The 136,218-nt window shown below is 49.6% G+C and overlaps 10 protein-coding genes and 1 long non-coding RNA gene across 17 annotated transcripts; 3 read left to right on the top strand and 8 right to left on the bottom strand.

Annotated features, from left to right (window-relative positions):
- Positions 1 to 1,455: 1,455 nt before the first annotated feature.
- On the bottom strand, positions 1,456 to 10,123 carry Eno2 (enolase 2). Of its 2 annotated transcripts, none has more exons than XM_036180529.1 (12): positions 9,862 to 10,123; positions 8,860 to 8,962; positions 8,272 to 8,367; positions 8,112 to 8,170; positions 7,732 to 7,801; positions 7,225 to 7,358; positions 6,815 to 7,037; positions 4,822 to 5,019; positions 3,865 to 4,066; positions 3,490 to 3,598; positions 2,295 to 2,353; positions 1,456 to 2,004 (listed from the first exon to the last, which is right to left on the bottom strand). In XM_036180529.1, the coding sequence occupies exons 2-12, from the start codon at positions 8,942 to 8,944 to the stop codon at positions 1,935 to 1,937; spliced, it is 1,305 nt and encodes a 434-aa protein (XP_036036422.1). In that variant the 5' UTR covers positions 8,945 to 8,962; positions 9,862 to 10,123; the 3' UTR covers positions 1,456 to 1,934. The 2 variants fall into 2 exon arrangements, with proteins under 2 accessions (XP_036036422.1, XP_036036421.1); XM_036180528.1 differs by having other exon boundaries at positions 10,036 to 10,118.
- Positions 9,105 to 32,834, top strand: LOC118579351. Its single transcript, XR_004944464.1, has 3 exons — positions 9,105 to 9,876; positions 30,122 to 30,204; positions 31,418 to 32,834. It is a non-coding gene; the product is annotated as an uncharacterized LOC118579351 (long non-coding RNA).
- On the bottom strand, positions 10,401 to 18,719 carry Lrrc23 (leucine rich repeat containing 23). Of its 3 annotated transcripts, none has more exons than XM_036180532.1 (8): positions 18,664 to 18,719; positions 17,730 to 17,873; positions 17,535 to 17,644; positions 16,879 to 17,132; positions 16,541 to 16,671; positions 13,728 to 13,864; positions 11,178 to 11,475; positions 10,401 to 10,724 (listed from the first exon to the last, which is right to left on the bottom strand). In XM_036180532.1, the coding sequence occupies exons 2-7, from the start codon at positions 17,853 to 17,855 to the stop codon at positions 11,202 to 11,204; spliced, it is 1,032 nt and encodes a 343-aa protein (XP_036036425.1). In that variant the 5' UTR covers positions 17,856 to 17,873; positions 18,664 to 18,719; the 3' UTR covers positions 10,401 to 10,724; positions 11,178 to 11,201. The 3 variants fall into 3 exon arrangements, with proteins under 3 accessions (XP_036036425.1, XP_036036424.1, XP_036036423.1); XM_036180531.1 differs by lacking the exon at positions 18,664 to 18,719 and adding an exon at positions 18,601 to 18,663; XM_036180530.1 differs by lacking the exon at positions 18,664 to 18,719 and adding an exon at positions 18,363 to 18,465.
- A 6,134-nt stretch (positions 32,835 to 38,968) lies between the features above and the next one.
- On the top strand, positions 38,969 to 40,776 carry Spsb2 (splA/ryanodine receptor domain and SOCS box containing 2). Of its 2 annotated transcripts, none has more exons than XM_036182776.1 (3): positions 38,969 to 39,156; positions 39,392 to 40,134; positions 40,421 to 40,776. In XM_036182776.1, the coding sequence occupies exons 2-3, from the start codon at positions 39,471 to 39,473 to the stop codon at positions 40,549 to 40,551; spliced, it is 795 nt and encodes a 264-aa protein (XP_036038669.1). In that variant the 5' UTR covers positions 38,969 to 39,156; positions 39,392 to 39,470; the 3' UTR covers positions 40,552 to 40,776. The 2 variants fall into 2 exon arrangements, with proteins under 2 accessions (XP_036038669.1, XP_036038670.1); XM_036182777.1 differs by having other exon boundaries at positions 40,424 to 40,776.
- A 95-nt stretch (positions 40,777 to 40,871) lies between these two features.
- Positions 40,872 to 44,184, bottom strand: Tpi1 (triosephosphate isomerase 1). The gene is made up of 7 exons (XM_036182775.1): positions 43,949 to 44,184; positions 42,748 to 42,871; positions 42,586 to 42,670; positions 42,383 to 42,515; positions 41,852 to 41,937; positions 41,560 to 41,647; positions 40,872 to 41,429 (listed from the first exon to the last, which is right to left on the bottom strand). The coding sequence occupies exons 1-7, from the start codon at positions 44,169 to 44,171 to the stop codon at positions 41,311 to 41,313; spliced, it is 858 nt and encodes a 285-aa protein (XP_036038668.1). The 5' UTR covers positions 44,172 to 44,184; the 3' UTR covers positions 40,872 to 41,310.
- A 748-nt stretch (positions 44,185 to 44,932) lies between these two features.
- Usp5 (ubiquitin specific peptidase 5) lies at positions 44,933 to 59,374 on the bottom strand. 2 transcript variants are annotated; one of them, XM_036182773.1, is made up of 20 exons: positions 59,175 to 59,374; positions 56,305 to 56,430; positions 55,281 to 55,347; positions 55,018 to 55,151; positions 54,691 to 54,836; positions 54,241 to 54,425; positions 53,517 to 53,611; positions 52,884 to 53,077; positions 52,243 to 52,314; positions 51,887 to 51,974; positions 51,657 to 51,782; positions 50,962 to 51,115; positions 50,562 to 50,736; positions 49,885 to 49,973; positions 48,861 to 48,983; positions 48,183 to 48,326; positions 47,960 to 48,105; positions 47,603 to 47,756; positions 47,266 to 47,350; positions 44,933 to 45,575 (listed from the first exon to the last, which is right to left on the bottom strand). In XM_036182773.1, the coding sequence occupies exons 1-20, from the start codon at positions 59,283 to 59,285 to the stop codon at positions 45,482 to 45,484; spliced, it is 2,508 nt and encodes an 835-aa protein (XP_036038666.1). In that variant the 5' UTR covers positions 59,286 to 59,374; the 3' UTR covers positions 44,933 to 45,481. The 2 variants fall into 2 exon arrangements, with proteins under 2 accessions (XP_036038666.1, XP_036038665.1); XM_036182772.1 differs by having other exon boundaries at positions 48,792 to 48,983.
- A 165-nt stretch (positions 59,375 to 59,539) lies between these two features.
- Positions 59,540 to 63,502, top strand: Cdca3 (cell division cycle associated 3). The gene is made up of 6 exons (XM_036182601.1): positions 59,540 to 59,748; positions 60,394 to 60,541; positions 61,102 to 61,228; positions 62,238 to 62,531; positions 62,649 to 62,752; positions 62,876 to 63,502. Exons 2-6 carry the CDS (start codon positions 60,422 to 60,424, stop codon positions 63,032 to 63,034), a joined length of 804 nt encoding a protein of 267 aa, XP_036038494.1. The 5' UTR covers positions 59,540 to 59,748; positions 60,394 to 60,421; the 3' UTR covers positions 63,035 to 63,502.
- Positions 63,503 to 64,164: 662 nt separating this feature from the next.
- On the bottom strand, positions 64,165 to 71,994 carry Gnb3 (G protein subunit beta 3). Of its 2 annotated transcripts, XR_004944552.1 has the most exons (11): positions 70,900 to 71,994; positions 70,615 to 70,701; positions 70,312 to 70,350; positions 68,789 to 68,895; positions 68,647 to 68,710; positions 68,354 to 68,516; positions 68,186 to 68,252; positions 67,884 to 68,085; positions 65,490 to 65,706; positions 64,522 to 64,700; positions 64,165 to 64,378 (listed from the first exon to the last, which is right to left on the bottom strand). XR_004944552.1 is itself a non-coding variant. In XM_036182600.1 (10 exons), the coding sequence occupies exons 2-10, from the start codon at positions 70,669 to 70,671 to the stop codon at positions 64,594 to 64,596; spliced, it is 1,023 nt and encodes a 340-aa protein (XP_036038493.1). In that variant the 5' UTR covers positions 70,672 to 70,701; positions 70,900 to 71,994; the 3' UTR covers positions 64,165 to 64,593. The 2 variants fall into 2 exon arrangements, 1 of the variants encoding a protein (XP_036038493.1); XM_036182600.1 differs by having other exon boundaries at positions 64,165 to 64,700.
- Positions 71,995 to 72,060: 66 nt separating this feature from the next.
- On the bottom strand, positions 72,061 to 87,765 carry P3h3 (prolyl 3-hydroxylase 3). The gene is made up of 15 exons (XM_036182596.1): positions 87,207 to 87,765; positions 86,150 to 86,302; positions 85,329 to 85,527; positions 84,388 to 84,519; positions 83,852 to 83,988; positions 82,620 to 82,709; positions 81,470 to 81,522; positions 81,308 to 81,375; positions 81,029 to 81,153; positions 76,541 to 76,642; positions 76,094 to 76,244; positions 75,794 to 75,911; positions 75,590 to 75,665; positions 72,762 to 72,902; positions 72,061 to 72,597 (listed from the first exon to the last, which is right to left on the bottom strand). The coding sequence occupies exons 1-15, from the start codon at positions 87,696 to 87,698 to the stop codon at positions 72,427 to 72,429; spliced, it is 2,208 nt and encodes a 735-aa protein (XP_036038489.1). The 5' UTR covers positions 87,699 to 87,765; the 3' UTR covers positions 72,061 to 72,426.
- Positions 87,766 to 88,414: 649 nt separating this feature from the next.
- Positions 88,415 to 94,092, bottom strand: Gpr162 (G protein-coupled receptor 162). Its single transcript, XM_036182597.1, has 5 exons — positions 93,692 to 94,092; positions 90,916 to 92,192; positions 90,145 to 90,334; positions 89,447 to 89,604; positions 88,415 to 89,181 (listed from the first exon to the last, which is right to left on the bottom strand). The coding sequence occupies exons 2-5, from the start codon at positions 91,780 to 91,782 to the stop codon at positions 88,630 to 88,632; spliced, it is 1,767 nt and encodes a 588-aa protein (XP_036038490.1). The 5' UTR covers positions 91,783 to 92,192; positions 93,692 to 94,092; the 3' UTR covers positions 88,415 to 88,629.
- Positions 94,093 to 95,921: 1,829 nt separating this feature from the next.
- Positions 95,922 to 111,013, bottom strand: Cd4 (CD4 molecule). The gene is made up of 9 exons (XM_036182598.1): positions 110,956 to 111,013; positions 110,682 to 110,840; positions 101,122 to 101,280; positions 100,530 to 100,766; positions 99,459 to 99,797; positions 97,743 to 97,940; positions 97,082 to 97,206; positions 96,714 to 96,781; positions 95,922 to 96,382 (listed from the first exon to the last, which is right to left on the bottom strand). The coding sequence occupies exons 1-9, from the start codon at positions 111,005 to 111,007 to the stop codon at positions 96,352 to 96,354; spliced, it is 1,368 nt and encodes a 455-aa protein (XP_036038491.1). The 5' UTR covers positions 111,008 to 111,013; the 3' UTR covers positions 95,922 to 96,351.
- Positions 111,014 to 136,218: the final 25,205 nt, after the last annotated feature.

A 136,218-nucleotide genomic window follows, 5' to 3' on the forward strand; every position in this document is an offset into this window, starting at 1 on the left:
GATGTGGCCCCCGCCCATTCACCAATGACAGCTTCTGTTAGCCCTAGAATGAGAAGCCTGGGACCAGAACTCGAGAGAACGGAGGACAGGCAGGCAGAGGGTGCAACCTTGAAATTCTTCCCACCCCAACCTCACCTTGGCATCTAGTATGTTGGCCTGCAGAACTTGGGCTCCCTCTAGTGGCCACAGCTACCCATGGGCAGATGCCACCTGCAAGCATGACCCTTGTACCCAAACCATAGTTTTCATGTATGAGGGTTTGACTCCCAGGGGGGTCCCCACTGGGGCAGAAAAGTTAGAGGGCCTCTAGACACACACTGATGTCCTCCTCACAGTCTGGCCGTCCAGGGAGGCTGTTGAGCATTTCAGGTGTTGCAATCAGTATACTGAAGAACTCAGATTCCTCAGGCCTACCTCTATACCCATGGTACCATTTTTCCATCCCCTTCATCCTCCGTTCATAGTCCAAAGAAGTCAGATGCATCAAGTCCTGTCTGTTTCAAAGCAATCCAAAATTCTGTTGAGGAGGCTCTGTACAGATTCCTCTAGTTTTAGTCTACCGCTTTAGTCCTTTGGTCAAAGACTTTGGGAGCCAGAAACCTTACTCCTCACCCCAGATACACACTAATCCTGACACTTGAGGGATTCCTGGACCGAAGGTTAAGAATCTTTAGTTCATGAAAGAAAGGAAGGGGAAAGAAAAGAAGGTAAAATCAGATCTCTGAGTTTGAGGCTAGCCTGACCTACATACAGAGTGAGTTCCAGGACAGTCAGGGCTACACAGAGACCCTGTCTCAAAACAAAAACAAAACAAAAAGACAAACAAACAAACAAAAGGTAAGAACAGCATGGACCCCCACCCACTCATAATGCCACAGACTTGGTCATATGTTCAGTGGCTTCCCTTTTGTGCCCTCCCCAGCTCTGTGGTCGAGTGTCACCAATATCCAGTCCTTCGCCTCCCTCCTCTCACATGGAGCAGAGAGTAAAACTCCTCAGACACGAGGCGGTGCGCTGTGATTCAGACTTTAATAGCAGTGCTCATTTCAAAGCCACAGAGATGGTGGCGACTGTGGAACATGGCATAGGGGAGTGAGGCAGGAGCTCTGGTGAAGCTGGAGGGGACTGGGACCCAGGGCCGGGGAAGAAAAGCCAGCCCCACAGGCACACAGCGCCATTCTGGGGAGTACCAGGCTTCAGTTAGTGCACTAAATGAAACAAGTACTAAGGCCCTTTCCTGTTATTCTTCCCATGCTAGCAAAACCTCCCATCCTGGGTCACCTTGGGATGCAGCCACATGAAAATATGGATGCCCAATTTTGTCAAGTCTCATTTGTCAATTTCAGACTATAATTATGGGGAGCTGACGGACTGACAGGCTGAACAACAAATAAATAAATAGATAGATAGATAGATAGATAGATAGATAGATAGATAAATAAATAAATAAATAAATATCACACACACACACACACACACACACACACACACACACACACCCCTTACCAAACATGGCCCCACATCCAGCATAACCCCAAACACCAGTTCTATGCATAGTTCATAGCGAATACACAACATTGAGACCAGTGAAGCTGACGTGCTACACGGCCCCATTGCCCTGTTCTAAACCCCTCAGCACACCAACCCTGAAGTTCCTGTCGGACACTGATGACTCTCCCGTGGACCCCTTCTCATCTCCAGTTTTTTTAAGAGAAGAGAGAATAGCTGGGAAAGAGGGAAGAGTGGAATCCCCAAAAATGGGCCCAGAGAGGAGGAAGAGCGGAGAGAGCAGCGAGTGTGGAAGCCAGGGACAGCCAGAGCAGGCGAGCCGAGGTGTTCTGGGTGACTCTGGGTGAACTATGGCAGGTCAGGACAGCGAAGGGGGTCCCGGGAAAATGAGATGGAGGCTCCAGTCTTCAGGCAAGCAGGAGGGATCACAGCACACTGGGGTTTCGGAAGTTATGTCCCGCGAAGCGAGCTTCATCGCCCAGCTCTTCTTCAATTCTGAGAGATGATCCAGAAGGGAAGCAGTCAGGGGAGCGGGAGGGATCTGTTTCTCTCTCTGGGTCCCTTCAGACTCCGTCTTTGAGGACTGCCTCAAGGTGAACATTCCCTGGCTTTAGTGTGACTTTAGTGATCTGTCAATCAGACCACCCCTAAACCCTAAACCCACTAGAAAGTATTTTCTTGGCATCAACTACTCTCCAGGTCCTGGATGCTAGAGATGGAATAGTGGCCTAAAGGGGTGTTCAGTCCTGGGCCTCGGGTGCTTGTTCTTCGGGGACCCTCCTCACCTCATGAGCTGGTTGTACTTCGCCAGACGTTCAGATCTGCATGGGGCGCCAGTCTTGATCTGAAACATTCCAGAGGATATATATGCAGCTTAAAGATTTCCTTCACCTGATTGGACAGCCCTACCCCTCCTCTCCCCCTGTCCCATTTGTTTTGAGACAGTTTCATGAAGGCTGGTCTCAAAAGTGACAGGCTAGCGTTGAATTCTTGATCCTCCTGTCTCTGCTCCCAAGTGGAGACTATAGGTGTGTGCCACCAAGTCCAGGATGTTTGTTTGTTGGTTTGGTTTGGTTTTCAAGACAGGTTTTCTCTATGTAACCCTGGCTGTACTGGAACTCACTCTATAGACCAGGCTGGTTTTGAACTTATAGAGATCCTCCTGCCTCTGCCTCCTGAGTGCTGGAACTAAAGGCGTTCGACGTCATGCCCTACCTTTATGTATTTATTTTTTTAATGGAACCCAGGACCTTACACACGCTAGGCAAATACTCTGTAACTGAGCTAAACTGAGCCCTGAAACTTTTTTTTTTCTTTTTGTTTTTTGATTTTTTTCGAGACAGGGTTTTTCTGTGTAGCCTTGGCTGTCTTGGAACTCACTCTGCAGACTAGGCTGGCCTCGAACTCACAGAGATCTTCCTGGCTCTGCCTTCCCAGTGCTGGGATTAAAGGCGTGCGCCACCACTGCCTGTCAAGCCCTGAAACTTCTACTCTGCATTTGTATTAATTAATTAATTGTAAAAATCAGTACTCTGCTTGTATGTCTGCTCATGCCATGGTCTGCATGTAGAGGTCAGAGGACAGCTGGTAGGAGTTGGTTCTCTCCTTCCAACATGTGGATTTCAGGAATCAAACTCAAGTTGGCGGTCAGGCTTGGCACCAGGCACCTTCACCTGCTGAGCCATCTCACCAGCTCAAAATTTCTACCCTTTTCACTCTCGTTTGTTAAGACAGGGTCTGTCTGTACAGCCCTGGCTGTCCTGGAACTCACTCTATAGACCAGGCTGGCCTTGAACTCACAGAGATTCACCTGCCTCCCGAGTGCTGGGATTAAAAGTGTGGGATGTCGATGCCTGGCATAACTTCCACGCTTGAACCTTCTCTGATTCTCGATCTTTTGGCAGGAGAGTAACCACCTGGGCCTAGAAATCGTCAGCCCTACAAAGAGCTCTCCTAAGACCACAGACTGGCTCCACTCACCTGGCCTGTGCACAGTCCCACTACCAGGTCAGCAATGAATGTGTCCTCCGTTTCTCCAGAGCGATGACTCACCATAACCCCCCAGCCATTCTCCTGGGCCAGCTTGCACCTGCAGTACACACCAGCACTGACCTTCTGCCCGGAGGCACAGGTATTCCCTCCCAGCCCCAGGCTTGGTCCATGTCCAGGAATACCTGGAGGAAAGTGACTAAGAGGAAGCAGGGCAGAACATAAGGTATGGAGAGAACAGAAGTGAGAGAACTGTGAAGGGTACCCAACTTTCATCAACATTCCAGGACAGATTCGGGCTAGGAGGACTTGAACGAGGGATCCTGGGGGACAAGGGCCAGGTGGGGCCAGGTGGAAGCCACTCACGCTTGGATGGCTTCCGTGACTGAGCCAATCTGATTGACCTTGAGCAGCAGACAGTTGCAGGCCTTTTCTTCCACTGCCCGCTCGATCCGCTTGGGGTTGGTCACTGTCAGGTCGTCACCCACTATCTGGATGCCGACGTTGGCTGTGAACTTGGACCAAGCTGCCCAATCATCCTGGTCAAATGGGTCTTCAATGGAGACCACTGGAGAGGAAGGGGGTCTGTTGATGCTTCTTGAGCTCTGGGGGGCACCCTCCCTTGACTTCCCTTCTTGAGCTCTGGGGTGGGGGGGACACCTTCGTTTGACTCCCCAGCTAACAAAGCCTCCTCATCCTGTTCCTCCCTTCCCAAAGAAGCCGGCTGGGATTCCTATCCCTTCCTACAGCTTTAGGAACCCGGGAGCTGGCCTTCTCTGTATCCTCACCTAGTTCTACCCCTACTGGCAGGAAGTCCTTCCTCATCACGAGTCTGGCTCCTTCCTTCTCCACTGGTATCTATTTTACCTTGCTCTGTCTCAGGAAGATGGAGACCAGCTGCCTCCACGGAGTGGGGCAGAAGCCCTTGGTAGATATGGAGACTCTAACTCAGTGACCCTTGCACAGCGGTGCCAACTTCATTCAGTGCCTACCATCATCAGAGATACTGAAGCCTGCCGCTCTCCTTACATCCATCCACGTCTCCCCACCCCTGCTCCTTCCAGAGCCCTGCCTCGGGCCCCCTAGCTCTTAGAGCCCAGGTTCTGAATCAGATGGAGGAGACCCATCATAGTTCCAGGCACATCTACAAGCCACTCAAAGCGTGGCTCTGCAGGAACCTCCGCCTCTCTCCCTGCTTCTCAGGCTCCAGAGGATATTACCTAGCCCCAGACTGCACCCCATAAAGTCCACAGCTGTCCTACGGGGGGGCCCCTGCCTCTTCTGCTCTCCCCGTTTCCGATCTCCCACATCCCTTGCTCTCACCAGGATAGTTCCGAACAAAGTCCTGGTAGAGTGCCCCCAGCTGGTCCCCACTGATGTATCGGGAAGGATCAGCGGGAGACTTGAAATCCAAGTCATATTTGCCATCTCGATAAAACTCAGAGGCGGCAACATCCATGCCGATCACGATCTTTTCCGTGTAACCAGCCTTGTCAATGGCTTCCTTCACCAGCTCTAGGGCTAGAGACAAACATGGTGAAATTCTAAGTCGGAGACATAGGTAGGAAGGAGGAAAAGGGAATTAAGAGTGGAAGGAGAGGACTGTGGTGGGGAGGTATGCATAGGCTCTGGGGAGACAGAGGAGTGGAATTCCCCTCCTGGTAGTGTTGGTCCCCTCCCCCACCCCACCACACCTCATCCTGGTGCTGGGTCTTGAACCTAAGGCCTCATTCATTTGAGGCAAGTTCCCTGCCCCTGAGCCACATTCCCACCCCTTTTTCTTTTTCATTTTGAGAAAGGGCCTCGCTAAGTTTCCCAGGCTAGCCTTGAACTCACTCTGTACCTTAAGCATACCTTGAACTTTCAATTCTCCTTCCTCAGCCTCTAAGTCGTTGGGATGATAGGTCTGCACCACCAGGCCTGGCTAACAGAGTGTGTGTGTGTGTGTGTGTGTGTGTGTGTGTGTGTGTGTGTGTGTGTGCTTTAAGATTTATTTATTTTTGTTTTATGTGTATTAAGTATTTTGCCCACATGTATGTATATGCTTCATGTGCATGCTGGTGCCCCCAGATGCCAGAAGACAATGTTAGGTCCCTGGAATCACATGGGTGCTGAGAACTAAACCTGAGTCCTCTACAAGAGCGGCAAGCGTCCTTAACCACTGAGCTCTCTCTCCAATTCCTAATAGCGGTTTTCTTCGGTATCACATCATATTAGCATTTTACATATCTTATTTAGTCCTCAATGATATTTGTAGAACTTGGATTATTCCTTTCTGTTTTTGTTTTGAGATTGGTTCTCTCCATGTAGCCCTAGCTAACCTGGAACTCTGGGCACACCAGGCTGGCTTTAAACTCAGAGGTGTACCCGCCTCTGCCTGGAATTAAGGGTGTGCACCCCCATGCCCTGCTCAAATGCTTGGTTCTCCCCTTCCCCCTTTTTTGGTTTTTCGAGACAGGGTTTCTCTGTGTAGCTCTGGCTGACCTGGAACTTGCTCTGTAGACCAGGCTGGCCTCGAACTCACAGAGATCTGCCTAGCTCTGCCTCCCGAGTGCTGGGATTAAAGGCATACGCCACCACCGCCTGGCAAATGCTTGGTTCTTAAAAAGGCCACTTCTGCATCTTTATTATTATTATTCATTCTCTTTTCTTTCTTTTTAGGCATGGTTTTATGTAGCCCAGGCTGGCTTCAAGCTCATAGCAACCCTTATGCCTAAACCTCCCAAGTGTTGGGGATTCCAGCCAATAAAGCTGTAATGTTCAAATAAATGCAAGTAATCTGATTCCAGAGCAGAGTCTGTTTACACGTGTGTATCAATGTGCATACATTCACATGTGTGTGCTTGCATGTGTGTACATTTGTATGCGGTGTGGTGGCCTCAGACAGACTCAGCAGGCACTCTGCCCCTGAAGCCATACCTTCAGCTAGCATCTTCACTTTTAACCATTCCCTTTACAGCTAGTTTCCCTTCTGCAGCACAGAGAATGTGGGGATCCTAGACACCTTCTGCGAGGCTGGGAAGGGGATGAGACTGATGTGTAGTTACCTCCCTAGAGCATGCTTCATGTTGCGTTATAGGATGAAATAGACCTTACCCAGACCAGTTCCAGTGAGGACCTATGCTAACAGATTATGCTAGGCAGATAAAAGACTGATATCCAAGGTCTATGTGTGAAATCAGGAGGCCCCCTGGAGCCTACCCTAAAGGCTGGTACCTCTTGAGATTTTCAGAAGTTCAAGGATCAGGACCCCTCAGGACCCAAGTGTGCCACCTTCCCCAGTGTGGGACTCAGAGCTGGAGGGCTCCAGCCTCACCTTCACTGTTCTCCAGGATATTGGGAGCAAAGCCACCTTCATCCCCCACATTAGTGGCGTCCTTGCCGTACTTGTCCTTGATGACCCCCTTGAGTGTGTGGTACACCTCGGCCCCAAGTCGCATGGCGTCCCGAAAGCTCTCAGCACCCACTGGGAGGATCATGAACTCCTGCATGGCCAACTTGTTCCCAGCGTGAGAGCCACCATTGATCACATTAAAGGCCTGGGGAGCCACAGATGGTCAGAGTCAAAGAGTCAAGGAGCCTTTCCCTCCTGCCCCTGGGATGGAATCCCCCAAATGCCAGGCTCGGGTCTCACACTCCCATCCTTTCTCTTTAGCTGCCCATTCACCTTCTTCCCCTCATCCCTCACCAGGCTGCGTGCTCCCTCCTCCTCGAGGCTAGGCTCACCGGCACAGGTAAGATGAGGTCTGAGTTCCCAGCCAGCTGAGCAATGTGGCGGTAGAGGGGCAAGTCCTTCTCAGCTGCCCCAGCCTTACACACGGCCAGAGACACACCCAGGATGGCATTGGCCCCAAACTTGGCTAGGAAATTACAGAGGAAGGCACTGATCGAAAATGTCCCTCTCTCTTGTAGCCCCTGCCCCCACCTATACCCTAGAAAAGCCAATAAATGAGACCTCCCACACCCATGCTCCACCCCCAGCAGCGACTCACTCATTTTCTACTCCAAATAGTGGGGTTGGGGGAGGAAGTAACAAGGAAGGGAAGGCCTCACCTCTTCCTAAACATCCCCCCAGACTACGTTGTGCCAACTCCTGTCTTTCTGTCTAATGTCACGCCCTCCCTCTGCAGTGGCTTTGGGCGAGGAAGGAGGAGGTCCTCTGACCCTGTGTCCCCAGTACAGCCCTCTAGTTCTCTGTGCTTTTCTATCCCTCCTAGGCCAGCCCCTGCTTACATTTGTTCTCAGTCCCATCCAACTCCAGCATCAGGTTGTCCAGTTTCTCTTGCTCCACCACGGAGAGACCCTGTGGGCAGAGCCCCCATTACCCAGAGCCAAGATGGGGGGCTGGGCCCTAGGACGGAGGGTCCCCTCATTCACACACAGTCTTCTGTGTGAGCAAGGTCCCAACAGATCCCTGTGACAGTGGCCCGCTCTGCCAGCTTTAGGGACCGTGAGCACCTGCAGGGGCAGTAAGCGGTATTTTCCCACCCTTCCTATTGTAACCACAATTCCTAAAGAGTGGGCCTCTCTGCCTTCCCCTGTCCCTCCCTGGATCCAAGATTCCTTCTAGGACTCGGGTCTAGCAGCCACCCCCAGGAAGGAGCGGGCCTCACTGAGCTGATGAGGGCTGGTGCAATGGTAGTGTTGATGTGGTCCACTGCCTTCAGGACACCTAGAGAGGGGAAGAAGGGCTGGTCAGTCCAGGAGCAGGTGGCGAGAAGAGGAGGGGGCGCATCTAGGGGCTGGGGCATGCCAGAAGAGGGATGCTATCACCTTTGCCTAAGTAACGCTGTTTGTCCCCGTCTCTTAGCTCCAGGGCCTCATAGATGCCAGTGGAGGCTCCACTGGGGACTGCAGCCCGGAAAAGACCTGGAAGAAGACATCCAAGGAGGAAGGAGAGAGGACACTCTGGGCCAGGGATTCTTGGAGCCTTCCAGCGGAAACTCCCACCTGCCACAGCCAGACTTCTCCCCATACTGTTCCCTAACACCACTCACAGATTCACACACACTCACTCACATACTCCGTGTCAGCTGCACAAGCAAGGCCTCCTCATCCGCCCATCTGAGGCCTCACAGGCACGTGTGGGAGGCCACCGAGACAAAGCTATGCTAGGCAGAGCATGCGTGCTCCAGTGCTCACACAGGCACGCAGACAGACAGAGGCAGGGCCTTTCTCACGCTGAACTAGAACACAGACCCATCTAGCCTGGCTTCACAAGTCAAGGAAGATCAGACTCCACAATCCAGCCCTGGGAACCTGGCCTAGCACCCCTGAGTATGAAGAATAAAATCCCTGAAACCTGCCAGACCCAGCATAGGGGAAGTGGGGGCTGTGGAAAGCCCATGTCCCGCCCATCACCTTTGGCAGTATAGAGATCCACTTCCACGGTGGGATTCCCACGGGAGTCCAAGATCTCTCGGGCCCAGATCTTCTCTATAGACATGATGATGGTTGGATTCTCCTTGGGTGGAAGTGAAGGAAGGAGAAAGAGAAGAGGCTTAGAAGGGCGGAGCCTGAGGCCAGTGGGCGGGGCCAGAGGCAGGGAGGGCTGGGAAAGAGGTTACTGCAGTGGGTAGGGGGTGGGGAGGAGCAGGCTGCAGTCAGCCTCAGAAAAGGGGTTCTCCCTCCCCCATGGAGAGAGGGAAAGGTCAACGCAGTGAGGAAGGGGAGGTCACTGCAGTCGGGGCGGGGTACATCTCATGACAAGAGGGAGGACACCGCAGTGAAGAGGGGAGGGCTCGACAGCGAATTCTTCGCCCCTCAGCAGCTTCGCCGACCAGTGGGGTTCCCCTAGACTTCCCCAGGCGGGATGGCTGCCAGGCTGGCATTTTTTTCCTTGGAAGAAGAGGGGTTGTCTGGGCAAGTGGAGCCCCAACTTGACAGCCCCCATACACAGGGTCTATACAACGCTCCGGGGTCGTCACCTCTCTCCCAAACATGAATTCCTCCTCTTTTCAAGAGGAGTCTGGAGACAGCATCCTGGGGCCTCCAGTCCCCAGGTGCTGCAGTGGGAAATGGTGAGGTAGTCCAGGCTGGACCCATCGTCTTCCCTACCCCCAGACACATTCCCCACTCCTCTCATCCCTCCCCCATGCATCGGAGAAAAGGAAATGTCAAAAGAGAAGGAGGGACAGAAGGACGAGTCTAGAGCAAGTCGGAGGCAGCCAAGGAAGGGTGAGAGAAGGTACATCCCCAAACGCAAAGCAAAAAGGACGTGCCAAGGAAAACACGCGCTGCCCGCCGAGACACATGGAACTTAAGAAACAAATCGGCAGGACCCTAGGCGAAGACCGGCGAGGGGAGAGGGGCAGGCGAGGGTGGAACCGTGCAGCTAGAGGAGCGGGTGCAGAGAGCTGGTACCTCAACCTGGAGGAGGTAAGAGCCAGAAAGCTGTCCGGGAAGGCCCGGGACGGGGGTGCTGGGGAAGGCAGGTGACAGGCAGGTACGCAGCGTCACCCGCCCGGCGGGCCAAGCCCAGGCCAGCGGGGAGTGGAGGCGGCGAGGAAGGGGGATGCGGCCCGATGCGGGCCTCACCTCGAGGACTGCAGACTCAGCCGGTGGCGGTGGCGGTGGCGGTGAGGACGGCGGCGGCGCAGAGAGAGCCGGAGTGGCGGCGGCTGCGGCTCCCGGCGCGGGCGGGGGGCGGGCGGGGGGCGGCGCCTGTAGAGCCGGGCGGGCGCATGTGACCCGGAGCCCCCGGTGAGTCAAGAGCTGCAGGCGCCGGCGCACGTACGAGCGCGGGTGGGGGGTGGGGGGGACCAAACCGGTGGGGGAAGGGCCGGGGCGATCCTGGACCAGGATAGCCACCCGCTAAGCGCTCTGGCGCTCCTAACCTGTGTCCAGCCATGCCGATGGAGAAGCCCACCGCGGGGGCTCATGAACTCGCTCAGACACAGGGATATCAAAATACCTTTTTATTTGAAACCTAAACTGTCCCATCACAGCCCACCTCCTTGGCTCCTTTCTCCAGAGAACCGCTCCTAGCATCCTGGTTGCTCCAGACCTGCTTGAGGGCTGTCCCCGATCTAGGCTCCAGATAGGTTTAGGCCCATAGAACAAGCCACACAAAGATGACCACCAGAAAGCCTGGGTCTTGGGATATGATGGATTTTCAGTTTGGAGACAAAAGGCAGCCAGCATCTTCCCCTTCCTATCACAGGTCTATGAGTGTGGTGGTTCCCCACAGGAGTCTCATCAATTCTTGAGGCCAATGTCTTGGTCTCCTGGAAGAAAGCGACAGAGTGAAGCTTGTACCCACATCCCTAGGCTTCTCAGTCTCTCCGCTTCACTCTGCCCTCCTTTCGCCTCCCCACCTGTGTCCTGTTATTTTTAGATTCAGATTTTTAGTGCAGGATCTTCTCCCTGCCCAGCCGCATCTCCGTCTACCACCAGCCACCTCCTTCCCTCATGAGCTCCTCCATGCCCCCAGACCTATCTATCCCTTAGTAACCGTCTCTGCGGGATATGGCTGCACATCAGCTCCTCTGCCTGCCATCCCAGTTCTCACTTTTCTGGTCTCCTGTATCTTTTATCAGCTCTTCCTGGGCCTCTCATCTTTTCTTCATACCTAAGATACCTCCAGCCCCTAGCTCTGGTCTCTGCTAAGGGTTCTCCCGGCCTCTTCTGTGAGCCCAGCCTTTGACCTTCCACTGCTGACTCCCTGGCATTTCCCTTACCATCTGTGTAGGCTGGAAGGGCAGCTAAGCTGGTGGCTGGTATGGTTCCATGTCATGATCTACATCCTGTTCTTGTTCCTGCTCCTCCTTCATCCTCTGACGGATCTCGTCTGCCTCAGCCCGGTCCTCATCCTCAAAGAATTCTTTGTCTAGACGCTCTAGGTGTGCCATCTGCACCAGGGCCTCCTGGCGGTAGTCGGTCTCATCTGCACATGGGTTGTCCAGCATCACCAAGGCTCGAAGCTTCGGCAGATCCCGCAGCTTGGCCATCTCCCCTAGGTCAGCAATCATATTGCTCCTGTGGATGAGGTCATGAGGGCTCAACTCAGAAAATGGGCTTTGAATGGTAGCTAGGAATTGGGCTTCCTCTGTAAGAACACCTCCAGCCGGGCCCTAAAAGCAATGGCTGTTGAGGTCTGGTCTGCCAGGTGTGGCCAGACTTTCCCTGATGCAATTCCCCAGTCCCACCTCTACCCTTCGAGGAATCCCTAAATGCCAACATCTACTCTGTGATGTGTCGTCTTAAAACTTTGGAGTGGCAAAGTTAGGCCTCAGCCTGTCTTATATTTGGAGAAGAAGGACAAATGTCCCTTATAGAAACAGACATTTCTGTCAGCCACACCACAACAGAAGTTAGAAGATTCAGGTCAGCAGGGAAGGAGCTTATGCCTAAGTGTGGGGTGCTGTGGAGTTGGGGATGCTGTGTGGGTGCTTCCTTCAGCCAGGGATGGATTGGGTCTCTCAGCTTGAATAAAAAGGTTAGTCCTCTACCATACTTCTTTCTGAGACTGTATTGGAATGGCATGCTCCTTTCTTTCAAACAATAATGAAATCATTTTGAAGTGTTCCAGACTAATCTCAATAGATGTTGTGGGCCTTGAGGAACATTTCTTACTCTGAGCTCTCTTGGTATTTTACTAGGCTCTGTACACAGTTTATATGCACAAGGCCCTGGGTTTGATTGATAGAAACACACACACACACACACACACACACACACACACACACGCACACACGCACACACACACATGCACACACACACGTACACACACACACACAGTCTATCAGAAAAGAGATGCTGAGAGAAAAATCCCTCTGACCATTCATCTCCTCCGTCCTCTTCCTCCCTTCCTGTGCGTGTGCATGTGTGCATGTGCGTGCGTGCGTGCGTGTGTGTGTGTGTGTGTGTGTGTGTGTGTGTTGGGGGGGTGACACAGAGCCTGGCTATGCAGCCCAGGCTGTCCTCGAACTCACAGACATCCTCCTGCCTGAGCCTCCTAGGTGCCAGAAGTACAGGCATGAGGCACCACATCCCATTCTTTTTGTTGCTGTTACTGGTTTGGTTTTGTTGTTGGTTTTGTTGTAGCTGGCACAAAACTGCTCACTGTTTAGACCTGGCTACCACCTCCGATTTGTAGCAATCCTCTTTGATCTCCAAGTGCTAAGATTATGGGCATGTGCTACCACATCTGGCCTTGTATTTTTCTTTTCTTTTCTTTTTCCTTTTTTTGGTTTTTCAAGACAGATTTTTGCTATGTAGCCCTGGCTGTCCTGGAACTCACTCTGTGGACCAGGTTGGCCTCGAACTCACAGAGATCCACCTGCCTCTGCCTCCTGAGTGCTGGGATTACAGGCGTGCGCCACCACCGCCAGCTACATTTTATGTTTAATATGAGTTAAGATCTGTCCCCTACAGGTAATGTTCAGTTCGGGAAGAAAGAGACAAGAAATGGAAAGAATAATTGGGGCCTAGGAGAGTGAGAAGGACATTTGTATAAGTTACAGACAGAAAAATGGCAGGGTTAGGGATTTAGCTCAGTGGTAGAGCACTTGCCTAGCAAGCGGAAGGCCCTGGGTTCGATCCTCAGCTTAAAAAAAAAAGAAAAAGAAAGAAAAAAAGAAAAAGAAAAAGAAAGAAAGAAAGATGGCATTGGAGTCAGGCTGTAAATTGCTTCAAAACAGGAGTTAGCAACACAGTGATGAATGTCTATAACCTTAGCCACCCAGGACGTTGAGTTCAAGGGACACGGCCGTCCTGGGTAATGTAGCAAGACCCCCAAGTTTAAAAATAAATAAGAAGCTAAGCACTGTGGTGAACGCTTTTAATCCCAGCCTTCAGGAGGTGGAGGAGGAGGATCTCTGAGTTCAAGGCCAGAGAAACCCTGTCTGGGGAAAAAACAAAAAAAAACAACAAAAAAAAAAAAAACCCAAGACAAAAAGAAAAGAAAAGAAAGAAAAAGAAGAAAAAAACAGGGAAAAATTTCTGATACTTTTAGATGTTCCTAAAACATAGCATAGGCCCAACTAAACATAATATATTCTTCTTCATTATGGATTAAATTAACATAAGGGTTCAGGGCTCCCAAGAAGATCTTTGTGTTGCTCTTTGAACCAACTACAGAAGAAAGAAAGGAAAGCAGAAGAGCAGACCCAGAAGGAGAACAAGGGACGGACCCAGCTGTGGGTTGTTGGGAGAGGGCCACTGGTTCAGAAGTTGCTCTTGGTGATGAATGGTTACAAAGTGGGTCTTAGAGAGAATGCACACCATACCTCAAGTTCAGGTACTGCAGTGATTTCATTTCCTTGGAGAAGCCATCCAAAGTTTCAATCTGGTTGTCTCGAAGATGCAAGGTGGTCAGGTTGCTGAGGTTCTCCAGGCCTTCCACCTTCTTCAGCATGTTTTGAGCCTACACCCGGCATGCGACACAGTGACTCAGAGAGGGGATCTGGGAAAGGATGATGAAGCAAAGAAGAAAGCCAAGAAGAGAGGGAGGAGTGGTGGAGAGTAGGGACAGATAAGAGAGTGTGGTACAGAGAACCAAGAAGTCCAAATCTAGGTGTGGTGGCCCATGCCCACAATCCTAGTATTCAGCAAGCAGAGGCAGGAAGATTGAGAAGTGAGCCTGAGCTACCTAGTGAATCTCCAGGAGTGCCTGGATTGTAGTGTGAGACCCTATTTCAAAGACTGCCCCTTCAAAAAGACAAAGAAGAGCCAGCAGGATTGCTCCTTGAGCCAAGCCTGGCCCCCAGGTCATTCCCCAGGACCCACATGGAGAACTCCTGAGAGGCATCTTTGACTCCAGCTGTGTGCTGGGCTGTGCAGGCATCCCCAAATAAAGAAGTAACTTAAAGTCATTTTGATTTGAAAAGGGAAAGAAGTCTAAAGACTAGATTTCCCAGAACTAAAAAAAAAAAAAAAAAAGATGATAAAATAATAATAATAAATGTTACTGGAAAGGAGAAACACATACTAGTTTCTGGGCTAGGGAGGCAGTTTGGTGGTAAAGCATTCCTATAGTGTGTACAAGGAACTAGTTTCAATCCTCATTACAAAAGAAAGAAAGAAAGAAAGAAAGGAAGGAAGGAAGGAAGGAAGGAGGGAGGGAGGAAGGAAGGAAGAAAGAAAGAAAGAAAGAAAGAAAGAAAGAAAGAAAGAAAGAAAGAAAGAAAGAAGAGAAGAGAAGATAGACCAAAGGAAAAGAAAAGAGAAGCTTCCACTAACGAAAGCTCAGCTGTATCCTCCTGCTATCCATCCATCAAGGGCATCTCTAATTACAGAAGAGCTGCTTGAACCTGCCCTTGGCCCGGGAGCCCCAGGAGCCCAGTGAGGAGTTGCTGTAGTGCCATTCCAGAAAGCAGCATGTCCAGCCTAAATGGACAGACACTTAGAGTCCGGTATGGTGTACAGCTGTGACCCCAGTACTCTCTTAGCGGACAGACAAGAGGACAAGTCTGAGCTACATAAGGAATTCAGACCAGTGTAGACTATACAGGGAGATCCTGTCTCAAAAATAAGGTAAACTTGGGGCCAGAGCAATGGTTCAGCAGTTAAGAGCACCTGCTGCAGTTTCAGAAGACCCAGGTTCAGTTCCTAGCACCCACATGGCAGCTCACAACCATCTGTAACTCCGGTTTCAGGGCATCTGACCTCCTTCCTGATCTCCAGGGGCACCAGGCACACACATGGCACTACCCATACATACATACATACATACATACATACATACATACATACATACACGTAGACAAAACCCTCATAGACATAAAAATAAATACCCTTTAAAAGTAAAGTAATAAAAACAAAACAAGATATTGTGGCATACACCTGCAAATCTCAGCACTTGGGAGACTGAGACAGGAGGATTACTGTGAATTCTAGGCTTGCCTGGATTACATAGGCCAGCCAGGACTACATGGTATGACCTTTAAAAACCAAATAAAAAACAAACAGACAGACAAAAACACAGGCCATGGAGATGGCTCAATCAGTAAAATTCTTGCCATGCAAGCATGAGGACCCGTGTTCGTGTCCCCCAGCACTCATATACAAGCCAAGCTTGGAGGTATACAGTCTGCAATGTCTGCTGTTGGGGTAGAGATAGGCAGATCCCTGGAGTCTACAGGCCAGGCAGACTAATTCATAAGGAGCTTCAGGCTCTATAAGAGATTCTGTCTCAAAACATAAGGTAGAAAGCCACCGAGGAAGATGCTTGAAGTCCACCTCAGCCTTCCACACACAGCACAGCTGCACACTTGCATGCACATGTATGCACACGCAATGGTGGCCCATGCCTTTAATCCAAGCACTTGGGAGGCGGAAGCAGTCAGATCTCCGAGTTCGAGGCCAGTCTGGTCTACAAAGAGAGTTCCAGGACAGCCAGAGCTGTTACACAAAGAAACCCTGTCTCAAAAAACCAAAACCCAAAATACAGTTGATTATAATGGTCCATTCTGGAATCCTGGCACTTGGGACATGGAGGCAGGAAGATCAGGAGGAATTGAAAGTCATCCTCATCTACATAATGATTTCAGGTCAACCTGGGCTACATAAGACACTGTCTCAGGCCGGGTGGCGGTGGTGAATGTCCTCCAGCACGTGGGAGGCAGAGGCAGGTGGATCTCTGAGTTCAAGGCCAGCTTGGTCTAGAGATCAAGTTCCATCCAGGACAGCCAAGACCACAGTTTAAACCCTGTCTTAACCCCTTCCCCAAAAGACTCTGTCTCAATAAATAAATAAATAAATATTCTGTACCTGAACAGCACGTTTTGCAACAACCTGTATCAAAGCATTTTCTCTGCATTTTTCACACATGATGCCCTGCTAGGTTGGAAGCCTACCTTTCTTGCTCTCTCTCCCTTCTCTTCTAAGAGACAGTCTTATTCTGCCTAGGCTGGCCTCTAACTCTCAGCTGTCCTCCTTACTCGGTCTCCCAAACACTAGGACTATAAGCGTAAGCCTGTGTGTATTGTCTTGACATTTCCACAGCATCAGACACCTCGTGGTGGCGAAGCTAGCAGCCGAGCCCGCCAGAAGCCAAGGCTGTGCTCCCTTCCCTGAACCACCCTAGGGCCCAGGGAGCTACCAGGAAGAGATTCTTCAGCTTGGGAAGGCCCATTCCCAGTGTGCTTTCTATCTGGTTCCCCCGAAGCTCCAGGGTGTGCAGGCTAGTCAGTTTTTCAGGGTCCAGACCCGTCACATGGTGGATGCGGTTCCCTGCAAAAAAGGGAATTAAGTGCTCAAAGGTCCGTTCTGAGTGTTCAGCGCTGGAAATCTTGGCTCTCTGTATCCTCTCTCCCTCTAATGCAGGGTAGAAGGGAGGAACAAGACCAGATTAACATCTCTGGGGCCCCGTGGCAAGTGGGCCTGAAGGGTTTATCTGTCTATGTTTGGGGAATGAATTAGTGATACCTAAGGACCCACCTTTGAGATCCAGGCTTCCTAGACGGGGATGAGAGATGCCTTCAGTGTCCATGATCTGGTTGTAGGAAAAACTAGCGATCTGCAGGTAGGGCAGTTCATTCAGCCGGGCACTCCGAAGCTGATTGCCGTCAGCCTTGAGCCACAGTAGGTGGGTGAGGGAGTTGAGCGGTGACAAGTCCGTGATGTGGTTCTCAGAAATATCCACGTAACGGAGATGGATGTAGGAGCGCAAAAGGTTGATGTCTGTGAGGTCCCTAGGAGATAGCAGTAAGGAGAGCCACTGTAAGGGATCAGAACCCAGCAAGAACTAGAAGAGGGCGCTAGACAGAGGGCAGCAAGGATGGACGGCAGAGTGGGAAGGGGAAGAGGAGGGAGGTGGAGCTTTGTTCTTGTTTTTCAGTGTGGAGATCAAAACTAGTGCCTTGTACATGCTAGACAGGCCCTCACCGTGGAGTCTCTGCCTGGGCTTGGAGACATAGCTTAGTGGTGAAAAGGCTTGTCTAGCATGTACAAGGCACATCCAGACCACGGGCACTGAAGGAATCTTCTTAAATCCTTCTCTTCCCGTTAGATCAGATGAGAGACACAGGAGCTCTGGCCCAAACACTCAGGAATGAGAGGGGAGGCTTATGGTGCTCCAGTTCCTCAGGTCTCACCTGTCTTTAGCCTCCAGCTTGATATAAGCGTGAGCCAGTCCACTGCCAGTCTTGCAGAGTAAAGAAAGTCCTTCCTTCATCATGGCCTCCGTGAGCGGGGTGGGCATCCACTGCAAGAGGAGGGCAGTAAGGGCATCATCCCTTTGCAGCTCCCCTCTAGCCCCAAGCCCCAGGACCCCTCCTCCAGGCTCTCACTTCCTCAGAGACTTCTTCTCCCTCCTTCCTGTAGTCATCCCACTCATCCATCTCCTTCTCATCTTCTTCTTTGTCCAGATCATCCTGGTCTGGCTCAATGTCGTCCAGATCATCTTCATCCGACATCTTTCTCCCCTCTGCCCTCTGGAGTCAGATGAAACTCAGTTCCGGTGCTGAGAAAGGAGGTCTTAGCTCCCACTCCACCAAACCCTCCCGTCCCTCACCTCCATTTACAGGTACCCTGTACAGAGGACCTCCCACCTGTGCGTCCTTCCTCATCCTGGAGAACACCTTTGGACTCCCAACCTGTGCTTGGAGGTTCTCGCTCCCTTCGGGACACTTCCCATACTCCTGGACCTTTCGGGTCTTTTCAGTGGCTCCAACTCTGCCCCAGCAACCCAGTGTCCCTGCTTCCTGAATTCCCTTTGATAGAGTTCTGCATGTCCTCCTAACCACCCCCCACCAACAACCTCTCTTCCTCTCTCTTACCCACACCCCACCTCCGGGTTCCCTTCCACCCCCAACCCCTGCTCCGTTCATTTCTTCTAATGCGTTCTCCCTGCTTAACGCCATTGCCCTGACGCACAGTCTCCAACCCTCCAACCCAATTTGTCTTCGGGGCGGGGTGCAGACCCTGGTTCTCTTGCTCTAGAAGTCGTTATGGAGAGGATCTTGGTGCTGAGAGGCCAGGACTGTTTTTTTGGAAGACGCGACTGGGGCGGGGAGGTGTGTTGGGGCGAGCGGGTAGTTAGGGTTAGTATATCGTTGTTATGGCGACGGGGGCGGGGACGCTTGGCTTTGCAGCTCGCTTCGGTTAAGAACCCAGAGAAACCCAACCGTAAAGCAGAAACCCCGACGTCCCTACAGCCACCTTCAGCGGGTAGTTAGTTCAGTGGTTGCCAAGTTACCAGGCCAAATTCCCAGTCCCATGAACCTGGAGGAGGCAAGAAGGGTGTCACGCGGTTAATTGTCCGAGGACATAAAACAATGGTCCACTTCTAACAGTCTTGCAGAGAGGTGGGCGGGAGTCGGGGCTGGCCATTATGTCCTTAAAGGGACCAGATGTCAGGTGCGAAGGTATTGTGCTTTAAGACTCTCCCTAAGAAGCAAAGCGGGGTTGGATGAGTGGTTAAACAAAGAGAAGCAAGAAATGCTAAGGTATGGGATCTGTTGCTGCTCGGGTTCGGCTCCCTCGTTATTTTCTTAGGAGGCCTTGGAAGGTGGCCTGACAGAGCAGAAAGAAGCCCAGGCCAAGCCACCTTAAGACTGTCTTGCAGGTGCCAGAGAGATGGCTCAGCGATTAAGAGCCCAGCGGATTCTCTCAGGATTCCCAGCACTCACACGCCATCTGTAACTCCAGCTCGGGGGAGATCTGATGCCCCCTCTGACCTCCAAGTGCATCCATCAGGCATGCATGTGGTACACGTACATACATGCAGGCAAAGGCTCATACACATAAAATAATAAAATTAATAAATCTGAAAAAATTAAGGGTCCAGCTTGGAGTCTGGACAGCTCTGCAGCATTTATCTGAGATTCTGTGGAATAAACTTAGTCTGCTGAGTTGTACTCTAGGTTTTTGCTCTTGTTGTGTTGTGTTTTGTTTTGAGAGGCCAGGCTGTTTTGAAGGACTCTCCTCCTTCCTCGGCCTCCCAAGTGCTGGGATTACAGGTGTGTGCTACCATGCCCAGCTAATGCTATCTTGTTGAATCTAAGGAAAACAGAACAATTAAGTAGTACAGGAAGATATAGGACTTATCTTGTTCCACACTGTAGATAAAATGCAAATTGGAGGCTAGAGAGACAGCTCAGTGGTTAAGGGCACTCCTGTGCTTGCAGGGGACTCAGATTAGATTCTCAGCACCCACAAATGGTGGCTCCTTATCCGCTATCACTCCATCTCCAGGGGATCCAATGTCTCTGGCCTCCATGTACATACCCCTCCCCCCCATACACATGGTTAAAATTTTTTAAAGTTTGAAAAGTGGTCCGATGCTGTATGGGCTGAAAGTCAGGAAGTGTTCCTTTGGACCAGCTAGACTGAGGAACAAAGCAGACAAATCGGTCCATTTGGTGTCAATGAACTAACCAGGGCTTTAGTGACAGCAGGAACTTGAAAGTATGAACACTAGGTTCCAAACAGCTCTATCACTCAATAGCTGTGTGTTCATCAGGTTATGTCACACAGGCCTGTTTCATCTAAACTATACTGCTGAATTATATGCATGGTGACACCCAGCTGCACACAGGAGCACTCTGGAGGCTGAAGCAGGAGGCTGCTACAGACGAGCTTGGACTGCCTCAAAATGAAACAGCATACACCTCAGGATTAGAGAGTTTTCAAAGAACAATATAAATGGTTTTTCTTTTTTTTCTCTTTTTTTCTTTTTCTTTTTTTTTTGAGCTGAGGATCGAACCCAGGGCTTTGTGCTTGCCAGTCAAGCACTCTATCACTGAGCTAAATCCCCAACTTTTTTTTTTTTAAGAAAGCATTTTTTAAAATTTATTTATTATTTATTAATTTATTTATTGTGCATTGGTGTTTTGCCTGTGTACGGGTGTTGGTTCCCTCGAACTGGAATTACAGACAGTCGTGAGCTGCCATGTGGGTGCTGGAAATTGAACCCAGGTCCTCTGGAAGAACAGTCTTAAACACTAGGCCATCTCTCCAGCCCCATAAATGGTTTTCACTTGGTTGACCCTTAGTAAAGAAGCTCCTGGCCCCCGACCCCCTCCTCAGTATTCTCAGTACTGAGGGAATGAAAAATGATGTTTTGAGATAGGATGTCACTCGGTAGCCCAGGCTTGCCTGGAATGCACTGTGTAGCCCAGGCTGGCCTCAAACTCACAGTAGCCCTGCCTCAGCCTCCAAAGTGCTGGACGTAGGGGTAAAGGAGTAACTGTTAAAGGACTCTGAAAGCTGGAAGAGCTTTGCAAATGTGAATGATTGTATTAAGCCCGTCACAGTGACAGTCATGTAATCTCAGTCATTCGTTCCTGAGGTGCACCAGGTTTTTTCTTTTGGGCCACCAACCAGCTCCCAAATCATGACATGGAGACTTATTATTAGTTATGAATGCTTGGCTTAGGCTCCTTTCTGGCTAGCTCTTTTAACTTAAATTAACCTGTTTCTCTTATCTATCTTTTGCCTCTGGGCTTTTTCCCTTTCTTTCCTTCTGTAAATCTTGCATTCACTGCTTCTCCTGGAGGCTGGCGACTGCCTGACTTCTTGCCCTGGGCATGTCCATCATTCTCTCCTCCTTCTGTTCTTCTCAATCCTCCCCCAGAGCTAGATTTTCCCCCTCCTCCCCCTCCTCCATCCTCCTCCTCCTCCTCCTCCTCCTCCTCCTATTTATCCTCTCTGCCTGCCAGCCCTGCCTATCTGCTCTTTGCCTATCTATTGGCCATTTAGCATTTTATTAGACCTATCAGGTGCCTCAGGCAGGCAAGGTGAGACAAATGCAACACGTCTTTACATCATTAAATAAATGCAGCATAAACAAAAGTAACATGTCTTTACATCATTAACAAAGGCAACAGGAACAAGTGTAACAACCTTCACATAGTTAAAGTAATATTCAGCAGCATAAACAAATGTAACACATCTTTGCCTAGTTAAAATAATATTCCACAACACTGAGGCAGGAGGATTGCTATAAATTCAAAGCCAGTCTAGACTACACAGTAAAGTCAAGGTTAACCTTGTCAAGGGAACAAGAAAGGAGACACAGCTCCATTCTGCCGCCCTGGCAATCTGAGGAATTCCCTTAATCCCTTAGGGACTCAGAGACCACAGGTCAACCCTGGATTCAAGGCTTCAACAGGGAAAGTAACCCCAGGCTAGCTCATAAAATCTCACCCCAGGCTAGCTCATAAAATCTCACCCCAGGCTAGCTCATAAAATCTCACCCCAGGCTAGCTCATAAAATCTCAAGAGTATGGCTGATTAAATTAAACAAGAATCAAACAATGACAACACCAATGGATGTGCCAAGGTGGATGAGGAGCATCTCACACAGCCTCACCCCTAGATAAAGAGATGGAAGACTTGATCTTCCCCAGGGATGAGGCTCCTAAAAGTCACCAAGTGGCCAGCACCAGAACATTAAACAGACCAGTCACGTTGTATTTATATACTTATTTGCATATATATGTGTGTGTGTGTGTGTGTGTGTGTGTGTGTGTGTGTGTGTGTATAAGAGTAATAACTAGAAAAAGAGGCCATAGGAGAGATGGAAGAAAGGGAAGGAGGTATAAATTGTATAATTATGGGTTTTTTTGGTTTTTTGTTTTTTGGTTTTTTTTTTTTTTGGTTTTTGGTTTTTCAAGACAGGGTTTCTCTGTAGCTTTTGAGGCTGTCCTGGACCAGGCTGGCCTTGAACTCACAGAGGTCCACCTGCCTTTGCCTCCCGAGTGCTGGGATTACAGGTGTGTGCCACCACCACCCAGTGTATAATTATGTTTTATTTCATTTTTTTTTTTTACATTTTATAAATCTTTATTGACAAATAACTCACATAGTATACAGTTTGCCTGTTTGTACAATTTGATAGACTTTAGTCCAGTGTCCTCATAGGCCCATGACACCATCACCACTTTCTATTTTAGAACATCGCTGTCTTCAATTTCATACACACATGTAATGTATGGTTACATTCCACCTTAGTTTTTTAAATGAACATAATATTTACAATTGTAACCGTTTTAAGTTCACAATTCAGTGGCATGAATTACATTCAAGATATTAATTACTCTCATGATTTTCATTAATTACACTCATGATATTAATTACATTTATAGTATTCATTCAATAACTATATTTATGATATTCATTATCTACATTAATTGTATTGATTTATTACATTCATGGTTTTTCTTTTGAGACAGAGTTTTGATGTATAGCTTTGGAGCCTGTCCTGGAACTTGCTCTGTAAACCAGACTGGCCTTGAACTCTCAGAGATCCACGTGGCTCTGCTTCCTGAGTGCTGGGATTAAAGGTGTGTGCCACCACTGCCTGGCTATAATTATGATTTAGTAAAATAAAAATTAATTTAAAGAAGAATTTCAGGGTCAGCTAGTGTGAAGCACAGTTGGATTTGTGTGTGTGTGTGTGTGTGTGTGTGTGTGTGTGTGTGTGTGTTATTCTTGAAAGATATTTGGAGGTGGGAGTAGGCTGGAAAGATGGCTCAGCAGTTAGGGGCACTGGCTACTCTTCTAGAAGACCCAGGCTTGATTACCAGCACCCACATGGCAGCTTACAACCATCTGCAACTCCAATTCCAGGAGATCCAATGCCCTCCTCTGGGTACCAGGCACACATACGGTACACATACAAACATATATGCCAGTAAAATACTCACACACATAAAACAAACAAAAAAATCCAAAAAAAATATATTTGGGGGCTAGAAAGATGGTTCAGGGGGTAAGGTGCTTGTGGGGCATGAATGAGGACATAAGTTCAGATCCCTAATTCCCACGTTAAGAAACGAAACTCCAGATGTGAAGACACACATCTGTAATCCCAGTGCTGGGGAGGTGGAGACAGGAGGGTCACTGGCTAACCAGTTTAATCAGTTCATGAGTTCTAGGTTCAGTGAGAGACCCTGTCTGAAAAAATAAGATAGAGAACAACAGAGGAAGACACCTGAGGTTTACCTCTGGCCTCCCATGAGCGCGCGCGAGCGCGCGCGCGCACACACACACACACACACGCACACACACACACACACACACACACACACAAAACCTTTTTATTTTATTTTAATTTGTTTTTCGAGACAGAGTCTCATTATGTAGCTCTGACTGTCCCAGAACTCACTCTGTAGACCAGGCTGGCCTCAAACTCCCAGAGATCCACTTGCCTCTGCCTCCTGAGTGCTGGGATTAAAGGCATGAGGCACCACCACTCTGTGAGTTCGAGGCCAGCCTGGTCTACAAAGTGAGTTCCAGGAAAGGCGCAAAGCTACACAGAGAACCCTGTCTTGAAAAACCAAAAAAAAAAAAAAGATGTTGGTGATTTCAAGCTGCTTCCTTCAAAGGGTCAACAAGGAAGCAAAGCAGGTGGTCCCTGGGGGCCCCTGAGGGCATTACAGCAGAGGAGATCTCACAGGGATGCAGGAAGTAGAATACCTCTGCTGTGAACCACACTAACATCCTTGCCTGAGATTCCCACAGAGAATGCTGTCAATTGTGTTGGACAGCGATAAGAATGCTTCTCTACCAGTGAGAGAGACTTCAGACTCTAAGAAGAGGAACTTCTGCTCCCCTTATGTTGGTATGTGTATGTGTGGCGGTTTGAATGTAATTGGCCTCCCCTTATGTTGGTATGTATATGTGTGGTGGTTTGAATGTAATTGGCTTCCATAAACTCATAGGAAGTGGCACTAATAGGAGATTATGGCTTTGTTGGAGGAAGTGTTTCACTGTGGAGGTGGGCTTTGAGATCTCCTATATGCTCAAGCCACACCCCGTATCTCAGTTCACTTCCTGTTGCCTGTGGATCAAAGATGTAGAATTCTCAGCTCCTTCTCCAGCACCATGTCTGCCCGCTGCCGTGCCTCACCACGACAATAATGGACTGGACCTCTGAACTGTACCCCATCTAATTGCTGTTTTACTTTGTAAGAGTTGCTATGGTCATGGTGTCTCTTCACTGTAATAGAAACCCTAATTAAGGCATCATGTCTCCATAATTTCCCCATCTCTCTACCCTGCTCAGACTGGGCTGCAAAGCAAGACCCTTTCTCAAAACAATAACAAAGAGATTAATTCACTGGAGAAGGGAAAGACCCAAGTGTTAGGATGCAATTAATGGGGAAGGGTATGGGTTTTATTTGAGAAGAAATAGGTAGACCTATTAGATGCATCTTTCAGTGCATTTTTGTTAGATTCTTACTCTGGGCCAGGTTTCGAGAGCTAAGTCCCCAGGGACAAGCCTGGTAGAGTTTCTGCCTTTTCAAGGGGTTTACAGTGTTATGATTAAATACACACATAATCCAGTACAGTGGAACAGGTGCTGCCATAACACTGGCCAGCAGAATGGGGCTTTTTCTGAGTGGCAGGAGAGTTTTGCTATTGTTGTTGTTTCTGTTTTCCAGGCTAGAGATGGAACCCAGGGCCCTAAGCACGTGCTAAGCCTTCTACCACTGAGCCACACCCTAAGCCCAAGGAGATAATTTTACAGTATTTGTGGGTATAATAGCATATATTTGGGGCATATTCCATACTGAGGAGGTGTCTGCTTCACAGGCCTGAGGAAAGAGCTCAGTGCCTGCTCGGGGAAGGCAGGTGGTTCTCCTGGCTGGAACAGGAGGTGAGTGCGGGGGTGTGTATGAGGGGAGGGAAAACAGAGCTAGATCCCAGGGAGCAGCTTGGACTCTATCCTGGAAGCTGTGGGGAGCCACTGAAGGTTTTGTTTTGTGTTTAGTTGGCAAGGGCCACCTCTACACTATGCAATCAGAGCTAGATTGATAGGTAGCCTTCCCCCAGTGGCTGGTACAGTCAGAATATACTTCAATTACAATGGCTCTCATTTATAATCCTAGCACTTGGAAGCCTGAGGCAGGAGGATGGCTTCAAGTTCCAGGTCATTTGATTTGGGCTGTACATTGAGATTACGTCTCAAAAACCAGACCAGCAGGGTGGTGATGGCACACACCTTTGATACCAGCATTCAGGAGGCAGAGGCAGGTGGACCTCTGTGAGTTCGAGGCCAGCCTGGGCTACAGTGCAAGATCCAGGACAGGCACCAAAACAACACAGAGAAACCCTGTCTCAAAAACAAAACAAAAAAACAAAACAAAAACAAAAAAACCCAGACCAAATGGCTCAGTGGTTAAGAGCACTGGCTGCTCTTCCAGAGGATCCAGGTTCAATTCCCAGCAACCATATGGCAGCTCACAACTGTCTGTAGTTCCAAGATCTGACACCCTCACACAGATATTATATGTAGGCAAAACACCAATGTACATAAAATAAAAGAAAAAGAAAATTGATTTTAAAACAAAACAAAAAACCCAAGACCAAACAACAATAAGTAGTATGTTTTAATTTTCATCCATATTTACTAGCTCATATGTTTTGAAAATGAATACATCTATCTTCCTTTTCTGTGTCCTTAGTATAATGTAGCATAGGTATTAAGCAAACTGCTGTAAATATCTAAAAGAGGAAAACACAATGTAAAGTATGAAAAATGTGGGGACTGGAGCAATGGTTCAGCAATTAAAAAAATAAAGCCGGATATATCAGCCGCTAAAAGGACTCTGTTTTTATAGTCTCACCAGCCCATACACGTTCCATTATATTTTAAATCACACTTCTGCACAGCCAGGGAACTTCTAGTGAGAGTTAGTATATTTTTGGAAGTGTCTCACTGAGTCTCTCTCCCCTCCCTCCCCTCTCCTCCCCTCCCTCCCCTCTGTCCCCTCTCCTCTCCCCCCTCTCTCTCTGAGACGATGGAACCCAGGGCCTTGCACTTGCTAGTCAAGCGCTCTACCACTGAGCTAAATCCCCAACCCGCTTTTCTTTTAGGAGGTAGGGTTCAATACTGAATGTGACTAAGTGGGCAGCAATGCAGTGGAAACCCTCAGAGCTGCAGGAAGGATGCAGCACTTGTCCAGGGGAGTATATTTAATCTACTTTCTGGAGACTAATAGACTTGGCCATGTGTAGGGCTTTTTGTTGTTGTTGTTAAGGGTCTCATGTACCTGAAGTTGATCTCAAATTCACTATACACATTTGCTATGTAGCTGAGAATAATATTTTTATTTTTGAGAATAATCTTGAACTTTTGTTTTTAAAGATTTATTTATTTTGTATACAGTATTCTGCCTGCATATATACCTGCAGGCCAGAAGAGGGCGCCGGATCTCATTACAGATGGTTGTGAGGCCACCATGTGGCTGCTGGGAATTGAATGAACTCAGGACCTCAGGAAGAGCAGCTAGTGTTCCTAACCTCTGAGCCATCTCTCCAGCCCCGAACTTTATGTTTTTAGATTACTTATTTTTCATATCTTGCATATCTCTACATGCACCACATGTGTTCCTGGTGCCCGAGGAGGTCAGAAGAGGGCATTGGCTTCTCTGGAACTGAAGTTACAGGTAGTTATGAGCCACCATATGGATGTTGGAAACCAAACTCTGGTCCTCTGCAAGAAATGCTGTCAACCACTGAGTCATCTCTCTACATCTCTCTAGCCCTAACCTTGAACTGTTTGTTTGTTTGTTTTTGTTTGTTTGTTTTTCGAGACAGGGTTTCTCTGTGTAGCTTTGTGCCTTTCCTGGAACTGGCTTTGGAGACCAGGCTGGCCTTGAAATCACAGAGATCCTCCTGCCTCTGCCTCCCTAGTGCTGGGATTAAAGGCATGCACCACCACCGCCTGGCTGAACTTCTTTTTTTAAACAGGGTTTCTCTTTGTAGCCCTGGAACTTGCTCTGTAGACTAGGCTGGTTTCGAACTTACAGAGATCCACTTGTCTCTGCCTCCCAAGTGCTGGGACCAAAGGTATATGCTACCACCACCTGGCTAACCTTGAACTTTTGATCTTCCTGCTTCCACCTGACATTAAGTGCAGTTGCCTGTCTAGGGCTTTCATCCCACTCTTCAATCCTGTGGACTTGACCTTGTCGCTGTGCCCTGGGGCTTCCCACAGATACTCTGTAGGCCTGGCTGCGGTGGTGCTCACAAGCCAAAACTGACCTCATACAGCTGGTCCTCCTGCCCCCACCTCATATATCCTGGGATTACAGATGTGCAGGCCACACCCAGCTGCCTATGTTCTCTGGACTGGGAACAGCATGAGATCAAAGTCTCATTGGAAAGTATGTTGAAGTGCCTGTCTGCAAACCACTGATTCTCAGAAGACCTTTGTATTTCTAACAGCCACAGTTCACTCCGTTGTTTTTGACTGTTTGTTTCTTGTTTTCTGAGACAAGGTTTCTCTGTGTGTAGCCCTAGCTGTCCTTGAACTCACTCTGTAGACCAGTCTGGCCTTGAACTCACAGAAATCCACATGCCTTTGCCTCCCAAATGCAAGTTCATTCAATTTTAATTTGACAAGAGCAACAAGTACTCTTAACTGCCAAGTAATTATCTTCAACACCCTTACAAAACTAATTTGAGGGAGCTGGGCATGGTGGCGCACACCTTTAATCCCAGCACTTGAGAGGCAGGGACATGAAGATCTCTATGAGCTCAAGGATGGCCTGGTCTATGTAGTGAGTTCTAGGACATCCAGGACTATGTAGAGAAACTGTCTCAAAATCCCAAAACTTAATTAACTAATTAATTAATTAATTAGTTTGAGACTAGTTTACAGTGGTCAAAAAATCCCAAATTAATTAATTAGTTTTAGGCTAGTCTGCTCTATACAGTCAGAGAATATTCATAATTAGATAAATCCACGAAGTCTGCGGTGATCTGAATGAGAACGGCCTCACAGGCTCACGCATTGAATACTGATGGGCTTGTCTGAGGAAGTAGGAAGTGTGGGCCTGTTGGAGGAGATCCATCCCTGCAGTGGAATTTGAGCTTTCGAAACTCATCATTTCCAGCTAGCTCTTTCCGCCCCTGCCTACCAGCATTTTGTGCTTGTGGATCAGGATGTAAGCTGTCCAGTTTCTGTCCCAGTGCCTGCCCGCTGCCATGTGCCCAGCCATGTAGTCACAGACTCCAACCCTCTGGAACCCTGAGTCCTCAGTTGAACTCTTTCTTCTGTAAATTGCCTTGGTCGTGGCATCTGCAATGCAATAGAACAGTAACTGAGACGAAGTCTAACATCACACCACAAAAAGAACAGAAACCTGTTTTTAGGCGCTTTCCGGTTTGTGTGTGTGTGGTGTAGAAATGACTAGTTTAAAACTGTAACTGAACATGGAGCAGGGAGAATGTGTGATAACTTTATGACAGCATTTCCACTATACAGAGACAATGAAGGCAAGCCACCTCAAGAACACAGACTACAAGCCAGGGAGTGGTGGAGAACACCGTTAGTCCCAGCACTCAAGACGCAGAGGCACACAGGTCTCTGTGAGTTCAAGGCCAGCCTGGCCTACAGAGCAAGTTCCAGGACAGCCAGGGCTGCACAGAGAGACTCTGTCCCAAATCAACAATGGAGGTTTACAGTAAATTTAGTATTGCTAGTTGGGACCCTGGCTGCTCTAGCAGGCTGGGCCCTACCACCCACAGTAATAATGAAAAACAGAGAAAGCTTTATTTCAATGTTGCCATGTTGGGAAGAGTAAATGCAGAGGTCCAGGTTCCCAGTCTCAAGTTAGTCTTTGAAGTCCTGACAAGAGGATTATAGCTAGAACACTAAGTATGCGTAGCCAAAATGGTCATCAATGTCTGTGCTTGGACGCTTCTGCAAGACTGCTTGGCAGAAGTGCTGAAATCTTCCTGGGAAACAACTCCTCCCTGTTGGTACCAGGCTTCATCCTTTTCTCCTTTTTCTTTTCTTTTTTTCTTTTTGGTTTTCTCAAGACAGGGTTTCTCTGTGTAGCTTTGCAACTTTCCTGGAACTCACTCTGTAGCCCAAGCTGGCCTTGAACTCCCTGAGATCCACTTGCTTCTGCCTCCCGAGTACTGGGATTAAAGGTGTGTGCCACTGCTCAGGTTCCTTTTTTATTGAAAGAAATAAGGACATACACACAAATACCAGGGACATGAGTGAACAATCTCAGGGGGCTCTGAGGCCTCATGTGAGGACATAGTGAGGTGGTGGCTCTTCTAAAGTCCAGAAGGAGAAGCTCTTAGAAGAAACATGTCAACATCTTGTGTGCATTTTCATAAAAGAATGTGAGTATGAGAGCAGGTGTACGTGTCTCTGCCTTCAGAGACCAGAAGATCACACAGGATTTGAACTCCAGTCCTCATGATTATGAAGTACTCTTAACTGCTGAGCCATCTCTCCAGCCAAAAAGTATGTGCTGGCATTCTTTTTTTTAAAGATTTATTTATTTGTTTGTTTGTTTGTTTGTTTGTTTATTTATTTATTTATTTATTTATTTATTTATTTATTATGTATACAGTGCTCTGTCTGCACATGCCTGCATGCCAGAAGAGGGCGCCAGATCTCATTACAGATGGTTGTGAGCCACCATGTGGGTGCTGGGAATTGAACTCAGGACTTTTGGAAGAGCAGCTAGTGCTCTTAACCTCTGAGCCATTTCTCCAGCTCTGTGCAGGTATTCTTTTCTTTTCTTCTTTTTCTTTTTCTTTTGTTTTTATGTGACAGAGTTTCTCTGTGTAGCTATGGCTGTCCTGGAACTTTCTCTGTAGACCAGGCTGGCCTTGAACTCAGAGATCCGCCTGACTCTGCCTCCTGAGTGCTGGGATTAAAGGCGTGTGCCACTATAGCCCAGTGCCGTTCTTTGTTCATCCACAGGATCCTGCCACTGAAGAACCAGAGAAGAGAGTGCTAATGGAGACAAGACACTGGGCAAAGAGATCTTTACACTCCATACACAGGTGCCTAGGAGGCCAGATTTAAGCCACGGTTCATTGATTTTCTAACGTGTGTGTGTGTGTGTGTGTGTGTGTGTGTGTGTGTGTTGGAGAACACTTGCCACAGTGCACAGCAGGCTGGGGATGTGTGTCTCTCTTTCCACCATGTAGGTTCCAAGAATCCAACTTAGGTGGGAGGCTTACTGGCAAGTTGCTAACCACTGAACATCCTTAGTGGCTCTTTTTTTTTTTTTTAAAAGATTTATTTATTATGTATACAGTGTTCTGCCTGCATGTATCCCTGCAGGCCAGAAGAGGGCACCATATCTTATTACAGATGGTTGTGAGCCATCATGTGGTTGCTGGGAATTGAACTCAGGACCTCCGGAAGATCAGCCAGAACTCTTAACCGCTGAGCCATCTTTCCAGCCCTAAAAAAAAATTTTTTTTTAAGATGCCTCAGTGGCTCTTAACATGCTCTCATCCATTGTTCTTTTGTGACAAGGTCTTGCTGTGTAGCCCCCAGACAATCCTTTCCAGCCAGTAACCAAGCTCCTGCTTGGACCTCTAATTGCTGAGATTACAGCTGTGCTACCACACCTCCCCCCCCCCCTCTTCAAGGGGTGTTTTGTAACAGTTTCCTCTGAGAATGAAACATTTCATCCAGCAAGAAAGCTCCTTGGGCAAGAATGTATACAACTCAAAATAGCTCCAGGAAGTTCCTGAAACTGACCAGATTCATTAGGCCCTGCCCTGCCAGAGGAAACTGTAAATGCTGAGAGTCCTCCTTGGATGAAGAAAAAAGATGAGCTGTGAAGAAGACTCTTGAGACCAGGCAGATGCCTGGTTTAGACCAACTAAGGACCTGGGAAGGATACTCTTGAACCTGTTGAGCTGCCTGCAGGCTGTGCAGTGTACCCCAGGTTCCCAGCTTTGAGAGCTGTCACCCATGCTGGGGTGGGCATTAGTGATACAGCTGTCTTTGGGTCATGTCTGCTCTTGTAACCCCCAATAAAACAGATTGGTTTACTAAACTGGACTTTGATGGTAGAAAACTTTGTACTGTTATGGGTTCCTTATCTGGAGTGAGTAGATGTGTGTTGCATCTCCCCAGGAAAATTCTGTCACACAAGGGGAGGGAGATACTAGGGAACAAACTAGAGCCTTGCATGTGCTGGGTAAGTGTGTTCTACCAGTGAGCTACATGTGCTCTCTCTCTGTCTCTCTTTCTCTCCAGGGTCTCACTCTACAGTCTCGGCTGTCCAGGAACGTGCTATATAGATCAGGCTGGCTTCAAGTGCACTGAGATCTACTTGCTTCCAGAGTGTTGAGATTATTGTGTGTACCGCAATACCTGGCCCTCCTCTCTTTCTTGTTTTGAGACAAAGTCTCACCAAATTGCCAGATTGTAGCCCAGACTCACCTTCTGTTCTTCTAGGATGGCCTATCTGCACCAGAGTTGGCTTTTTAACGTGGTTAATGTGTTTAATTTTTTTAAAAATGTGTTTGGATGTTTTATCTGTATGTATCTATACCACATATGTAAAAGGGACCTCAAAGTCAGCACAAGACACCCAAGACCAAGTTCTCAGCACAAAGGAGATGTATTTGCCCCATGAGCCCCTACAGTATGTTCCTATTGCCCACTGAAGCCAGAAGAGGGCATCAGATCCCCTGAAGTTGGGGTTACAGATTGTTGTGAGCTGCCACATGGGTGCTGGGAATCAAACCCTGGAAGAATAGACAGCGCTCTTAGAGGCTGGGCCATCTTTTCAGCCACTTTGCCGTGCTTTGAAAAAGTAATCATTGAAAACCCTCCCTTCCATTTGGATGTGCTCCTACTCACAAAACACTCCTTCCTCTTCTTGATAAAATGGCAAGCCTGCAAGGCATCCCAGTCAGGATCCATCAGAAGGAATCGAGACCCTGAAGAACACCTGAGCATTTCAGTAATCACTGTTGAGACAGGGTACCCCAGCTATATCTTGGTCCTCTTGCCTATGACTCTACAGTGCTAGGATTACAAAGCATTTTATTGGGTAAATTAAGATTTTGGTGACTAATCTTGGTAGAGTTGGCAGAGCTTAAAAGGCTATTGTAATGGCTGTGTTCCTTTATACTTGACAATTGGAGCGGTTGTTGATCCAATGTGTTTCCTTAGGGTTACTTACAGGAATATTCGTGAGGGATTATTAAAGGGGCATTGGCATTTACCAAAGTCTACACCACAGAAGAAACCTTTCTCCCTTTCCCAGCATTAACTGCCTATAAATTCTCAAGGAAGGTGGGCGTCTCCTGAGACCTTTCCCTCAGGAGTTTTTTTTCCAGGTTTTCCAAATCCAAGGTCTAGTATATGCTAGGTAAGCCCCCCCCCCCCGCACCCCTCATTGATCTACCATCCCTGCTAATACTGAGATTTCTAACAAACTGAGCTGTCTCAGACCTGTGGGGGTGGGGGAACTGCCTATGGAGAATCCTTACAGCAGGAAGGTGGGCAGATGAAGAGCAAGGAAACATATAATCAGGGCTGCCACAATGGGAAGCTTCACTTAAGGGGTTCTCCTATATCTTCCTCCCCTTGTCCCACCCTAGGTCCAGGTTCGGTTCTCCCTAGAACCAAGCTTTTGGTTTGCTGTTAAAACTCTTCTGTCTGAGTCTGTTTTGTTTTTATTTGTTTTTGTTTTTTCGAGATGGGGTTTCTCTTCGTAGCCCTGGCTGTCCTGGAACTGGCTCTGCAGAGCAGTCTGGCTTGGAACTCACAGAAATCTACCTGCCTCTCAAGTGCTGGGACAAAAGGCATGAGCCACCTTGCGTGGCTGGGTTCTGTTTTTAGCTAAGGTCTTGGTATAGGCCTTCAAGCTCTCCATCTTCCTTCTGGTCATCCAAACAGCTAAATTGCTGGCGTGCGTCACCACACCCGGCTTTCCGGGGTCAGCTCTCCTCCAGCCCTCCCCACCCAGGTCTCCTCTGGTGGAAGATTCCAGCCCTGAGTGTGGACGCCCTAAGCCGGAGCAGCGAGCCGTTCTGGGGAGGCTGACTTCTGGAGCTAGCCGGGGGCTCGCGAGGCCCCCAGGCCGCCGGAGCGCACACTGGGCGCCCACGCACGTGACCGTCAGCCTGAGTGAGTCAGCTTTCCCACCCCCAGCCTGCCGGTGCGTTGCCATGGTTACGGGCCGAGCACCGGGGCGGGGGGCGGGGCCGGGGCCGGAGGCGGGGCCTGCGGGCGGCCAGTAACCCAGGTTTCTCAACCTCAGCCCAGTCACCATTTCATCCTCATTGGTGAGTTTGGAAACTAGGCTTCCCTTTCAGGTTTGAGCCTTTCTGTTTGGTTTTAGTGTTATATAACACTATTTCTTTTTAATTGTTGGTACAGATAAACGTATAAATACAACCTGCTGAGTTCATGTGGTGATGCTCCTATGTATATGTTTTTAGAACTGACCACTTGGTGTTGGATAACCCAAGGAGAGGGCTCATCTCTGGGGAAGACTGACTCTTTCAGCAGCCATTAATGCCTTTAGCTCTTCCTCTAGGGGTGGGGCCTTGTAAGGTTTTCCCTTTCCTTCTTGGCTTGTCAGGTAGTGTTGTCGTTGTGCAGGCCTGGCTTAGGCAACCGTGTTGAAATTTTATTGATGCAGATTCCCTGTCCTGTATAAGACACAGTCTCTCGGCAAATGTTAAACGGATCTAAATCTCCGGCATGCGTCTGTGAGAATAAAACAGGTCCAGTTTTATAACAGACATATTGAACGTGAACTCAACAACCGGTCTGGTTAAATAGGGCAGAACTTGGCCAGCTTGTAAGACGGAAACTGATCTGTGTTCTACTGAGCCCAGTGCTGGCCCAAGGCTAGATGTGTGTTCTGTGTTTTGTTTTCATTTAGGTTATAGTGCTTTATACCTTGTTCCCATACAATAAGACCCATCTGAGGCAGTCCACCCACTTAGTCACCCGAGCAAAGAAACACTCTTTCCAATCTGGAAGAAAAGCTCACTAAACAAGGGCCAATAGCTCCCACTTCATATGTATATGTATGTATATATGTTTTAATACATGTGTGTATGCATATATATGTATGCATATATACACATTTTCATATGTATATATGCATATGTATATGTATGGAATTTAAATATATATGTATCTAAATATGATTTCAAGACATCAGCACATGTGTATTCAAGAAATTTGTAAAAGTGGACCAGCCAGGTGACGCAACAGATAAAGGGCACCTGCGGCCCAGTCGAAATGATTTGAGTGTGATTCTTGGCACCCACAAAATTGCCCTTTGACCTTCACAAGCGTTCCCCAAACAAAAATAAATGCAATTAAAGAAATTTGTAAAGCTGGGCCATCCAATTCTAAAGTTACTACAGTTCCACCAAAAATCAAGTGATTAATTTTTAGAAAAAATTGGCAGCTCAGCATGGTGGTACATGCTTGTAATTCCAGCACTTGGAGGAAGATCAGGAGTTTAAGGTTATCCTTGGCTACTACATATTGGCTGAAGGCCAGCCTAGGCTACATGTGATGCTGACTCAAACACTCAAACACACACACACACACACACACACACACACACACACACGCAAACAAGCAAACAAGTTAAGGTCTAGAAAGACAGTTCAGTGGCTAAGAACACTAGCTGCTCTTCCAGCAGACCCATCTTCCATTCTCAGTACCTACATGGTGGCTCACAACCATCTGTATCCCTAGTCCCAGGGGATCCAACACCTTCTTCTGGTCTCCATAGGCACTGCACACATATGGTGCACAGACATACATGCAAGCAAAACACCCATATACATTAAAACAACACACACACACACACACACACACACACACACACACACACACAGGCTGCAAGATGGTTCTCTTGGTAAAGACACTACTTGCTGCCCATTATTCATAATAGCCAGAACCTAGATGCCCATCAACTGAAGAATGGATTTAAAAAATGTGGTTCATATACACAATGGAGTACTACTCAGCAGAGAAAAACAATGATATGAAATTTGCAGGCAAATGGAAGGAACTAGGAAATATCATCCTGAGTGAGGTAACCCAGACTCAGAAGGACAAACATGGTATGCACTCACTCATAAGTGGATTCTAGATATAAAAACAAAGGACAATCAGACTGCAACCCACAGATGCAGGGAGGTGACCTAGCAGGGGGGACCCTAGGATGACCATAGCTTATAATAAGTTTTGGTTTTGCCCAATCACTGGGTCAGCTTTAGTGAAACATTTCACTATTAGGATAAGAATTTGTACTGTATCAAGCTGATGAAAGAAAATGCTGGCTGTACTTTCAGGAGGGGAGGCTAAAATCTTTTTAGATTATGGATTAGCCTATAGAAAAATGTCTGCCGTAAATCAGTGAAGGGGAAGATGAATAGAAACCTCACTTACATAACTTAAGTAAAACATAGCTCTCTGAATAGATGAAGACAGGTTTCTTCTGTATCCCAGAATCTAATCTATATTTATATGTATAATTCAGCTCTTATTTGGTTTAAAAGGGCTTATTGGGAAATGTTACCATTTTTACTATTTTCTACAGAGAAAATATTTTCCAGTTTTTTTGTGTTAAAAAAAAAAAAAAGACACTTGCTGCCAAGCTTGACTGCCTGGATTCACCTCCAGGACTCACATGGTGGAAGCAAAGAGCTGATACCAGAAAGTTATCCAGTGACCTCCACACACATTACACACTGTGTCACACACAACCACACCCACACAAAAATAACTGTAATTTTTTTTTTTTTTTTTTTTTTGGTTTTTCGAGACAGGGTTTCTCTGTAGTTTTGGGGGCTGTCCTAGAACTCGCTTTGTAGACCAGGCTGGCCTCGAACTCACAGAGATCCACCTGCCTCTGCCTCCTGAGTACTGGGATTACAGGCGTGCGCCACCACCGCCTGGCATAATTTTAAAAATTAAAAGGCAAACAACAATGAAATCCAAATCAACCAAAATCCAAAGCTGTCTAGATTTATTGTATTTATTGCTGAAAGACATGAACCAGCAAATGCTCAGCACTTGTAATACAAGGCTACATCAAAAGTCAAGAACACACTCTGATGCAGGGTGGTCCTGTAGCTCAGTAGCAGAGTATGGTCTGGATACATGAGGCTCCTCCCCAATACTAACAGAAAAGGAAGGTTTTGCCTTTAGGCTGGAGAGATGGCTCACAGGTTAAGAGCCCTTGGCACTCTTGCAGCGGACAAGAGTTTGGTTCCCAGCACCCACACGGTGGTTCACAACTACCTCTAACTCCAGTTCCAGAGGACCTTGTGTCCTCCTCTGGCTTCCTTGGACACCAAGAAAGTATACGGTACACATTCATACGTACATGCATGCACTTAATAAAAAACTCATACACAGAAAATAAAATCTTCTTTTGTCAAAGGTTCTGTCTTAAATCACAGATCAAAGATAGCCTTTGGATGGAAGTTCAAGACTAGCCAAGGATGAACTCACAGTTTTAGAAACTACTTCAACCTGCAAAACATGCAGACTGTTAGTGAGGCTACATCTCGGGGAAACAGGCAACAAGATGCATCTTGTGCTATTAGAGTCATTGGTGAAATTGTCTTCCAGAACAAATGAGGTATCTTCCTGGGGAAAATGTCCAACTGTGTTTCTGTTTCTCAACTTGAAACTAAAGCCTTGGTTGAAAAGCAACTAATGACCTTCCATCTTTGTTGTTGAATATTATTTTAGATGTGTTACATTTGTTTATGCTGTCGAACATTTGTTTAATGATGCAAAGATGTGTTGCATTCTTTTATGTTGCATTTGTTTAACTCTGTGAAGCTGTGTTACTGTGCCTGCCTAAAAACACCTGATGGACTAATAAAGAGCTGACCGACCAATAGCTAGGCAGGAGAAAGGATAGGTGGGGCTGGCAGGCAGGGAGAATAAATAGGAGGAAGGACCAAGAGAAGCAGAAGTGAGAAAAGAAGGGGTGAGCCACCCAGTCAGCCAAGGAATAAGAAATAAGAAAGATTTGCAGAAATAGAGACAGGGAAAAGCCCAGAGGTAAAAGATAGGATAATTTAAGAAAAGCTGGCCAGAAACAAGCCAAACTAAGGTCGAGCATTTATAAGAAAGAAAAGGTCTCTGTGTATGATTTATTTGGAGCTAGGTGTCAGGGCCCCTAAAAGAGCAAAGAATAAAAACAAAACAAAACAAAACAACAAACAACAACTACACACCTTCTTCCAGGCCTACTTGGCAGTGTGTTCTACAGAGCTACAAACCCTGATCCCTTTCAAAAAAAAATTTTTTTAAGGCATTCAAAAGGAAACCATCACATATAATTGGGCCACTTAGGATAGCATATTATTACATCTAGATTTTATTTAAGATTATTTTGTTTTGCCATGTGGTGGTGGTATACGCCTTTTAATCCCAGCACTCAGGAAGCAGAAGCAGGCAGATCTCTGAGTTGGAGGCCAGCCTGGTCTACAGAGAGTTCCAGGATGGCCAGGACTACACAGATAAACCCTGTCTTGAAAAAAATTATTTTATTTTACATGCATAGTTATTTTCCGTGAATGTGTCTGTGCCACATTTGTGTGGAAGTCAAGAGAAAGCATCAGATCCCCTGGAGCTGGAATTTATGGATGGTTGTGAGCTGCCATGTGGGTGCCAGAACCTGAACTAGGTACTCTGAAAGAACAGCCAGTGCTCCTAACTACACTGAGCCACCATCTCAGCAGCTCCCCATCTGAATTCAAAAGTTGAAATTAGCCATATGTGACTCATACCCTCATAATCCAAGTACTTGAAAGTGGAGCTAAGAGGGGCAGGAACTCAAGGCCAGCTCTTGGCTACTCAGCTAGTTTTGTCCTAGGATGGGCTACAAGACACCATTTCAAACCCAACCAAACAATAACGAAAAAAAAAAAAAAAGAATTAGGCCAGGCATGGTGGCACACACCTTTAATTCCAACATTTAGGCTGAGGCAAGCCGATCAATGCCTAGAGAGTTCTAGGCCAGCCAAGGTTACAGAGTGAGCCTCTGTCTCTCTGTCTCTCTGTTTCTGTCTCTCTCTCTCTCTCTGTCTCTGTCACACACACACACACACACACACACACACACACACACACACACACGAGTTAAAATTACCTGTAGCATTATGGAATATTTGAACTGTTATCAATAGACGTTGGAGGAGGTCAAAATTCAATGGCAACCTCCCCCATGAAAATGCAGCTAGTGATCTAGCTTTACTCAAAACTAACCCTTGAAGCATATCCACTAGAGGAGGACGTGCCCACTAGTAGTCTACATTACTCGGGAGGCTGAGGCAGAAGAATGAAATGAATGGCCGTCAGTTCAGCCACACAGGAGACTCAGGGAACGAACGTAGCCCCCACACTGTAGGGAATGGGGGCAGTAGTTCAGGAAGGATGCCAGTGCCTCTGACTCTTTGGGCCTCAGGAATGACTCGGCCAGGCAGCAAAGGTCTCTAGCGGAGAGAACACTCTCCATAGAGAATGCACGCCGATGATGTCATCAAAGGGTTAATTCTAGACAGGGACGCGGGGGGGGGGGGGGGTGGGGCGCGGGGCGGGGCACGCAGCTGTCAGGTGGCGTTGGAAAGATTAACTGCGGTGAAGAGCTTCACGTCGGGGAAGATCGAGTCCTGGGAAGGGACAAGAGGTTACCCACCCAGAGTGGGCTCCACAAAGCATGCGCGCCTGTCCACGACTGGCATCACCACTGAGTCTTCGCCTCGATTACTGGCAGCGGGTGAGGTTCCCACCGGGGGCGTGGCGTGGCGGGCGTGGTCTGGGTGGCGAGGAGAGGGTTAACCACCCACAGAGGCCGGGGGGCGGAGCGCGGGCCGCCGGGCGTCCTGCGTCCCCGCTGGAGCCGGAAGCAGTCGCGGGTCAGGGGCGCGCCTAGCCTACCCTTCTGGGTGCTTCGGCCGAGGTCCCTGCGGGCTGGGGAGCCCAGCGAGGTGCGGGATAGAGGGTGGGTGTTAGGGGCGGCGAGGGGGTGGTCCATGGTGTGGTCTGAGGGGCGAACTCGTGAGACACTTGGGGGGCGCGGCACAGATGGGGTGAAAGCAGAGTGATGGGCCCAGGAGGGTTAGGGGACCAAGAGCAGGCTGGTTGGCACACACGGGTGAACAGATGACGGGAACGCTAGGGAAAGATGCTGCGCCTCACACTTTTCTTCCCACACCGCTCCAGGGGACGATCCGGAGCTCAACTTTCAGAAGAGAGACGCCCCAGCAAGCCAGTTTCGAGGATCCCATCAGCTGCTCACCTCATGGGCCAGACGGCCCTCGCAAGGGGCAGCAGCAGCACCCCCACCTCGCAGGCTCTGTACTCTGACTTCTCTCCTCCGGAGGGCTTGGAGGAGCTCCTGTCTGCTCCCCCTCCCGACCTAGGAGCCCAACGACGCCACGGCTGGAATCCCAAGGATTGCTCCGAGAACATCGATGTCAAGGAAGGGGGGCTGTGCTTTGAGCGGCGCCCTGTGGCCCAAAGCACTGATGGGGTCCGGGGAAAGAGGGGTTACTCGAGGGGCCTGCATGCCTGGGAGATCAGCTGGCCCCTGGAGCAGAGGGGCACACACGCTGTGGTGGGCGTGGCCACTGCCCTCGCCCCGCTGCAGGTTGACCACTATGCGGCGCTTTTGGGCAGCAACAGCGAGTCTTGGGGCTGGGATATTGGACGGGGCAAATTGTATCATCAGAGTAAGGGCCTTGAGGCCCGCCAGTACCCTGCTGGACCTCAGGGTGAGCAACTAGTGGTGCCGGAGAGACTGCTGGTGATTCTCGACATGGAGGAGGGGACTCTGGGCTACTCAATTGGGGGCACCTACCTGGGACCAGCCTTCCGTGGACTGAAGGGCAGGACCCTCTATCCCTCTGTAAGCGCTGTTTGGGGCCAGTGCCAGGTCCGCATCCGCTACATGGGCGAAAGAAGAGGTGAGAACCGGACTAGGTGTCGGGAGAGAATTACCACTGTTGGCAATGGTTTGGGATGGAAACTCATGCTTGGACCACAGAAAGGGGCTTCCTATCACTTTGGCTTGTCACTGAGATGGCCTTGGCTGTAGCGTCACTCGCAGGCCTTACTGGATGTGTGATGTAGAAATCCAGAACCTTAGGTCTCTCTCAGAAGGAGGCAGAATGGAAAAACTAAGGGAGCTTGAGTTTGAGAATGTCTGGCTGGAGTTGCACCTCTCCTGACCTTGCCGTTCTTCTCTCTCAGCAGAGGAACCACAATCCCTTCTGCACCTGAGCCGCCTGTGTGTGCGCCAGGCGCTGGGGGATTCCCGGCTTGGCCAGATATCCACTCTGCCGCTGCCCCCTGCCATGAAGCGCTACCTGCTCTACAAATGACCCTGTAACACCAGATTGTGCTGGCACCTGGCCGTGGGCAGTGCGGTGGGGACAGGTGGAGAGGCACCATCGGCCTAGACAAACAGGAACGCCAGCGAAGCCAGGGGAGGAGTGGCTGGGCCCCTTCTCTAACCCTTCCAGAGGGGCAAGGCAAGGAGCAAACGCAGAGGCTGTGGCAGCCCGCTGCAAAGATGTTTTTCAAGTAAAAAATGAGATGTATCGTCACAGAGCCTGTTTGGTTTTTCTTCCACCGCTCCTGTAGCGTCCTGTCACTAGGGAATTACAGGGAAACAAGCAATGAAGGTGACCAACTACAGAGCTCAGGGCCAGGTGTTTATTTCCCTTACATGTAAGATGGTTCACAAACACAACACGAGGGCTTGGGTGCTGTGGGGGAGGGGAACATCCCCGGCCTCTTAGAGCAAGAGGATCTTAGCCTTGATGTTCACTGAGAAGGGAAAGGAAGGTGATTTTACTCTCTTGCCCTTGCTAGGGCCTGAAGGGACGGCCAGTTCCACTCTTTGCATCCAACCTCCACCCCCTAGGTGACATATTTCACTCTAACTATTGTAAGTGGTAAAGGGATTGGCCTGGTCCCAACCATTATAGGGAGGTGTAAAAGGTTCAGGAAGGTACTGTGTTGATTAGGACACAAGATGGAACAGATGACATCAGAAGCATGTGTCTGGTGGGAACAGTTACTAAGCTTCTGGGTGACCTAGTCCTGGCCTAGCGAAGGGTTGGGGAGACGGATGGTGCTTATTGTTTGGCATTGATGATGTCCACAAATTCAGGCTTGAGGGAAGCACCACCCACGAGGAAGCCGTCCACATCAGGCTGGCTTGCCAGCTCTTTGCAGGTTGCTCCAGTCACAGAACCTGTAACAGAAACAGGAACAGGAAGATGGCTTGGTCAGGGATAGGATTAGTACACTTAAGCCCCACCTCTCTGTGGGACCTCAGTCTGTCTTAGCCCATTCCCACCTTGGTTGGCGCCAAACCCACTCACCTCCATAAATGATTCGGGTGCTTTGAGCCACCGCATCAGAAACATTGGATTTCAGCCATCCTCGAAGCTTCTCGTGTACTTCCTGGGCCTAGAAAAAGGAGGCAGATTACATAAAACCCTTCCTGTTCATTCAAAGAGAAAACACACACACACAGGCGCTTGGACAGTTTGGTTTCTGGAGAAGCCCTGGGTCAGTGAATAGCGAGCTTCAATCCTAGCCAGGCCTAGAGTGAGCATCCTTGGTAAGTCACTCAAGAAGAGTCTGGGGGCCCCTGTGGCTCCGGGCAGTTACCTGTTGAGGTGTTGCAGTCTTGCCGGTACCAATGGCCCAGACAGGTTCATAGGCCAGGACAACTTTGCTCCAGTCCTTCACATTATCTGCAGGACAGAGATCAGGAAGGGGACAGTGAAGAGGAGAGAGCTGCCCGGCCAAGCTCGCCAGGGTGTAACAGTAATGACCTACAGCCCCTGGTGGCTCCTTTTCCCCACCCATTTTTAAAAACAATTTATGTGTGTGTGTGTGTGTGTGTGTGTGTGTACACACGCGCGCGCACCAAGGTGCACACATGAAGGCCAGCGGACAACTTGCAGGAGTTGGTTCTCTCCTTCCATGTGTGTTTGGGGGATCACACAGGCTCTCAGCAGTAAGCCCCCTTACCCACAGAGCATCTCACCAGCCCCTAGTGGCTTCTGAAGGAGAAGTGACAAGGACCACCCTCTCTTTCCTGCCTCAACATAATCCGGCAGGCTGCAGGGTTTCTGACCTCCCAAGCCCAGCTCTGAGGCCCTTGCGAGGTTCAAAGGCCCCTTTCTCCAGAGGTACCTGCGATGGCTTTGGTTTGCTCGAAAACAACCTTCTCGGTGATACCAGCTTCCCTTTCATCCAACTTCTCCCCAATGCAGGCGATCACTCCAAGGTCCTCGGCTAGGGCGTGGGCCACTTTCTGCCCAATCAGCTGTTGAACAAATACAGTGAGACATCTCTCTCGACGAAGGGTCTCTCCTACCTCCCTCCAGCTTACTGACCTCATCCGACTCCCCGAAGATGTGCCTCCTCTCCGAGTGCCCCAAGACTACCCATGTGGCTCCTAAGTCTTTGATCATGCCGGGGCTAAAACACAGACACCAAGGTTCAGCAAGGAGCCTCCAAGGAAGTTTCCCTCCACATCCTCTCTGCTTCCACCTCACCTGATCTCCCCAGTGAAGGCCCCATTGGTCACTTTGTAGCAGTTCTGCGCAGCCACAGCAATCTTGGGATCTAGCTTCTGCCTGGCGAAGTCGATGTAGGCCGTGGGGGGTGCACACACCACCTCTGAGAATGACATCAAAGAAAGCCTTCATTCTCCAGGCTTGCTGTCAGGCCTTCACCCTCCTGCTTCTATTCGCCTTTTTCATTCCAGAAAGATGACCTTTGTCCACCACACAGTCCAGGCCAGGCCTGTCCCAGTCCCACAGCCTCCCTGACGCTCCTGTTAGGCCCCAGGCCTCACCCTGCCCTCTGCCCTTTTAACAGCCGTGGCTCTAATTTCCTCAGGCTATTCTGGGAATGGGCACCTCCGAGACTCGGTATTCGCCGGGGCCAACCCTTCTAAAATAGTCCACCCCACTACTCCAACCCAGCAAGGAGTTTTGGCACAAGGAGAGGAGGCCAACCACTGGAGTTTATTGGCTCTTTGGGAAGTAAATGAGCAGACGATACCCTCTCAAGGTGCTCTGATTTAGGTGGGGAGGATGGAAGAGAGGTCCCGTGAGCAGCAGGGAGTTGATTAGCTCTCAGAGACCTTGTGTTTTCCTATTTCCGGACTGAGGAGATCTGTAGGATAGCTTTTCATTCCCAAACTGCTCAGCGTGTTTGGCGCCTGCTCAGGCCCTAAGGTGGAAGGCAGGAGTGGTCCAGGCTGTGGAGGGGTAGGGATGTAGGAGCCCCAGCGGGGAGGCAGAAGCGAGCTGCGGCGAGGAGGAGGAGTTTCGAGCTACGTGCAGAGACGCACGGATCTAGAGACCGAGGGGGCAGGTAGCCGGGAGCCCGCGCAAGCTCGGCTTCCTCCCCCACACTCCGGGGACACGTGCCACGTCTCCTGATCATCCACCCGGACACTGGTTCCGCTTCTTAACCGTGGCCTCTAGCTGTTGCAGCCCCGGTCCACTCGTAGGGGCGACCTTCCACCCAGCCCCCACCCCAAGAAGCCCTTTCCCGACCCACAGGCCCAGGGCACCATTTAAATGTCTTCCCCCTCAGCACATCTCTATGCTGCCCGGACACCAAATGGCCTCTGTCCCCAGGCCAGCATCCAGGTCCACTCGGATAGGGAGTAGGTGCTGCCACGCCCGGTAACCACCATCACCCCACCCCCGCCCGCAGCCGCCGCCGCTCCCAAATGGAGCTCACCGGTGTTTGCAGGCACCTTGGCGGCGTTCAGGGTGCAAATGAGTTCTCCCAGGCACTTCTTCCTCCCGTTCATCTTCCAGTTGCCGCCAACGAAGAACTTCCTGGAAGGCGCCATTGCCCTGGAACAGCCTGGTTGAAGGTCAGCACAAGCGCGGTGCGCTGGCCACTGGCCACTTATATAGAGCGCTTTGAAGCAGAACTCCTCCTCCTTCCCGCCCTCCATCACGGTTAGCCCGGCCCCTTGCTGCTAGACCGTCCCCCTCCGCCTAGCCACCTCCCGGTGTTTCGATATTCTGACGTTTCTCCTTTCTTGTAGCAACGTTCTAGGGGGACCCGGGGGCTCAAACGTCCCGCCTGTTGCCCGACAGTTGAGATGCTGAGCCTCGCGCTCAGAGAAACCCACTTTGCGATTTCGAAGACCAGAGGGTATTTCCCGTGGAGCCGGCGGCAGCAGGGCCCTGAACCAGCTCACTGAGGCCGAGCCCCTCTCTGAAAGAGAGCCCTTCCCCACAGCACAAGGCAAAGCCCTGGTAGAGGAGCCTTTCCAGCAATCACAAGGGGAGGGGCCCAAGTGTTTCACAAACATCACTGGTGATTTCTGGGCCTCTTGTCTTGGCCAAATGGAGCAGAGTGGGATGCTAGTGTGTGGGAGGCGGGGGTGGGGGTGGGGATGGCATATTGGCTGCAGTCTTGTAAAGCCTCAGCCAATACCAGTATGGACTGCCCACTGCCCACTCTAGCCCCTCTACTATCCAGCAACCATGGGGCTAGACCAATTACATGGTCAGTGGTGGGGGCACGCAGCCACTCTTCTGGATTCTCCCTTCATTCTACTTCCCCAACTCAGTTTTCTGAGCACTTAGACAGAATCGCCTAGCGGTGGAGGCAGGGCAAAGGACCCCAGTTGGGCCTCTCTGAACCCGCCCCGCTCCAGTAATTTTCCCCAGGAAAAGTAAATTCCCTCTAAAGAACTAAACAAAACCAGCCAGTCTTTGTCCTTTTATTCACATCGTGTGTTTTGGCATTGTTCCAGAGGACCGGAGAGACAGAACGGGAGGCTGAGGCAGAAGGGCAAAGTGGGAGGTGTCCCTATGTCCCTCATCTCCTTCTTTGCCCAACCACAAGGGAGCAAACACATAAGGGGGGGGGAGGCACACTCGCTCCCTCCCTGGAAGGATGCATAAAGCCACACCCACGCACACACAGATAAGACCCCTCCCCATTGCAGGGGCTGGGCCATCACAGAGAAGCAGAGCACTGTGGATTCCAGGGGCAAGGCAAGGAAGCAACAAGGTCCCATTGTGGACAGGCAGTTGGCCCCTTCCTGTCCCACCCCTGCTCTATCCCCAAAGTCTACTGAGTACCCCTCCTCTTAGGTTGGCCATTCTCCTATGGCCTCCGGCTCTTTCCAGCTGCTGGGGACAAAAAGAAAAAGGGTACAGAGCAGGGGGCTGAAGTCCATCCCTCAAACCCTGTCACTCATGCCAGATGGTCTGTCCCCTGCCCGAAGTGGTAAGGGTTGAGGGCAGGCTCTTAGCTGGCCACTCTCTGGTAGAAGTAGATGTAACCCAGGTCCTTGGGTGGCTTTTCGGAGGCACACACTTTCTGATCATTGTAGATCACCCATCTAGGAGGTGGGGGAAGGGACAGAGAAAGATGAATAAAGTGGGCATCGTGTTCATCTCTCAGGTGATCACCTGAGATACCTGAGGTGTTTCTGGGGAAGGACCCCCACTTTCATTCTATGCTGAGATCCCAAATCTATAGTCTGGCTAGCCATCTGAAAGGCGCTTCAAAATCCCATAAAGATCATTTCCCACTTGATGTCTTCAGACTGTTTATTTAGAGATGAGAGCCCAACAGCCCTGGCTGTCCTGGAATACTATGTAGATCAGGCTGGCCACAAACTCAAGGCTCTACCTCCTTCTGCCTCCACAATGCTGGGATTAATAAATGTGTGTACAACTACATCCGGACAGATTTTTTTATTCTTTTTTCTTTTTCCAGACAGGGTTTCTCTGTGTATCACTGGCTGGCCTCAAACTCAGAGATCCAACTGTCTCTGCCTCCTGAGTACTGGGATTAAAGGGAGGTATGTACTACCATGTCCAACCAGATTGTATTTTCAAAAATTACAATTATTTATTTGTACTAATGTGCACTTGAACCATGGTGTATATAGAGGTCAGAGGGCAGTTTTCTGGTTCTGGGAATCTAACTCAGGCTGTCATAATTGACAGAACGTGTCTTTACTCATTAAGATCTTGTCAACCACTGGGTAGTGATGATGCACACCTTTAATCCCAGCACTCAGGAGGCAGAGGATCTCTGTGAGTTAGAGACCAGCCTAGTCTACCGAGCAAGCGAGTTCCAGGACAGGCTCCAAAGCTATACAGAGAAACCCTACAAAACAAAAATCTTATCAGATTTTACCAGCCTAGATTGTATTTTTTTAAATCATCTTCCACTTATTCCTGTGAAGCTGGAGGAACCAGACAGACCAATGTTTTCTATACTCCTTTCCTGGTTTTTTGGTTTTTTTTTTTTTTTTGGTTTTTGACAGGGTTTCTCTGTGTAGCTTTGCGCCTTTCCTGGATCTCGCTCTGTAGACCAGGCTGGCCTCAAACTCACAGAGATGCACCTGCCTCTGTCTCCCGAGTGTTGGGATTAAAGGCGTGCGCCACCACCGCCCGGCTTCCTTTCCTTTTTAAAACAGGATTTTTAAAGTGTGTGTGTCTCTTTGGGGTGTGTGTGCATGAGTGACGTGTCATCAAGGCCAGAAGAAGGTGCCAGATCCCTGGAACTAGAGTTACGGATGATCGTTAGTCTCCATGGAGGCGCTGGGAATGGAACCCAGGTCTTCTGCAGGAGCAGCAAGTGCTCTTAACCAATAAGCATCTCTATAGACCACCCCTAGCCCCCTTTGGAGACAGGCTCTCATACAGCCCAGGCTCACCATGTAGCCAAGGATAAGCTTCAACTCTTGGTCACCTGCCTCCACCTCTACTGCTAGCACTGCAGCCATAAGCCACCCCACCCAGCTACTGACCAGCATTTGAGCAATACAGTCTTAGCCACAATGATTTAACTTACTGCTGCCACAGGCAATCCATAAACAAGCAGATGACCAGGTACTAGTAAAAATCACTTACAAAAGCAGACAGCCAGAGTCAGCCCTGGGGTGTGGCTTGCCTGTTCCTGTGGGAAGCATTTTTCCCCCTGCCCTCTTCTACAATATTCTAGGGACTGACGTCCAGGCCGCCCTTCCTCATTCCCACCAGCGTCTCTCCATTCAGTGCACACTGCTAGCCACTTACCTGCCTTCCTTCTTGATGTGGCAGACATAGTGACCACACATAGTAGAAGTGCCCATGTGACTAATGAAGGCAAAGAGCTGATATTCTGGGGAAGAAAAGAAAAAGCAGAGGAGAAAATATGAGGTTCCTGTGTGACAGTATTTAACAGCTCAAACCCAGGACAAGAGTTTCAGGGAACACGGGACAAAGGGAATCTCAGCTCCTAGAATTCCACCCTCATGAGCCCTATCAAAGAGGCAAAGCTTCTATCCCCTCAGACTGGAGGGCACAGCACTAGAATACAGGGCCTGGTGCAGCATACAGCCTTGGGTTTGCTCTGATGCTCAGGGACACTCACTTCCAGGACCATCCCGGACTTTAGGTCCCACTGGCACAGACTCAGAAATGGAGTCAGCAGCTGAGCGTCCCTCTGAGATGTCCATAGCAGCTTCTGCATCTAGGTCGTCAATGTGACTGAAGATCCAGTCTACAGCCCGTTCTAAACTATTGTTCTTGGAGAGGAGGGAAGTGTTACTTTTCCTAACAAGTCAGGCAGGCACACCCACCACAGTGGCTATCACAATCACCAAGGGGCAGCCAGCTTCAACCACACTACACTGGGTTTTGGGTCCACTAACCAAAGGCATTAATATAACCTTACTCCCACCCCCACTTTTTCCCATGGCTCCAAGTCCTTAGCTGGGGCAGCCCATACCGTGGCCCGTAGGGCTTTCAGGGCCTGGTCCCTTGAGAAGCCCATGGAAACAATTGTGGTCACACAGTCCTCTGGTGGGGGATCAGCTGCTGCACTTGTAGAACCAGGTCCACTGGAGCCAGGCAGGATGAGGGGATTTGCAAAATCTGTGGACAGGGAAGGGATGAGTGTTTGCAGGGGTGGATGGAGGCCCTGCCCCATCCTGCTACCCACCTCTGCCTACCTGGATCATCCATGTGTGACATGACCCAGTTCATGGCTGCTTCAGCCCCACTGTTCCCTGTATAGTAGACAGCTTTCCGGCAGGCATCCATAGGGAAGCCCATTTCCACCAACTGTATGATAACGGATTCATCCAACATGGGTGCTGTGGTAGAATGGTAGGCACCATGACTTACCGCTACTGTCTCTACTTGTTTCTTTACCCTCCCACATGCCAAGCCTCTACCCTTTTCCCAATTACCTATTACATGTTTTTCTCATCCAAGGATAGGTATTTCATATCAGAACTAAAAGTAGCCACGAGCAAAATGTGGACCTCGTATCCCAAAGGCAATCGGCTTTCTGCCATTTATGGACCATGATACCCTTCTCCTTCCCCACCCAAACCAAGGAAGTAACAAAGATATAGAGGCGATTAGCTAAGGGCCAAGGCTACTGACATTCATATGAGAATGCAGCTCGAGTATTGTAGCCAGTCTTCACATCCAATAAAGGTCCAGAGGAAATTGGAAAGGGAAGACAGGAGAAACATAAAGGATGGAGGGGCAGTGCAGAAAAGCCCTCCCCCGTTAGTAAGGGAGAGAGACAGGCAGGAAGAAGAATCACTAACATGTCGGAGAGGAGAAGTGAGGGGAGCAGAAGGAGTCTTCGTCTTCGTTGCCATAGAAACCAAGGCTACCTTTGGGCTCATCCGGAGTGACCAGGGGCGGGGCAATGTCAGGCAGCTCCTCTTCTCCTGGCTGTAGCCCTGCTCCCCTCAACTGGGAGATGTCTAGCTCCTCTGGCATCTCAATGGACACATCTGCAATTGGAATGGCAGGAGAAGGGTCACTTCAGTAGCTCCCTAATGGTCACAGTAGACCCTCAAGCTCCTGCCCCAACGTTTGGAACTGCTCTTAATAGTGCCAACCTTGGGATACATGTGGAAGTATAGGGGTCAAGGAACGTGTATTCTAGTCCTAAATCTACTACTATCTGAGCTACAGACAGGCCAGGAGCCTTTCACAGTCAGAGTGCCTTAAACATCTGTAGGTCTCAATTTCCTTATCTAGAAAATCAAGATAAATCAATAGTGTCAAGTTAGAGCCAAGGACCTGTAGGACCTGCTTTAAGTTTATCACAATAAAAACAGTTATCAATTAGAAAAATTTTAACAATAAAATCAGTTGTAAATCACAACTATCAAAACAGTTTTAGCCAGGCATCATGACACATGTCCTTAATCCTAGCACTCGAGAGGCAGAGGCAGGCAGATCTTTATGATCATTGGGCCAACATAATTTACATGGCAAATTCCAGGCCAGCCAGGGCTACACAGTGAGGCCCTATCTTAAAAACATCAACAAAAAGAACTCCAAAAAAGTTTTGAGTAGCCAGACGGTGGTGGCGCACGCCTGTAATCCCAGCACTCAGGAGGCAGAGGCAGGTGGATCTCTGTGAGTTCGAGGCCAGCCTGGTCTACAAAGCGAGTTCCAGGACAGCCTCCAAAGCTACAGAGAAACCCTGTCTCAAAAAAAAAAAAAACCAAAAACAAAAACAACAACAAAAAGTTTTAATTAGTCTTTTCAAATTAGGTACATTTTGAAACATACACAAAATGTTTCCTCTTTTAGAGAAAAATCTGAGGAACACTAGTTGATATATGTTAAGAATATCTTTTTCTAGGGCTTTCTACATTACCACCCTCACCCCGACCAGCATACCCAGTTTCTTGGGCACCCAGTCTAAGCCAAAGGTGAACTTCTTGATCTGGATGACCAGGTAGTCAGGGAAGGAAGCAAACCGTGTAGTCCTGGAGAGAGAAAATGTGCTGGTACCCCAGGACGCTCTTTTATCTACCTGGATTTGAACTCTCTTAGATAAAGTCCAGTATCCAGGAAGATACTCTTTTTTCTTCTTGCCTGGGTAGGGATCAGAGACCTACACAAGGAGCTGCAGGAGCCAGGAAGAGGACTATTTTATTGACAGAAACAGCAATGGGCTGGGGACTTGGTCCCTAAAACTGAAGCACCTCTCAAGATCTAAAGGCCATGCCAGTGGCCAAAAGCAAGCTCTCTGCTACAAGTCCAATTAAGCCTCTAGCTGACACTAAAAGCCTGTGCTCTGGCATACTGGAGAAGATGTGCAGAGGCCGTACTGGAAAAAAGCCTGCACTAGAAAAGAGAAGCATCAGGAAAGGATAAGGTAAGAGGTGCAGTCATCACTGTGTCCACCCTTGCTGGGGCCTCCTGGTCCCTCAGGAACAAAACCCCAGGCCCAGGGGATTTATCCTTGAGAGCTCAACCAAAAGGAATGAGCAAACAGACAAGAGGCAGGTATGTCTTTGATTATTACCCCACCACCAAAGGCCTGCAGCTCAAACCCGGGCCAAAGGACATACTTGACAGCTACTGATTTCGCCTGTAGGGCTGTGCTCCAGAAGTCATCCACCTGCTCAGGGGCCCCATACGCTTCCAGGCAGGAGCTGAAGGGCACCTGGGCCCGAACCAGTTCTGGCAGTGGGACTTTCTCCTCTTCAGCTTGCCGCTTCTTCTCTTCATACTCTAGAAGCTCCTCTGGTGAAAGAATTGGGTGGTGTACCCTTAGAGGATGTCCCTTGTTCTCTGTTCAGCTTTGCCCTTTATTCCTGTTCCTCTATCCCACCAAGCCTACTGGACACATGTCCCATGTCCTTTGCCTGTCATCACAACAGTGCTAACAGGCTGCAGGAAAGATTAACGCCATTCCCACTGTGGCCCAGCTTCAGACCTCAGCCTCCATCCACTGAGCGAGCAAGGTACCTTTGTTAAGGGCTGCATCCATGGGCACAGGCAACTGCATGATGTAGTCAACTCGCTGAGTGTACTTAACCTTCTCTGTGGCCAGGCATTTGATCTTTTCTTCCACCAAGAAGCGGAACACTTCATTTGGATTTTCAGAACTCCGGCAATTCCTCTACGGGAAACAGGCAGGATAGGAAGGTCTGGGCAGCCAGGGAACAAACTGAGGCTCAAAAATGTATCAGGGAACCAGTAGGGAAGAGCTCAGGATTAAACGATAGCCACTCAGGAGCGCAGGGATGCAAGACAGAGTAAAAGCCTTCCCTAACTAACCACCCTTACCCCTGTTTCTGGCCCCCCGTAATACTCTATTTTTCTTTATAAGCAGTAAGTGTTCTTGGGTCGGGGATGAACCCAGGGACCTGAGCATGCTAGGTAAGTGCTCTACCTTGGTGCCCTGTCTCCCAGCCCTCTTACGTCTTTAATTGTGGCTGCTGTTCTAATCCTAATGAGGGAGATCACAAGAAGGACTGCAGGTAAAGACCAGCACTTGTCTTGACTATTTTCCTCAAGTACAACTACTAGTGCAGGGCAGGCTAAATGCAAACAGCCTGCTGACTTCTGAGGCTGGGCTGGAGAAGAGGAGGTAAGTGGGTACGGACTGAAGGCAAACAGGAGAACCAACACTAGCCTCTCTGCCATCTTCCCATCCTTACCTCCACCATGTTGATAAGGTGAAGGAAGAATTCCTGGGCATCCTGCTGCCGATTCGTGGAGAACTCCGGGTGGCCCTTGCCAATGAGGGCCTTGAACATTCGAGGGGCAATGCCATCTTGAACTTCCTAGGCAGAGCCAGGGCAGAGACTCAGTAGCTACCCACTGACCTAATTTGGACACTTCCCAGCTCTTAGTTTCTCTATATAATTTTATAAAATCCTAAACTCACCTTTTGTTCTGGTACCTGCTCCCCATCACCTGACTCCAGTGCTGGCTTGGAATATTCTCCAGAGAGAAGGCCATGGCCCAGCTTGGCCCTGTAGTAATAGTCAAGAAAATTATTTAGCTTAATCAACTAATGATCTTGCAGCTGTCTGTATCTTCCCCCTTCCCCTCAATCATGCTCATGACCCGATTTAGACAAGTCTTGAGACTGTGTGTGGTGTTGTTGGGATGGGGACAAGAGGGACTCAGCTCAAGAGGCAGCCAGCCCGCAGCTCCTAACTGTCCAGGGCTCTGATGATGCCCACCCAAGGTGGTCACGGTTTGTACAACAGCCTCTGTACGAATGACCTGACTACATACACCTGGGTGCTGAAGTCCTGGGTGGGGTCTGTTGGGGCATTCTGGAAGATCTTCTCCAATTTATCCACATACCTAGAAGGCAAAACAAACAAACAAATAAATAACAAACAGGAAAAAGGAAGGGATAACTCATCTAATTGCAGGAACATGTTCTTCCTAGAGATACATTCTATTTCTCTGCAGCAACCTGTCCATTCTCCCTTCTCAACTAAAGAGAACATGCAGCATGCTCAAGGTACTGTTCTTCTTGGCCTCCTTCCCAAGGCAGAGCCAAGGAAATGAGACGGCTGCCCAGGATTAGAACAAACAGAAGTCACATTCTTTTGTTCTTCTGTTCCTGGGGAGTGTATGCTAGGGCAGCTTTATAACGTGTCTCCTTCACAGGACACCCTCCACAGGAGAACAGGAGCCATTCTAAGGATGAGAGCAGGCACACAGATACAAGGACAGCTCAAGGCCAGCATGCAGAGACTGGACTAGGAGAGGAGCAAAGATGTTAAGAGGTATTTGGTTTCAATCAACTAATAATTCTCTCGGCTTCATGGTTCTTTCTTAAGTAATTAAAAAAAGTGGACAAACTAAACCCTACTCAGGTTGCGCGGGTACACAGCCAAAGACCAGCAGTAAAGAGAATCACTTACTTCCTCTGGAAGTCAGGGATGCTGAAGAGCACCTGAACCACAGAGTTGAGGTAGCAGCTGTTCCCCAGGTTCCGGATGCCCGTGTAACCAGGTCCAAACAGAGGCTTGAGTGGCACACCTGACTCCTGGATCAGCTCCCATTCACCAATGCGCTGGTTCATGTCTATCTCCAGCTCGGTCATTGTCTTGTCCGTCTGCAGGAAAGGGGACTTTAGACTGGGCAAGAAACTCAGCCCTGAAGTTTCCCAGAGTCTAGGGCAAGACCCAGGTATAGGCCAGGATTTATGGAAATGGGGCCTGGGCATGTTAAATATCACGTAGTCTCTAAGCTCCAGACTGGGAATCATTCTAGATCCATTAGTCATCAGACCTTGTACTCATTCATTTATTTGTGACCCACCATGCTCCTAGACTATGTCTATGGAACCAAGGAGCATACCTACTTTATTCATTTAGTGGCCAGTATGTAACAAGTGCTCAGTAGTGGTCACTGAATGACCAGATGACTGTAGACTTCTTTTCAAGAGAAATCCATACATCGTGGGGAGTGGGTATCTTCAGCTTCAGGCACAGAAGAGCCACAGAGGCAAGAATGAAAATCTGACACCAATGAGGGGGAGGGAGGGAACTCACCTTCTGCATCTTCAGCATGTCGATGCCAAAGTGGGACAAGTGCTCTGCCAGGCTAGGGTCCAGAACCATGTCATCCTCATCATATGAATACACATCTAAAGCAAAAGGCAGACACAATGTGGGCAGGGGACATAGTTTGGCATTGGCCTCTCCACCAACTCTACCTCCAGCCCAGAGGACATAAGGACAGCCAGTAAGGATCACCCTCTTGGCTCACTTGGGCATTAGTGAGGAACAAGGCCATCCGGAATTGGTTGTCAGAGGGAACAGGGTGAAACAGGATGAGGGTGGGATTGTGATTTTTTTTTTCAAATGCATGTGTATGTTCACGTGTGTGCAGGGTTTTTCTGGAGACAGTTCTTATGTAGCCCAGGCTGGCGTCAAGTTCATTATGTAGTTGAGGATGATCTTCAAATTGATCCTCCTGCCTCCACCTCCCAAGCACTGGGATAATAGATGTGCACTAGTAGTACACTACCATACCCAGATTGAATTAGGATTTAGATTCTAACCTTGTACCATAAGCTACTACAGTAAGATTAGTTTGGAAAGACGGTCACTAACCAAGTAATGATGGTTGTCTCTAGGAAGGGACCAGGACTGTGGAAGGCAGTAGTGAAGTTCTAAGTCTTTTCACTTGGTATCAAGGGGATACATTTATGTATTATTCATGTCATGAAATGAGTAACTAGAACACATTAAGTGGGGAGGGGCAGGCGAGTACCAGCTCCATCGGGTGTGATGGTGCCCAGCTTAACAGCTAAGGGGTAGCCAGTCTCCCTGTAGTGCTCCACAGCATGGTTGTTGCCTCCACTGCCATCAAAGTATCGTCGGCCACAGAGGATGGAGCCATCTGTCAGGTTGAGCCACAGGTTCTCTTTCATGTCACACTTGGAGCACTTCCAGCCACTAGCCCAGGGAGAAGAAAATGAGCTGAATTCTGGGTTGGGGTCAATACTGGGGTGCCAGTGAGAGGGGCTCTAGCAGGCCCCAGCCAGTCCAAGAACCCAGTCTCCTCTTCTGGCTGTTCCCCGCATCGTTGGTTCATCTTCCCCACATCTTCTTTCTGGTCTTGCTCCCTACGCTCTCTCTCACCAACTCCAGTACAAGGTGCCTGTCCTCTTTACCCTTGCTCTAGGGGTTATGCCCAGAGATGGGAGGAGCCAGGCCTCACCAGGGAGGGATCCGCGCAGGGTTGTCCAACTGCTTGAGGTTGAAGGCATGCTTAGACACCTGACGGACTTCTCCATCCCAAGCCTGCACCTCCTGCTTGCGGGAGGCTGAATCAGCTGACAGTAGGGCTTCCACTGCACTGGTCACCTAGAGGGAGCACAGAGTCAGCCAGGACCAACCCCTGCCCTCTGATTATTCTTGTGTCCCAGATCCCTGCCCCACATGCTCTTTCCACCCTCAGTCTCGTTTTGGTAGTGCTGTCCAAGCCACGACCACAGCGGCCCCTCCAGTCCTAGAATCTCTGGATAGGGTGGTAAGGGTTTCATACCCGATCTCTGACAATGTCGGGAAGCCCCCCCAACCCGTCCCGGGCGATCTCCAGGTAATCTGGCAAAATAACAATCTTCACGTCCTCGTCATATTCAAACTTCTCCTCGGTGAGATCAAACCCACCTTCAACACCTGGTTATGACAGGGAAGAAGGAAGAAAGTAGGACAACTACCCCTGGTCATTGGCTCTCCTCCAAAGTGTCCCCTCAGGAGCTCTAAGGCCACTGCTTAGGCTCAGGGTTCTCCTAACAGGTAGCTCACCAATTGCCAGCCGGGTGGGCTTCTTCCGAGGTGGGTCCCCAGTGCCTGCACTAGTGTCCTCTTCTCTCTGCAATGAAGAGAGGTTCAGAGGCCGGGTGTGATGGCGCGTGACCTCGTCCTAGCATTCAGGAGGCAGAGGAAGGATCTCTATAAGCTCCAGGCTAGCTGAGGCTACAAAGTAAAACCCCATCTCAAAAAGACAAAAATCAAAATAAAACAAAGAGAAAAGGAGGGTCAGGAGCAGCCCTGAGCCCCAGGGTCAGAACAAAGGAGGAAGATGGAGGAGAAGAATGGCGGCAAGTTTCGGTGACGCCATTGAGAGCAGGTGAAAGAAAAGCAGGGCACCAGGGGAGCCGGAGGAGTGCTGGACTATCAGAGACGAGTCTCAGCTGAGAAAACGCCTCTGGAAGATCGGGCTGTAGGCAAGCCTAGATAGAGGGCAGCAGTTCTCAACCTGCTGCAACCTCTTTGGGGATGGTGGGGGTCCAACAGCCCTTTCACAGGGGTGGCATATCGGGCATCCTTCTTATCAGATATTTACATTACCATTCATAACAGTAGCAAAACTACGGTTACGAAGTAGAAATGAAAATCATTTTCTGTTTTGGGGTCACCACAACAGGAGGAACTGTATTAAAGGGTCGCAGCATTAGGAAGGTTGAGGACCATTGCTGTAAGGGAATTTTCTTAAAAATGATTGATATGGGAGGGTCCAGCCAACTCATTGCGGGTGCCACTCCTGGGCTGGAAGCCCTGGGTTCTAAAAGAAAGCAGATTGAGCCAGTCGGCAGGCAGCTCCCTTCCAGGGCCTCTGCATCATGTCCTGCCTCCAGGTTCCTCCGGACGTCCTTCAACAAAGGACTACAGTGTAGGAGAGTATGACAAAGTGTAAGCCTTCCTCCCCAATTCGCTTTTTCGTAGTGTCTCATCACAGCAGCAATAACCCTAACTAAGGACATACAAAATAGCACTTTGAGGAACGTGTCTGGATGTTTCAAGGCCACACCATAGTCACTGAGCCTACCAGCCGCCGGGTCCTCCGGAGATGCAAGTAGACACGCTGGCCTGTCTTGTTGAAATGTCTCTCCACATACTGTTTCCCAAAGCCCAGGAATGTGTTCATGCAGATGTAGAGGCCACCCTCAGACTCCTGCAGGGCACAACACAAACAGGGAAACACAGAAGGATGAAGTTTGGACATATGGGGAAACCAAGGACCAAGGGTCAGAAACTGCTGGTTTCCTAACACCGTGTGGCCCTTAGTGACTTATCTAGCCTGACGGGACATGCTATATGGCTAAAGCTCTCCCAGCATCCTCTATGAATTTGAAAACAGCCCACAAGCTCATGAGGCAGCTGAACAAGACTGCCTCTCAGTCACCAATCCTCTTCTTGTGCATTCTTTGAGTGGGTTTCAATGCTCACCAATCAACCACAGACGGTCCCTTCACCTCTTCTTTGGCTCAGGAGATCCAGAAAGTAAATGGGGCTGACAGTGTCAGGGTTTACATTTAGAAAGAAAAAGAAGTCTTTGCTGGGAGAAAAAAGGCCCACACTTTCAAACGCATCACGAACCAGACCGACCTTCTAGACCAGAGGGGCAGAGAACTCAGTACCAAGCAGTCCATCTAACCCCAAGCTTGACAACAGTCAGACCTTTCCTTTGTCACTTTTCTACGACAAGAAAACCCTGGCTTTAGAGGAAAATACCTTGTCTGGGACTCACAACAAATCCTGAACATAGATTAGTCAGGTCATGAAGTCCATCATTTTACAGCCACTAGCTACCCCTACCTCATCCCTTTCCCCTGTAAGACCTCCACTGAAGCCCCATCAACCTGCAACCTCAAAGCTAGCTCTTTTTATTTGCCTTTGTTTATTTTTGAGACATGATCTTGTGTAACCTAGGCTAGCCTAGAACTCACTATGTAGCCTGGGATGACCCAAACTTCTGCTCTGCTTCAGCCTCCCAGGGCTGGCTGAGGTTACAGGTGTGTTACCACCACACCCAATCTGAGACAGCTAGACTACATAAAACTCATGAGCAGGGAAGATAAACGCCCATCCTGAATCCTGAAGAGGGACACCCAGGCTCCCCAAGCTAAGCCAGTCTGCCAGAGCCCTTAGAAGAAGGGCAGAGAAAGGGGAAAGGAGACTGAAAAACAGAGTCTGCTCTCAGATCCAAGGCTTTGAGCACTAGGCACCCTTTTCCCGGAATAAGTCCTGGTGGCCTTGGAAATTTCCCACTGTGACAGTAAAATGAGGATGCTATCTAAGATAGTTAGGGGACCAGCAAATTGCACTGTGTCACTCCCTAGAACAGTGTAGCTGCAGTGTCTATGAATAAAGTATTTCTCACCACAAAGGTCAGCTACACTCTCTTTCTTCCAGAAAAAGAATCAGAAGATGAGTCGATGAATTTGAGTTTGCTACTAAACCAAGTAGGCTATACTGGAGAGTTCTTAGATGCTTTAGAATGAAAAAGGGAACGTATTGGAAAATTACAAAACAAACAAACAAAACAAAACACCTCACCTTTTCTGGGTCATTTAAAGTAGTTACTAAGGAGGAGACAAGAACAACTTTGAGTTGTTTTCAGTGCAAAGACAGACACACTGATGTCTGTCTGTCTGTCCTTCCCTCCTGGGAGGGAAGTGTGCACTCTCAAGTGACTTCAGAAGAAAATAAAAGGGTCTGGTTTCAGCTAGGATTGGTGCTCCAGGCCAGCAGTCTTCCTCTACTTCTACCAAGGCCAACTTGAGAGAAGCAGAGCATTATCTGGGGCTCAGAGCAAAGCCCGGCAGAGCAAGCAAACCACAAATCACAGTACTGGTCCTGAAGTGGGCATCACATCACGCTGCTATACTCGGCACTCGGGACTCATTAATGAAGCCTTTCCACTCTGACTTGCAGTTTCCAGGCCATGAGCTGGTCTGGCTGAATGCTCTGGGCAGCGCCCAAAAGCCGCTTGAGGGGAGGGGTGGCGAGGGGGGCGGATCCCAACCAAACTGCAGCCCTTTCGGTTTGGGCCTGGAGGCTTGTCTCCAGCTGAGGATGACATAGGAAGAAGGCAGGACTGCAGGAAGGGAGGTACCAGGTGGAGCCTGCAAAACGTGAAGCACGGTGTGGGTGGCGGCTTTGTCTAACAAGAGTGGGAGAAAGATGGTAAAGGGGCCTTAGCATCCTCCCAAGAAAGAAATCCTCTCTTGGAATACTTGACAAGGGGTTGTCTCGGCAACCTGTGAAGGGCAGAGGAAAAGGGAGGGGGCGCGGCCATAATTCATTTCACAGAAAAAATGACTAGAGCTTTCCACTGGGTGTTTTTCCTCCTCCTTACCAATGACCCACCTCCCCATCCCCTGTCCAAATTAACCACGAATGGAGGATGTTTAACTCAGTTTTTCGCCAAACTGGCCTTCTTCACAGCCCTCTTCCAGACTAGAAGCTGCAGGCCATACCTTCCCAACCTCAACCCCTGCCCAGAACAGTGGGGAGTCGCCCCTAGTCCTCCCATAAGAAACTACAAAACCCGGAGAGCCCTGCGCAACGTGCCAGGCCACCTCCAGGCTTTTTTTCTGGGCGTCGCTTGGGGGATGTAGTCCACCGATCAGGTTCCAACTCTACCTTAGAATGGTAACAAGGGACAGGGGCAACTACAATGCCCATAATGCTTCACGAGACCAGGAATGGGCAAAGCGAGAGCGGTACCTTCCGGGAGTGGTAGTCACACTACAGCTCCAGATAATGAAAAGCAAAAGCAGAGCGTCTCGGGGAAAACTACAAGTCCCAGGGTGCATCGCAAGGAGGCGGTAGCCCAAGGCTTGCAGGCCTGGCCGAATGACCAGGGCGATGGAGGGAAGTCGTGGTCGCCGCGGGCGTGGGGAATGGGCTTACCGGCGTGTCGAACGAGAAAGCGCACTCGTCTTTGTGGACCCGGTCTCCCGCCTTGGGGACACGGATCGTCGGTAACACTGACAGCAGCGCCTCCTCACTTAGCTCCGCCATGACACCGGCAGCAGCTCCTCCTCACACAGCAGCTCCCACTGTCCCCAGTCCCCCCCCACTCCTGCTCTCGCGTCCAATGAGCGCGACTCGCTAGGCGCATGCGCTAAAGGCAAGACCCGCGAGAACGGCAGTTGGACTCAGCCTGCCGCCTGGTGCTCCGCCCTCCGCCCCACTCAGCGAGCACCAATGAAAAGCTCTCCTGGCACAACTGATGGTCGAGAGGACCAATCCCGCTCTTCCAGGGCAGGCGCGCCGGTGGAGGCGCCAGGAGGGCGCGCAGTAGCGGCGCCTCTGATTCAAGGACTCGAGGGGAGTTCTTTACGTGAAGAGCACGAACTGTGGGTTGTTTAAACCCATGAACTGCTGAAACGTTGCCAGGGGCTCGGTCCCGTCGGAAAGCAGACGGCCGCTTGTCTTCTTGGTATTTGAAAAGCAGTAGCCAATGAGGCGGACTTTGAGAGATGTGAGTGATAACTTCGTCAACCAATAAGGATTGCCGTCTCGCCTTAGGCGAACCATCCTAACTCCGTCTCCAGCCAGATTTGTGCATACAGCGTAGTGCATACAGCGTAGTAACTCGTCCTGTTTTACTAAAACCCTAAGAGCTGAGCAGCGCTCCAGGTCTCGCGCCCAAACTGAACAAAAGTCCCCGGCTCACCGAGGCACCACCCCGGGGGCAAGCTAGTCCTCAGCCCATTGGCCAGGCCTCATGATAGACATCCTCCAGACCAATGGCCGTCTGCTCTGGAGGCCGCGTTTCCCACCACTGGCCTATGAGAGTCCGCTTCGGCTCAGCCAATAGGGGCAAGGCAGGGGCGTGGCGGGGAGTTTGAAACTCCGGGCTTTGGGAGCTGTGGCTGGAGCTGGTGCTGGTCCCCCGAGGTCGACCTGGGGCCCCGTAAGCGATGCGAATTAATTAGTGGGCAGATCCGAGGCTCCCGCAGACCCGAATGCGCCGCTAGGAAGCTCCACTCGTTATCCCCCCGGAGGTCCCCTCTGCTGGAGACTGGGAGGATCGGGTGGGACGGGCTCGGAGGCCCGACACGGTGGCCGTAAGCTCAGAGCCCCGTCGCTCCTGACCGGCGTCTCCTCCTCGGCTTCCGCACAGCCGGGCCCCGTCGCCGCCGCTCGTGGAGATGGGTTCTACTCAGAGCATCTCAGGCACTCCAGCACGGCCCCCGCCGCACAACAAGCATCTGGCACGGGTAGCGGACCCTCGTTCACCCAGTGCTGGTATCCAGCGCACTCCTATTCAGGTACGCCGGGCCGGGCTGGGCACTGCAGAGAAGCGCTCTCCATTCGTGGGCCTCCGGCTAGCTTGTTTCCGTGCCAGTCCTTGCCCCCTGCCACTGGAACCCTACTTTGTGCACCTTTTATTATTATTATTATTATTATTATTATTATTATTATTTTTAGGTTCTGATATAATATCATTTCTGTCTTCCCTTTCCTCTCTCCAAACCCTCCCATATACCCCTCCCTGCTGTCTTTCAAATTCGTGGTCTCTTTTTCATTAACTGGCTTTCTGGTTTTTTGTTTTGTTTTGTTTTGTTTTGTTTAGACAGGGTCTCACTGTGAAGCTAGTTTGGAACTCACCATGTAGACCAGGCTAGCCACAAACTCCCAGAAATCGACCTGCCTCTGCCTTCCAAATACTGGGATAAAAGGCGTGTGCCTCTACCATGCCTAGCAACTTTCCGCATTCTTAATCGGCATCTGGCAGGCTGCATATCCATGGGCATTAGCAGTTCTGAATGGGAATATGGGAGGAAATAAAGATCAGGGCCCAGACTTGTTCTACCTTTGGTTTTGACAGGTGGAGAGCTCTCCACAGCCAAGCCTACCAACAGAACAGCTGGATAGTCCCAAACAAGCGCAAGACCCAGACCCCCGCTCTCCTACTCTTGGTATTGCACGGACGCCCATGAAGATAAGTGGTACAGGTAAGTGATGGGTCCTGGGGATGCTGATGGAGCTGACACCCATCTAGGGTGGCATCAAAACCGTTTTCCTTTCGCTGTTTTTTATTTGCTGCTTTTTGTAACTCTAGGATTTGAGCCAAAGGTCTTGAGCATGCGCAGGGCTCCAGCCTCCCATTTTGGACCCCTCTCACTTAAAAGGAATTTTTTTTTTTACATTTCTTTTATGTGTGTGGACACACACCTGGCACAGTTCATGTGTGAGGGTCAGAAGCTCCCCTCTGCCATGGAGCTTCTAAGGATCCAGTTCAGGTCATCAGGCTTGGCAACACGCTCCTTTATCCACTAAGCTGGCCTTTTTCTTTCTTTCTTTGGTTTTTTTTTTTTTGTTTTGTTTTTCTTTCTTTCTCAGAGACAGGGTTTCTCTGTGTAACAGCCCTGGCTGTTCTGGAACTCAACTTTGTAGACCAGGCTGGCCTCAAAATCATAGAGCTCCAACTACCTCTGCCTCCAAGTACTAGGACCAAAGGTGTGCACCACCAATGCCCAGCTTTTTTTTTTTTTTTTTAAGGCAAGGTCTTACATTGTAGCCCTGGCTGGTCTGCAATTTGATGCAGTCCTACTTTAGCATTGTAAGTGCTAGAATTGCAGGCATGTATTACCATGCCCAGCTCCCCTGGCCCAATTGGGATAAAACCCAGCCCTCCTCAGCTTTTTTGTTTGTTTGCTTTTGTTTCTTTTTTGGGGGGGGGGGGGTTGGTTTTTGTGTGACAGGGTTTCTCTGTGTAACAGTCCTAGCTGTCCTGGAACTCACTCTATAGACCAGGCTGGCCTTGAACTCACTGAGATCCACCTGCCTCTGCCTCCCAAGTGCTGGGACTAAAGGCGCGCACCACCACCCAGGGGCCCAGCCGTCCTCCTGTGTTCACACTCTACCACTGAGCTGCGCCCCCCACAAGTCCCGACGCTCCTCTCTCCTTTCCTCCTTGGTTCATAGCCGAAGGCCAGAGCTTGTTCCCCTTCTTTCCTCTAGACCCTCAGAGTCCACTGGTGAGAGAGCTGAGTGAAGGGTTTGAGGCCGAAGCCTCCAGATCCGTTTCCCCACCAAAGCTTGCTCTGCCCCAGCAAACACCTTTATCTTCTGAACTGGACCTGCCTTTGGATACTCAGTTATCCCTTGAGGACCAGTTGCTGCCTTGGAGCCAGACTGAACTCCCCTCCAAACAGGGGTTAACCATGGAGGAAGCTGAACAATCCACAGAAACCATAATTGCCAGCCAGAACTTGGAGAAGCCCTCAAGAGATCCTGAGACTCCCCAGTCTTCAGGTACAAAATTGAAGTGCAAGATGGAGGGAAGAGAAGCTGGGATCATGTCCTGGGCTAATGTAGGTAGAGTAAACTAAGGCCCCGAGTCCTTCCTTTGACAAAACCTTTCTCCCCTAGGTTCTAAGCGCACTAGACGGAAAGCAAACAGCAAAGTGCTTGGGAGATCTCCTCTCACCACCCTGCAGGACGACAACTCCCCTGGGACCCTGACATTACGACAGGTAAAGAAAGAGGGTGAAAATTCACCAAGGGTATCCATTATTATAGTGGGAGACCCTTTTCCCCAGCCCTTACCTCTCCTAAACGTCCCTCCGGCCACTCGGCTCACATACCGCCTTTTGCAGGGTAAGCGGCCTTCTCCTCTAAGTGAAAATGTTAAGGACCTAAAGGAAGGAGTCATTCTTGGAACTGGAAGAATTCTGAAAACAGGAGGAGGAGGAGCATGGGAGCAAAGCCAGGACCATGACAAGGAGAATCAGCATTTTGCTTTGATGGAGAGCTAGGTCCATGCTGGGTTCACCCAGGTCCTGGTGATAGTCTGTGCTCTTCGCCCCGTCCCCAAGGGCACTGAGGAAAGTCTGGTTTTCTGGTTCCTCCCAGGCTACCACCACTGGTACTTGGACATTTTTTGTTTTGTTTTGTGTGTTCCTTGTATAGTAAAGGAGATGATTTTAAATAATGCTTTAAGAAGTTAGCCAAAGCTGCACTGGTCTTCTGTGTGGAGAATGGCAGCCTGGGGGTCTGTGAACCCAGGTGTCTCTGCTATCACTTCGGAGCCTCTTCTCTATGCCTTAAGTTCTGATGTTCCCCAAGGCTCTGCCTTTGGCCCCTCTCTCCTCTTCCCCTTTTGTTTGGGCTTAGCTATTACCTGCTTTTGAGAACTTTCAGGTCCCTCCCTCTCTCACCCTAACTTTTATTCAGCTGCCACATAAGCACTCAACGTTAGTTCCCTTAAAATAAAACGTATGCTCTTCCCCTATAAAGCTTTTCCTCATTGCCTATTCCCTACCCTTGTGGGTAGGAAGGACCATTACGCACCTATCTGCCCGAACATTAATCTTGGCCTTGGTCATCATATTGAGTTCTTCTGTTTAGAATGACATATGTGTGAGTATGGTCACTAGGTCTTGGTGATTCTACGTTTTTAATCTCTTCCCCTGTTTGTCAGTGTGTGTGTGTGTGTGTGTGTTGCTGGAGACTGACCCAGAGCTTTGCTCATATTAAGCAAATGCTCCATTACTGAGCCTCACACTTAGCCTGGTCCTGTCATCCTTGGTTTCTTACCGCCTGCCTCACATCTTACCTCTAGAGGGCCAGTCTCTCTTTCCATTTCAGCACCCTAAACTGTTGGCAGAGCAGTTTGCCTGATGCTTAATGATCATGGTAATACCCCACTTGAAACTCTTTAATGGCCTCCATCGCCTTTATATCAACTCCTATGCAGGCATGCACACATGATTGTGGTCTGTAGCCAGCTGTTGTGTGCCTCCAGGCCACTCAGCCTCCTCATGAAACCTCAGCTTCTGCCTTGAGCCTTCTTCCTGCCCACAGTCTATCCTAGTACCTGTAATATCTTGTTGCCTGTTAACGGGACCTAGGTCTTCTTGTAGCACAAAGAGGGTGGAAGCTAGCATCAGAGGGTGCTGCTTTTTATTAGGTAATAATAGAGGGAGGAAAGGGTAGAAAAGGAGAAAGTATGAAGGGGCCAGGAGACAAGTAGTGACATCCATAATCATAAGCTGAGCACCCTGGCCGATCCAGGTCTGGGCAAAGGCTGCTGGGAGCTCAGGAGGACTCTAGGGGCTGAGAGAGGGTCCGTTCTTGTTTCTTAAGGGAAGCTGTGAGGACTGTGGAAAGGGGAGGACACGGGAGGAAGGGGGCAGTTCTTTGCCCTTGTGTCCCTGATGCTTCCAAAGGCACACTCCCATAATCCCTACGGCTCTCAAAAGGAAGTTTACTGGGAATGGCCCCTGGGGTATAGAAGACTGACCCTAAAGAGGTGAGGACAGGAGGAAGCAGCTGAGAATCTTCATGGCTTCCCGCCCCTCTTCCTGTAGCCTCCTTAGTTCCAGACTTTGAGGAAACTGTCCCAGGAACCAGTGGCCACAGCCATGCCGTCAGCTGTGACCCCCAGGCAGCTGACTCTGTTGTCATGGCCAGAGAGTATGCCTGGGAAGAGAGGAAAAAGTCAGCCTACTTTCCCAGGTGTGATATACAGAAGCCCCAGCCTGGGGAGGCTAGACTTCCCTGATGGAGACTAAGGAACGGAAGGAGGATTAGCTCTGAGGAAAGGGATTTATTGTCAGGCCAATTCCTTGGTCCAGAATTTGAGTCCCTGGTGGGGTGAGGGTAAACTGTTAGGAATGTCAGTATGCTGTGAGGAAGGCCAGGGTCACTTGGATGGGCCCGAGGAAGCGGTCCTTTGTTTCTAGGTTTTTGTTTTTGTTTTGTTTTGTTTTTTTAAAGCAAGGCCCAGAAAAGTGACATGTATAGATAAACTCAAAAAGTAATCAACTGGATACGCTTTGGAGCCTGATTCTGGGGTATGTCTTATTTTCATTCATTTCTTGGTCTCTCCTGATGGAAATCAGACTCTTTCCACTCTAGACTGTGCCAATCCTAGACAAGCCCCTAGGCCAGGCCAAGGACCCTTGCTCTCATTCACACCTCCCTGAGGCTGCCCCTTAAGTGTATGGCCCTGGAAGCTCAGGTCCCCAAAGGACTGGGCATTTAAGATACACTGGTTTGGGGTGGCCAGAAGCAGCAGGCATGGCACTGGGCAGAGGAAGGCTGCAAAGAACACTTGGTGTTTGGGGAATATGGTCTCAGTTTCAGAAGCAAAGGGTCCTGGTTTCCAAGGCGCGAGAGAAGCAACCATTAGGAAACAGCGGTAAGGGGTCCCTATAAAGAAACTGGGAGGGAAGGAAGGAGGGCTGGGAGTCTGGGCCAGACCCTTACCTACACGCTCACACTTCATCGAGTCCCAGACATTGCAGTTGAAGTCATCATAGCCTGCGAAGAGCAGGCGACCACTGAGCGAGAAGGCTACTGATGTGATGCCGCAGATAATGCTCTCATGGGAATAGGCAGTGAGTTCCTGGTCTGCCCTCAGGTCAAACAGACGGCAGGAGGCATCATCTGAGCCAGTGCAGATGGCCTCTCCATTGGGAAAGAACTGAGAACACAGGTAAGAGGTGATCAGGGCTCAGACCTGGGGCAGCCTTGCCTTCCTGCCTGCTTCTTGGTTTCCACAGGGCGTGTGAGCTACTTCTCTCGGCCTCTCTGCCTGTCCATTTCTTGGTAGGGTGAGGCAGCCAGTGCAGCATAGCTGTTCACCGCTGTGTTCTTGTGGCTTCCTCTGCCCTGACTCCAGCGCTGTAGACAGGCGTCATTGCCATGTTGCAGGCAAGAGCACCAAGGGTTCCCAGGGTCACACAACTGAAAGATCAGACTTCTATGATTATCCTAGGCACTAAATCAGGCTGTGTGAGGACAGCATGAGGTCCAAGCACATAACCTGAGCGTCGTCATGAAGAACAGCAGGTATACTTCGAGGGAAAATATAGAAAACTGGTGTGCCCTTATCAAGGAGATGTAATACCACAGACCCCAGAAAACTAGAAAAATGGTTCCAGTCTAGAGACAAAAGACGTGGCAAGGGTGTGCATGTTTCTAGATGGGATTCTGGGTAGAAAACATTGCTGATAAGGACATTTATGAGAGAACTGGTTAAATTTGAGTATAAGCTGCAGTAGTCTGTAGATGTTGAGCTTCCTGGTTTTTACAAATTATACTGGGCCTGGAGAGGTGACTCAGGAGTTATGAGCACTGACTGCTCTTGCAGAGGACCCAGGTTCATTTCCCACCACCTACGTGGTGGCTCACAACCATCTATAACTCCAGTTCCAGAGGACCTGACGCCTTCCCTCCACAGGTGTCAGGCATGTATGTGGTGCACAGACATCCATGCAGGCAAAACACTCATACCCATAAAACTTACACTGTAGCTGGGAATGGACACTTATACCTGTAATCTTGGCACTTGGGAGGCTGAGGCAGGAGATTGTTCAAGGCCAGCCTGGGTTCCAGGGTGAGACTGTCAAAAAACTTGAGTCCCTAGAACTCCGAAGCCGAGGGAGGAGATTGTAAGCCTGAGGTCTGCCTGAGTTAGGAAGTGGGCTCTGGTAAAACATTGTCAACCCAGTCTCAAAAGCTGAAAGAAAGGACTGGATATACAGCTCACTAGGCTCAACCTGGGTTCATTCTCTAGCATGATAAAAATAAAATGTGTAAGATGGGCAGCGGTGGCACAGGCCTTTAATCCCAGCACTGGGGAGGCAGAGGCAGGCGATCTCTGTATGTTCAAGGCCAGCCAGAGCTACACAGAGAAACCCTGACTAAAATAAATTAAAATAAATAAAAAAACAACAACAACAAAAAAGAAAGTATGGAAAGTAAAGTCATAAGTTAATTTTAACATTTGGGGGTGGCTGGATGGCTCAGTGGGTAAAAGGACTTGCTACACAAGCCTGATGCCTGATGACCCACAGTACAAGGAGAGAACAGACTCCTCACATCTGTTTTCTGACTAGTCCCACACATGCATTACACACACTCAAGATAATTTTTTTAAAAAGTAAAAATTGGGCATGTCATGGTGGCACACACCATGCCCTTGGGAGGCAGAGGCTGACAGATCTCTGACTGTGAGGCCATAACAAATTCTAACCTAGCTAGAGCTATATAATGAGACCTTGTCTTAAGGGGGATTTTTTTTTTTAAACTTGTGATTTAGAGCTAGAAAGATGGCTCAGCAACTAAGAACACTTGCTCTTGCAGAGGCCCCAAGTTCTGTTGGGTCCCAGCACCCACATACATGACAGCTCATAGCTGACCCAACAGTTCCAGGGAATCCAACACCCTCTTCTCCCCTTTAAGAAGTATTTAAGGGGCACAGAGCCATGATGTGTGTAACATACTCTCAAAGGACCTAGGAAGAAGGACCTAGAGTGCAGCTTGCTGGTAGGGCATTTGTCTTGCACGTGGAAAGATCAGAGTTGGCTCTCCAGCGCTACACACGAGACACAGAGAACAGAGGGGAGGGTCTAAGTGTGAGTGGCTGTGCTCATGTATGTCTAGAGACAACGGTGAAGCAAATGTGGCAAAATGTTAACATGAATCTGGGTGAAGCAGACATGAGATTTCCTATCATTGGTTTTAAAACTGTCCTATAAAGGTAAAATTATTTTTAAAAATAATAAGGAAAGGGCTTGGGGTGCAGTAGAAGTGGGTCAGAGATATGTGTTAGGGTTTAAGGTAGCTCCTAAAGGGTACACATGAAGAGACACTCACACAGATGGCATTGATGTCGGATTCATGGCCAGTGAAAGTCTGGCGGCAGGTCCCTTCCCTCACATCCCAGAGCTTTGCGCTGGCATCACAAGCTCCCGAAATGAAAAGTTTGTAGTCTGGAGATACAGCCAGGCTCATACAGTCTCCTGTGTGTCCCACAAACACCGTCTTCTGCTGCCCCGTCTCAATGTCCCACAAGGCACTGCCAGGAGAAAAAGAGCCCATCACAGAGAAATGTCACAGTTGCCCAGGACACAATGACCTTCTAAAAATCCTCCACACCCATGGCATTCAACCCTTACCACGTGGTGTCCCCAGAGCTGGTCACAATGTTGTTGTCATCCAGGAAGCGGCAACAGGAGAGATAACCTAGAGGTGGTTAGAAGGACAGTGCCCTGGCTCAGGGTCACAACTGGCCAAGGGCCTGGACCTCCATGACCCCTACATAGGAAAAGAAGAGGACTTCTCACCTGTGTGAGCTGAGAGTTCCCGGCTGACCTTAACATTGCCCTCACGGGATTTGAGGCTGTAGATGGAACACATGTTGTCCAGCCCCCCACATGCCACAAAGTTCCCTGATGGTGCATAGGCACAGGTCATGACCCAGGAGGAACGCAGGGGAATAGCATGCACCTGCAGAGAGGGTAGATTTGGGGCAGGTAGGACCTGAGCTTCAGGTGAACAGGACAGAGAGAGTGGGCATGGCAACCCTAGGAAGGATGGAAGGTCCTTCTTGGAGGATGGTTAGTAGAAAGGGCAGTACCTTGTTAGTGGTGTAAGTGTCCCACACGATCAGCTTCCCATCCTGCGAGGCACTTACCAGCAGCCTGGAGAAAGGGCACCTATGTCATCCTTACCTCTTTTCCCTGCCTCTCCCTCCCTTTTAGACCCCTTTGAATCCTCACTTAGAGTCAGTGGCCCAGTGCATGGCATAGATCTTGGCCAGGTGTCCCCTTAATGTCCTCCGTGTCCGCATCTGGACTCGTCCCACCACCTCTAGGCTAGACACAAGCTGCAAGAGAAAGGAGTATTGGGTTTCACATGTCTGCCACACCCCCTGCTCTGTACAAGCTCCTGCTAGGGACCAGACACTTTAGCAGGTTCCTCAACATTAAAGAGGTCCCTGGGCTGGTGTGACTGGGCCTCTTGTGGTAGACAGGTGCTGGGATAGCTTTTGGCAAGTTGCTCAACAGTAGAGTTAAGTATTTAGCTCAGTGTCTCCAGATTGAGGGTGAGGAATCACTAGTATGGAGATATTCCCACTTTGGGCAATCTCAACAGATGATGAGACTGGCAGGTGCCTGTCCTCACACACCAGTAACACATAGCCAACACCCATCGGTTCCAAGGCATTGCCATTACCTGGACTGCCCCTGCTGAATTCCAGTTCTCCACCCTTCAACCACAGTGAGCCTCCCAGTTGGTAAGCCTCCAGAGTCCACAGATTAGGTCTGTCATACCTTGTCAACTTCAGCAAATCACACCTTTCCCTGAGCCTATTATCTTACAGAGTTGCCATGGGAATCATATAAAATTATGTATACAAGCATCTAGCACAGTACCTTTCTCATGATATTTACTCTTATGAACATATTTAATATAATCAATTCTATTTTCTTTCTTCCCCCTCAGTACTGGGGATTGAACTGAGGGCCTCGGGTATGCTAGCTCAGAAGTCTACCACTGAAATATATCCCCAAACCCTTTTTCCTTTTTTAAAAAATGTATCTCTATTAACTATTTGATAATTTCATACATGCATGCAATGCATTTTGATCACACTCACCCCTACTTCTCTTAGCTCCTGCCAGATCTACCCTTCACCTCCTACTCCCCTCAACTTCATGTCTTCTTTTTAAAATTTTTTCCTAGCACAACTTGCTACTTTTTAGTTTGAGACAGGCTGGTCTTAAAACCTCTCTGCAGCCCAGGCATGTCTTGAACTCCAATCTTGCCTCAGCCTTCCATGTAGCTGGATTCCAAGCCTTGTACCACCCAGCATGGCTTGGTACTACTTACTGTCAATTCCAAGAAACAGTATTATTTTGCGTATCACCAAGAAAGAAACAGTAGGCTAACACGATATTATGTATTGTCAGATGCATCTCGATTTTAGAGAAATCTGAAGAAACAAGCATTTTAGAATGGATGAAATGCAGTCTCAGACAACCGTCAGTTCGAGTCTATGAGAAATCCTGCACGCCCCTCCATCCTACTGCTAAGGATGAAGAGGACGAGACCAGTGTCTCTGTCTTCAGCATCCAGTATAATGCCGACCAGAGCAGGTCTTGATAGATGTTGTTAATTCATGAATCTCCTCACTCTAAGGACAGGGTGTACTACAGCAGTCAGTATGCTGCTGGTCATGAAAACTCATTCAGTCCCTCCCTCCCCTCATGTCCTGCTTCAGAGGGGTAGAAAGTCTCACCTCAGCCAGGGTGATGTCTGCACAGGCTTTCCTGGCATCCTGCGGGGAAAGCAGGCATCAGGGAAGCTGTGGTAAGGTAGGGGCGCACCCATGCACTGCACACGAGTGGACATGGGGCTCTGCAGTTGGGTGGTGGTCTCAACTGTGAGGTCCAAATTTAAAGTCTCTGAATCCTTTTAGATCAGAGAGGTCTCTAAAGTGTCACCCAAGGAGGAACCCAACCCCCAACCCCTCCCAGGCCACACTCCCACATGTCTTGAGTTCTGTTTTCCAGGGTCCCCAGGATGAGGGCTCTGGGGTTACAGCAATCTGCTTCTTGAGCTGCTCCGCTTCCTGCCTCAGCTGCTCCATCTCCCCCATGGTGCCCAGGTCGAGGGGTAGTTCTGGCTCCTGCCAGGAACATGGAATAGGTGTTGGGGAGTCCCCCTCAGACCATGTTGCTGTCCTTTACATCCTACCCTACTCCTGAAAAGTGATGGGGGGCTCCCCTTCCTCCTGAGCTAGGGCCTTTGCATCATTCCCAGCTCTGCCTGAGCCCTCCCTGTGGGCCCCCAATCCCAGAGGGCAGAGCTGTAAGCTCCCTCTTACTTGGGCTCTGGCTGAATTTCTCCCAGGTTTCCGCTTCCCAGGCGCCTCCTGACTCTCTCAGCTGCGATGCCTGCCTGTCACCTGCCCCCTCTGCTGCCAGAGGAGCTGGCCTGGCCTGGCCCCGACTGGGAGGGGGGAACTGACAGGGAAGGGTAAGGCCAGCAACAACCACGGCAGGCAAATGAAATCAGCTGGCAGGGGTGGGGGAGAGGCCAGGGAGGGAGGTGTGTGGCTTCCAGAGACTTGGGCCAGCCTGGAGGGGTGGGGAGCCAGAGAAGAGCAGCACCCCCCCATCCAGCCACTAGAAGGGGGGAATAAAGGGGAGCCTCCATGGTCAGTCTGCCAGCAGAGATAAGAGCATCAGGCCCACAGATCAGAGAAAAGCTGTGAGGATTACTGGTTGGGTTTGGGGAGAGGAACAGAACATGAGCAGCCACAGCTCCAGCAGCCCCCAGGCCCGAGGTCTAACTTGTGGTCATGATCTTGGCAGTGCAGGCCTGTTCAGCAAAGCAGGCCAGGAGCCAGGACAGACGGGTGATAGATGACCCTGTTGTCAACACCCCAAGCCATGTTCCCTCATTGAGGGCTGTGGGGGAAGAGGGTACAGTCAGAAGCTGAGATTAGAAGGGGCTGATCTGGATAATCCTTTTTCTCGACAAGCCCCAACAGCCCCAACCAGCTGCCCCTGGGCCTGACCCTAGTTGGGGGAGTTGATCCAGGGGGGAGCTGGGCCGATGTGCCCTGCCTTTTGGGCAAAGAAAGGACTACAAAGAGAACGGAACCCTGTATCCTGCTCCTAGGCTGGGGGAGGGAGGACAGGTCTGTCTTCACGATTTCCCACTTGATTCCTGGGGTCTTACTGGACTGTGAAGGTAGGAGCCAGAGGGATCAGGCTACCCTCTCACCCATACTCAGGAACAGATGACAGGGCTTGACAGATGACAGAGTTGGAGACCCAAGGAGCAGCTGTGGTGGAGGTGATGGGCACATGGATCTATTTGCATGAGGCAGCAGGTGGCTGAGATTTCCCTGACAAATCACAGGCTCTCATGGCTCCGCCTCTGGGAGGCCCAAAGACACCACCTGTCTCCTCCCAGGCCAGCCCTAGCCACCCCTACCTCCAGTAGCCACAGAAGCTGAGCTATAAGAGCAGGCCCTGGCTGGGGATCGTCATGTTCTTTATTGCACAGGTTGGGAGAGGATGGGATTGTCTCCTCTGTGTCTTCCTTATTAGGAGTTAGCCTTCAATCCTTGCCATGCCTTCAGGGAGGCATAATGATCTTTGTCTGTCCTAGCGACCCTGCAGGTCCCTCAGCCTGGGCCAGATCTGGCTTCTGGGCCTGGTGGGCTCTAGTCTAAATCTGTGTAGGAAGCTTGTGAGTCCAGGGCTTGGTGGCCCTTATAGGTCCCCAAGATGGTAGACTGAGAGACAGGGCATGCTACTCTGTCCCTGATGTCACATGGGGCCTTTGCATTGGTTCCTTCCCAAGTTGAGTGGCCATATCCCTAAGAAGTTGGCTCAGCCAATCACAGTTCCTCTCGGACCCGGAGTCGCTTCCCAGCCTTGTCTTGGACCCGCTGAAGCTTGTGACTTGGGGGTTCTGGGGAAGGGTCTCTGCTGAGCATTTCTTCCTCTGCCTCCTCTTCCTCCTCCTTTTGCTCTTCCTCCTGCAGCAGCTCTTTGGCTTCTGTCCACTCCTGGAAGTGGATAAAACTATGGTTCAGTGCTTTGCATCCACCTTCCCTGGGCCACCCAACAGCTTCACTGTGAGCCTCACCCCTGTGAGCCTCACCCCTGTGCAAGTTTCCGCAGTGACCACCCACCCACCCCTTCATCTCTTCCTACCCCTAACCTTCCTCACCTGCTCCCTGTGCTCAGGTGCCCATGTGTGCCACAGTGCTAGGGCACAACGCCGTCCCTGTGTCACAGCCCATACACCATGGGGATTCTCACCACCCGAGCTGAAGGCCACGAGGCGCCCACATCGAGGACGAACCTGAGCCTGAGGGGTGGGGAAAATACAGCATCAGACTTCCTGTCCAGTACTCCTCACTAATTCAGGGACTTGTGGTGATATTTTATTTGTGCTCTAACAAATAAAACTTATCTGGGGATCAGAGGACAGAGCCAGCCCCTAGATTAGACTTAGAAGCCAGACAGTGTTGGCACACCCTTAATCCTATCAGGAGGCAGAGATCCATCTAGATCTCTGTGAGTTCAAGGCTACACTGGGAACAGAGCCAGGCATGGTGACACACACCTTTAATCCCAATCAAAGATATGAGTTCTCAAGTGCTAGGATTAAGGCATGTGCCACCATTGCCTGACTTGTATGTTTAATATGGTGGCTGGCTTTTTCCTCTGATCCTCAGATAAGCTTTATTGGGGTACATGAATAAAGTATCACCACAGGGACTAGCTAGGGGCAAATGAGAAACTGGCCTTAACTCAGGAAGAAGGCAAGGCTGGAGGAGATGGAAGCCAAAGGGGGCAGGTGCCTCCTAGAGGTTCCCTGTTCTGGAGCCTGACCTTTCCTGTCTGACCCCATGAGCCTGGAGTGAAGTACTCCGAGGGTCCTAGATCCACAATGGGACGGAAGGTGATAAGGACCTTCAATGCATTTCCACCCTAAGAAAATCCTAGACTGTACATGAGTACACAGAAGACAATTGCTCCTCTCTGTTTATGCCTTTATGGGGAAGAATAAGATAGAATGCCTCTGTGTAACACAGGCTGGCCTGGAACTCCTGCCTCAGCTTCCCTAATGATAGGATTACAGGTGTATACTGTCCCTCTTCTTGTCCATTTCTAGGCCAGGTATAGAAGTCTCCATGACCAAGGACAATAAGGACACCTAACATTCATTAACTGTTTATTAATACAAGGCACTGGCTCATCCTTTTAAGCACATTATATAAATTACTTTTATTCTGGTTACAGAGATATCTGGGGGAGCTTGCCACCAATCCCAACAACCTGAGCTCAGTCCTTAGACCTTCCACATATGGTGGAGGGAGAGAACTAACTCCTACAAGTTGTCCTCTGTGTGTGGCATGCACCCTCCCCTCCGCCCACCCCTTGCACATGCACACACAGATGCACACATAAAATAAATAAACATTTTTTTATAATTATTTCTCAGGCTGGAGAGATGGCTCAGAGGTTAAGAGCACTGACTGCTCTTCCAGAGGTCCTGAGTTCAATTCCCAGCAACCACATGGTGGCTCACAACCATCTGTAATGAGATCTGGCACCCTCTTCTGCATACATAATAAATAAAAAAGTCTTAAAAAAAATACTTCTCAGAGTGCTGGGAAGATGGCTTATTGGGCAAAGGACTTGCTGTGCAAGTATAAGGATCCGAGTTCAGATCCCAGCACTCCCACACCCAAGTGTGAGGGAGTGACGGGGTAAGGATGACACCTGATGTTGTGTTCTGATCTCCACATGTGCACTGTGGCATGCACACATATGCACTCCGCAAAATATGTGTGTGCAAAGCCAGGCAAGGTGGCACATCCTTTAATCCCAGCACTTGAGAAGCTGAAACAGGCAGATCTCTGTGGTTCACAGCCAGCCTGGTCTACATGTGAGTTCCAGGCCAGCCAGGGCTACACAATGAGACCTTATCTCCAAAACCAAAAGTCAGTCACTTGGGGTGGTGCATGTCTATAATCTCAGCACCCAGAAGGCCACAACAGGAAGGTTGCTGTAAGTTCAAGAGCAGCCATGGCTAGCTATATAGTCAATTCAAGGCTAATCTGGAGTATGTAGCAAGACTCTGTTTATAATAATAATAATAATAATAATAATAATAATAATAATAATAATAATGTCAATAATAATGGGTACTATTACTGTCACCCTTAGTTAGGAAAGTGAATTTCAAAAGTGTTAAGAACCCCAATCTGAAGTCTAGTCCAATGGTCCTGTCTGTGCCTGTGCTAATAGCTAGCTCCATTGCTGTCTGGTCATGGGAGGCCAGAGAGGGTGTTAGATCCCCAAAACTAGAGTTAGAGGTGGTTGTGAGCCACCATGTGGATGCTGGGACCCACACCAGGTCCCTTTCAAGAACAGCCCTGTGCTCATAACCACTGGGCCATCTCTTGAGCCCCCACCTGCCTTGTTCTGTTTTCGTTTCTAAGTTTTTATTACTTTTATTGGAGGTTGGGGTGAATGGTACAGTGTGGTGTGGAGGACAGAGGTCAACTTGTGGAAACTGGTTCTCTCCTTCCACCATATTGGTTCTAGAGACCAAACTTAGGTTGTCAGGCTTAGGGGTAAGCACCTTTCCCACTGCGCTATCTCACTGGCCCGTGTTTTGTTTTGTTTTTAGAAGGTGTCTTGATACAATGCCCAGAATGACCTTGAACTCCTGGGTTTTAGTGATCCTCCAACCTTAGCTTCCTCAATAGCTGGGACTACAAGTATGTATCCTGTATCCATGTTCAGCCACCCTTAGCAGGTAAGGCAAACTAGGAAGACGGGGTGGGGACCAGATAGAGATCTTCTGTGAGGCTCAATCAACCTCTGCAGAAAACCTTGAATGCAGTCCAGTGGCCAGCAGGACTAGAAGGGCGGGGAGGGACGGGGTTAAGGTGGCCCCAGCCATTTCCCTGCATTTGCCTTTGGAGAACTTCTGTTTTGAATCCTGACCCCACAGCTGGGCCCTCTGCCCCAACCCCCTACCGTAACAGTGAGGGCGTTGGGCTGTGTGAAGAACAGGTCGCCTCCTTTGAAGTCATCATTGAGGTAGAGGAGCCCACTGGAAAGTAGAGAAGAGAGGAGGCAGTGAGACACCCACACACACACACAACCCAGACCCAGGCCTGGCAAAACAGACAGCCTTTGGGCCTGTGTGCCTCTCTGCCAGTCCCTAGAGAGGCTACCCACCTATAGTCTCGATAAGTGTAGGCTGGGGGTTCCCGCCAGCATTCCCCAGTGTCGGGATCCAGGACACAGTTGTCTGCATGCACTGGGTGACTCAGGTCCATGCGCTGCTCCTGTTCACCTAAGTAATGTAAATGGACCCGGTGACTAAATCAGGGTCCCCCCCGTGTCCCCCCCCATGGGCCCATGCCTGTAGCTCCTGGAGTGACAAATAATTGGAGAAGCTCCCTGCTCCCAGTTAGACCAGCAGGGGACTGCAGTGACGATGAGTCCCATACAGATGATGGGTTCCCTGATGGTTACCTTCTATGGCACTTCGGCACACCAGGTGGGTGAAGGAAAGATGCAGTGGCCTTTCCGGGGAGAAGTAAGCTTGGGTCAAGGTCCGCACTCGTTCACTCGCCTCCAGAAGCAGCTTAGCACCTGACCTGCCCACAGTCCCAGCCCGGGCCAGCTGCAGGCAGGGAGAGAGGCCGAGGAAGGCAGGCCTAACATTAGCCCCTGTGTGTCTGACACTACTCTCCTATGTGGGTCTACAGTCTGTCCAGCAGCCCAGACTCCTCCTTCCAGCAACTCTATGACACACCAGCACCTCAGGTCTCAGGATACACCCTTTCTCAATGATGGACCAAGAGTGAAGTAGTCTAGGTCCCCAGAGAATTCCTCCACAAAAGCCCAGGCCTTGGTATCCAGCCTCCTGACACAGCCCTGCTTCTCAAGTATTGGGCATCAGACCAGGCCTCCTCTTACCTGAGCAGCCTTGAGCACTGTGAGCCCCTCAAAGCGTTCATGAGGACTATGAGGTGAGCGGCGACCACGATAGCCAGATCTGGCTCCAGCCTCAGCTGCATCCTAAACGAGAAAGGTTTACACAGCCGGTCATTCCGGGCATACCTCGCTGCCACATGGCTCCAAGGCTCTCCTTCAGGCTTTCTCAGTTCCTGGAGCTGACTGGGAACTTCCAGAATTCCCCTGTAACTTTTTCCTGACCTGTGGCCCTTTCCCAGAGAATGTCACTTGTCCTGGTTTTCTGGATTGTCATTCTCAAAGAAGTTCTGGAATGCTACTTACCAAGGGAACTATGTGGACATTGCCCTGGAGAGCAGCCCACGGTGGGGAAAAAGGGATCCTGAGATGGTAAGAGTGCCTGAAGGAGAGAGGGAGCTGAGGCAGGAAGTACTGGGTTACCCTGCAATGGGGAGATGGGAGTCTTTCTGCAAGCAGGGCCCTAACAGGAAGTCTGACAGGCCAGTTCTGGCATGAAGCTTGAGGTATCAAGACCTCAGCACTGACCTCCTCCCACCGATGGGCTCCATGACTCCACTGCCTCCGATGCCGGATCCCTACTACCCAACAGCCTCCCATGACTCACCTCTCCCGGGCTCTTCCCATGTTTGGATGTCTATCCATGGGATTTTTTTTTTCTTTTGAGACAGGGTATCACTCTATAGCCAAGACTGGCCTGGAAATCAATATGTGGCCTGCTTTGGCCTCAGCTTTCCAAGTGCGGGATCACGGGAGGGAGTAAACTACCATGCTCTGCAGACATTCATCTTCCAGCCGACTTGTTGAATCTCTGTGTGAGTGCCACTCCCTAGTTACCCCACATACAAACCTCACCCCTATGAGTCCACCTTGTCACCCAAGCCATCTAGCTCCCACCTCTACCTCCTCTTCCTTCTCTTCCTCTTTTGCAGCGCTGGGATCAAACCTCGGGGCTCACCCATGCTAAGCAGTCTCCACCACGGAGCTTTCTGTTTATATACACTGACTGTTACCTTTTCTAGATGGTGTCTCGTGTAGCCCAGGATGGCCTTAAACTTGATATATTGCTGAGGATGGTGATGAATTCCTGATCCTCCTGCCTCAGCCTCCTAGGTGCTAGTTACAGACCTGTACCTGGTTTATGAGGTGCTAGAGAGCAAACCCAGGGTTTCGTGCATGTTAGGCAAGCCCTCTACCAAATCAGCTACCTCCTCAGCCCCTAGGATTTATGTTGGGTTTTTTGTTTTGTTTTTTGTTTTTTGTTTTTGTTTTTTTGGTTTTTCAAGACAGGGTTTCTCTGTAGCTTTGGAGCCTGTCCTGGACTAGCTCTGTAGACCAGGCTGGCCTCAAACTCACAGAGATCCACCTGCCTCTGCCTCCTGAGTGCTGGGATTACAGGCATGTGCCACCACCGCCCAGCTGGATTTATGTTTTAAGATAACAAATAAATAGAAAAACCAATCCAGATGGTGATAAATGATGAAAATTAAAACAGGGTTGTGACTTTATGAGTGCTCATCCACAGCTCCTTAAAGAGGTGACATCTAAATTAAAACCAAATGTTGCAGAGATGCCACTTAAATGTATGAAATGGAAACATGCAAAGGTCCTGAGGCCAGACTAAGTTAAGGAACGGAAAGACTTCTCGAGATTACCCCTGGTGTGGTCTTCTCATTATCTTCTGCAAACTTATCTTTTTCTAGCTTTTATTCCCTAGTACTTCTTGTCTCTCTCATCTGTTCCCGTCTTCATTCCCTGGAGCCTCTCCTCATTCCCTTGAATACAACCAGAACCTAAGGCCACAGCACTGAGTTTCCTCTACCATTGTCTTCTAAAGACTGCCACTAGAGGGGGCGCCTGAGTCTACAGGCTGCGGCGCCAGGATTGTCTGCACTCAGGAATCCACCAGCAGCTGTCCACCATCATCTACCAACAAAGCTGAGGCCAGGGAGGGAAGAGAAGGCCTTCGCCATCACTCTCGGCTCTCCCTCTTCCCTCTTGATAACAGACCGCAGAGTAGCGGCGACTGCATCTTGAGTGCTTTCCTCATTCTAAAGGTTTCACAATATACTAATTTACTTAAGCCTCAGGACACCACCAAGATAGAAACAGATAAATCCCACTTTACAGATGGGAAACTAACTCACAGACATTTAAATAAACAGGGAACTACTGGATCGGCTCCACACCTTTAACCCATCTTTTCCTGCAGTTCATGGAACGCACTCCCCCCCTCTTTTTTTGTTATCATTTTTTATGTGTATGGGTGTTTTGCCTGCATGTAGATCTTGGTTTCAGATCACTGGTTGTGAACTACCATGTGGTAGGAATCGAACCCTGGTCCTCTGGAAGAGTTGTCAGTGCGTCTAACCGTCACATAGAGCCTTCTTTCTAGCCCCCTCCTTCTTCCTTTCTGCCTTCTCCCTTCTCTGCTTTCTCTCTCCCCTTTGTGACAGGATCTCTTTATGTTGCCCAGGTGGCTTCACACTCCCCAGCCCAAGCAATCCTCCTGCCTTAGCCTTCCCGGTAGCTAGGACGACAACCAACGGGTAAGGCTGGCATAAGGAGCTGAGGGTGTGGGAAGCTCTTGTCTAGTGTGTGCGATACCCTGGACATGACCCCGCCCCCCAGCACTGCAAACTACAGCAAGACCGGTGTCGGAGTGAACTGGAGTATCAGCCCTCAGTAGTCAGCTGCCAAGGCCTCTGCACTGCCAGTGTCTCTGTTAGATCGTACACACTTCCTTGCAGAACTTAAACCTGCTCTAACCGTGTCTCCATGTTGGTTCCCCTCTTTCCACATGTCTCTAAAGGGCAGTCTTTGTTCATCTACCCGCCTCTAGAATCTAGCCATTTCTAGTCCACGGCAGGTGCTCCAGGAATATGTAGTGAATGAGTCCAAGCCTGGAGTGAAGCATCATGAGATGGCAGCCTCAGCATGTGAGCACGGGTCATTCATCACACACTAGGAGAGGATGAAATGCCTGGGAAAGGAAGCCTGATGCCATCTGAACTGTCAGGGAACCAAGGAGCCTTCTGTGTATAGACATCCACGTCTCTGCTCTTCCATTCTGTCTTTTCTTCCTAGTCTTTGTAAAGCACATCTGCCCTGGCCAGATGTGGTAGCATACACCTGCAAGGCTTGTCATTTCCAGCACGTAAGGTTTAGGTGGGGTACTGATAGGAAGATCCTGAATTTAAGACTAGCCTGGGCAACATAGCAAGACCCTGTCTCAAAGAAGAGCACTCAGGCTCTCTGTATCAGCTAAATTATGAAGAAAAGGAAGTAAGGAATATGGCTCCTGCAGTGTTGCTGACGTCACTTCTGGAGCTGTGCATGCTGGACCATCTTGGGAGCTCTGGAAGCTGCTGCAGTCAGTCCTCTGTGGGCACTAGCAGTCCAGGGTCCGTCCATACTCACAGAACTAGCAAATGATACTCATGGGAATAGAAAGGCCCAGCCTTTAGGTAGTACCTTTTGGATGGCAGCTCCCACAACAGATGCAGGGTTGAAGTGAACGGCTAGGAGAAGAGGTCTTAGGAGACCTTATTATTGTTTTTTCTTTCTTTCTTTTTTTTTTTTTTTTTTTTTTTTTTTTTTTTTTTTTGAGACAGGGTTTCTCTGTAGCATTGGAGCCTGTCCTGGAACTCGCTTTGTAGACCAGGCTGGCCTCAAACTCACAGAGATCCACCTGCCTCTGCCTCCCGAGTGCTGGGATTAAAGGCGTGTGCCACCACTGCCCGGCCAAAGGGAACTGTATTATTTTTTATTTTTATGTTTTGTTTTATTCCTTTACTTTATTTTATTGGTTAGGGAACCATTTTAAAGCTCCTTCTACAGACACTGTCCACAGGAGAGACACCATCAGAAGAGGATCAGGGCAACAGTATTGTTGAATGAAACCAGAACCAACAGTAAAAACGTTAAAAGGACGATAACTCCATAGTGACACAACCTCTAAAGTCAGGAGGGGTCTTTGTTTTCATGCTATGCCTGTTTTCACGTTATCAGTACAGTTAAAAATAGACTTTATTAGCTATTAACTTTAAATGAGGTAACATGAAGAGTGTATCCTGAATAAATTCATCATGTTTATGCAAAAAATTAATAAAAAGAGGAAAAAGAACTTTTCCACAGTTGAGATAAAACATAGACATTGAAAAAAAAAACAACAACAACTTGATGGGGCTGGAGAGACGGCTCAGTGGTTAAGAGCACCAGAGGAACCAGGTTCAATTCCCAGCACCCACATGGCAGCTCAGCTGTGTGTAGCTCCAGCTCCAGGGGATCTGACACTCTCACCCAGACATACATGCAGGCAAACACCAGTGCACATAATAATAAATAAATCTTTAAAAGAAAGAGAGAGAGAAACTTGAGGCAGATAGAACACTGGACATAGGCCAAGAGCAAGGAGTAGGTGGCTGAACCTGAGGGTCTCTAGCCGTGTGGCTGAACCACACACCACCATACCTTGGCCAACTGCAGTAGAACCCCACACTCAGCTGGAGTTAACAGTCCATCCAACACAGCTCGCTCCGACCCATTCAGCTGCTGAGCATCCTGGGTGAGGGTAACACCCTCCAGGAGGAGGACATCTACAAGGGGAAGAGTGGGGTCAAAGGTCACTGGGGCTCACCTGAAGGGCAGTAGCTGGCAGATTCCAGGCCCTCACTTCTGCCTCCTGATCTTCCCCTCCCCCAACCCCTCCCACTTTTTGTCCCCCAATTCTACACATAATAAGGAACTCACCCTTCCAGTAAGTCATAGACTTCGGCTGTGGAGGCTCATGGTCCCAGGACCTCTTCTCTTGATCCTCTCTCAGGGGTGAGAGACATACTCAGAAGACAGTGCAGACCCATCCTCTCACCTCCCAGCCTGGGCCAAGTGGCCCCTCCACAGGCCATGACCTACCTGAGCTGCTGTCTAAGTGCCTCAGGGATGAGTGCTGCAGGGGTCCAAGAATCCTGTGACAGTCAAGAACAGTGCCATCACCCTCCGTGTCTAGCTCCTGGGATTCCTGACTTCAGAATCTGAAGTCTGTGTCAAGGTCTTCCAGATTCCGGAGAGGAAGACAGAGTGGGGAAGGCCTGGACCCAGTGCCAGGGCTACCTCACACACGACAGTCCTGAGTTACAGACCGGACTGTAATACACAATGACTTCCATCACACTGTTTGCCAGGTGCCAAAAGCTTTATCCCTGCAGTGAGATTTTGTAGTTTAGAGTTTGTAATGGTTGGTAAATTCTAATGGAATGGGTGGTTCTGACGTGCTCGCTTTCCAGGTGAGGGATGGGAAACAGAAAGGTTGAATCATAGGGTCACCTTGACACAGCTTGTGAGAGGCAGAACAGGACTTAAACTAGCTTTACAGCCCTCACTTTCATCCAGAAGCTCTCAGTGAGTGGTCTGACCCCCGGAGACATTAGACAATGCTGGAAACTATTGATCTCATGACTTAAGGGCTATCAGTGTACTATTGACACCTCCTAGGAAAAAGGTCAGGACAGCAGCTGGAGACCCATCAAAGCCGAGGACAGCCCCATTCTCTCCTCCAACAAAGAACTATCGGGTCCAAAGTACTTTTCTTTCTTTCTTTTTTTGCAGTGCTAGATAGAGTTAGAACCCTGTGCGTTTATGTGTGCTAGGGAAGCATTCATCACTAAGTCATCCAAGTCCACAAAAGTCAAGTGAAAACCACTGCGTTATGTTAAGTACCAGTTTTATAATATTGGCACTGGACTTGGTCCTCATAACTAAAGGAGGGGAATGGATTCAGCAGCAGTGAGGCTTTCTGCGCTTTTTTATCAGATGGTATAGCTTCAACAACAGGACTGTGGAACATGTGTGATCTTCACAATTGATGGATAAAGAAACTGGGTAAGGAAACAAGTAACCAGAGGGTATTTGTGGCCGAGAGCCTGATTCTTAGCCATGCATGGTCCCATGGCCATGCCAGAGTTCTGTAGGCCTGTGGCTGTGGGCACGTGGGGCACTGCTGCTGACTGCAGCAGCATATGAATGCCAAGCATCACTGTGCCTCACCCTTGCGAGAAAAGCTTACCAGGTCCTTGAAGCTGGTGCCCAGGTGCTCCATGGCATAATAGAGTTGTCTTTTCTCCCCGAGGGATCGAAGAACGAAGCGCTGGATGTCCTGGGCAGGGTGGAGACAGGAGAATGGAGATAAGTGGGAAGGGAAGGGAAAGCTGGGGGAGAACAGGACAGCCCTGGGTTCTAGGGCACAGTTGCAAGCTCTTGAGATCCATCACCAAACCTGACGCTGCAATGGGTTGCCCTTCAGAGTGTCTGGGCTCAAAGTAAGAGTGGACATGAGCTGGGCAGTGGTGGCCCACACCTTTAATCCCAGCACTCGGGAGGCAGAGCCAGGTGGATCTCTGTGAGTTCGAGGCCAGCCTGGTCTACAAAGTGAGATCCAGGAAAGGCACCAAAACTACACAGAGAAACCCGCTTGTGCATGCGCTCACTCGCTCTCATACACATTTATGCACATAGACATAGACTAAGGGGAAAGAACAGTGCTGGGATAGACCCCCAGGAAGAATACAGTCTGATGTTTGCAGGCAGAGAGCTGAGGCAGAGGTCAGAACCTAGACTTGGATATCCCTTTGGTGGCTAAAGAGCTTGGGGTAGGAAGCCAGAATGAGCTGAGTGTGGTCTTGTTCACTTTAATCCCAGCACTCAGGAGGCAGAGGCAGGCGGATCACTGTGAGCCCCAGGCCAGCCTGGGCTACGTAGACTTCCAGACGAGCCAGAGCTACACATTGAGACCCTATTTAAAAAAAAAAAAAAAAAAAAAAAAAAAGCAAAAAAAACCCAAAACACTAAATTTGGGTTGGAGAGATGGCTCGGCAGATAAGAGCACTTGTTGATCTAGCAGAGGACCCAGGTTCAGTTCTTAGCAACCACACGGTGGTTCAGAACCATTCTAACTCCATTCCAGGGATTTCCATCCCATCTCATGTCCTCCTTCTCATTGTTGTTTGTGTTTATTTGTTTATTTTGAGACAAGGTCTCACTCTGTAGACCAGGCTGGCCCTGAACTCAGAGATCTGCTTGCCTCTAACTTCCGAGTTGCTGGGATTAAAGGTGTGTGCCATCACACCCATCTCCATGCTCTCTTCTGACCTGGAGCACACACATGCAATAAAATAAAACAATCATAAACAAATAAAACAAATCAAATAAATAAACAATGAAGCCAGAATGGAGTATAGAACCCAGCCCACTCTTGGGTGTTTGGCTTGCTCCAGGCACTACCTATCAGCAAGGGATTACCTCTCGTGGTCCCAAGCCAGGTCTTGGCTCTCCCAACTGAGTTTGGTACTGGTTCAGAGCCTTTTTGGCAGCCTCATCCTCTGGGTAGAAGAGCAGGACACTCAGGACATTTTCCACGGCCTTAGACACATTCCCCACTGGAGATGGAGGAAGGTGGGGAGGGACAACAACAAAGAGGATAGAACAGAGAAAGCTGAAGGTCACCGACTCCCAGAAGCCCCAGCCCGACTGGGAGATGTGTCCACCCAGCGCTTCTTCCAAAAGCATCCTCAAACATACCTTCAACAGCAGAGCTCAAAGAAGAGGAAGAGGGGAGGAAATAAAGGAAGGTGAGAAGCAACAAGGGCTGAAGGACCCAGTGACCCATCTGAGCTTTGCACAGTGGTGTCGAGGACCCCATCCAGAAGCGTTGGTCCCCAGGGGCCCTGAGAGTGAAATATCAGTGCAGAGTCAGGTGGGAAAAAGGAGGAACAGACAGTTCAGAACGGCAGCAGAGACACATCTTCACTCCCAGGGTCCGTCCTTCCCAAGCTGACCCTGAGCATGAGCCTCCTGCAGCCCTCTCAGCTGGCTGGGAAGGAAGTCGGGGACAGGGAAGCTTCGACCAGGACGGGTGGCTGCGTCTGCCACACACTGCTGCCGGCACCGCAGAACCCGGATCCAGTGTCCTGTAGGGAAGACAAATGGGCCGTGGGTTGTGCATGGTCCTCCCCTGGCATCCATGCTCTCCCACAGCACACAGTCCAGCCCTCGTCTGTTGCGGGATATTATTTTAAGGTGCATTACATTTGTTTGTACTGTGGAACATTTGTTTAATGATGCAAAGATGTGGTGCATTCTTTTATGTTGCACTTGTTTAACTCTGTGAAGCTGTGTTACTTTGTCCACCTAAAACACCTGATGGTCCAATAAAGAGCGGAATGGCCAAGAGCAAGGCAGGAGAGAGGATAGGAGGGGCTGCCAAGCAGGGAGAATAAATAGGAGGAGAAAAGGAGGGACGAGGAAGTGAGAGGTTTAGGAGCAAGAGAAGGAGGAGGACTCCAGGGGCCAGCCACCCAGCTACACAGCAAACCACAGAGTAAGAAGGAAAAGAAAAGATATACAGAAATAAGCCGGGTGGTGGTGGTGGTGCACTTCTTTAATCCTGGCACTCCGGAGGCAGAGCCAGGCAGATCTCTGTGAGTTCGAAGCCAGCCTGGTCTGCAGAGCAAGCTCCAGGACAGGCACCAAAGCTACACGGAGAAACCATGTCTCAAAACAAACAAAAAATATAGAGAGAAACAGAAATACAGAGAGGTGAAAGCCCAGAGGCAAAAGGTAGACAGGATGATTTAAGTTAAGAAAAGCTAGCTAGAAACAAGCCAAGCTAAGGCCAGGCATTCATAAGAAATAATAAGCCTCCATGTGTGATTTATTTGGGAGCGGTGTGGCGGGCCCCCAAAAAAGTCAAAGAGAAAAAACAACCAACTACCCTCACCTGCAATGGCCTCATACAGGCCCCCCTGGCTCCCCTCTTCCTCCTCCTCTCCAGCCCCCTGCTGTTCCTCAGGCCCCTCACAGCTGGCACGACAGCTCTCCATATGGGCCAGGCTCCCTTGGAGGGCCTCCTCTAGCTTGGGCAGTGCCAGGGCTGCCTCCTGCTGCCCCAGTAGCTCCAGGCCAGTGTCATAGGCTGCCTGTGGGGAAAGGAAGCAAGGTTGGTGTGTGTGGGGACATCAAACAAGATTGGGAGGTCAAAGGGCATAGTGGCATATGCTTTTAATCCTAGCACAAGGAGGCAGAGACAATTGGATCTCATTGACTTTGAGGCCAGCCTGGTAGACAATAGTGAGTTCCAGGACAGCCAAGGGCTACACAGTGAGACCCTGTTTCAAAATGAAAGATAGGCCAGGCAAAAGTGGTAGCACAGGCCTTTAATCTCAGCACTCTGGAGGCAGAGGCAAGCGGATCTCTGTGAGTTTGATGCCAGCCTGGTCTACAGAGCAAGTTCCAGCACAGCCAGGGTAACACAGAGAAACCCTGTCTCAAAAAAAACCAAACAGAGAGAGAGAAAGGGAGATGGAAAAGGAATGGGCTTATTTGGAGCATGAAATCCCTGCCCTGCTGTGTGGACCTGGAGGAAGAACAATGTGGCCTCAGACCATTAGAACAGCACACACTTTAGTGGCCACAGAGGAAGCTGAGTACTAGGGAGAGACTCGTCACCCAGGGCCACTGAGAAACAGTACCCAGATCTCCTGATGTTCAAGCTGCACAAAGCTACAGTTGGCAACAGCCAGGTAGTACTGAGAGGCTCACCCAGTATAGGGGCGTCTCTAGATCCTGGAAGCTCTGGGGTCGAATCCCAGACATTCTTCTGTACTTAGCCATGTCTTCCCGCATCTGCAAGTGTGTTGGGTTTGCCACAAAGAAGGTGTGTGCTGCAGAAGCTGCCAGGTCTAGCTTCTTCAACTGAGGAGTCAAAGGGATGAGGTATCAGAGCCCGGGGTGTGGGGAGGTGTTCAGACCAATGTCCCTTCACCAACCTCCTCCAGAGCCTTATGGAAGCCCAGCCTAGCAGGACTGTCCCAACTAAAAAGCACCAAATCCCTTGGAAGCCAGAATGTTGGGATTCCCAGGACTCTGGTACAGAAAGAAAGGTTTGCAAGCTTTGGAGTAGGTGGGCCATGGGCAGAGGACCTCAGGGTCTCAGTTTGGGAGACAATGAAGTGAATGGCTGGCCGAACTAGATGGAGCAGTGGGGAAGACCTTGAGTGACTAGAATCTGCAGGCCTTTAGGACCCTGAGCTGAGGTGTGTGTAGCTAGAGCCCCTCCCTCCTCCAGCCACGTAGGCACTAGCTACCATCAGCTGTCTCCTGCCACAGTCCCAGATTTCAGCCTCAGCGGTGCTTCCTCCTCCAAACCTAGCATCCCTCATCCAGCCTTTCCGAAGCTCGGTCCTGTCCCAAGAGAAGGCTCCCACTCCCATTCCCACTCCTGAACATGACGTACACACACACACTTCCTGTCCTGTGGCTGGTTTGGGCTCCTCACCATCTGTTTTTCATACCTAGGAAGAGGCTGCGTTCACTCACCGAGCCCCGCTAAAATAAAAGTGCGGAGCCCTCCCTCCGTGTTCGATCTACTCCCACTCCGTTCCAGCTTGACCCCCTACTCTCTTCTGGCCCTCCCTCTGCGACCATCACAAGTCCTGGCCACCCTTTTGACGGTACCCACTCAAATGTAGAAGCCCGTTATCCGCCCCCCTCGGGACTCCAGCCCCGAGTCCCGGCGCTGAGCATCCTGCCCTCTCCTGGTCAGCTCCAAGTAAGACAGCCACTCGGCTTGGGGTAGCACCCTCGCTGGCTCGGGCACCTGATAGTAGGACCTCTGCAGGTAGTTGTAAGGCTCCCGTCGGCGGAAGGCATCCCGCAGCGCGCTCCCCATTCGGAGTCTCGCCGCGCCCCCGGGGCCCAGCCTGCGTGCCGCGCACTGGGTCAGGCACTCGGCCCGGCGGAGCGTGGCGCGCAGGAGCAGCGGCTCCCAGGCCCCGGGCCCCGAGGCAGGCTGCGGGTCGCCGAAGAGCTGGGCGGGGAGCGCGGCGTCCGACTCGGCGGCACAGCTCGCTCCGCAGACCTGCCGCGCGCGGCCCAGCGCCGTCCGGCTCCGCAGCGCCTCTCGTAGCAGCGCCACCGCGGACGCCCAAGCCCCGGCGGAGTAGGCTCGCAGCCCGTCCGCGTAGAGCAAGTCGGGAGCCTGGGGAGGCGCCCCCGGCGACAACGAGGCCAAGCCCGGGGGCTCGGAAGGCTCGGGGGACCCCGGGGGAGGCAGCAGCAGCAACAGCAGCAACCGCAGGAGCCGGAGCATGGTGCCCAAAGTCGCAGGCCCACTTCCGAAGGGAAATGCGGAGCCGGGAGGGAGGGAGAGGGAGGAGGGGCAGGGGGAGGAGAAGGAAGGAAAGATGGAGAGGAGAGGGAGAGGAAAAGATGAGAAAGTGAAGCCAAAGATGCCTGCTGGGCTTGGGCCTGCCGCAGGGAAAACCAAAGTGGGACTGAGCGAGAATTCCGAGGACACATGGGGCTAGTGTGGGTAAGAAAGGGAAATGCAGAAAGGAGGGTGAAATGGGGGATCTGGGACGCCTGTGGTGTGGGGTAATTTCGTTCCCGTCTATCCTGGGGTCCTGGAAAAGGACTGTGGACGCCCCTCACACGTTTATCTGCCCACGCTTCTGCCAACCCACCGGGTTGGAGAATGATCTTTGGAAAGCAGCGTGGAAGAGGGTCTGGGATTCCAATTCTGACCCCAAAACTTTTCACCCAGAAAGTGAGCACACGGGAACATTTAGTGGAGTTGATGATTGAACAGTTACACTTATTTGAACAAATATCCTTTCCATTTCAGACTAACACACTCAAGTGTCCAGTGCCCCACCCCAGCATCACAGGCCCCAAGCCTGTCTCTGCATGTTGGACGATTTCTTCCTGTACCTCTTTCCCTGCCCTTTCTCCATCTTATCCCCTATGAGCTCCTCTTCTTCCCCTAAGCCACCGACCATACCCTACGCCACCGCAGACGCTGGAGACCAGGGTTTCAATGGCAATACTTCAGCCTTTAATACGTTTTGCTAGGGGTGAAGATGGGTGAGTAGGGTGTCTGGTCACTTGGATGGGAGAGAGCTGGAGCGCTAGAACCCAGATCTAGTGCCCATCTCCCCGGAGGCAGCTGCCATAGGCTCAGGGCCAGAATGAGGAGAACTCACCCACGCCCCCTCCTCTGAGTTAAGCAGGCCCATGTGGCCTCACAGGGTCAGCTGGGGGAAGATGGGGTTGCCTGGGCCCCAGGGTCTTCCCCAAGCCCTTGAACTCTCCTCACTCCCTGTCAGAGAACAGCGTCTCCCTGCACTTAGCCCCAAAGGAAGCCCAACAGCTCTGCTATCAGGAGACCCAAGGGAGAGGCGTCGAGGCGAAAGACCCAGTGGCCTGGGCCTACGAGGAGAGGGTCCTGGCGAGGCAGTTGGAGAAGGCAGAGGTGTCTCATCGATGAAGGTGGTGATCTCCTCCCGGAAGAAACCAGGACCTCGTGGGGGCCCCCCACCTGACCCCAGAACCCCACTTTCTAGGAACTGGCGAAGGCTGGCTAAGCCCCCGCCTTCAGCCTCTTCCTCATCCTCTTCATCCTCCAGCCTGTGTCTCTGTCCCAGGAATTCAGGAGGGCCCCCAAGGGCTCGGCTCTGGGCTGGGAGGATCCGGATGTCATCGGACGATGACCATTTGTGCAGGACGGAGCCCGGTGCCCCAGGAGTAGAAAAGATGTTGGTCTCATCGTGGGACAATCGGCGGGACAGGGGGACCTGGGAAGAGGAGCAGGGAGACCTGGAGTTACTGCAGAGGCAGAGGCAGAGGCAGCCAAGTGGGGTCTCTGCAAACAGCATCATGCCCTTCCGATTCTCCGAAGCATTTACTCTAGTAGGCAAACCTGGTTCTGAGAGACCTGAAGGGGGGGGGCATTCTTTCCCTTATCTTCCCTTCATCTGTCCCCTAGGGTGCTCTGCAGTCCAGAGTCATGGAGTAGTGGTGCAGGGGGCCAGAACAGAGGGAGACCCTTCTCCCCCATACCTGTAAATAGTGTACTCTCTCAAGAGGCGGAAATAGCATGTGACGGCCAGGCAGCAGTTTCACCTGGGTGGGGTCCCGACCCCCTGACCCTGTGGCCCCATTAGCATCAAAACGAATTTTGCACACTCGGCCATCTGTGTAGTCATCACAGGCTCCATCTAGGAGAGAGAAACAGCAGAGTGGTTACAGGCAGAGAACACCCACCCTCTCTCCACCCCGTTCACGAGGTCCAGGAGGAACCTTTGGTTCCCATTAGTCTGTAAGTCCAGGAGGGAATGGCTAGCTTTGGTACAGTCACTTGAGTCCCTGGTCCTTCACACAGACTTGTTCTTTTCCAAGAACTGTCCCAAGAGTGGGGCATCTTTTTCAGGAAGCTTAGCTTCCCTTTAATGTCAGACTTTCTTTCCATTAGGACTGAGGACCCTTTCTCTGGAACTCTGCTTGGCATAGACCAAGCTGGGTGGTGCAGGCCTCTAGACAGGAGCAGGGCCCTAGTGAAAAGCTCCCTCAGTGCAGAAGGAAGCCTGGCTGGGATGGCCGAATGCACTATCAGGCTATGCAGAGCCTGGAGATGGCTCCAGCTCAGTCCAGCAGGGGGCACCCCAGGGCAGCACATCTCCTCAAGGAGAAGGGCGGTGGAAAGGACAGACACTAGAGGTAGCTGTCCAGGAAATCAAAGTCCCCATCCCTCTTCTGACCGTCATCGCCATCATCCTCGGACATGATAGCCACACACTGCTCCCACACTGTGCGCACATCGGCACGGTAGCGCTCACAGGACCAGATGAAGGAGGGCAGGAGCAGAGTCTGTGCCATGGAGCACCACAGCACGGCCAGCACCATCCATGGCGGAGCTGAGTCTGACTTTAAGGAGAAGAAGCTCACCACCTGGCGGGGAATAGGGAATGACTGGTCAGGTGTAGGGGCCCAGGGCCCTACCCAAGCCTGATACCCACTCCTAATGCAAGAGATTAGGGAGGGTGAGTAAGAAGGGATTGAATGAGAAAAGTCAGGAAATGCTGTAGACAGAACCCCGGAGCTGGGGAGAGATAGACAGAGAGACAGAGACAGACATACAGAGAGACAGAGAAAGAGAGGGAGGGGAGAGATCGACACTGCAAGAAAGTTAGACTAGGGGAAACCCAGGAATGGGGCCTGGCTAGCGTGGTAGAGTGAGCCTAGAGTTTCCACTCAGGAGTACTCAGAGACTGTGAGTTCCTAAGGACAGCTGAGTGTCAGGCTGAATGTTGGAGGGGCAGGATGGAAGATGGAGCTGGAGAATAGAAATGAAGAGCGGCTGATGGAGCTGGGAGGTTGAGTAGGGAGCTCGAAGATGGATGATAGAGACAGGAAAACATGAGTATTGGGAGGAAAGGACAGTGAGAAAACACAATGGAGCTTCCGCAGGGCTGGTAGAGTTGGAGGGCCCTGAATACGAAGAAGAACTGGTTGAGGGACCTCAGTCTCACCAAGATGGGCACCCCTGTGAGTGAGTCGTAGAGAAAGACGATAGCGCTGACCAAGTTGGTGACCTGCAAAGATGTCTTGGCAGATTCGGAGCCATCCAACGAGGACCGCCGCTTCCCTCGAGTATCCTCCACCACAATGGCCGGCACCTCAAAAGCTGGTCGTGTACCCAAGCCCCCCAGCCCACCCACTTTGGCTCCCACACTGCCCCCAGCTTTCCGGGCCTGCCGAGCCCTCCGGGGCCGGGCCCACAGTGTCTGATAGAAAGTGATAGCCACACAGACCAGCCCCATGACAATGCCCCCAAGAAGCAAGAGACTGAAGCAGACTCCGAAGCCGAGGCCGATCTTGGAGACTATGAACTGGCAGCCTCGGGCATAGTAGCGCTCGCCGTTGTTATGCCAGCCTATGGAGGGCAGAGTAGAAAGGATGAAGCTGACCATCCAGATGCCCATGACGGCATGCAGCGCCTGCTTCTTGGCGTTGCTCAGGCGGTAGTTGACAGGCCAGCGCACCATCCACATGCGGTGGTAGGAGAGCGAGGCAACTGTGAAGCAGGTGGCCAGGGCCAGCGTGTAGTAGGTGGACACAAAGACCTTGCAGATGCTCTCGTTCCAGTCATAGTCAGAGGAAGCCTGGCGCCGGAGCTGCACCACCGCAAAGGTGGTGAGGGGTACAGCCGCCATGAGTATGTGCGTCCCCGCCAGGAAGCAGAGCAGTAACTCCAACGGTTTGTGCTTCTGCTGTTTGGCTGAGATGCTAAGGATGATCCAGGCATTGGCCAGCAGGGCCAGGAGCCCACAGGCCAGCCAGGACAGTGCATTTGATCGGAGGGAGGCCTCTTCTGCCCCCAGCCCGCCCCGAGCCATCCTATCCTCGGCCCCACCCCCACCCCCTTGAACTCTCGGGGGCGGGGGCTAGGTCTCACCCTGGAGCCCCGCTCACACACACCCCCATGATGCCCACAATCCTTGCCCTGCAGCCAGGCAAGCTGACCCCAAGTCTTCCTTACTGTTCAGCATTGCATGGCCGACTCAGCTAAGGCCCCGTGGGCAGGGCAGGGGAGAAGGCAGAGAATCAGTAGAGGTGGTGGTCCTCAGCCTCCATATTGGGTGGGGCTTTTTCTCAGTTATCCCTGTAATTGATGGGGGAAGCAGGCTTACTGCTTTCCCATCTCTGAAGCTGGCTAGAGACCTCTGATGCCCATGCTGGGACTTCCAGGTCTCCAGTGGGTCTTGAGCAGTCAGTGCGGAGGGTGGAGCTCAGTCACCTAGATAGGCTGTGAGGGAAGATGAGGTGGAGAAGGCAAGAGTTAGGCCTGCACTGTACTCTGGCTCACGGGTACCCTTTCTCTAGAAACTATAGAAATGACTGGTTGTGGAGAGTCACTGGGGTCACTCAGAGCATTCTCCTGCCTTAAATGAGATGCCGACTTTCCCACGAATAAGACCTCCTCTATTTGCAGACTACGTGGGCAAAGTCTCCATGTCTCCATCTTTTTAAGCCCTCTCTCCCTGCTTTGGAATTACAAAGTTGCTTCTTGCAATAGCCTGTGCTCGGAACTACTCACCCCTGTCTCTGCCTCCCCAGATCTTTCTCCAGTTCCCAATGGGAGACATGTGATGTGTTCCTTCCTGGGGCTCACATTAAATAAAGCAGGAACCCTTCCTTACATGCCGTTTTCCTAGCCCGTGCGGTCTTTGTCCGGCCCGGCTTATCTAAGCCTGGATTTTCACCCGTTCAGCTACCCAGGGAAGATGGAAGGAAGGAGGCTGGCGCTGAAGTTGGGGGTAGCTAGGGAACCTGAAGGCGGGGAAGCCACTGACATCAGAAGCATCCAGAAATGGAAAGAGGGGGAACCAGGGAGAAGGAGGAGAGTTTGAGCAGAAGAGAAAGAGGGGAAAGTGGTAGTATCTGAAAATAGAAGGGAAGGTTCAGAAACCCTTGGCGAGGAGATAGAAATTGGAGGGGGAGTGAGCAGGAGGATTATGGATGGAGGGAGCAGGGGACAGAGGGGCTGAGAAGAAAAGCTGGACTGACTGTCCTCACTAGGAGACCTTGGGTCTCCTCCTCTGGCCCAGAGCCTCAGTTTCCCCCTAATGGGGAGGAGGAGGAGGGTCCTGATCTTAGCGACACAGTTCATGGAGACCTGGGGAAGACACTAGGAAATCAAGTCACCCGCTTAGCGAGTAGAAAGGGGATGTAAGGACCGGCATAATGGCTTCGGGCCACTGTTTCCTGAGGAAGAACCTTAGGCCCTAGCTCTCCCCAAGAGGTCCCAGTCCAACCCCCACCTTTCTCCCCCTAGCCCAGTACATCCTAGTTGCCATGGCAATGGACAACCAGGGGGAGGTGTAGGGAATTGGTCCGAATGCCCCCCACTGCCCTCCCCTACAGCCTTTGGACCCCTTCCCACCCATCCTCGCCCCCACCTCCACCCCCAGACCCAGTTGGTGGTTCCGAAAGGAAGAGAGAGGGAGAGTCAGGAAGGGAGGGAAGAAGGAAGACGTGAAGGACAGAGAGAGGGAGATGAAGGACAGAGAGAGAAGGGAAGGGAGGAGGGCTATTGGGGGCTTCCTGGCCGACAGGGGTCCCTCGCCCTTCGCCTTGATCGGGTAAGGTCAGGTGGCTCCTCCCTCCTGTCACCTAGGGTGCTCTCCAGGGCAGAAACAGCAGGTGGCTGGGGAGGAGGGGGCGGGGAAGAGGGGAGCGGAGGCAGCCGGCTGGGCGGGGTGGGGGAGCCCAGACACGCTGGGGAGCGGGCAGGGGTCCTCTTACCTCCGGCTGCGCTCCGCTCTGCCGAGGAGACGCACTCCCGACCAGGCTCGCCGGGGCTCAGGCTCCAGCTCGCCAGCCCTCCTCCTTCCTTCGCTCCCTCCCTCCCGGCCTCCTCCCCCTCCACAGCCGGGCCTCCCAAGCTCAGCCCGCTGGTCTGCGGCCCCTCGAGGCTCCTGTCTCCCGGGGTCATCCGCCTGCGAGCCCGGGCTTAGGGAGCCGCCGGCCAGCCTTGGGGTCGGGGGTGGCGAGGGTGGGGCGGGGAAACTGGACCGCGGGGACTTGGCGGAGGAGGGGCAAGGAAGGAGCGGGGAAGGAGGGGGCGAGGAGGACGGCGGGGAGCGGGCTTCATTGGTGAAGCGGTTGGTGTCCTGCCCCCACCCCGTCCCGGTTTTTCAACACGAATGAGCCCGAAGAGGCAGCTGGTGTCGTTAGGGACTGAGGAGCTAGCTGTCAGGGGAGGAGGAAGCGTGTCACCGTGTGTCACTGTGTGCATCCTTGTGAGGGGTCTTCTTGGGTAGAGCTCAGAGGGGCACCACCTGAAGGCCTGCTGGAAGCTGAGGGTGCTTGTGATGCAGGCTGAGACCGCTTGTGAAGTTGGAGGTGGTTGCACGGATCAAAAAGATGTGGGCTCTTGGCACACCTGTGTACACCTCTTTCTCCTCCCAGAACACAAGCGCACACTTATGGTGGGGACACACACGATTGCCACACACATTACAGTTTCTCATAGTCCCTTTCCTCTCCCATACACAGACAGCAGGAAAGCACACATAACCCCACAATCTCTCGGCTAACTACAGAGTCACACACACAGTGCTTTTGGGATGAGGAGGTGGGAAATCAACCTCTAGGGAATTTTTTCTTCTCTGGGCGATTTTGTCTTCTTCCTGGGCTAGGCCTGGCAGCTAAAGCCCCAAAGACTCCTGGATCCCCAGAGAAGTACATGCCCCCCCCCTCTCTCTCTCACACACACACACACACACACACACACACACACACATGAAGTGCGTTTTACTTATAGTCTTTATTTCTCTGTCAGCTGAAAAAGCAGGAGTCAGGAGTACAAATAAAAAGTAATCATTGAGGAGCCTGGCAGCAATTGGGGGGGAGGGGTGGGGGTTCTTTCTGGAAGAGGCCATCAGGAAAGAAAAGAAAGGAACAGGGTTGGGAGGGAAAAGGCAGGTGCTGAGGCAGGAGAGTGAAAGAGGCCTAGGAAGCTGAGAATCTGAGAGAAGCAGATCAAGACTGGCAGGAGAATACTATAACCCTGGTCTCCCTGGATGTGTGGCAAGGGCTGAGGATCTCATCAAAGGACAAAGCCCCCCACCCCCAACATAGCTCACTCTCCGGGCTCTGCAAGCAGTGAGTAGCAGGTCTCTGCATGGTTGGTTCTCTTGGCCTTGCTCTAAGTGAACTGGGGTTTTGACCTCCAGTAAAGGAATCCACACAGCAGTGGTCAGGGAGGGATTCAAACAAGAATCGCTCCTCTATCCTCTCGAGATCTGGAGACAGGCCATCCTGTGGGTGCTGTGCTCCTGTGCTTCCAAGGGACAAGCTGGGTGCCTGTGACTAGCTCCAGAGATCTCCCTGCCACTCAGCCCTGTGTTACAGATAGGCTCTAGGAATCAGGAGCCCTGGGTTAGTCCTGACACCCACACTAGTTAACTAGTTACCTGTGCAACCTGGGTAGTCCTTCAACCTTAGTTCCATTTTATCGGAGATGCTCGGTCATTTCTGCTATCTTGGTCATCACTGCCAGCTCGTAGGAGTTCAGAGTGAGTGTGTGTGTGTGTGTGTGTGTGTGTGTGTGTGTGTGTGTGTGTGTACATGAGGGCCACGGCACATGAGTGGAGGACAACTTTTGAGAGTCAGCTCTCAGGGTTGGGGATTTAGCTCAGTGGTAGAGCACTTGCCTAGCAAGCGCAGGGCCCTGGGTTCGATCCTCAGCTCCAAAAAAAAAAAAAAAAAAGAATCAGCTCTCTCCTTCCATCCTCAGGCTTGGCAGCAAGAGCTTTTACTGTGAACCATTTTACTTGCCTACATGTAAGGTTTTTGAAAGGACGGAATACCAAGGACATTAAACTGGCTGATACACTAACTATGGATAGGTGTGTGGCTATGTGCAGGGGTATGTGGTCTGCGTGTGTGTTGGTACACTGGCCAGAATGTGAGCCCGGTCTTGCCAACACAAAGTGAGAAGCAGGCAGCATGGGAAGCTGAGGCTGATGTCAGCAGCTTTGGGGTCCACATCTGTCCCTGAAAGGCTGTGTGATCTCCACAAGTCTCCACTCAGTTCAGTCCCAGGGCCCTCTCTTGTAAAGTGTGTGGTGTATTTCCACGCAGCAGCCCCCACCATCTGTGCCCCGCTGATTCTGTGCACTGCCCTGAGATCCAAACAGACAGCTGGAGAGAGGCTCAGAACAAGAGTCAGAGGAGGGCTGAGGTCTTGATGAAAAGGAAGCTGGGAAGATAAACAGTGTGTTTAATTGTCTGACAGGGAGAGAGCAAGCTTACTTTGAGCTTGGGAATAGAGGGAGAGAAACAGTGGCCAGTTATGGAAGAGGAGGCCAGAGGCCCTGGGTCTGCTACATTCATCTGGTCCACAGGCCTCAGGAGACAAGACAAGGCACAGTTGGTAGGCTGCCCGCGGGGCCTAGGCCTCAAATGAAATTCTGAGTCTTCTGCATCCGGCTGGAAGAAAGAAGAAGAAGAGGAGCAAATCCACTCTCCCAGCCTCTCTCTACAGCTTCCATGGCTCCCAGAGCCCACTTTTCTCTGGCAGCACAGTGGTACCAATGGACATCACTGCAGCATCTGTCCAGACACACCACAGGCCCACTCCACCTCTGCCAGCCCTTTCCCCAGGTCTGTTTCCCACTCTCTCCATCACCCCATCTCCTTGCCCCTTCCCTTCCTTCTCAGCTCCTTCACCTTTCCTCCCTCTCCCCCCTCCCTCTCCTCTTTCTCCCTCCTCTCCCCCTCCTCCCTCTCCCCCCTCCCTCCTCTCAGCCCAGATCCTTACTGGGGACACTGGCAGGTCTTCTTCTCACTCAGGAGCCTCTTGATCTGAGACATCCGTTCCGCCTGGCGCTGCCCAGGGACAAGGAGAGGGGTTGTGAGGGTCCCAGTCCTCCAGGAGGGAGGTGCCCCTCGGAGGGGGGAGAGGAGGGAGCTGGCAGAGAAGAAGCATTGACTGTGGTTTAAGCCCCCTGTCCTGTCAGCCTCTGCTCCTTCAGACAGGATCAGAGGCAGGGCCTGGTCTGCAGTGAGGAACTTCAGGGGCTAGGCAGGGAGAGCTAAGTCAGATGCCAGCCAGTCGCAGGGCGCTCAGCCTCACCTACAAGATACTGTGCTTGAGGGCCCGGTGGGGGGTGATGGGGGCCCACTCACCTGCTGGTGCCTGCACTTGACACAGCAGAGGATGCAGAGCCCAATGAAGCCCAGAAAGCTGAAGATGCCCCCCAGCACAAGAGCCAGGAACATTGGCTGGTCCTGCTTCAACCCTCTGGATGAAACTGAGAGAGAGAGAGAAAAGCAGAGGGGTGAGGGTATGTATTTGGCTGGAGATATAGCTCTGGTAGAGGGAGCCCTGGGTTCCACTCCAAGCATGGTCAAGAGAGATACTCAATGCCTCCAACTAGGGACAGTCTTACCTGTGGTCCCAGATCAGAGAGAAGAGCTGAGGGCACAGGATACTCAAAGGCCACCAGGCCATCCTTGGGAGTACAGAACAGGGAAGGAAGTTTTTTTCTTACACAGTTCTCTAGAGAGCCAGAAGTCAGGGGCCTGAAGTCAGGCCCTGTGTGCTTGTTTAGGTTTATAGGGAAGCCATGGAGGAGGGTAGCTCTTAGCCAGGAAGGCCTCATTCCTAGGCTCTATGGAAGTGGGAACCTGGAACTCAGGACCTATATCTTCAGGCCACTGTACATAACCCTCCATGTCAGAGGAGCTAGGGAGCTGGGACTCTGGGTCATTTTGGCTAATCCCTAGGAAGATTTCACAGTTGAAGAGGCCAAGGCTTAGTATGAAGCCTTAAGAATTGACTCCTTACCATGGATAGTGGAGTTTATCTTGACCTCATTCCCTTCAGCCAGTTGGCACTGCCACAGCCCCGCCTCAGGGTTCAGCACTTCAACCACCTTCTCCTGCCTGGAGACCCTGTCCTGATTCTCCAGCTTCAGGGTCAATCTCATCTTGAGGGAGGCGGGTCCTCTCACCTCACAGGTCACAGCATTGTCTTTCTGAGACACTGCAGAGGAAGGAGAAGCAGAGACCTGGAGTGTGCTGCTCAGGGGTTCCCAGCACTTTCAAGCTCTAAGTAAGGTGATTCAGTAGAATGGGGAAAATGATCCTATATGTGAGTGGTCTTTTAGCTTCTTGGATCATATTTTCATGTCATTGTCAGGGAAACAGTCTGGAAGTGAGCTATCCTTGGATTTGAACCCAAAGTCGTGTTGAACCAGATTTCCTTCTTGCTGCATGTGATCGGTACTCTGCCAGGCCTGGAGTTTGCAGAGGCTACACAGCGTGTCCCTGGACAAACTGCTTAACCACCTGCACCACCGACAATAACGGAATGTATGAATGCCTGAAGTGTTTGATTATAGCATAGAGCTATAAGTATCAGCGTTAGTCATTGCTATTTGTGGAGTTGGTGTAGTGATGAGTTAAGGATACAAATAACTTATTGATATTACAACCATTACTATGTGCAAAGACTTTGTTCCATATTAAAAAGATGATGGGGTGGGAGAGATGGCTCAGAGCTTAGAAGTACTTGCTGCACTTCCAAAGAACCCACATGGCAGCTCACCACCGTAACTGTAGCTCCAGAGGATCTGATTCTCTTCTGACCTCCTCTGTATGGCATACATTCTTTCTCTCTCTCTCTCTCTCTCTCTCTCTCTCTCTCTCTCTCTCTCACACACACACACACACACACACACACACACACACACACACACACAAATAAAAATAAATCTTAAGGGGCTGGAGAGATGGCACAGTGATCAAGAGCACTGGCTGCTCTTCCAGAGGACCTGGGTTCAGTTCCCAGCACCCACATGGCAGCTCACACCTGTCTGTAACTCCAGTTCCAAGGTTTCTGACACCCTAACACAGACATAAAATAAAATAAAAATAAAGGCAATGGTGATGCATGCCTTTAATGAGGCAGGTCTCTGAGTTCAAGGCCAATCTAGTATACAGAGTGAGTTCCAGGACAGCCAGAGCTACCCAGAGAAAACCTGTCTCAAACAAAACAAAAACAAGAAACAAAGAAAGAAAAGGTGAGCATGCAGGTCCAAGGTGTCCAAAGGGCTCAGCCAGGGCCACAGGCTGTCAGGCTGAGAAAGAACTAGATCCTGATTGTTAGTCTAAGCTTGGTAGAGCCAATGTCAGGCCAGATGTTGGAGAAGGACTGTGAATTTCAGCCTCAATTCAAAGCCAACCCAGGACTGGGTGCCGCTCAGTAATAGAGTTTGTGCATAGTGTGTATGAGGCCCTGGTTTCTGTCCCCAGCACCAAAAAAAAGAAAAGAGAGAGGGAGGGAGGAAGGAAAGAAGGAAGGAAGGAAGGAAGGAAGGAAGGAAGGAAGGAAGGAAGGAAGGAAGGAAAAGAGACAAACAAGCTGGGGGCCCCTTCATCATAAGCCAGACAAGCAGGGTCAAAGCATCCTCCTTTGGGGACCTGCCCGGTCATGGAGAGCCCCGGGCAGACCCTCCCTCTCCATTTTACCCAGCATGCCCCTTTTCAGCCCATCACTCACATTTCATCACCACCAGGTTCACTTCCTGATGCAGTGTGCCTTTGGCCAGAGTTAGAGTCAGGTTTCCGGAACCAGCACTCTCTAGCGAGACCTGGGGTATCCTGAGGCGGAGTGGGAGCGATTCCTCCATCTGGGGCTTGAGGTTGCCCTCCCTGGTCTTTTGCATGGACACCTTCTTATTCTCCAGGGAGAAGGTGATCCAGGGCTGTGGCGAGGGGGCCTTCTCTGCCTTCCACCTCAGCTGCCCCTGCAGATTTTCTTCTCCAAAGTTAAGTGGAAAGGAAAGCTCCACAAGCTCGCCTTCACTCTTATAGACTGTGGTAGATGTCTTCTGGAAACCTGGAGGTGAGAAGGGAACAGGTATAACCCTGAGTGAGGAGGGAGAGGAAGATGAGGGAGTATATGGGGGGGCAAACTTATGGCACAGGGGATCGGGTCAGTCTACCCACCAAGGTTGTCATTTTGTCATTTCTCTCTCCTTGGGACCCCTGGAGCCCAGGAGTGACTTGATCTCTGCTTACCATCCTTCACAAAATAAGAGCCAACATGTAAATAAGGCTTGCTGTGTGCCAGGCACTAGCCTAGATGCTGTACATTGTAGTTTTTTTCTTTTCTTTTCTTTCTTTTTTTTGGGGGGGGGCGGGGCTTCTCTGTGTAGCTCTGGCTGTCTTGGAACTCGCTATATAGACCAGGCTGGCCTTGAACTCACAGAAATCCACCTGCCTCTGCCTCCCGAGTGCTGAGATCAAAGGCGAGTGCCCGTGTGGTGATATTTTATTTGTGCGCTAACAAATAAAGTTTGCCTGAAGATTAGATCAGGAGTTTAAGGCCACCCTGGGCTACATGAGATTGATCCAGTCTAAAAGAGAAACAGAGCCAGGTGGTGGAGGCTCATGCCTTCCTTCTTGTATACCCCCTAGGTTGCTGTAATGGGGGAAGGGACCTCAGCTGAAGAGGGGTCTGGATACATCCCTGTCACCCACTCCAGCAGCTCCCAAAATCAACTTAAGAGAAGAGCAAGGCCTGGGAGTTCGTGAGCCAGAAGGAGGCTGAAAGGAGGGAGCCTCTTACCCAACACTGAGATGTTGATATCAAAGTTATTCTTCTGCTGGCTCTGGGTTACGGTGCAGGTCCAGATGCCACTGTCCTGAATCCTTAGGCTAGGCATGGAGAGGGTTTTGGAGCCCTTGACAATTCTATTCCCTGGGCCTCTGCACTCTATTGAGGGGCTAGTGACCTTGGAGCTGCTATCCAAGGCAAGCGTCAGACTCTGCCCCTGCAGCAGACGGGTGTCTGGACTGGCAGTCACTGTGGAAGAAGCAGATGACTTGGATCACAACACACCATCCCCAAGCACAAAGAAGAAAGACAAACCAGAGTATCTTTCCACTGTCCCCTCTCCCAACAGTGCCTCCCCTCCTAACTCCCAGCTGCCCATTCCCAGCACAAGGCAGAGTTCCCCTCCTCTTCCTCTCCCTTCTTCCTGTCTCCTTCCTTCCTCTAGTTCCTTCCCCCTGCTTTCCTTCTCTCTTGGTCTCCCACCCCCAAACCCCATTAGCCAAGAGCAGGGAGCAGTCTGACCCCATGTGGTCTGAGAAATGTCATCAGCTCAGAAGTGGAAGGGAGTAAGGAGGTATCTGTGTTCCCGGGCTACCCCACTCACCTCTGAACACCCACAGCTCCACCTCCATCTTCTTGTTCTCCACCTCACAGATGTAAGTCTTTGAGTCTTCCATCTTAAGTTTATTGATGATGAGAGGAAATGATCCTCTGTCCCATGCAGCTTTTTTCGAATCAAAACGGTCAGACCCATCAAATGAACCTGTGAGTAGAAGCCATACAAAGGAAGTTGAAATGATCTGGTGTCCTAGCATCCCTGCCAAGAATAGTGCCCACAACTATTGCAGTCTTTATTTCACCCCTCAGGGGACCCCAGACTGATGAGGAGGCCTATCGTATCTATTTACATGTGGGAACAATATCCTACGAGCTCAGAAAATATTATAAAACAATATGCTTATTTGGAGAGCACCCACTCACAGGCCGAACACTTTACATGAACCATCCCGTTATCTTCACACTGATTCCAGGAAATACACACTGTTGTGCCTACAGTGCAGATATGGACCCTGTCACTCAGCGTTGGAACAATTGCTCAAGTCCATACATCTTAATAATTTGTCATAGCAGCCAGAATTATTAATGTACATTCAGACTAAATACCTCCCCCAAAGGTATTTTTTGGTTTCCTCCTCTTCAAGGCCTACTTGTCTGTCACAGACACCTTTGTGAGCATCCTGGTCATTCTGTTTCTTGTCTGTCTTCTTGGACTTCTCTTTCTGCTGCTGTGGTACTGACTTCCAAAGCAATGATTAGCAAGTGTCATCTCCTGCGTAGGACCAAAGCTAGCAGCTTCCACTGGACACTCTGTCTTCTTCCCACCTCTGTCCACAGGCCACCATTGGGAAACTCCACACCAGACGTCTTTACAGCTTGCCTTGCGCTACTTCCTTATGCCATCTGCCCTTCCTGGAATGTCCAGATTCCCCCACATCCATTTTTCTGTATTTAAACTCCATCACCCATGTGAAAAGCTGGACCAGTGTCACCACAACAACCCTGTTGCTGTACAGAGAAGAGACAGGGAGATCTTGGGGGCTTGCTGACCACCAGACTTAACACCAAGGTTAGTGAGAAACCTTGTCTCAAAGAAATAAGGGGTAGAGTGATGGAGCAGGACATCTGATGTCCCTCTTGGGCTACCTACACACTCACATGCACATATAGCACACGCACATCAAAAAAAAAAAAGAAGAATTATTTTTGCCATGTTAGAAACTGAACGCATAGGCAAATGCTCTACCACTGAGCCACACTCCTGGTCTGCCTATATTTTTCTTTACAAAAATAATTTTCTTTATTATTGGGCTGGAGGGATGGCTCAGTAGATAAGAGCTCTTACAGAGGACCTGGGTTTGGTTCCCGGCACTCACATAGAGGCCCACAACCATCTGTAACACAGGAGGATCTGACACCCTCTTTTAGGTATCAGGCACATGCATGGTGATACATACATGCTGTCAAAACACTCAAATACATACAAGAAAAAATAAATCTTCAAAAAATTTTATTTATGCTGGACAGTGGTGGTGCATTCCTTTAATCTCAACACCGGGAGGCAGAGGCAGACAGATCATATGATGCCAAGGCTTGTACCACCCTGCTTGCAGTTTTTCCCTTTAAAAACCCCTCACCCTGAGAGCTCAGGGCCGTCCTCCTCCACACGCTGCAACACGAACTAAGCCTGGGCTTGCTTGTTATTAATAAACCCCTGTGTGTTTTGCATCAGATATCGGCTCTGTGGTATTCTTGCGGGGTGGGGGGTGGGGTGGGGCAGAGTGTGTATGTGTGTGTGTGTGTGTGTGTGTGTGTGTGTGTGTGTGTGAGACAACGCCAGCACAACAGTGAGATGGCTCAGCAGGTAAAAGTGCTTGCCATGAGAGCCTTACTACCTGAGTTCAGTCCCTGAAACCCACAGTAGGAGAAGAGAACAGGCTCCCAAAAAGTTGTCCTCTGACCTCAACACATATGCTGTGACTCCCAGAACATCCATATACACAAATACACACACTGATGATAATGATGATAAAATAACAATAAATATTTTTAAAAAATAATGCTTTTTAAATGCAAACCAAAATTTAGGTACAGAAATCATAATTAGCTGGATGTGATAGTGCACTCCTAGAATCCCAGCATCTGAAAGACTGTGTGGGAGCATCACAAGTTCAAAGCCAACCTAGGCTGAATTGGGAGTTAGAGGCTAGTAGGCTATATGGTAAGATCTTATCTTGAAATAAAAATCATAATCATAATATTATTAAATATCATGCTATGTCAGGTAAAACAGTTATAGGATCTGGAATGTTGGCTCATGCCTGTATTTCCAGCATTCGAGAGCCTGAGGCAGGTGAATTACTGTAGGTTCAAAGGCAGCTTAGGCTACCAAATAAGACCTTGTCTCAAAAAACAAAATGATAATGGTTATTGTCTTAGTTATATTGCTGTGAGGAGACACCGTGACCACAACAACTCTTATAATGAAAGTATTTAATTAGGGCTTTGCTTACAGTTTCAGAGCCTTAGTCCATTATCACCATGGTGTCCAGCATGGCAGCACACAGTGGGGCATGGTGCTGGAGAAGTAGCCGAGAGTTCCACATCCTGATCCACAGGCAGCAAGGAAAGAGAGAGACTGGGCCTGGCTAGCATGGACTTTTGAAACCTCAAAGCCCACTCCCAGTGACACACTTCCTCCAACAAGGCCACACCTCCTGACTCTTCTAATCCTTCCAAACTGTTCCCCTCCCTGGTGCCTAAGCATTCAAATAGCCTATGGTGCCTTTCTTATCCAACCACCACGGCTGTGGATTAGAGGTCATTATTTGATGGGCTACTAGAGTTGGCACTAAAATGATCCTTATATATAATATTTCATGAAATGGGAACTGTTCATAGCATAGTTTGTTTGTTTGTTTGTTTGTGCCAGGGTTTTTCTGGGTAGCCCTGGCTATCCTGGAACCTGTGGACCAGGGTGGCCTTGAACTTGGAGATCTGCCTGCCTCTGCCTCTGCCTCTCAAGTGCTGGAGTTAAAGGCTTGCACTACCACTGCCCGGCCATAACATACATCTTAAAAGCTGCTTTAAAATAATCTTTATTTTTTCAGGTTAGTCATTTAAACCACAAAGATCCCTCAGACTTCACACTTCCACTTCTCTGTCCGTCATCCTAATTCTATCAACAGTTTGGTACAGGGTCTTCCATGCCTTTTTCTTTGCTCATGCGAACATGTTCACATACAATCAATCTTCAAATTAAAATGGGGCTGGAGAGATGGCACAAGAGGTAAGAGCACCTACTGCTCTTGCAGAGGATTTGAATTTGGTTCCCAGAACCCACAGCTCCAGGTTAGCTGATGCCCTCTTCTGGCATCCTCCCGCAACTGCACTCAGACACATTCGTACATGGTTAAAAACAATCTTTTCAATGGGATTATGTGACATACTTATCAATTGGCTTTCACTTTGTAGAATATCCTTGACATGGTCCTTTATAGGTGGAACTCTTTCCTTCTTTTTGTTTTGAGTTTATGGAAGCCAATCTTATTCTAGTTTGAGATGTAGATTCACATGCAATTGTAAGAAATGAGAGCGTGAAACCCTGTGTACTCTTTCCCAGTTTATCTCAATAGTTACGTCTTACAAAACCGAGGTACTCCAGGCAGAGGCAGTGTGCACCTGCCTTTAATCCCAGCACTCCAGAGGCAGAGACAGGCAGAGTTCAAGGCCATCCTGGTCTACAGAATATGTTGCAGGACAGCCAGGACTACACAGTGAAACCCTGTCTTGAAGAAGAAGGAAAAAAAAAAAAGAATAAACAAAAGAAAGAAAGCTAAAACACCCCCTTTTTCTTTGTGGCCCTTCATCCTTTCTGTTATCCATTCCTATAATCTGGAATTTCAAGAACGTGATCTACTGTTGTTTTCTCCCTTTTCAGAAGTACTGTAGATTGAAGCTAGGGCTTCACTCATACTCCACCACGGAGCTACAGCCCCGCCCTCAATGCTCCCTGCTAATAAATGTTTGGAAGCTGGAAATAAAACTCAGTGGTAGAGCACTTGTCCTGCATGCGGGAGACTCCAGATTCAAACCTCCAGCACAGCCCAAAATAAGCAAATACATAAATAGAAATAATGGCCAAGTGTGGTGGCACACATCTTTAATCCCATCACTGAAGAGGCAGATGCAGGGGGCATTTCTATGAGTTCAAGGCCAGGCTGGTTTACATGGTGAATTCCAGGCCAGCTGGGCTACAAAGTTAGACTTTGTCTTACAACAGGTAACAATAACAACAACAACAACAATAATAACAATGTGTGTGCACTATTATGTGTGTAGACCATTATAATATGTATAGACTATTATAATGTGTGCAGGCTGTTACAATGTGTGCAGACTGTTACAATGTGTGCAGACTGTTATAATGTGTGTACACTGTTACAATGTGTATAGGCTGTTACAATATGTGTAGGCTGTTTTAATATGTGCAGATTATTACAATATGTGTAGGTTGTTACATGTGCAGACTGTTACAATGCATGTAGACTATTATAATGTGTGCAGATCATTTATACCTAATGTAATTGTTGATATATTAGGATTTGTGCCTGTTACTTTGTTTTGGTTTTCTAAATTTTTCTGTTTTGTTTTTAGATATGGCCTAATGTAGCCCAGTCTAGCCTCAAACTCCTTCTGTAGCTAAGTATGGCCTTGGACTTCGGATCTTTGCTCCATATCCCAAGTCCTGGTGTTATAAGCCTCTCAGGCCCAGACTACAGTGTACGAGGGGTCTACCCAGGGTTTCCTTTGTTCTAGGGGGTCTACCCAGGGTTTCCTTTGTTCTAGGGGGTCTACCCAGGGTTTCCTTTGTTCTAAGGGTCTAGCTCAGGGTTTCCTTTGTTCTAGGGGTCTAGCTCAGGGTTTCCTTTGTTCTAGGGGTCTAGCCCAAGGTTTCCTTTGTTCTAGGGGTCCAGCCCAAGGTTTCCTTTGTTCTAGGGGTCCAGCCCAAGGTTTCCTTTGTTCTAGGGGTCTAGCTCAGGGTTTCCTTTGTTCTAGGGGTCTAGCTCAGGGTTTCCTTTGTTCTAGGGGTCTAGCTCAGGGTTTCCTTTGGTCTAGGGGACTAGCTCAGGGTTTCCTTTGTTCTATGGGTCTAGCTCAGGGTTTCCTTTCTGCCAGGCACTCTACCAACCAAGTTATATCCTTCAGCCCCATGTTTCAGTATTCCTTTTCTTGACTTCCTTGAGTTTGATTAAACATTTTTTAAAAAATCATTGCATTTGTGTGTGTGTGTGTGTGAAGGAAGAAGAAGGAAGGGAGGAGGGAAGAAAGGAAGGAAGGAAGGAAGGACATTTAGACATTTGAGTACTATGTTATAAGAGTATTTGGGGGCTGGAGAGATGGCTCAGTGGTTAAAAGCACTGGCTGCTCTTCCAGAGGTCCTGAGTTCAATTCCCAGCAACCACATGGTGGCTCACAACCATCTTAATAGAACCCGATGCCCTCTTCTGGCCTGCAGGTATACATACAGAGCAATCATACATAAAATATAAATAAATAAATAAATAAATAAATAAATAAATAAATAAATAAATAATTTTAAAAGAGTTTTTTTGTTGTTGGTTTCTTTAAGATTTTGTATTGTTCTAGTGTGCTTGCACAACCCTTTAATCCTAGCACTAGAGAGGCAGAGGCAGGCTCAGCTCTGTGAGTTCAAGGCCAGCCTGGTCTTCATAGCAAGTTCCAGGCTACGTAGGGAAATCCTGTCACAAAAAACAAAAAACAAAAAACCAAACAAACAAAAAGTTTTTTTGGTTGTTTTAAACCTTCTGTTTTAACTGACTCCTTTTGGCCAATGCTTGTTCAGAGAATGCCCCTCCTTATCACTGCAGATGGAAGTAGAAATCCAAATTCTTTCCATCATCTGTTGATCCTGGAGGGTCATGCCCCTCGTTACTGCTAGGCTGAATGGAAACGCCAGCCTGCACTCTGGTCTCACCCATATTGTAGTGTGGTGGTCTCATTGCTCCTGGCTGATGATAGAAGTTCTAACTCTCCACCAGCAGCCCCTGACACCACCCCTGCAGGAAGTGGTGTTCTTGATTGTCTGGCGGGCTCAGTACCCAGGCTCTTCTAACCCTTTCCACCAGTACTTCGGGAGCCTGTGGCAGTCTGGCATGGATCAGCAGTGAGCTCTCGACTTCACCCTCTAGGGCACCATCCCAGTGGACGTGTTTGGACACTCCAGTCCATTCTCAGGAGGAGGAAGTGTGGCTCCTTGCTCAGTGTTGGCATGCATTAGGGAACAGGCAGAGTGTTTCCTCTGATGTTTGGCTGCAGTGCAGTAATTATCTAAGAGGCCTTTGCCTTTCTAGATTGTTCCTTCCCTAGTGTTCAGTGAGTGAAGGCTGCCTTCCACTGAGGTCCATTTGTTTCTGTTCCTGTTCCATATGTCTAGATGGTCTTGGGCTCCTGGTCTACAAAGAGGTGAGGCCTGTGATGCCGGATTCTTACTACAAAGTGGCAGAGGACTTGCTTTACTAAAGTGTGCAAATTTTCTACTGTTTTGTGTAGGTAGAATTTGCAAATAATGAAACTGAGTACTTAGCTGAAGAGATTTCTGAGCAAAAAGGACCCAGTCTTAAAGATTTGGGAAATGATCAGTCCACTTATATTCTAAACTTGAGGAAATGTGTTCCAGTCACCAAGAATTCGTAGGATTATATGGGCAGAAACGCTGCTGGTTTGAACTCAGGGGTCATAAAATGACGGGAGGGATGTAACGAGGGAAGGCCGTGGACTCCTTGATTGGAAGGGCACATAGTAGAGTGACTTAAGGATAAACTGAGCTGTTTTCAAGAAGAGGGAAAATCACTCCACCGGTGACTCAGGGATCATCAGGGCCATTATCTCAGTTTCAACAGGCTGTCTGTCCTCTGCCATGGGGACAGGACTCCCCCAGCAGAGTCCTGGGCACAAATCTAGCCTGGAAGCAGATTATGCTGACCTTTAAGATGTAATGAGCCCATAGGTGATGGTGCAGGCCTCTCCCAGCACATGACTGGAGGCAGAGGCAGGTGGATCTGTGAGTTCAAGGCCAGCATGGTCTGCAGAGCAAGTTCCAGGACAGCCAGGGCTACACAGAGAAACGCTGTCTTAAAAAACCAAAAAGAAAAAAGCGAATCTCTAATGGAACTCGCCAAGGTCTTGACTTCCTAGAAATCCAGCATCCCTTCCTTCTTCTCCATTTCTTCTTCCGGGATGGGAAGTCGTCTATCCTGTGCCTGTCCATCATTCTCTTTTAGGAGCACATAACTTGTCTAGTTTCATGGGGTCGTAGCTAGAGAGAACTTTTGTCTCTGAATGAATTCAAACCCAGTGATCTATGTAACATTCATGTCAAGTTTGAACGGCATCTGATGAAATGGGGGAGTGGGGGGGGGGGGGGGGGGGGGTTAGTCTTTAGGAATGAGATAAGATTTGTGTGGGGGATGTATTTTTGTTCGTTTGCTTTTGAGATAGGGTCTTTCTATGTAGCCCTGGCTGCTCTATAACTTTGTATGTATACTAGGCTGGCCTCAAACTCACAGAGATCTACTAAATGCTAGGATTAAAAGTATGTTATCACCATGCCTACAGAGATAAGACTTGTTGAAAGCCGGGTCTGGTGACCACCTGTAATTCAAGAAGGAGGATTATTGGGAGTTTGAGACCAGCCTGGATTATTGAGTAAGATCTTGTCTCTAAACAAGTGCCCCTACACACACACACACACACACACACACACACACACACACACACACACACACAATAAATAAATAAATAAATAAACAAACAAACAAACAAACAAATAAATAAATAAAATATTTGGAGCTGGAGAGATGGCTCAGGAGTTAGAGCACTGACTTCTCTATCCAAGGACCCAGGTTCAGTCCCCAACATGCACACAGTGGCTCATGACTGTTTGAACCCCATTCCAGTGGACTGGACATCCTCTTGCACCCTCCTAGGCATAGGCTACACACCTTTAATCCCAGCACTTTGGAGCTAGAGACAGGGGAATCTCTGTGAGTTTGAGGCCAGTCTGTTCTACAGAGCTATTTCCAGGACAGGCAAGGCAACACAGAGAAACTCTGTTTCAAAAAACCAACCAACCAAACAAACAAACAAAAAAAGTATTGCAAAATGTGCTGAAAGACACAAATTATTCACTGGAGATGCTCTTGTTATAACAAAGCTGAAAAGAGCCTAAATGTCCAACAATATGGAATTAGTCAAGTAAATCATAGTAGAGTTGAATAAGAAATTAGCAGTTATGGAAAAGAAACGAGCTAGAAATACATATCCACTTCAGATGACTATAAATATTTTAAATGTTTTGCTACATTTACTAGTTTATTTAGAGCGTGTGTGGGAGTGCTCACTCACACGTGCCACAGAGCACATGGGGGGCTCAGAGGACAAGCTGTGTTCATGAACCGGAAGTCAGGTTAGCAGACGTGGCAGTAGGACCTTTAACAGCTGAGTCATCTCACCAGCCCAGGCATATGTGTTTATGCACCTAGAATATAGACTCACCTTTAAAACACCTGTCTAGATATCAAGCAGGGTCAGATTGCCTAGGACACAGCTTCCTAGAGGAGGCCCTGGTCCAGCACTTCAGTCCCAGCTCTGCCTTGAAGTGGGTAGGAAAGCTTGGGGTGGGGTCTCCGCTGCCTACCAAGAAGACTATATATAAATGGACTGCAGCTCTTTCCCAAACTTCAGCCCTTCAGAGACATTGCACGTAGTTTAGCCAAATGCATCTACTTTATACTTAGAATATACTCGGGTTTGCTGTTTGTTGTTCAGGGCAGGGTTTCTCTGTGTAGCCCTGGCTGTCCTGGAACTCCCTCACGGTATGTTCATTTTTAAGATGAAATAAATGTGTTTTATTACTTTTGAGATAGTCTTGGTATATGACCCCAGAACTTATCACCTTCTTGCCTTAGCCTCCTAATGCTAGGATCACAGGACATGAAGTTTTGTTTTTGTGGGGTTGTTTTTTTGTTTTGATTTTCTGAGACAGGGTTTCTCTGTGTAGTCCTGGCTGTCCTGGAACTCACTCTGTAGACCAGGCTGGCCTTGAACTCCCTGAGCTCCACCTGCCTCTGTTGCCGAGTGCTGGGATTAAAGATGTACACCACCACCTCTTGACTTTTTGTTGTTGTTGTTGTTGTTTTTTCTTTGTTTTTGCTGGGAAATCAAATCTAGGCCCTTAGATGTTCTAGGCACTCTATATCACTCACTAGCTGTTGCTTTTGATTGACTTAAACCAAGTATCATATCATCTCCATAGTCTAGGTAATAGTATTTTTGAAATTATATACTTTATATGATGATTTTCCACTGTCCATTAAAGTCATGGATATTAAAAGAACAAAATTACGATTCTACCAGAATCCATTAGCCATCAACCACTGGAGAAAGGAAATCCCAGAAGAGAGAACCACAGAGATTTTGTCAACCCTAGCCACCATGGAACACTGGACTTCCTAGGAACAGATTTCCAACAAGTTCATTCAACTCACTGTTTTCCTCCCTGGGTTGGGGGACAGGGAATCCTACCTTTAGTCAAAAAATTATTCTGATTTCCCAGAATCCTCGTCTGGTCAGGAAACTTCCAGAAAAACAGGGCCTTCTGGGAACCTTTGCAGGGCAGCTCCGCCGAAGCCCTTTCTTTGCCCAACACCACTGTCTTCCCTTGAGTGGCAGCTGGGAGTTGTGCTGGGTAGAAAAGAAAGTCAGGCTTCAATGTCGTCACCACGGTCCCCCACTGAGCTTCTCCCATCCACCCACCTCCTGCACCATCTGCTGCTGGTCTTCAGGACTGAGAACTTACCCAGCTGCAGCGCCAGGAACAAGTGCCTAAAAGGGATTCCTCTGTTCATCATGGCCTTGCTGAGATGGACAGGCTGAATTGCTGGGGATCTGAGTCTGGGAAAATGGCAGAGGCGGAGGAAAATAGAAACCATTACTGTTAGGCATTCCTTGGGCCTGGAGCACACAAGAGCTCCCCCACCCCCAGGACCTTTATAACTAGCCCTAAGAACATTATTTGTATATGCTAAACAGGCACCCGGCAGTAAAAGTCTGTGCCAAATTAAGACTGTGTGATGTTAGTAGAATAATAGCAATTTCAACATCCTAAGCAACGGCAGCATATATAACATAGACGCAGAAGAAAGCATATTCATGGGTGTCAAATACAAACTACAGTTGCAGGCATTTCCATGAAGAGTTGTAGTCTCCTACCCTAGCGCAGAGGTACACATGTGTAATCTTAGTACTCAGGAGGCTGAGGCAGGAGGACCATGAGTCCAAAGCCAGCAAGGACTGCACAGTGAGACTCTATCTTAAAAGTGAAACTAAAGAAGCTGGAGAGTTGACTCAGCAGTTGAGATCATGTGTTGCTCCTATGGAGGACCCAGGTTCGATTCCTAGCATCCACATGACAGTTCCATCTGTAACTTCAGACCCCGGGGATACAATGCCCTCTTCTGACCCTAGCAGGTTCCAGGCACCCAGGTGGTGCACATACATGCAAACACTCATACACATAAAATACATATTTTAGTGAGAGAGACAGAGAGAGAGAGAGAGAGAGAGAGAGAGGAGAATTAAAGGCCAGCCTCAGCTATATAGCAAGTTCAAGGCTAATCTGGGTTATTTGAGACCCTATCTCAAAGGTAGGAACCTACTAGCCTTTTAATAAAAGTAATTACAGCCAGGTGATAGTGCACATCTTTAATCCCAGCACTGAGGAGGCAGAGACAAGAGGATCTCTGAGTTCAAGGCTAGCCTGGTCTACAGAGCAAGTTCCAGGACATCCGGGGCTATACAGAGAAATCCTCACTCAAAACAAAACAAAATTTAAAAAGTTATTATTTCTGATCTCTTTGCTTAAGAAATACCTAGTTTTGAACTGGTCAGTTGATAAGATGTTTACCATGTAAATGTGAGGTCTGGAGTTTGGAACCCAGGCTTCACTTAAAAGCCAGGAAGGCACCTATAACCCCAGTAACTGGGAGTCAGAGACAGGGGATCCCTGGAGCAAACTGGCATGGATAACCAATATGCTAACTCAAACATACATACTTACTCACACATAAATCTTGTTTTGAGAGACAATATTATGAGTGGGTTTTGTTGCTTTGATAATTATTTAGAGCTTTGGACAAGTAGTTCATAAAAGAAACTATTAGATTCTGATAAAGAAACATCTCTTTTTTAGTTTAGATTTCTGTCCTGGTTAGACTTGGGTTTTAAAATTATAAACATTGGCTGGAGCAATGGCTGAGCCATTAAGAACACTGGCTGCTCTTTTAGAGAACCTGGGTCCAATTCCCAGCACTCACTGGTGGCCTGTCTGGAACTCAGTCCCATAGCACCAGATATATACATGGTACACAGATACACATAGAAACAAAACATCCATACACATAAAACATTAAAAGTATAAGTATAGACTGACAACTTCATTTCATGTAAATAAAATAATATAGGCATGTATGTACATGTACATACATACATACAAACACACACATATACATATATATATTTAGGTCCAGGTTCAGAAACTTTGGTAAACCATTTCCAGATAGCTTTATTTCACCTATAAACTGTATCACCTTTACTGATATTGTAAAAATTGTTTTATTGTTCCCCTGTGGTGGGCCTAGAACCTAAAGATTTCCACATGTCAGGTAAGTGTGCTAATACTGAGCCGCTCTCTCAGTCCTGATAATGGTAATTTCAAATATTTAGTATGTTTACACATGGACCTTGTACCCAGGCTGGGTCATTGGCTTCTTTTTTTTTTCTTTTGTGGTACCAGGGATGCAACCCAGCCCCTTGCACCTGCCAGGCAAGAGTTCTACTACTCACCTGGATCCTCAGCACTTTGGGTTTTGTTGCATATCCTGCCTGCTTGCCAAAAGCAGAGCTGCTCCAAGACTGAGTGCCATTGACAGCCGAGGCCCCGTCAACTTTAAACACACTCAATCTGTGCAAGACAGGGCCCAGTCAGGGATGGACAGGAGCTCATGAGGCCACAGCCCTGCCTCTCCCTGAGGAACTCTGGGTAGCAGACAGCTGGAGGAGGACCAGTCATGGTCCTCAGTGGTGTAGACACTGGCGGCTTGCCCATGCAGCAGATAGCTCCAGACCCGTGCTCTGGGGCTACCCTAGTTAAACTGGGTGGGTCAAGAAACAGCATACCGAAGAGGTATGAGAAGGGAACTTGTTGGGGAGAGGAGAGTAGCTGACAGGGATGGGAGAAAGGTAAGGTGGGAGGGTGCGTGGCCAGAACGCATCGTACACACGGACAAGACTGTCTAAGAGAAAAGCATCAAACCGAGAACAAAACACATTACTTACTGAGGTGAGCAGGGGTAGTTGTTATTAACTTAATTTTTTTTTTTTACTTTATTTACTTATTCATTCATCTATTGTGCATGTAACACCTGCGTAGCAGTCGGAAGACAACCTATGTGAGTTCCTGAGGGGTCTAGACAGATGACAGGCTTAGTGACAGGCACCTTTACCCACTAAGCTATCTCACCAGCCCGGTTTGCTCATGTTGAGATGGAACTCAGGGCCACACACCTTAGTCAAGTGCTCTACCACTATGCCCCTGTGGTGACAGTGGCAATGTTTTAATAAAAAAAATCAAAAAAATGAAAAAATGGAGAATGTGGCTCAGTTAGTAAGTACCTGCCTAGCATATGTGAGGCCCTGGGTTCGGGAACATCAGGTGAGTTAGTGGTACTAGCTGTAATGGTACATACCAACAATCCCAGCACAGGACGTAGAAAGAGGCAAGAAATCAGGAGTTCAAGGTCATCCTCAGCTATATAGACAATTAGAGGCCAGCCTGGGCTATATGAGACCCTGTCAAAATGTTTTTCAGATGTTTTTCAATATTGTGCCCTGGCCAATAACTTCTTTGTGGATGGAAACAGAAAACGATTTAAGAAGATGCCAAAGTGACGGGGATTGAGACAACAGGACCAGGCCAGTATCTGAAGGTCCTGGAGTGCAGGCTAAAACCCTTGGACTTGACCTTGGAAGCTTGAGAACCAGGAGAAAATTTTAGGTAGAAAAGGTGATTGTGGGTGCAAAATGGATTCCTCCAGCAGCAGGATAAAGGATGAACCTGAGAAGGCCAAGCTGTGATTCTAGTGAGGGGCTACAGTCTCTCTAAGACAGCTGGGAGGGACGAGAGAGCTGGGGACAGGGTGTCTGTCTGTCTTGTCTGTCTGACTTCTTCTCCTTCTCCTTCTCCTTCTTCTCTCTCTCTCTCTCTCTCTCTCTCTCTCTCTCTCTCTCTCCCCCCCCCTCCCTCCCACTCTCTTTTTCTTTTCTTTTTGTTTGTTTGTTTTTGTTGAAGACAACCTTGAGCTCCTGATCCTCCTGCCCGGGCCTCCCAAATTCTGGGATTACAGGCATGTACCACCACCTTGCCTGGCTTCAGATGAAATCCTCAGGACTTAGAGTCATAGAGTGTGAGGGCTGAGAGACAAACAAAACCAAACCCCAGAAGGTTCACTTCCTGCTCAGCACCAGACCATGTAGAGCCTATCAAGTCTGGGTCACCAGGGAGACAAGGACTATCACCTGTGGATGAAGACAGCCTTTGAGGCTGAAGGAGGGAAAACAGACTGGAAGAGTGATTCTCACTATGAGCAGCTGGCCAGGAACTCACTATCCAGACCGCGCTGGCCTCGAACCCACAGAGATTTGCTGCCTCTGTCTCCCAAGTGCCAGAAGAGTGATTCTGTAAGAAACAGATCCATGGGCCCACCCCAGACGTGGGGATCCAAAGTGGGGGATGGGGTTAGTCATTCACATTTTCACAAACCTCTAGAAAACCCAGATGTGCTCAAGTCCTGAAATGCGACCGACCAAGGGGGAGGAGAAAGGGGAGGAGCATCCTCAGTCCCTCAGCACCGAGGTGTGGGGGTGTGCTGGATGTTGTGCTGAGAACAAAGAGCTTGGGAGAGTAGGTACAGGGAGTGGCAGAGGAAGGCAATGGGGCCCGCCAATAAATCTTAACGAGCTAGCTAGGAGAGTTGAGACTTGGTTCTGGAGGTGCCTGGAGCCACTGATGATCTCTCTCTCTCTCTCTCTCTCTCTCTCTCTCTCTCTCTCTCTCACTCACACACACACACACACACACACTATAAGAGGGCCTCGGAGAAGTGATTGTTTGGTCCAGAGCTGGTGAGACAAGATATTTGTGAAGACTTTTTTTTCCATCATCCTTTCTCCCCAGCCTGATGTTTCCTTCCCCTGGGTTCACCCTCACCTGTCACTCTACAGCAGCCTGCCCTCTCTGAACGCTCAGCCCCCTGTTGTCGCTCTCCTGGTCATGCCCCATTTTCCACCTCAAGACAGAATGATTCATGAAATCCCTTCCCCGGTAGCCGGAACAGTCCAGGCTGCCTCAAGCTGTCACAAGGCTGGCACCCGTGGAAGCTCGGAGACTGGACAATGTGCCTGCTTAGCTTAAGCCAAGTAGGATGGGACGGAGAAAAGTAACTTGATGATGTGTCTCACTGCATGCAGAACATTAATTCTGCTTCTTCAATGGGTCATTGAAGGCTGGGGATGTAGCTCAGTGGTACAGGGTTTGCTCAATGTGCTCTGGGTTCCATCCTCAGTACTACAGAAGTGTAGCCACAAGGAAGGAAGGGACAGGGGAGGGGACCTGAGAAGGAGGGAAGAGAAGGAAGGCCAGTCACAAAGTGTATATTCACACCCAGCCCTGGCCCGGATGGAACCAAGCCATGCCCATCCACACAGCTTATTCTTTTTCATTGTCTGTGCCCAAACTCCACCGAAGGGGCTGGCTGCTATTGACCGTGTTCTTTAAACTTCCTGGCCCTCTAGGGACCACTGGGGGTGCCAATGGGAAATGCCAAAGGAGAGGGGAGTGTCCCAGCAAGAGACACTCTTGTGTTTCCCTACTCTCTCTCCATGCCCTGGGTGTGTTCACCACCAATGGCTGTGTGTCCCGCCTCCCTCTGCCCTGTCCCACTGCAACTGCTGTCTGTCAGTCCTTATCCACAATTTGGGCTCTTCCTGTCATCAGAAACACCATTCTTGCCTGGTTGGTCTCCTCATCCATGTCCTTGACTCGGTAATAACTCCTTTTCTACACAGTCCCTTGAGCCATCTGAGGTGGATTTCCTACTGGGCTCTAATACATAATTTTTTAGATTATTATTGTGTTGAGAGAATGCCAGAGGATGTCAACTCTCTCCCTCCACCTTTACATAGGTGCTGGGGATTGGGCTCAGGTCATGACACTTGTACCTTTACCCCCTGGACCATAGCAACCCCAAATACACAATTTTTAAAAATAATTTATTTATTTTTACTTTATATAAATCAGTGTTTTGCCTGCAAGTATGTCTGTATGCAGTAATCAGACCCCCTGGAACAGGAGTTACAGACAGCTGTGAGCTGTCAGGTGGGTGCTGGGAGTTGAACCCAGGTCCTCTGGAAGAGCAGCCAGTGCTCTTAACTACTGAGCTATTGCTCTAGCTTCCCATTATACATAATTCTTGACAGGGATGTAGCACTCAGAGGAGATGCTAGAGGCTGTTACAACATTAAGGTTTGGAGGAAGCTAAGAAACAGCTCTGTCCACTTCCTCCATGGGCTGAAAGGAATTTTCCAGAACCTCCCTAAAACACAATAGATGCTTCAGATGGATGAACAGATAGATGATAGACACACACACACACACACACACACACACACACACACACACACACAGAGAGAGAGAGAGAGAGAGAGAGAGAGAGAGAGAGAGAGAGAGAGAGAGTAAATTTTGTTTAACACAGGAATCTAGAAGGAGAAGTTGCCGAAGATGTGTCTTGGAAAGGTGGGCATGAAACTCATCACTGTAGTCTTGAGGGGTGCTTACGAGTTGGCTGAGTTAGCACAGGGTGGGGCCTGAAGAGCATTTAAGGGAAGGGTGTGGCGACAGGAGCTATAGAGGCAGCCTAGCCCAAAAAGGGGCTACTGCCCCCACCCCCAGCCCAGATGGAGAGTCTTTTTGAGCAGATGTGTCCTTGGAGTAGAAGTTAACAGAGAAAGTCTCTCTCCCTCCTAGGTAAGGATGCTTGAGGAATGAGGGCGTCCCTGGCTCTTCCCCAGATGGTAGCCACTTTCTCCCACTCAGTCCCAGACTCTGCGGAGAGCTATCTCTGTCCCCAGCTCCTGGCATCACCCCAGTGCACCCGGGCTTTGGTTTAGTGGAGGAGGCTGTGGGTTTCCAGCCACGGCCGGCTTTGGTGCCTTAAGCTTCCGCTGCAACCCCAGAGACCTGGCCTCTGATTCCCACATCCTCAGCCTCCCCAGAGGCGCTCTACCTCAGCAGCATCCTGTGTACATCACCCCTGGGAGAAGCTGCAGGCACGGACTGACTGCAATGTCCCCTCCCCCTCTCTCGGCTCCCTTCTGCTTTTCTGAATCTCTCTTTTCCAGGCTCGCGCTTCAGTGCTCAGCTCCTGGGGTGTCTCCCTCCAGGCTGCAGCCGCTGCTGTTCTGTCTCCTTGGGGCTCCCCTGTCTCTTTTTTCTCCTCTTTCCCCTCTCAAGATACCACTAAGATCTAGTTCTTTCTATGCTGTAAACAAGCAGCCTGGCTTCCTGCAGACCAGCAGGTCTTTCACAAGCTTTGATCTGACACGAAGCTGCAGAGGATGGCTGGGCCCAAGGGGTGGATGAGAACAGAATCGGCTGCAGAGGAGGGGAGACACAGTGGACAGAGAACAGTAGACAGCTTTTCTGGAAACAAAACAAAACACAGAGGTCTCAAGGGAAGACAGGAAGGAAGGACAAAGGGACTCCGAAAGGCCATTAAAGCAACAGTCACCCTTCACAAGCTCCACCAACACACACAGAGCACAGGGCCTGTCAGAAATGATGGAGGAGAAGCACAGAAATGAAGGGATTCGGAGAGGTGCAATGCATGCCGGGAACACACAAGAGACAGAGAGGGACCACACAAGGAACGTTATCAAAATGGCAATACATACCACACACCTTTCAGGGTGCTTGAGGTTCCTGCCACCCTCACCGGGCCCCCAGAGGTGGGAGAGGAGTCCCGGCCCAGCTCCACCACAGCGACAGTCTGTGGTCCCACAGGTACTTTTATCTTCCCCTCTCAGCCCCCAGTCAGCCCGCTCTAGCCCAGCCATGGGATGTGCCCCCCACCACACACCCTTCAACTCTGACAGGCTTGGTATAAACTTCCTAGAGATGTGACCCTCTAAGCGACCCTTGTGGTTCAGTGGCTGCGACCTCTGCCTCCCTCTCCTTTGCCTCAGATGCCCACAAGCTGGAGGGTGGGTGGAGGTGGGTGGTGGGGGTTCTGTACGCCCTCCTTCCCTAGTCTCTGAAAGGTCTAGCAGAGCTGTAAACAGCACTCAACACTCACCCTACAGATGCCCACCTATCTCCATCCACGTTATCCCATCCAACGAGCATTTCCTGAGTGTCTAGAACGTGCCACACTGGGCCACCCAACTCCAAGCACTGCCTCTTCACCACTGGGGCCAGGAGCAAGACCCAAGGCCACCTCAAGTCTGCCTAGAACTGGGTGATGGTTGGGGAGAACGTGCTCGAGGCAGGCCTCTACAGTGAGTGCTGGGGCTGAAAGGGGGAAGTGGTCCCCGCATATTGGACTCCTCAGGGGCTCTTCCATCAGCAGGGCAGGGCGGCCATTTTGTATCAACCCACAGATCTAGGACAGCACCAGAAATCTGAACAAGAAATAGCAGTGGTCTCTCTCATCAGGGTCTTCTCCTTGCCTTGCTTGCCCTCCCCCCCCAAAAAAAACAACTCTGTGCCCCACAATCAGGACATTTGGAAAGTGCTGCTCCATTCAGCAGAGTCTGAATTATCAAAGAGCCTTCTATTTTGAAGGATCAGACTGAACCTCTCTCCAGGAACAAGTCTATGAGCTGAAGGACATTCGGGGCTCGGCATGACTTCATGACCATGTGGTGCTAAGAGATGTGAACGGTCTGACTGAGGGTGTGGAGGCAGGGGGCTAGAGTTGGATAACTCACCCCAATTTGAGAAATAGAGGCCTGCTTCATGGCCACTTCCCACCAAGAACACCGGGGTCTGTAGCCAAGCCCAGCTCTCTTAGGATCAGCTATTTGACCACATGTCTACCACAAAAGGTACCCACTTCAGCTCTCCAGAGGTAAGCGTCCAGTTTTGATCCTTTCTGAGAATCTCACTCCCCCACTTCCTAACTCACACTAACTAAAACAGGGTTCCTTTCAAAAATTCTAAATATCCATTCAGGCATAGTGGCATGTGCCTTGGTCCCAGGGACTGGGGAGGCTGAGGCAAAAGCGTCCCCAGAGACCAGCTATTACAACAGGCCAGCCCAGGTAACATACAGAGTGAGACCCCCCCAAAAAACTACAAGCCAAACTCCAAAAACTTCACAGAAAAAGACAGGGGTTAAGGAGCTCACACACACACAGAAGAGTCGAAAGAGGCTACAGAGAGCGTGTGCATTAAATTGTTCTTGACTGTATGATGCTTGGTGGAGATCTTTAGTGGCGCTTTTAGAAACTGCATGTCGTCCACTCTGGTTTCCTCTTTCTCTGTTCATTTCTTGTGTCTCCCCCATATCCAGCACCTGCTCATTCTCTCTAATCGTCCCTCCTCCCCGAAACTGTCTCTGCCTTTTCTTTCTTCCCGGCTTCACCTCTCCACCACTGCCCCCAGCCCCGCGGCCTTCTGCTGGCTCTCTCAGCCATGGCCTCCCTGAGCTTGCCTTCTAGTCAGCTGAGCACCTGCTGCTCTGAGCACTGCACTATGCCAGGGTGGGCAGGCGAAGATGAGTATGGCTTGCCGCTTAACCTTTAGAAGCTCGTGGTTCCAGTAGGAGATCACAGTTCCATGACCTATTCTGAGAGAAACGCATGAGAACTGGGCCACAGCTAGGAGCAGAGACCCGCATCCAGAACATTCCGGCGCATCTGCCGCCATACTTGCTGCCCCTTCCAGCTCCTTGAAAGGATGAAGTCAAGTGTGCCCCTTACCTCTGGCCAGCCCGTCTTCACTCTGCTTCTTGCACAGGTGTGTCTGTGTGAGGGTTCGAGACTTTGCAAACAGGTTCCTAGTGAGGGAGAGAGTTTTGCTATGCCTTCACAGATGTTCGTAAGTGAAGAAACAGGAAGCCTGGTATTGAGGCTCCTCTACACACCAGCCGTGGGCCAGCCCTCTGGAGTCCCTCCCTTCTACCCCAAGCTGTTGGGGAAATTGACGAGTTAAAACTGCCAAAGTCATTGGAAATAGCTGAGCAGAATCAAGCTAGAGCCTGAATGTTACTGTTGTCTGTTTAGGGGCAAGAAAAAGGCTGACACAGCCAGATTCAGCTGGCATGAGGCAGGGCTTAGGGGCACATAACTATAACCCCAGCACTTGGGAGATTTAGGCAGAAGAATCGCAAGTTCAATGCCAGACTGGACTATATAGTAATACCACGTTTTTTTAAAAAAAAAAAGTCAACCAAAATTTCATCAGTGGAAAATTTAGATGAGATTACATTGCCCAACAAACCCATGAAGTCGGCTGTTTAGAGGTGATTAAGGACCTAGAGGAAACAGCAAGGGCCAATATGGCTCTCTGGCAGCTCAAGCTGTACTGGTTTTGCCTCACTCCATTCCTGGGGACTGAGTAGGCAGCATATTGCCAAGAAGCAAAATGCATGATGAGAATTCTGTGTGTCTCCTCTGTGGAAAAGGTACGGATAAGCCACTGAGACTGCCTGGCCTCTCTGACAGGAGGCCTAGGGTCTCTGTGTTTGGACAGGTGGGCAAATACAGCCCTTCTTCCATTAGTGACAATTTGAGAGCAGCTATAGCAACCCCACAAAGGGGTTCTCGTTCCACACCACCTGAGCGCATCTGTGCAGTGTGGCTTCTTCCAGGGCTGTGAGCAGCAGCAGCTGCGTACCGGAGAAGGCCTGGGCTGAACCGTGCCTGTCTGAGAGGACAAGAGTGACCATGGACCACACTGTTGCTCACATCGTTACACCCACCCGATACGCAACGTGAGGAAAGAGAGAGACACTTACGGGTTCCAAAGGTTTTGTTAAAAACCACGTAAGAGGGTCACTGATGGATCAGGGCTGCAGGACAAGGACTCGGGAGCTTTGTTTCTCCTGACAGCCTCAAACAGGGCCAGAAGTGGGGTTTATAAGCATAAAAATCACAAACGTGTGTTGCCAAGTTACAGGAACAATTTTCACCAATCGGGAATCAAAGGTTTGGGACTTTCCCTGTGTGTGTGCCATCATTGTCAACCGACACACATTGCAAGCCTTTCGGTGCAGCCAATCAGATTCATCCATTCTTTCTGCTGTTAGGGACAGCCATAATGTGTCAGAGAACCAAAGATGGATAGCAACTACTTCTATGGTTTAGGGAGGAGGTGGGTCGGCCATGGAAAGTTCTCAGCTGCTCTCCAGGTAAAATGGAGCCTGAAGTCGAAATGGCAGTGCTCAGGGCAGGTGCTTTTGCCTGCTCCTTCAACATTTCACATATTCTTGTCTAGCCCAGATCTCTCCTAAGTTCTCCAGGTAGACACCCGCCTTCCCACTAAACATCTGCTCTTGCATGTTTACCATAATGTGGTGGAATAAGAATGGCCCCCTAGGTTCATATATTTGAATGTTTAGTCACCAGGGAGTGGCAATAGAGGGATTAGGAGATGTGGCCTTAATCTGAGTTGAGGTGGTGCACGCCTCTGATCCCAGCACTCCGGAGGCAGAGGCAGGCAGACCTATGGGAGTTCAAGGCCAGCCTGGTCTACAGAGTGAATTCCAGGACAGGCACCAAGACTACACAGAGAAACCCTATCTCAAAAAACAAAACAAAACAAAACAAACAAACAGGGGCTGGAGATGGCTCAGAGGTTAAGAGCACTGGCTGCTCTTCCAGAGGACCTGAGTTCAATTCCCAGCACCCACGTGGTGGCTCACAACTGTCTGTAACTCCAGTTCCTGGGGATCCGACACCCTCACACAGACACACATGCAGAGAAAAACACCAATGGGCATAAAGTAAAAATAAATAATTTTAAAAAAAAACCAAAAAAAAACCAAAAGATAGCTTTTCCTACCCTCCCATCAATAAGCCCCTAACCACTGCAGCCTCCAATCAATCAGCCCCCAGACTAATCTTCCCTCCACCAATCAACACCAGATTAATCCCTCTTCCCTGGAATTCCCTTAACTCCGCTTAAAAGGATCTTATGACCTCCCTTCAGGGCCGCTATTTGCCACCCCAACATGCTGAAAATAAACGTTTTTGCTAAATTGCATACGTGACTGTTGGCCTTTCCTGGGGCCTTCTCTCAGACCCTAACACTAAATGTCTTCAAAACTCTCTCCAGACCACTCTACACCAATACCACCATTCCAGGTTTGGGGGACACTGCCACCCTGTTCTAGCTCCTGCCCTACCTCCCATCTCCTGGCCTCTCCTGTTGGAGTCCAGATGGCTTGCTGTCCCCCGACCCAGATGTGGCCCCATGACTTTGGAAACTACAAGCACAGATGAAACCTCTGGAGCAACACAAAGCCACGGGGACAAGGGAGTGTAGATCTAAGGGACAGAGATGATGTTTGTCCAAGCTCTGCTTGTCACAAATCTCTAGTAGCTAGAGAGACAATATATAAACAGTGGTGGGAAAAAGAAAAACTGTTCATCTTTTTATTTGTTTGTTTTTTATGAGACAGGGTTTCTCTGCATAACCCTGGCTGTCCTAGAACTTGCTTTGTAGACCGTACTGGCCTCCAGTTCACAGAGATCTGCCTGCCTCTGCCTCCTGAATGCTGGAATTAAAAGCATCTGCCACCATGCCCGGCAAACCTGCTCATTCTTGAAGTGAACCCAGAGTCTTGGGTCTCTGTCTTCCATTACCTTTTTTCCAGGTCTGTTGGATGCCTACGCCTGGACTGGCCATGACGCTCTTTATTCTGCCTTCCTCCAGATGTGTTCCACACAGCAGCCACAGTGCACAGGTACTCTGGCCACTCCCCTACTCTGAAAAAGTAGCCTGGTTTCAGGCCCAAAGAGATGGCTCAGTGGTTAAGAACACTGGTTGCTTTTCCAGAGGGCCCAGGTTCAATTCCCAGTCCCCACCTGGTGGCTCACAACTGTCAGTAACTCCAGCTTCAGGGAATCCACCCCTATTTTCTAGCCTCCTTAGGCACCAAGTACACATATGATGCACAAACATGCAGGCAAAATACCCTTACACATTTAAAAAAACAAAAATTAAATAGTGGCTACTTCAGCAACATGGGCATGGAGAGGGGGAAGAATAAGATAACAAAGTATAATGACATGTATGTATAAAAATGTCATAATGAAACCCATCGCTTTAATACAGTGAAGACCTGGAGAGATAGTTCAGCAGTTAAGAGTATTGGCTGCTAAAATAAGTTAACTATTAAATAATAATAATAATAATAATAATAATAATAATAATAATAAAGGAAAGATATTAAAAGTGTAGTTAGGCTTGTAATACCCACAATGGATATAAGCGTCTCTACTCATGACAACCATCTCAACTTCATCCGCAGAAAAATGTTCTCTGCTTCTTCTTGCTTCATAACACGGTGTTCCCAAGGGTTACATTTTAATAAAATTAAATTTTATTGTTTCATCAAAGACATTCTTCAGTAAAAAATGGGCGTGTTTTAAACTGCAAGTGCCTGGCCGCGGAGGACCACGCTCCATTTTCCGGCCACAGCCTCACTTTGTGCTGGGGCAGCAGTTTTGCAGCCTGGCTGTGATGCCACACAGCAACAGGCAAATGGTGTCCTGTAACTTTTATGGAAGTAGCTCGCCCTTTAAGACCCTCTGGAGGGTTTCGGAGCCTCCTAGGGGTCCACAGGCCACACTTATGTGTTGAGAACCACAAATCTAGGGAATGTTTATTCATTCTTCCAGATCCCAACTATCTTTTTAGCTATGTCTCAAATCAGTTTTCTCCTTCTTAGTAATAGGCCCTCCGGTTTTTTTAGCACTTGTGTGCACACAAGAGAGAGAGAGAGAGAGAGAGAGAGAGAGAGAGAGAGGTTTCTTCTGTGTGAGTGCAGCGACTAGTGTGTCACTGATCACATGTAGGGGTCAAAGGACAATCTTTAGCTGGTCATCAGCTTCCTCCCTGTTTGAGAAAGGGTCTCTTGCTCACTGCTGCATATCCTGGGTCAATGAGCTTCTTGGGGCTCCTCTCTCTCTGCCTCCCATCTCAGGGGAGCACTGGGGTCACAGACATTCACTACTGCATCTAGCTGGCTTTATGTGGGGTCTGGGTATCCAAGTTCTAATCCTCAAACCTGCAAGGCAAATGCTTTCTCCACTAAGCCCTCTCCTTAGCCCCAAAACTCACAATCTTTATCTGAGCTCAATTTTTTATTGATTACTTATTTTAAGATGGCATCTTACTATATTGCTCAGTCTGATCTTCAACTCCTGGGCTTAAACAATCCTCCTGCCTCAGCCTCTCAAGTAGCGAGGATTACAGAGCTGCAGCACAGGCTCTGGCTTTAGAGGCCTGGGTATGACACACGTTTCCAAGCTTTCTTGCAGTCGACCTGGCCAAGTGACTCAGTTTTGTGAATGAACTAGTGAAAGTGTCAGACCGAACCTGTGAGTTGTTCTTTTAAAGTGGCTGGTGTGGGCCCCCCTCCCTCGGGCTTTCTTTTCCTACAGGCTGGGACGCAAATATCTTCTCTATAACAGTAGCCAGCCCCCTTTCTCATTTGCATTACCCAGCAGGTTTCAGCAGGCAGTGAATTTGTGACTCTGCTCTAGACTCATCCATGCAACCATCCATCCACACACTCAAGGGATGTTAAGTAGCCATCAGTGCTGGGGTGTAACCGTGAATATGAGTATGTAATAGTGAATATGGGAACAGAGAGGGACCCACAAGCTTTGGCGCACATCCATAATGAATAGCATGCTCCACAAAAGGAAAAGTATGGCGGGCTGAGAGGACTAACCTCCAAGTAGCCTTATGTCAACAGTTAGTGTATTATTAAGCACCACAAGCTTCCGTCCATTGCAAATGGAAGAAAGCTCCAAACAGAAGCTTGATTGACCAACATATGAGAGGTGTCCGGGGTGGAAGGTTCTGTGGGAGGGAGCACCAGGAACTCCACGCCAGGGTCTAGGCTGCTGGCATCCTGCTGCTTTCCCATTGTGACTTCTGCCCATAGTGTAAGGCCGCTCCAGTTCCTCAGATGAACTACACTTCCTTAATGCAAGGTAGGAGTGGTGCCTTGTGCCTCTCTCTGTAGCCATTGTTCAACCAGAATAAAATACGTGTTAGTTGGTGTCCATCTCACTAAACATGATGATGATGGCTGGTCCCTTGCTTAGCACCTACCCCAGAACTCCAGCAGAGTACATTGACCCTGGCAGACTTCTCTCTCTTTTTTTTTTTCCTAGAGCTGGGGACCAAACCCAGGGCATTGCACTTGCTAGGCAAGCACTCTACCACTGAGCTAAATCCCCAACCCGACCCTGGTAGACTTCTCATACCTGTGTCACCAGACTGCAGTCACAGGGTTTCTTGATGTCCTGGGAGAAAAAAATTCAAGAGAAAGTCAGTATGATGGTTTACAGCTATAATCCCAACATTGGAGACTAAGGCAGGCAGAGAGTTATGGGCTACATATCAAGACCTTTGAGAGAGAGAGAGAGAGAGAGAGAGAGAGAGAGAGAGAGAGAGAGAGGGAATTTAAAGAGATTCAACAAAAACAGGCAGACTTCTTGGAGCAAACAACAAGAACAGAGTATATGCCCGAGACACAGAGAGCAGCAAGCTCATGGGTCTGGGGACTGAACTCATCTCCTCATGCTTGTGAGGTAAGCCCTCCACTGCCTCAGCTATCACCCTGGCCCTGGAGTCTGGGTTTTTTTAGGATCTTATCTTCCCAGGAACAGGCTCTTTCCAGAATTAGGAGCTATTCTCTTAGAATCAATTCCAAGTGTCATACATGTCCTGTATATTGAGTGGATGAGTTTTTGATCCTGGGTCACTGGGACAAGGACTATTGAAGCCTCTGGCCAGGATATGGTTTTGTTTTGTTCTTATCAATTCCTCCATCTGGACCTAGAACTCAGAGCTCTGCCTGCCTCTGCCTCAGGAGTGCTGGAGCTAAAGGTGTGCACCAACACAGTCCGGCCTTTTGTTTTTCAACTTCTTTCTTTTTTCAAATGATTGGTTTATTTTTATTTTATGTTCATTGGTGTTTTGCCTGCATGTATGTCTGTGTGAGGGTGTCAGATCTCCTGGAACTGGAATTACAGACAGTTGTGAGCCGTCATGTGGGTGCTGGGAATTGAACTTGTGTCCTCTAGAAGAGCAGCCAGTGTTCTTAACCTCTGAGCCATCTCTCCAACCCCTGTCAATATCTAGACCATTATTCTCAGCCAATTATTTCCTAAATCCTGGTCTATCTCCCTATCATTTATTGAGTGTATTTGTGTGTATTTGTATATGCTAAAGTAATTTACATGAAATTGATATTAAACTTCTTGTGGTAAAATATACATACCATGAAATTTATCATTTTAGCCATTTGATTTTTTTGCTTGTGGTGGTAATGATGTTCTCTCTTTTTTTTTTTTTTTTTTTTTTTGGTTTTTTGAGACAGGGTTTCTCTGTGTAGCTTTGCACCTCTCCTGGATCTCACTCGGTAGACCAGGCTGGTCTCGAACTCACAAAGATCCGCCTGCCTCTGCCTCCCGAATGCTGGGATTACAGGCGTGTGCCACCACTGCCCAGAGTGCTGTTCTTTTGTAGGTAAAAGAGTCTCAGGTAGCCCAGGCTGGCCTTGAACTTGATATGTAGCCAAGGATGGCCCTTACCTATTGATCTTCCTCCCTCTACCTCCCAAATACTGGGATTACAGGCACACATTACCATACCCAGCTCTACAACATTTAAATTTTACATATTAATTTTTGGTCCTAAGGACTGAACACATGCTACACTGGCTCTTAGCTCAAAAATCCCTTCAGCCAAGCCAGGCGTAATGGCCACGTCTATAGTACCAGTACTTGGGAGGTAGAAGCAGGAGGATCAGAAGGTCAAGGTCATCCTGTGCTCATATAGCAAATTCAGGGCCAGCCTGAACACAAGACCCTCCTGAAAAGCAAAGCAAAACAAAAGATCAAACCCTTCGCTTCAGCCTCCCAAGTGCTGCTATTACAGGCTCTATTGAATTACCCTTAAAGGAAAGCTCTTGAGACCAAGAGATTTCGGAAGTAAAAGGGTTTATTGAATCATTACCAACTCCTGCCAGGGAATGATACATTCCCAAGACTTCCAACAGAAAGTTAAACAGCACTTGAAAATATATTCACTAGGCCCTACAAGCCAAGAACTTAAAAAAAAAAAAAAAAAACCACTTGTTTTCATTTCTTGTTTGTTGAAACAGAGTCTCATGTAGTCTAGACTAACATCAGACTCTCATGTAATCAAGGCTGGCTTTAGACTCCTGATCTGTCTTCCTCCCCTCCCACATGAGTGCTAAGACTACATATGTGAGCAATAATACCCCTGTTTTTTTATTCTTAAGATTTGTCTTGGGGGGCTGGAGAGATGGCCCAGTGGTTATAGCACTAACTGCTCTTCCAGAGGACCTGAGTTCAATTCCCAGCATCCATATCAGGCAGTTCCCAAATGCTGTAACTCCCACTCCAAGGGATCTGATGCCCTCTTCTGGCTACTTGAATACATGGGGCATATACACACCTAAATAAAAATTTTAAAAATTAATAATGATAAAAAAGGATTTGCCTTATATGTGTGGGTGTTTTGCCTGCATATATGTTCACGCATGCCGACGAAGTCCAGATGAGGCATCAGATCCTTTGGAACTGGAGCTGGTTTTTGGGTGCTGGGAATCAGACCCAGAGTCCCTGGAGAATAGCCAGTGCCCTGGCCAGCCTGGGATTCATCATGTAGACCAGCATAGCCTCAAATTTATAGCAATCTTCCTGCCTCTGTTTGCTAAGTGCTAGGTAAGATATGGACTATACTCTGAGAAAAGAAGAAGAAAGAAAAAAGAAAAGAGGCGGCTGGAGAGATGGCTCAGTGGTTAAGAGCACTGGCTGCTCTTCCAGAGGTCCTGAGTTCAATTCCCACCAACCACATGATGGCTCACAACCATCTGTAATGAGATCTGGTGCCCTCTTCTGGCCTGCAGGGATACATGCAAACAGAACACTGTATACATAATAAATAAATATTTTTTAAAGGGGGGGGGGGAGAGAGAGAGAGAGAGAGAGAGAGAGAGAGACAGAGAGAGGAGCTTTAGGGCTGGGAGATGGTCCAGGGGACGTGAGCACCCACTGTGAAGGAAGGATAACTCAAAGTACAAATCACCAGCACTCACACAGCTGGACATGACTGTGTGCACCAAAACCCCAGTGTTGGGGGGAGATCGCTCCCCAAAGCTCACTGGCACCCAACCTAACTGAAAGGGCAAGTTTCAGGTTCATTGAGAGACCTTGTCTCAAAACAATAAGATGGAAGGCCACAGAGGACACTGGACGTTGTCCATCTGACCTGTGTGCACACCCATGCACACACATGTACATACTCCCAATTTTTATATACAAAAAAACGAGGTTCCACTGAATCACTGTACTCTGTCCATACACACACACACACACACACACACACACACACACACACACACACACACACCTTCTTTACTCTTTCTTGTCCAAGAGCAGGTTTTTTGTTTTGTTTTGTTTATTTTTTTTAAACAGGGTTTCTCTGGCTGGCCTAGAACTGGCTATGTAGCCCAGGCTGGCCTCAGACTCGCAGAGATCCACCTGCCTCAGCCTCCCAAGGGCTGGAATTAAAGGCATGTGCAAGCACACTAGGCCCCATGAGCGTTTTTAAAAGAAAAGCAGAGGAAGGAAAATGTGTTTGAAGTGCAGCAAGCAGCTCTTGGCAGTCAGTCCCGCTGTTGGAGTCAGACTTTCGATGCACACAGTCAGAACGTGGAATACTTTCACAGTGCTCGTGTTGACTTGCCAGCATAGCTGAACAACTTCCCTCATGGCTTTCCTCCATCTTCTGGCCCTTGTTGTTAATTTTAGGACATCTTGGAAATGTTCCCCAACATAGTTGTATCATCAACACCATCATCCACCACTGGAATTTTTTCATGTTCCCACCTAAACTCTGTCCTCATTAAACACCATAGCTTCACACACACACACACACACACACACACACACACACACACTCACACACACATACACACACATACTCACACACATACACACATAAACACACACACATACACACACACATACTCACACACACATACACACACATACTCACACACACACACATACACACACATACACACACACACACACACACACACATACTCACACACACATACACACACATACTCACACACACACACACATACACACACATACACACACACACACACACACACACACACACACACACACACACACACACACGGCGGGGGCCCGGAAGCTAGGCCCTAGCTATTTGATAATTAATGAGTAAATGAGTAAGAGAATGACCAGGCTTGACCTACAGCAGCGGGTCTCCCCCTAGATGCCTTTAGGAGTGAGCTGGGTGTAATAGGGAGGGGTGGGAACTAGGGGAAGCCAGAGGGACCCACCTCAACTAGGAAGAGCAGAAGCCACCTCTATGGGTTCACTGAGCCAACAGTAGATGTCTGTTCATTTCAGACAAGGTCTCATGCAGCCTGGGCTGGCATGGAACTTACTCCCCACACCAGGCTGATCTTGAACTCCCCGTCACCCTGACTTCTATCTCCCAAGTGCCAGGATTACAATAGGTTTGCACAGCCATGGCCTGTTCAGTAGTGGAACTTGTATCAAAATGACAAAGTATGCCCAGAGTTGCCAGCTCCCTCAGATTCCAAGGGCAGAAAACCAGCTGTTAGGTAATATCTCCTTATTTTAAGGACAGCAATGGAGTTTTTTGCAATGCCACTGGGTAGATCAGACAAAGCCATTCCCAGGCTTGGCTCTGGATTTAGACCTATCAGTTTGCAAGCTGTGGGCCAAGGCGGGACCTGGTCAGCCTGCTGACTCTGTGGGTGTGGGACTGTGATTGACTGTGTAGGTGGGCTCCTGGGAGTCAAGGAAATCAAAGCTTGTTTCCCCTGAGGGGCTCTCCAAAGAGGAAAAGAAAAGAGGAAGAAAGGTCTGTGGTGAGCAGATGACTTAGCTATGGATTTTGTATGATTGACGTTTATTTAATCTTCACGAGAATGGCACGACATGGGCACTCTTCCCAGGCATAGATATGCAAACTGGGGCAGAACTGAGCCTGGCAGTGGTGGCACACACCTTTAATCCCAGCTCTCAGGAGGCAGAGGCAGGTGGATCTCTGTGAGTTCAAGACCAGCCTGGTCTACAAAGCGAGTTCCAGGACAGTCAGAACTACACAGAGAAACCCTGTCTCAAAAAACAAAAACAAAATTTGGGGCTGAGGGGCCTAGAAAGACAGCTCAGTCAGTAAAAACTTGCAAATGAGCATAAGGATGTTCTCCTCATCCATGCAATAAAAGTTAGTGTAGTAGCACACACTCGTAATCCCAGCACTAGGGAGACAGAAAAGGGGGGGGGGGCCCCTTGGGCTCCGGTCAGCCAGCCTAATCCAAAAAGCAAGTTTAGGACTCTGTAACATACCCTGCCTCAGAAAACACCCTGAGACTCAGCATAGTGGCACAGGCCTTTAGTCCTAGTCCTTGGGAACCCAAGGCAGGTGGATCTCTGTGAGTTTGAGACCAGCCTGGTCTAGATAGCAAACGTCAAGTCAGCCAAGGCTATATAGTGAGACCCTGTTGCAAACAAACAAACAAAACAAAACAAAAACCAAAAGCAAGGTGGACAGCTCCTGAGGAAAGATGCCCAAACTTGACCTCTGGCCTCCTCCACATTGATGTGCACATGCATGTGTACTCACACACATGAGCAGGCACACATACTGCACAAAAGACAAATTGGGCTGGGAACCAGATGTGGTAGTTCATGTCTATAATCTCAGCATTCATAAGGCTGAAGCATAAGGATTACCACAAGTTCAAGGCTATCCTAAACTACACAGGGAGAGAAAGTTCCAGGACTACTTGTGTGACATACTAAGACCCTGTCTCAAAAGGAAAAATGGTGGGCAGAAGGTGCACTTCTTTAGTTCCAGACTCAGGATCAGGAGGCAGGTGGACAGATCTCTGTAAGTTCAAGGCCACCCCAGTCTACATAGCAAGTTCCAGTTCAGCCAGGGCTACACAGTGAGACCCTGTCCCCCTCACACACACCAAGCAAGGATGATGGCTGAGGATGATGACCTCCCGAGGCAGGGGGAATGAGAGTCTCATCTGCTGGGGTCACCCGGAGCCTCACCTCTGGAGGCCGTTCTTCCTTTTGGAAAGCACTCTCACTGGGGAACTTCAAAGAGTTGCTCTGAGTAGAGTGCATGCCCAGCATGGTCAAGGCCCTGGGTTCAATCCCCAGCACTGGCAAAGAAGGAAAGGAGAAAGGGAGGAAAGGAAGGAAGGAAAAGTTCATTTCATAGAAGTTGAGGGTGGAATCAAGGTTATCAGAAGCTGAGGAGAGGAGGAGGGGAGAGAGGAGGGAGGAGGGAGCAGGGAGGAGGAGATGAGGAGGGGAGGGAGGATGGAGGAGGGAGCAGGGAGGAGGAGAGGAGAGGGGAGGGAGGAGGGAGGAGGGAGGAGGGAGCAGGGAGGAGGAGGGGAGAGGGGGAGGGAGGAGGGAGCAGGGAGGAGGAGAGGGAGGAGGGGAGGGAGGAGGGAGGAGGGAGCAGGGAGGAGGAGAGGAGAGGGGGAGGGAGGAGGGAGGAGGGAGCAGGGAGGAGGAGAGGAGAGGGGAGGGAGGAGGGAGGAAGAGCAGGGAGGAGGAGAGGAGAGGGGAGGAGGGAGGAAGAGCAGGGAGGGAGGAGAGGAGAGGGGAGGGAGGAGAGGAGGAGGGGAAGGAGGAGGGAGGAGGGAGCAGGGAGGAGGGAGGAGGGAGCAGGGAGGAGGAGAGGACAGGGGAGGGAGGAGGGGGAGTGGGGATGGGAAGTGGGGAGGAGGAGGGGGAGTTCTGCAAGGCGATAATAAGCAATCCTAATGTACTGTGCATTTCAGAACCCTATAGGAAGCTGGGCCTGGTTCACAAGCCTGTAATCCTGTACTTGGAAGACAGAGAAAGGATTACAAACTCAAGGCCCACAAGAACTTAGAAGAAAGAATTTTTTTAAAAGTTCCCGCCAGGTGGAGATGGCGCACGCCTTCAATCCCAGCACTTGGGAGGCAGAGCCAGGCGGATCTCTGTGAGTTCAAGGCCAGCCTGGGCTACCAAGTGAGTTCCAGGAAAAGGTGCAAAGCTACGCAGAGAAACCCTGTCTCAAATAAACCAAAAAAAAAAAAAAAAAAAAAAGTTCCCTATGGCCGGGCATGGTGGCACACGCCTCTAATCCCAGCAGTTGGGAGGCAGAGGCAGGTGCATCTTTGAATTAGAGGCCAGCCTGGTCCACAAAATGAATTCTAGGATAACCAGGGCTACCCAAAGAAACCTGTCTCAAAAATAAAAACAAACAAGCAGAACATTCCCTATAAAGAACTGTTAAATATTTGGAGTAGATAGATGTTTATCCTGATTTAGATTTATTATTTTTACTATTTCATGTGTTTGAATGTTTTGCCTGCATATGTGTCTGTGCAATGTGTGTGCCCTCAGAGGTCAGAAAAGGACATTGAATCCCTAGGATGGGAGCTACAGATGGTTGTAAGCCCCCATGTGGGTGCTGGGAATCGAACCCAGGCTTCTGGAAGAGCAGCCAGTGCTCTCTCTTAACCACTGAGCCAAGTCTATAACTCCATTTACCCTGATTTAAATATTACATATATGTGTGTGTGTGTGAGTGCGTGTGTGTGTGTGTGTGTGTGTGTGTGTGTGTGTGTGTGTGTGTGTGTTGAGATATATATAGCTCAACACATTACACAGGAGATATTCTCACTAGTAAGTGAGGTTATTTGTTTTTGTTTGTTTTTCTGGCTTATCGAGACAAGGGTTCTCTGTATAGCCCTGGCTGTCCTGGAACTCCCTCTGTAGACCAGGCTAGCCTCAAACTCAGGGATTTTGGTCAACTCTGCCTCCTGAGTACTGTATTAAAGGTCTACAGCACCACACTCAGCTTAATAAATGCATAGATCAGCTAAAGAATAGAAACCAGATGTGGTGGCTCACATCTGTAATCCCAGTCCTTGGGAGGCTTAGGCTAGAGGAATTGGAGGTGTAGGCCAACCTGTGCTACCTAGTTAGACACTTCCTCAAAATAAAAGAATGACTAAATACAGCTGAGGACAGCTCAGTGGAAGAGCATCTCCCCAGCATGTGTGAGATCCTGGGTCCAATCCTTAGCCCCACAGAAGAAAAACTGTAGAAAGTCCTTTCCATGTTTTGTTTGCTTTATTGAGACAGTCTCCCTAAGAAGCTTTCCTGGCCAAGGAGTAGGAGATCCTCCTGCCTCAGCTTCCCAGTTGGAGAAATCCAGGCATGAGCACCAAGGTCAGCTCATAATCCTCATTTTACAAAGGAAACTGACGCCAGGCTGTGTGCCATGCTCTATGAGGGCGAGCTTGGAGCCTGGTTTCTTCAGATTCCTGCTTCTTGGTTGGAGCTGTTTTGCTGTTTGGATTCTGTGCTTTCTGGCTAGGAGTTGGGGAAGTGACCAAAGGGAGAGAACGGGAGCTGGGAAGCAGAGACCCCCAGCCCAGCATTATGAGAGGCTGCCAACAGAGCACCAGAGACCAGTGTACCAGAGATGAGGGCTGGGAAGTGGAGCACCAGGTGCAGCCCTGTGGTGACCTCGTTACAGGAACCATCTGCTGTAGCACAGTGGCTTCTCCTAAGATAGCTGGGGGGTGGGCATGGGTGAGTAGCTGGGCAGGATTACAAGGGTTTTTCCCGGGAAGCTATATCTAGAAGAACCAATTCCACCTCCATCCTGGCCATGTTTTCGTGAGCCCCTCAGCCACTTTCTGTGACTCCCAGAGGCTTTCTCCAGCCATGAGAAGATGGGGGTAACATATCTCGGGGCTCAGCCGAGGCTCAGCCAGCTGACACCTGTGACCCTTTGGAGAAACTGTCAGCCACAGAGTGGAAATGATAGAACCCACCCCCACCCCAACCTCATTCCCTTTAAAGAAAAGACTCCATCTTAGGGTGGGGCTCAGAAGGGAAACCTAGGCCCTTTGTTCTGTTTCCTTTGAGGAAGGGTAACAACAGGGGCTCCAATGTGAACCCCAACACCTTGGCTTGGCTGGGGATGTAGGGCAGAAAATTCTCTGGGTAGGCTCTGACCCATGGAGCCCCTAAACAAGTTCAGAGGTGGGAGGAGCGGTGGTCAACGGCCTGAATGCCCACAGGATAGCCTCCCGGTTGACGAGCTTGACCCTCATTACCCTCTAGTACATCTGGACAGTGGACAATGGAGAAGACCGCTAGGTCCATGAGAAGGCCAGGGATGGACGATTATCAGATGCCACTCCCGTCTCTTGGGCTGTCTGTCATTAAAGCACTGCTATCTCGTGACAGCCAGGCTGTAAGTGGCCCCAGCAGTCCCACGTCCCGTGGTTCATGTCCTTATCTTGCCCCTTCCTATACCATACCACAATTGGCCTGTGTGATCTGCAAACACGGGGAGAAGGGGTGGCTGATCACTTTCAAGATCAGGGCATGAGGAATGCTTTTATCGGATCCATCCTGCCCGTCACAGGGGAGCCAGCTGTCGTGGCTCGTAAGGGGAAGAACTGAGGCTTCTGGCCCTTGGCCACCTGAGTGAGCCTTTTAGGAGGCAGAACCCTCAGTCCAGGCCAAGCTAACCCTTACCTATAGCTTTGGTCACACCTTACAGCAGCCACATGACACCCTGTACCAGGACTATTCAGCTAGCCTGATTTCTGGCCGTGAGAAGATTACTAAGTTTGGGGGGGGGGATTTTTTTTAAATGCAGCAATAGATAGCTGTAATAGACACACTTTGCTTCTAAGATGATTCCCCACCCACCCTCTAAAACTCCCTGAGGAAATTGCCTCCTCACATCCCTTCCCCTCCAGGCTCCCAGCCCAGAGCACTGGTTTATAGGTAAACTGGTAGGTAGGTTCCATATCTAATGCCATAAAAAAAAAAAAAAAAAAAAAAAAAAAAAAAAAAACCAACCTCGAAACAGACCAACAACCACTGGGGGACACCTAACCAATTAACCCAACTCCCAGAGACTTTAGGAGAACACAGAAAGGGCTAGAAGTTACCCTGCTGGCTAGAGGACAGGAGCATCACCCCTAAGGAAGACCCCACAGTGCAGCGCTGTTATACACAAGGCCCCAGCTCCTCTCCCTCTTGTCTATGTGAGACCAGGAACAAGGTGGTCCTCCACTCTGTCCCTTCATGAAAGAGCAAGGGGAAGCCCCTGCATGAGCCCTCGTGAACCTAAGACAACTCCTGTCATAAACCCAAAGGGCATAGGTTATTTTCTAGTACGAAGCAAAAATGCCACCCACAGAACTTTCCAGGAAACCCCTGCCCTGTGAAAACGCGGTGGCTTCCACTGAGGCCATGGAAAGAAGGTCTGAGGCAGGGCTGCTAAGAAGCCACCTCAGTAGCTGCCTCTGGGTCTCAGTCAGTGACTCCTTCAAGTCTGGGGGAAGACCTGAGACCTCACACTGTGATGAGTATGGAGGCCTGGGCTAACTTTGCCTCAGACAACCCTAGTTATCAGGGACTTTAGCTCTGCATAGGAGAGCTAATTATCGAAGGCAAGAGTAAGGGAGCCGGCAGGAGGCTCATGCTGGTTTACACACGCCTAGACAAACAGCCTATCAGGTGTCAGTGCGCAAATAGGAGCTTAGAGATCTCCGTCTCTATGGAGACACAAGGGCCAGAGACGTGGGGACAGAGAATGGAAAGTAACACTTGTGTTGAGCCATAGGGAAGCAGGGAGCCCCTG

Source organism: Onychomys torridus, chromosome 3 (assembly GCF_903995425.1).
Source record: "Onychomys torridus chromosome 3, mOncTor1.1, whole genome shotgun sequence".
NCBI classification, from domain to species: domain Eukaryota; kingdom Metazoa; phylum Chordata; class Mammalia; order Rodentia; family Cricetidae; genus Onychomys; species Onychomys torridus.

Coding starts and splice junctions, on each gene's coding strand:
- Eno2 (XM_036180529.1), bottom strand. CDS start 8,944: ATGTCTATAGAGAAGATCTGGGCCCGAGAGATCTTGGACTCCCGTGGG. Junction 7,038..7,224: donor ACCTCATCTTACCTGTGCCG/GTGAGCCTAGCC, acceptor GTGGCTCCCCAG/GCCTTTAATGTGATCAATGG. Junction 2,354..3,489: donor TGGGACTGTGCACAGGCCAG/GTGAGTGGAGCC, acceptor GGAATGTTTCAG/ATCAAGACTGGCGCCCCATG.
- Lrrc23 (XM_036180532.1), bottom strand. CDS start 17,855: ATGTCGGATGAAGATGATCTGGACGACATTGAGCCAGACCAGGATGAT. Junction 16,672..16,878: donor AGGAAGCCTGGATCTCAAAG/GTGGGTCCTTAG, acceptor CCTTTTTTGCAG/GGAACCGCATCCACCATGTG. Junction 11,476..13,727: donor CTGCAGTACCTGAACTTGAG/GTATGGTGTGCA, acceptor CCTCATCCACAG/GAGCAATATGATTGCTGACC.
- Spsb2 (XM_036182776.1), top strand. CDS start 39,471: ATGGGCCAGACGGCCCTCGCAAGGGGCAGCAGCAGCACCCCCACCTCG. Junction 40,135..40,420: donor CTACATGGGCGAAAGAAGAG/GTGAGAACCGGA, acceptor CTTCTCTCTCAG/CAGAGGAACCACAATCCCTT.
- Tpi1 (XM_036182775.1), bottom strand. CDS start 44,171: ATGGAGGGCGGGAAGGAGGAGGAGTTCTGCTTCAAAGCGCTCTATATA. Junction 42,872..43,948: donor CAAGGTGCCTGCAAACACCG/GTGAGCTCCATT, acceptor TGTCATTCTCAG/AGGTGGTGTGTGCACCCCCC. Junction 41,648..41,851: donor AGACTGCAACACCTCAACAG/GTAACTGCCCGG, acceptor TCCTTTTTCTAG/GCCCAGGAAGTACACGAGAA.
- Usp5 (XM_036182772.1), bottom strand. CDS start 59,285: ATGGCGGAGCTAAGTGAGGAGGCGCTGCTGTCAGTGTTACCGACGATC. Junction 52,315..52,883: donor ATCCCTGACTTCCAGAGGAA/GTAAGTGATTCT, acceptor TTTGCCTTCTAG/GTATGTGGATAAATTGGAGA. Junction 48,106..48,182: donor GTCACACATGGATGATCCAG/GTAGGCAGAGGT, acceptor CCCTGTCCACAG/ATTTTGCAAATCCCCTCATC.
- Cdca3 (XM_036182601.1), top strand. CDS start 60,422: ATGGGTTCTACTCAGAGCATCTCAGGCACTCCAGCACGGCCCCCGCCG. Junction 60,542..61,101: donor TCCAGCGCACTCCTATTCAG/GTACGCCGGGCC, acceptor TGGTTTTGACAG/GTGGAGAGCTCTCCACAGCC. Junction 62,753..62,875: donor GGACCCTGACATTACGACAG/GTAAAGAAAGAG, acceptor CGCCTTTTGCAG/GGTAAGCGGCCTTCTCCTCT.
- Gnb3 (XM_036182600.1), bottom strand. CDS start 70,671: ATGGGGGAGATGGAGCAGCTGAGGCAGGAAGCGGAGCAGCTCAAGAAG. Junction 68,253..68,353: donor GGAACTCTCAGCTCACACAG/GTGAGAAGTCCT, acceptor AACCACCTCTAG/GTTATCTCTCCTGTTGCCGC. Junction 65,707..67,883: donor CCGACATCAATGCCATCTGT/GTGAGTGTCTCT, acceptor CTGTGTTCTCAG/TTCTTTCCCAATGGAGAGGC.
- P3h3 (XM_036182596.1), bottom strand. CDS start 87,698: ATGCTCCGGCTCCTGCGGTTGCTGCTGTTGCTGCTGCTGCCTCCCCCG. Junction 81,523..82,619: donor GCACCAGCTTCAAGGACCTG/GTAAGCTTTTCT, acceptor TGACTGTCACAG/GATTCTTGGACCCCTGCAGC. Junction 72,598..72,761: donor CACCTGAGCACAGGGAGCAG/GTGAGGAAGGTT, acceptor ATCCACTTCCAG/GAGTGGACAGAAGCCAAAGA.
- Gpr162 (XM_036182597.1), bottom strand. CDS start 91,782: ATGGCTCGGGGCGGGCTGGGGGCAGAAGAGGCCTCCCTCCGATCAAAT. Junction 89,605..90,144: donor CGAGGATGATGGCGATGACG/GTCAGAAGAGGG, acceptor TCTCTCTCCTAG/ATGGAGCCTGTGATGACTAC. Junction 89,182..89,446: donor AGAGAGTACACTATTTACAG/GTATGGGGGAGA, acceptor TCCTCTTCCCAG/GTCCCCCTGTCCCGCCGATT.
- Cd4 (XM_036182598.1), bottom strand. CDS start 111,007: ATGATGAACAGAGGAATCCCTTTTAGGCACTTGTTCCTGGCGCTGCAG. Junction 110,841..110,955: donor GTTCCTGGCGCTGCAGCTGG/GTAAGTTCTCAG, acceptor TTTTCTACCCAG/CACAACTCCCAGCTGCCACT. Junction 101,281..110,681: donor GAATAATTTTTTGACTAAAG/GTAGGATTCCCT, acceptor TTCTACTCACAG/GTTCATTTGATGGGTCTGAC.